This window comes from Haemaphysalis longicornis, unplaced genomic scaffold (genome assembly GCF_048455015.1).
Source record: "Haemaphysalis longicornis isolate Haplotype H1 unplaced genomic scaffold, Haemaphysalis longicornis Haplotype H1 scaffold_9, whole genome shotgun sequence".
Taxonomy (NCBI): Eukaryota; Metazoa; Arthropoda; class Arachnida; order Ixodida; family Ixodidae; genus Haemaphysalis; species Haemaphysalis longicornis.
This window is the reverse complement of record NW_027526460.1, coordinates 85,075,514-85,219,692: the sequence shown is the minus strand read 5'-3', so window position 1 is coordinate 85,219,692 and position 144,179 is coordinate 85,075,514.

Genomic DNA, 144,179 nt, shown 5'->3' with positions numbered 1-144,179 from the left:
ATTATGTTTCGATGACCGGTGCGTAGCCCACGGATTTGTTCGTCCCGAAACATGTGAAAGCCCAAAGTCTACAGAGCTAGAAGCGGTGGATTACAATGAAACATTCGTTTATCTGCTCCCCTAAGACGTTCAGCTTGCTGACTGCGTTGCCATTGATGGTGGCGCTGCTGTTCAGTTAAGCGATGATAAGATCGTCAACGATGTCCTCGGTGTAGCGGATGAGGCGTCCGATAAGCACCCGAGTGGTGTCGTACTCCCGCTGGGTCGTAAAAGAAGCTGCGGATACTCTCGCTGTATTGAAAGAATTCTGATATGATTCTTCACGGTCTACACGGAATGTTGCACGTCCGGAAACTGGTTCTGTCCACCCAGCTATCCGACAGAAGACGAACTAGCATCTCCGATTTCTCGTCAAAATAAACGTGAGCAAAAATAAATATAAATGAGCTGTTTTTGTTGTTATTTCGAAAGTTGGACATTCGAGTGATTCGTACATTTTTTACTCAGCTTTCAGTGCATCTCGAGGTACCGATTTGGCCACGTCGCCAATTTTATTGATGACAGTTTTCTAGAGCTTTTTTTCAACGCCTGTTTCCAGGACCAACTTGAGTAGTTTTGACGTAGATACCCTGTGAAAAGTTAGTTCTTTTTCAGATGCCATAGTTGGGATTCCTAAGTTACTTCTATTTTTTACCAACCGTCTGAGCCACGAGAAACAGCAGTAATCAATTACATCACCTCGCTTTCAAGTGCAAATATTTTACCAGTGGGTAAACTAAACGATGGTTCTTGAGTCCCTAGTGGCCTTGTGACTGGGCGAAAATTGGGGTGGTTGCAGAATGATCTTGATCTGGGATATTGCTCTAAAGAGGCCAATATTATCGACTTTTTCATGTAAAAGTCGTAGAAAATATATTTGTGCAATATTCACCACAGGTCTGGAGTTGACGCAGTAGGAAATTGCAATGCGGCTTATCTGGATGGGTTCCCCGCTGCTTTTACCGCTGTTGCGACCGGGCGGGGGCACCCGATCCGTGTTCCGTGGCCTCCGACATACGAGTGGTAGCGCGTACGATGCGAGCGGCCAGCCGCTGTTGCAGCCGAAGAAGTCCAGAAGAATTAGGCTAACGTAACTGTTTACTTTTCATAGCGAGAGGTGAGCCGAAGCCAAAAAAAAACATACAATGCCCCGACGGGCGAGGTTACAATACAGGACTCGAGCAGAGCGACCGCATGGACTCGCTGCTCAGACAGCAATGAATTCAGCGTTTGGGCTGCTTCTATTTATACCCAAAAGCAACAACCGTCAAAACACCAAGTAGCAACACGCCACGAACGTCACAGACACACACAACGCTCTTTCCACAGTTCGTGAGTCATCGATGGCTTCGTTGCACGTGGATTCCGAGAGAGGGGAGAGAGTGCCCTTGAAACGTGCCGGGGCGCGCTATCGAATGTTGATCGCGCCGACAGCGAAACGCCTGAACCGGGCATGTCAAGACGTGACTCACCGACGCGCTGGCACCTGACGGCGGAGGGGCGCACGTCCGTGAAGAATGCCTGGGCGTGCCGCTGGCAACCGCCGGAGGCGCGTTGCAACGCGAGGTGTCTGACCTTTCATGTCGAGACACGAAACTATGGTTCACCGACACGCGGGCGCACGTGGTGGCTTCGCACGTGGAGGCTGATGCGGGAAAATACGGCGGCGTTGGCCGATTTGTAACACCGCATTGAGAGTACTTTTATGAAATTTGAGAAAGCGTACTCTTCTATCATGTGTAGGTTGGCCTACGTGAGATGACTGAAATGTTGAAACGTGTTGAAAACATGTTGAGAACGAATTGATTTGCCCTACTGTTCCAATAAATTTCCACCGTACTTACCCTAAACAGCTTCCTGAAGAGTTTGAAGTGACTAATGGCTGGACATCAATGACGCTTAGGCCTTTCTGCGAACGTGAAAGTACCGCTGCCACCGGTAAAGTTAATATCTTGGAGTTCCCAACTTCTAGCAAGACACTAGAGCACACGGAAGTGCCAACCAGTAGCCCAGCATCTCTGAACCCTAATTTCAACTCTACGCTCCCTGCAATACTACAGATATACGATGAAAATATTCTCTCGCCACCCCTCGATATCAGATTACAAACTAGCCATACTGAATACACAGTAAATACAAATCTTTTAGAACAAAACACAATCAAATCAGCAATCTCTCCAGATATCTTCTCATGCGACTGCCCACTATGCTAGTGATGCTTTACGACCTATCGTATCGTCTTCCCCTACCCACATAACCTGAACGTCATGAAGATTCCATTCCTTGAGCAGTAGGAGTCTGAGCTGACGGGCTCGGCACCTAAGTTCGAAGAAGCCCTGTTGCAACCAGCCCCGAATTAGCGCTGTCTCGTGGGAATGGATTGCTCATGATATATCCGCGCCCATACCCTTTCACTGGAATAATTATTTATTCCTCCTCCTTCTGCTTAGTATAACAAGCTCTATCAAAATCGTGCATCCACGTTCTATGTGCGACGTTCAGGCAGACGCTGTCGCACGGACGTCCAAGTTCTGTTGGGATAAAAATTCCTTTTCCTCAAGCACAAAGGCATATGTTACGCTAAAAGCACCTCGGGGGAGTTCAGCGCCTCACATGCGGGAACTTGGGTTTGGAACATTCAATCAAGGAATAGATATGTTACATATTTCTTCGTGGATAAAAATGTCCCAGCTTTATTATGTCTTGATAAAGAAACTGTTGATGAAGTTGGTATACGACCACATGAAAGCGCGCTTCCAAAATTACAAATAGGAAAACACTGACTACTACCTCATTCACTGCCGCAGTGTGTAGTTGAGTAAAGCTTACTTCTCGCTTTTCGAATAAAAGAAAAACAGTGTTCGCACGGACTACTACAGGGCCTATGTTCACGCGGAAAGAGTCGGGGAACAGTAGCAATTACCCGGTCGCAAACAGAGGACCCTGCGGGGCAGTAAAACGGAACTATAGAGGCCTGCTTTTCCCGAGGGTTGTGATAAGAATTGCTGCCAGTGTACCCTCTGTTGTTCGTTAGCTCTGGCTCTAGCCCAGTATCTGCTATCACCTTTTTTTGGTAACTTTCTTATGCGACCTTCGTGGGAGTCGACGCTGCTGGTGAGCATCCATTGGAGGCCAAGACGCTGCGCGTAGAAATACTGTGTCCACATGGAAGAGACAGGCCACGATTCTCATTTTTGTGATTATGCAAAAGCCATAATTGCCTTGTTAGAAGGGAAAAAACTTCCATTGGCAGTCGTCACTACCCTTTGTGTCCCAAAAAAGACTCGATCCGTTTGCTGCCATAGGCCTTTACTTGCCGCTGGCATACTGAGGCATACAGAACATGCGTATGCGTCACCCCTATCTCTTGATGGAAAAAACACGGCACAAAAGATTTATCACGAGACACACGGGTATGAAGTGCCACATCTTGTTTGGCGCTATTACTTCGGCAAACTTGTCGCTCTGGACACGTCCAAGTACGTAAAGAAAGCACAATAAAATGAATGAAGGCAATAACGCATTCGCTAAAGGGTAAGCCTCCCTCCGACCACCTGGAACGTTTGCTTATTTTCCGTTTCTTTAAGGGCCTTGGGCAGGTCACCTCCACTGGCTATAGCACTTCGCGGCCGATCGTAAAGTTAGGGTTGCTTCCCTCCTGTACATGCAAATGGCAAGAGTCGTGGTTGGCTGAACTCGGGTTTTGGAATGGTGCCTCTGCTTGGTGAAAGCGTGCTCTGAAGCAGGGTAAACTCCATAAAACATTGTTTCAACGATTCTCAATGGCGTCACGTCCGTCGAATAAGAAAGTGCCACCTTGGTTGTGTTTAAAATCAGCTACCTCAGTGGCCCCCTAAACAGAGGTTTTACGACATACTTCGGGGACTTATCTTACAGGAAACAACAAGCACAAAAAAGTCTCCGAGCACATTTTTAGCATAAGTGTATTTCTTTAAACACTGTCTTTATACCTTTAGCATTCCGAATACACGATAACAATCGTCGTACCACAGATAAGGCAGACATTGTGTGAAAAGCCAGCAGACGCACCTGGAGAACCACCAAGAAGTTGATGCCTGTTTTTTTCAAACTGCAGTAATGTACTTGCAATGGCAACGTGGAAAGTTGTAAGAACAACAGTTTGAACAAAGTCAATTCAGTTTTAAGTTGATTTTTTTTCTGAGAACAAGTACAACATTCTCGCATACAGCTGTTGGAACCCAACAAACTTATTGCAACCTCGTCGTTAACAGCACTTGACGAACAAATAAAGGTTGTAGTCAGGAAAAAACGCATTTATCTTGAAGTAACGACAAAGTATTGTTCAGAAGTACAAGTTTCAAAATTACTTCAGCAGATATAATACTTTTCATAAAACATTAAAACATGATATCATCATTCCCTGTTTCTAAACCACTACAGGAGGAAGGCGACTCTAATTTTTCTTCTGTACGTCCTGTCTTCCGATGCACTGGTCTATTATTTAACCACAAATTCTTGGATATTCCGCCTCTATCGAGTTAATGGCCTTCGTCTTTCCTAGTCGCACCTCCAGCACGCACGTCACTACACAGGTACTAGTCAAATATGGAATCTTAAAAATCAAGTGCATAGAAAGAAGATTCAATCATTGTGCAAAGCTTGTGTTGGAACGAACTGGTGTGCTAATTTGCTAATTAGTGGTTTGTAATGTAGGGAAATAGTTTCTTGCGCCATGGCCGTGTACGTATGTATGTGGGAGTATGTATGCGCGTACGCGTGTGTGAGTATACGATGAGTGAATGTAGTATCTGCGTGTGTACGTGTATGATAAAGGCTATTCACGCAAAAATAAGTAACTTCACCGTATTACTGCAGTAATATTAACGGCAACTTTGTTTTATTAGTCTAGGAACGGGAAGGTAAGCATACATGGGAATGTAAGTGCCTCTGTATGCTGCAAAGTTTGAAAAAAGCATTAATACACCGATAGTGCCATAAAAAGGAAAAAAAAGAGTGCAGGAGGCAACTCTGGGACAAGCTCCTTCGCTCCCGCCATATTCAGGCACGGCTAAACATATAATCATTAGGTGGCACCAGGAAGTGAAAAAACGTGTTTTCAGACCACATACAAGCACGTCGCATCGATCACTGTTTGCCTGATACTAAGAAACACCTATCTCGCGCCTGAAAGTCCAATACTAGGGATGTGTGTGGGCTGCCCTCGGAGTGCCTATCCTTGTGGAAAGTTAGTACTGTGTGAGAATATGACGGAGTGAGAATTTCTATTGGTATCCTCTGCCACCCTTACTTTGGCACAGAGCACGGACGAATGACGATTAGATACTGAATCAACTATTCCATTTTTTCGACCCAGCGTGATGATATTAATTGATATTTATGAAAATTCTGCTACACCAGGCTTGATAACGCCTTGTGAAATAAAATTTACGCGCAAATAAAGTTGGCAAATCTTTTTTGACAGATGTATAGGGCGAAGTGCCGGACTATTATCCTCCTCAAAAGATGCGTGGATGTGGAAATGTTGCATTTAGAAAGTAACCAAACTTAGATGGCCCGTTAGGTTTCAAGCCGCCTATATTGAATTTGAAAGACGTACCTTTAAGCATATAGATCACCTCCATTTCAGCCACGAAGGGAGGTCGTTGCGCCTGCAAATATACCCGTTAGCTGGTATTCAATAGAACGACGCATTTTAATGTCAGTGACCACACCGAGAGATACACTCGTGTAGACGAGGAAAAAACCTAGTTGTGGCTGGAGACAAACCTAGATCCGGGCTGGTAAACCTCAGAGGTAATATACCAAGCTGCTGGTTTTCCTCTTGTAAGAAACAAATAAATTGTTATACGTCTGTTGGAAATTCTTTGCTGTAAAACAAATAAAGCAACCAATCAAGAAAATGGAATGAAAATACTACGTTGATACCTATCAATAACAATACATAATAAATAAATAAATAAATAAATAACCATTACTATAAATAAATAAAGGAAGAAATAAAATAAATAAAACACAGAATTTGCAGGGCACAGCACAAGCAAAACACAGTTTTATTTTTAACTAAATTTTTCCAGAGTATGTGGTAGTATTTGCGGAAGATATTAAATTAATAAAGCAGGTGTGTACGGGAGAAAATCAAATTTCTTCATTGTGATACTTTATGAACACGATTTTTGTTTACTTGTTTTTTGAGTTTCTTTCTTTTGGAAAGAATATTTTCTATACTCGTGTATTGCACTTTTTTCGGTATTGATTCTATTTCGGCAATGAAAATCCTTCCGCATTGCAAACATTGAAAATAAATGTATATCCAGATATAACAATAAACATAGTCTAAGAACGTTTCGATACCTTACTCCAATTGCTTACATAATAAATCAAGACAGAGCAAAAGTAGCAGAGACTTTTCAGCCACTGGATTGTGTTACTCCTTTTCCCTTCTAAAGATGAAGACAAATGTACATTGATATCTTTGGATGCCCCTTCCAGATTGAAAGATGACTGATTCGGGGTAATATTATTGACGGGAATTTGGTGCACAAAAGAAATGCCTGCCAAGTATGCGTACTTGTGGGGACTCGCTTTCATAAGCTAACGTCAACAGTTTCATAAGTCAACGTGAATGTATTCTTTATTAAGCTCGAATATAGTTTATGATAAACAGGTCGATATACCCCTGGTGTCTGAGGGAAAAGGGCTGTTTACAGGTCGTGCTCGCCATTTGCGTAATGCACTACGACTTGTTCTCGAAAGAGCACTACCACTATCCCTGTTTCCTATCACAGACTGTCGAGAGGTGCTCAAAGCTTTTGACCCAGCCGGAGAATACAATCAGGAAATGTCCTTTGAAAATGAACAATCCGTGCATAAAGACGCGCGCCAAAGTACGAGGTAAAAGTATGTTTAATGAAGATACAAGGAGACCAGACTGTTTGCGAGTTACCGAAGAGATGTCGACATCCTCGGAACTGATTAGAATCAAATGCCCTCCACACCGCGCAGAACCTTCTTCTGGTTCTAAAAAGCAACGACAACTCTGCGAAGGCAGTACATGTATGCTTTACTTGGGAATCAAATTACAAAAGGTCAATAAGAGCTTGTAAGCTTTCTAAGAGCATACTTGTGGAAGTGAATCGCCGACAAAGGCTTTACACCGAAGTATTTCGAATGCGCTTCACTGCGGGCGCCATTGTCTCCGTATCTCCGTACAACAAATTGTCTTAAGCTGTCTTTTCCCCCTACCTATATAATTAGGTATATATATATATATATATATATATATATATATATATATATGTGTGTGTGTGTGTGTGTGTGTGTGTGTGTGTGTGTACCGAATCAGAATAGGAATCAGCTGCAGGGCATTTTCCTCCACTTTCTTTCTTTAAAAATTCTTTATCTGTTTCAATGACGTGCCGCATCCTCCCCATTGGTTTTTGAGGTTTTCTAGACTGCCGACTCTTATTTCTATATATATATATATATATATATATATATATATATATATATATATATATATATATATATATATATATATATATACATTTAAGAGAAAAGATTCCTGGCTATGAGGTCAGCGGTACGATAGAGAAGTCAGACTGAAAAACATAACATTTATTCTAACGTTTCGACCGGGGACCAGTCTTTGCAAAAGACCGGTCCCTGGTCGAAGCGTTAGAGTTAATGTTACGTTTTTCAGTTTCACTTCTCTATTGTATATATATAATGCAAGAAGAGGAAGTAGACGGGGCAGCGCAGCCTCATGGTCATCCTCTGCCGACAAAGATAAAGGCGGTGGGCGTGGGACATTGCTGTAGCTGTGATGGTCGAACTGTACATAGATTGCTCCTCTTTTCTTTTTTGTATATAGATCGCTTCAGCATCGTCCGTAGTTCATGTCATCAGTCCTGCAGTCACGTTACATTTTGGTAGAGGAGCGGGTTCGTCCCCGTCTTGGTTCTTCAGCTTCGCCTCGTCGCTGTTCCTGAAGCGACCACCTCAAGGCTCAAGGATCGCGTCGGCCTGCCCCAGCCGCGGTGAGTGAACGACCTGACTATTCCCCAGCCCGGTGTTCCTTGCGCGTGATCCGCCGAAACCAGTCGACCTACATTGCCGCTGCCCGACCAGAAGCCGACGATGTTTCCCCTGCCCAGTTCTCCGCTGTGAGTCCAAAGGTTTTGAGGTTTTTTTGTGGAATCAACGAGCATCGCTATTCTGGGGCCCACCTTCTTCATTCCATCATCGTCATCAGTGCGGTAAGGACTTAATTGTTGATGTACATTTCATCTTCACCGCGATGGTTCGGTGACTGTGACCTCGGCCTTCGCCGGGGGGAAGTGTAACAAGAAGAGGAAGTGGACAAGGCAGCGTAGCGCCATGGTCATCCTCTCCCGAAAAAGGTGAATACGGTTGGCGCGGAAGATTGTTCGAGCTTGATGGCCGATTTGTAAATAGATTGCATCAGCTATATCTCCCTTGTTCTCTGTGGTTTGTTGGCCATCAAAGCTATGGTACTATTAAACACCAGATAGCAGCCGCAACTTTTACAATGAGATGATAAATGTGACGTGGGCGTGGCCTTGAGGGTGTTTCATTGTTCGCGGAAGCGCTTATTGAGGCACAGCCCTGTTTGCCCGACAGACTTTATTTTGCATTTCAAAGGAACGCAGTACACGACATTGCATCTGCACTCACCAAACTGAGCCTCGTGCCTAACACCTGAACCCTTTCTTTGGGAATCACCTTCTCTGGACAGCTTATTGTCAATTCTGGGTATAAACGTCTCTAATTTATTGTTCGCCCAGAATAACACATCAAAATCAAACTTGCTTGGTATCTTCTTATTCTATGTGTAGTTAGGGTGTAGGTCTTATAGATGTGTAGTTCTTTCTATACATGTGTAGCTCTTTCTGAGCTTTTTTTCCTTCGTGAGGGTATCCATAGCCGTTGTAGGTACAGTATGTAAATTGCCTATTAAATATTATCAGTCTGTTTTTGCAGTCTTGTAGGAACGTACGCAGCGGCTTCAGCTACACGATAAAAAGCCGTGTTTCAAAGCTGATAAACTCCATGGGCAAAGTATTTATCTTGTGTAGCTCGACTGCCAGCCTTGAGCCTTTCCTCTAAAGCTGAAGCGGAAAAAAAGGGATTTAACAGGCAAGCAGATCAAAATGTAGACCGAAAAACCACTGTGCGTGTCATGATAATTTTGTTCGCTGTCATAAAAATTTTACTTCTGATAGCAACAGCATTATCCGACCTTTGAGCTTCCGAAAGAGTTTTCTTACTTTTCTGATATCTGCTCTCTTTTGCACTTCACAGAAAAAGCAGTCCACAAATTGGCTAGTTGGGCGGGTTTTTGTCTACTCATTTTTCTAGGAACCAGCGCACAAAAATGTCGACGGTGAGTCGGAGAGAAAAACACATCGCTTTGTTTTTTCACTCCTCTTCTTTTCCGTGTTCGTGCGTGCACGTTTATTCGCAAATTGAAAAAAGATGACGCTAGTTTGGTCTAACCAACGGAGTCCGTTCATCACGCAGCGTCGACACCCTCTTCCTTTTCTCAACAAGCCCTGCTTCAAACACGTGCGGCGAGAGAGCCCACGATGTGGCCTTCGTTAATTATAAAAACGACCTCTTTCCATTTTTATCCGCTCATTCTTTATCACCAGCGATGCCCGTATTTCACCTAACAAGTCTTCTGTTGTCTATGGATGGCTAACAGCGGTGTTTTTATCTAACCAGTGTTTTTCGCACGATTGCGAGATTTGTACTTTGTATTTCTTCCTTTCTGTTGCATGTTTTTTTACTAACGTTACTTACCATGACTGTTCTTAAGCGCCCCTTTCTGCCGTTGATCATTGTCGCAACCGAGTGACCGGTAGGCAGAAGCGAGCGTAAAAAAGAGACGGAATCGCGAGGGAGCCTACAGCGTAGCTTTGTAAGCTAATTTTCTTGCGTAGCGCGGAGTAGTCATTACAAGTGAAATATGTGGCGAATGCGTCCGCCGATTTCATAATTGAAGACATGCCGCTGATTGAGTACAGGTCTTTCGGTAGCGGCTAAGACATATCCCCGTTGCGATCTGTAAATGTGCAGACGACACACATCTGTCCAGTGCTCTTTTGTGTACATTACATCGCGAAATTCTTACAAACAAAAGCTGCGGTCATATTCTGCATTAAAGAGCTCTGTCATGGTTGGTGAATTATTATTTTTAGTGCTATGTTAAAATCGTTTGAAGGTTTTCGCATTGCTTATAGTTGAATAAGATTAACTTGGTTTATTACTATCGGGGCGCACTGAAACATACGACTGAATGAAGTGCACATATCACTTTGCTGCATTCAAGAACACTTTACGCTTCTGAGGTTGTTCCTACTTCGCTAAATGTATCTCCTGTCGTAAAAGGTAGACGTTCTTGTCCTCGCACAATTACGGCGTTACATTGACCTTACAATATTCTTCAACCAAAACTCGCACTGATACTTCCCTTCCAAAGTAAAACGCTAAGTGTTTGCTATACTTTGTCCATATGTAGTACGGCCTAATATTACATGAGGAATGTTTTTAGGCTAAGCTCCGCACGCCGAATACCATATTCGAATGGCCCATTCTTTAGCTGAGTTTTGTAGCTGAGTCAGATGAACTACACCATTGTGATGGCGCCCTTCATCCTTTGTGCCCATGGCTTCACAAAAAGACGCACACATATGCCTTTTAAATGGTTTGAATGCCAAAACTGAGCCCACACTTATTTTATTTGTTCATTTAGTACCCACAGTGCATTAGGGCATTACGGGAGGGGGATGCACATAAAAAGGCATTCACAAGAAATACTTATTAACAAGCAAGAAAGGAAGTTAAAACAAACGCAAATATACATTCAAAAAGCCTAAGGCATGCCACGTGAAAATACAGTATTAACACAATAATTAAATAAAAGGCGCTGACAAGTACTCTACACGTACTCTACTCTACTCTACAAGTACTCTAGACTCACAAGTACTGTACAGGCGGGAATGGAAGGTGCAAATAACGCAAAGCCAGAACAAGACCATATATGCATTCCCAATAGCCCTGAGACGCACCACGTGAAAATAAAGCATTGGTACGATAATTGCAAAAAGGGTGCCTGCTGCGAGGCTGCAAAACTACAATATTATATCACAAGAAACGATGACAATATTGAGCGCACTCGAGCGGTGATTTGAGGAACCAACAAACTTCTAGCTACAGCAAACACATGACAATGTAAGTTTAGGCCTTCTTGTGACATACCTGTAGACACAAATGTATCACTAGAATGGTGTACAAACACTGAAGAAGTAATCTGTTCCACCGACGAATGGTTTTAGGGAAAAATGAGTCAAGGAGCGCACTATACTCACAGTCTATCTCACGAAATTTATATATGGTCTGTGCGGGTGGATATGTAACGAGGCGGGAAAATACAATTTTCGCGCGGCATACCATTTTGTGAAAAGTAAACTTCATAAAATAATTTTAAGTGAAATACAGTTCTACGATGTTCAAGAGATTCCCAATTTAGTAAGTTGAAGTGGGTATTTCTACTAACATTTTTGTCTTTTTCTAATTTTTTGACACATACCTGGATGCAAGGCTTTGAACTTTTTCCAGTTTAGCTTTATCAAGATGGGTTGGCGGGTCCCACACCGTGCAAGCGTATTCGAGTATAGGCCGTATGTTAGTTGCGCACAAGTATAAGGGGTCTGGAAAAGATACTGCTGTGGAAAAGTTTCCCCCGGCAGGACTTGGTCGAGTCAGCTTGAAAGACATAGCTCACTTTCCTTATTATCAGCTATGGGAGCGGTTTCAGGCCAAATAGATACCTTATACGCTACAATATAGAAGCCTCACGCGTCCGCGTCTACAGAGTCCATTATTGCCGAAAGAAGACTGAGAAAGAAACGAGCAGAGGAAAATGTGTCCAAAACGCGAACTATATGCGTAAGTTATTGCATAGCCGCATTGTGGCGCCATATTTGTTTAAAAACCATCTGGTCTTCTTGGTTGCAACGTAAATGGGGAAATCAATTCAAAGGAAATAGACCCCTTTTAACGTACTTGAAACAAGAAAATTGAAACATTTCACTTGAATACGCGACCAACACCAATCCACTTAGTTGCTCCATTTCAGAGCTTTTTATCGGTATCAGAATGCAAGCGCGTTGAATGAGGCATAGAAATCTTTTCTTTAAAGTTTACTGCAATGGGCACCGAAGTTACACGTGAAGCGCAGGGCGACCGAGACACGGTACAGTTAGGTTGGGCATTCCCACGTCAGACGCCCAGTCGACAGGCCTTCCTTTACGAGACCGTCGCCATCGGTCACCAAGGCGAGCTGTCGTCTGGGTGTCGCTACCCGCTCGGGCATGAGTGGCCACATGTCACTGCCGCGTCGTCCCGTTCCGGCTCGAGCCAGGGTTTCTGCTGCTGTGGGACCGATGTTCATCGTGTGTCAGCGGCCACACACTCCTGCTCGGAGCAGCCGTTTGCTGAGGCCTGGCCGCGACTTCCGCGTCTGGTCTGCTTGATCTTCGAGGTATTCTGGAGCGTCTCGCACCAGCTCGCTGGTGACCTGTCCGTGAAACGGCCGGCCAAGCTCTGCGACCCTCACCCTCGACGACCACTGTGCTCCAGCAAGGCATACATGTGAGCCGTGCTTAACGCAACGGTTTTGCGGGCATATCGCCAACCAGTGCTGCGGAAAGCTAACAGAACTCTTTTTATGAACATTCTTTTTTTTTATTTACGGTTATTTTTTTAGTGGTCGTCCAACGTCTCGAATATGTTGTAAATGCACTTCGTCGTAAGTGTGCGTCCGGCATTGCACTCCCTGAGTACTGCACGATCCTAGCGTAACACTCCTGAGTATCTTTCAACTGCCCCGAAATCTCGACACGAAGCACGCCGACTAAAGGTATTTTTTCTCAACAAATGTTGCAAGGACCCTAGTTGGAGTGAAAATATGCAGGGATTTAGAATGAAAATGCGGCGGCTTTTCAAAAATGTCAAGTCATTGCTTCATCCGTAATCCTGAAAGATCCTATAACAATAGAAACGACCGGATGAGACCGATCCTACGCTAAGCGGCCAAAATTAGCCGAACGTCTTCGAATATGGCCCTTTGCCTGACCTAGTGAAGCAGGCAACGAAATGCATGTCTGGTGGTATAATGAATCCCGTATGGGGACTTCACTATTCATAGCCACCCCTTGAACGCCGTGCAGCTTTTGTAGACAATAATGTTATAAAGGCGCCGCGATCACCAGACAAGAAATTGGGTTGAGGCTTTCAACAATTGAAGGCCACGGCGGGCATCAATAACGCATTCTTTGACTTGGCAAATAAGAGAATTTGGTCCTTGGATAGGGCATGGTCATAGCTTGAGGACCCAACAATAAGGTCATTATCCCGGCTTTCTCCACTCAGCGGCAGGTCATGTTCACATGCGTAGCGTGCACGACAGACGGAGAACAAAAAATAAAGCCGTTCTACTCAACATGAAAGCTATAGGAAGCGCAGAGCAGTGATTTGCCATAACGGCTGTGTTCCCGTTATCCGCTCCCTGCTAGCACCCATCAAGCTCTTCGCGTCCCTGTCTCACTCCTGCTTTGATGGATTGAACGGAGGTTTGTCCAATCTAATTCAAATTCTCCAGCTTTCGCAGTGCCCGCTCGCCCTATGGCTACAACAGTGCTAGCGGGATCTCGCACATGTCACCGTCTTACTGCGCAGTTGAAAGCGTCATTCTTGGCTGTGATGTTTTTCGCTTACTATCATAAAAACCAACCCAACGGCTGTTCCTAACTTAATGACCGAGGCGGCTGCTGGTTATATACACTTATGCCTCAAATGTACCTGCAGTAGTCTGTGCGCAAAACAATGGGGAGATGTAGGACTAGCGCCAGCGGTTAAGGAGTTTAGAACGGTTATGGCTGTATCAACGAATTTGTTTTCGAAGCCTCTGTGCAACGTCATCACGGCACGCCATGGGGCTTTAGTTGGGTCCGTTATCTCGCTGCGCCTCCTGATTCGGGTTGTCGCGTGACATTGTGGCAGTGAGCTACAACATCTAGACGAACCCCTAAGCGCTTCAATGTAGATGTTGAGACCAAAGTATATTCTCCTAGAAAATCTTACAGATGCTGCTTGAGATAATGTTCCTTATATGTTAAAGAAAACTCTGTTTCAACCTTTATGTTTTTTACTCTAACGATGACACAGTTGGTGTTATTGACATCAAGTTCAATCTGTTTTGAGCTAAGCCACCTTTCAAGTTGGGATAGCCTAATTTTGGCTTTGTTTTGAATCATTTCGATTTTCTCCTGGAAAAAAATGCTTTTGTGTCATCAGCGTAGATTAAATTACCCGTTCAATGACGTACATTAAAACTATCAGAAAAAGACCAGGGCCTACACTCTTAGGCAAAAAGGACTAAAAGTTCGTCCTTTCGGGGACTAACGGCCTCTGCCACAATCATTAGTCCCTTTGGGGACTAACTGCGAGGGGACGAACGGTTAGTCCCCCACCCGGATGGTCCGTTCCGATACTCCCCAAGGACGAACTGTGTAGAGGCAGAAAAAAGAAAAAAACTCCGGCAGGGATCGAACTCCTGACGCCGGGAAATATACACAAGGAACCCGACGCGCTATCCGCTAGACCACGCCGCAGGGTGGTAGCTGCGGTAGATAATATTCAAGTGTACAGCGTGTAGTTCTGTGCATAACGCCACAGATCCATTGCAACTGGTGCCCGAATTTCTATCTGTGCAAGCGAACGTGACCGCGTTTCGCGCCTTGCACTTAGCGCTTTGCTAGGTTTAGGGACTATTGCTCAGTTCGATTCGAAGTAGAGCCTCACAACCATAGTTTTTCTCGTAAATAACAATCAACTCGTCGTCGCCTAGTTGAGATAGGTAGCTGGGCGATCGGACGACTCATTTGTTTCCGCACAAATTAGCGCAAGCTAAGTGCTTTCTTAGTGTTCGATACATATGTTAAGTGCTCTTAACGTATGTGAAAGGGGTCGTCTGTGTGAGTGTCAGAATAAGGAAACATGCCATATTTTCCTGCATCGGCGAAAGCGAATTCGGTATTGCTTAGCCTGTCTTCAAATTGGCGTCGCTAGACGATTGCGACTGGGAAATGCAAGCGGGTTTTACAGCAGTTGCAGCATTGTCATAGCTTTGCTGCCCAATGCAATTATGTACCGAGTGTAAAAGATAACTTCGAGACGCTTACCTGTAGCGAGCATTTTTGTTTTGCAGTTGTCATCAACAACATGCGTTTTTTCTCGTCTGTTAAACATATACATATTCATTACGCTCAGGAATCCACTTTTGCTATTGTCACTAATTTTTGAGTTACTGTTAAGGCGCTTGAAAGCTTTCATTGGCCGTTGTTACCTTGCACGAATCGTACGCAAACACAGCGTATCAACATAACCTCGCCGAGAAGTGTATGGCAATCGCGCTTCGCCGCTCCTTGCCATTACCCTCCGCTCTACTAACCCTAAGCGATTGTCTTATAACTAACATCAATAGTTTCTCCCGTGGCACCATCTAAAGCACCCAGTGACTGCAATGGCTTGTGTTTTGGAAATATAAAACTGTTCGCAGACATATGCGCGAAAGGGCAACGACGACGCCATTAGGGGATTAACGACGCAGCAAGGAGACTAACTGCATGCGTTTCGTCTCCCCGTTACTCCTTATAGATCGGCGGGGACGAACAGTTAGTCCGCATTTATGCACACGGCACGTACTCTGCCGCAGATACTCCCCTTGAAGATGAACGGTCGCCCGCGAAGACTAACGGCTGTATTTTAGTCCCTATTTTAGTCCTTTTTGCCTAAGAGTGTATTACTGAACCTTGAGGAATTTCTGTACTAGTCGTTCCTTTTTTGATTCAGGACTCTTTACTAGGGTACATTGCTGTACATTATTAGGGTAGAACCTAGAGAGTTTTATTGCGAGACCACTGATACCTTAGAACTCTCAGGGCTTTTATGAATTACATAATAAAAGTAACACGTCGTAACAATAGTCATTGACATTAACACTAATGTTTCACAATGTTTATACTGATACTTAGGCGAAAATAAGTGATCGTTGTCTGTTTTCCGAGCAAGAGTTTCACCAGCAGATAGAAAGTGTACAAGAATATAAAACAAAAATGTTTAAAAGAATGTAGATGCCATTCGCTTCTTAAGCTTCCGTTAAGTGAATGACAAGTGCTGCAAAAAGTAAGTATAATTCACACGTCGGAAGTCTACACAGTCCATACAGTAGAAGTACATAAAGTACGAGTCACGAATCAGAAAAAAGGTAGTGTCAGCTATACAACACGTTGAACTATCACTGCTTCACGGCACATTGATGGCATAATGGCTTTGGCGCTCCATGGAAAGAACAGGAGAGCCAGAGCAAACAGCATTGCTAAGGCAGGGTTGTCCCAAGCGTCCATCATTTCATTTGGTGGCATTAGATAAATGGAAGGTGCGGAAAAGCCGGCTTTACAAAGGCCAGAGACATGGACGATGAGTGTAGATCCGTGTTGTTCGTGGCCTTTCCACCCCGCAGTATGTCTCCCGTTATAGAGACCTTACTCCGGCTGTCGCTCCTCCTATTGCCTAACGTAATGGTACCCGTTAAACGGAACAACAGTACGGCGCAAGAAATAACAGAAGGAAGTCGATATGCTCAATATTATAACGGAGAGAACATGTCTTTTAATGTTGAAAGATCGCATAGTCATGAGAACAGCGGACAGTAAGTTATTGCAAGCCAATGTAGTCGACTATCGATTACGACTTTTCAAAGAGGATAAACTGGCAGTTGAAGGGCTAATCTGCACTAGGCAGGATAGCGCTCGGTGACATAATTTTGTGGGGGTTAATTATCCGCTCATATATGGTAACCTGGAACTGTCTGGCAGATACTGCTCTACTGCCGGAAATGTTTATAAGTATTAATTCGCCCGGAACTGGTGACAATCTCACAAACAAGGAAATGATCACTCCCCAGAGAATGTAATTACTGAGCACTACACACGACCTTACCCCGATAACTAATGTTAAAAATGTTGTTTCATGCTACTTATTTCGCTTGGGTATTTACTGGGTAGCACAAAAATAATCCATAAACAGCAAATAAAGATGCTACAATAAATTACCATTACTTTTATTCGCACTTCTCTTGCATTCTGACAACTACAGTGTTGTACGAAACGGCGTTCCAATGAATGGCGTTTCTGGAACTAGTTCCTTTTTGGAGGAACGGAGGAACGCCACCGTTCCATCAAGGGTCGGTGGAACCATAACGGTAACTCGTTAGGTTTATGAAGGCACGGCAGGAACGGCGTTCCTCCTGCAAACGTTACATATCTAAGATTTTGCCGTTTTTGATGCCAAGGCTCTCGTACAAAAATCCGCAAGTCATTACTGTACTTTTAACTTCCTACAAGCTCTCCTATTCGCCCGCGCCCTTCAGTGGAACGTGCTTCCTCGAAAGTCAAAGGCAGATGAATAACCACGCAGCGGGCCGGAGCTTCTGCTTGCTTTCATGCGGTCGAGCTTTCGCTGCGTTCGACGGGTGAATAGCGCATCCGCGAGAAAGTTTTGTGCCTTTCATTGTTTATCTGGAGAGGCCAGGAAAGGTTGTCTTAAAGTCCGAGCGGCGCTGCAGGTCCCTTGTGAAACCACCGTAGCTGTATATTAGAGAGCTTTAGCAATCCGTCTGTGACGTCGTGTACGTAGTTGCCGTGCTGACCGGGACCCGTCTTGGCACCTGTGCATACGTCGCGGTATAGGGAAGTTGCTCCGCGGGCCCGCCTTCGCCATTTCCGCGCATTCGTCATGGTCGGGTGCACGTCCTCGCTCTTCTTCCTCTCCCTTCCGCGCGCGCAGGGGCAGTCGGGTCCCGGTCAACGTGGTAACTGCGTACACGATGGAACAGGCGGACTCTCTAATAGACAGTTTTAGCAGTCCGTCAGGGGTAACTACCGCATAAGGGGGGGGGAAGGGGGGGGGGGCGAGCAGTTTCATTAGCTGGAAGGTCATTCCAAGGGTCACCGGCTATCAATAGGGCTTGGCGCGCCGCAGTGTCTCAGGATGCCGTACTGCTCGAACTTGGAGTACGCACGCAGTTCCTCACGGCGCGATCTGTCACCGAACTGGCGGGAATGGGTTGACGAGAGTGCCAGGTCCTTTTGTATTGCACGCGTCCTGTAGACAAATAACAGGAATTTTGTCATTGTTGGGCATAATTTCGTCGCGTGCCGTATGGAGAATGCCTAAAAGAGGCCGCCCGGACGTGGACGGCCAGCGTGTAGAGTTGCTTTAGTTCTTCGGTTTCAATCTGTGCTTTGATTTGTCATAGTGTCAATGCTTTTTACGCACGTGATTAGGCTCCGTGTTATTTCATTCGCTCTTCGCGTATGCGTATTTCTAACCACAGCAACTGATTTGTGCGTCGCTTCCACATATTTGGCTATCTTCGATTGTTTCCTTTATCTACTACCGTGAATGTGTTCGGTCTATTTTTATTTTTTTTTTTCTTCTTATCGTATCCTGACTTAAACTTGTATTGCGACACTCGTAGCCATTACTTGTTATGTCGTGTGCTGTCACTCACAAATTTGTGCTGTATGTTCCGCAAAGCCTCACTTTAAGCCCCATTACTGAAATACCTGCAAAGAGTCTGTTTGGTTTTGTTTTTCAGAAAGATGTTTTGCAACGAGCTGGAACACTAGTGTTCTGTTTTTGACGTTATTTTAAACAACCTTTGGGATAAGTTTTGGTCTACTGCTTCCTTTGAAGTTGACTTCCAAGACACACCATGCTGCAACTTCTGAATTCAACACTTCGGTCAAACTTTGTCGCTTTTTAAACCTGCCCAATCGACCAAGTATGTTTGGTACAAACAAGGGCCAAGACCTGACAGCTTTGCTCCACCGTGGTGAGAATGATGGCTCCAGAGTGGTTTCTCCGGGTGGCCTTGTTGCGCCTAAGCTTTCAATTGTGTTTTGATCCAATGTATAGAACCTTTCTTTGGGCGTAGTTAGCCAATATGCCCTATCAATTTAAGCGAAATAGTAGGAGGAATGAAATGACGCCTTGCGGGCATCCGCGTGTGGCTGACCCAACATATGGCTGACGAGGCTATGCGGGCCCTATCTAAAATCACAACAGGAATACCGCAAAAGCCTAACAAGAATTCCTGTCGTACAAAAAAAAACTTTTTTGTGGGAAGAGAAGTCCCTTTGTTACAATAAAGCCATGAGTTGTTGCGACACATATATCTGTGGTAATGACAGAGTCCATTTTCTCAACCGCAAACATTCCCGTAGTAAAAACAGAACTGCCATTTACGTCACTCTTCACAATAGGCAATAACCTTGAAACCATGTCATGTGCAACTAATGATGGAACATCAGAATAACGAGACGGCAGGAGTTCGGCCGACGCAACATCAAAATCAGGACAGCAAAACCCCACGACAGAACATCAGAATCACGACACGCAAAAAACACAAAACGAGAATGCGACACGCGAAAATACGAAAAAACTACAGAAACTTCTCTTGTCGCCATTTTCGACTGGGATATGTAACTATCTTCCGATAAAACAAGCAATTGCAACCTTACAACCTTACATACTTCCGTATTTCTGGCTGTCAAGTAATTTCATTTTGGCACTCATAGGGAGCAATTTAGACACGTCTAGCGTAAATGAGCCTGCCTTATTCCACTGAAGGTGTCACTCGCAGCAATTACTCTGGTACTGAAGTCATGAAAACAAGCAGTAACGTTAAAAATATCCCAGCGAATCATACAAAGGGCCTTAAGATAGCAGTGGCGCCGGCAGTACTTGAAAGCGAAATAGCTACGTGGTGTTCTTGAGGCATTTATATCCTTAGAAAAATAATTAGACCAGTTGTAAACCGTCCAGTAAAAGGCCACAAAAGCCCTTTTCACTTTTCTGGAAAGATCCATGGTATTCCGTCTTTGTTATGGCATCTTTACAAATGCCCGTGTGCTGCGGAATAACTACCAATAAAAGGTGCGTGCTGATTCGATCCCAGACTTCGGAAAATCTGTCTTCGAGTTTACCCACGACAAGAACTGCACTGAGAAGACCTTGTGCATATTATTATTTCTGTAGTATGCATGTCTTGTGAATAATTGCACCAGAGCCCATCTAAACAGTTTATCTTGCCTGTTAATACGGGCGAAAGAGTACATAGATCACAAGAACGTGTTCACTCGATTCTATTTGAAATGCTGCCCTAGGAAACCAGACAGACTAAAGAAACAACACTTAAAGTAGAGTCTTTGGCGACGTACAACTGTTAGTGGTGTGTATTCTTGCATGTGATTTACGAGCGGTTTCTCTCAGCGTCCTTATGCACACAGATCGGGACTGGGAACGAAAAGAAAACTGCAAGGCGTTTCGAAATTATTGACCTAAGCAGTCCGTACTCGATCAACACATTTGGTTTAGACGCCGTGTGTTACCAAGCAAAATAAACAGCTTTACCCGAAATTTTCGCTTTCTGTTGTAAGTCGGCAGAGCGGATCGAAAGATTGTTGTTATGGGTCATCCAAATATTGTTATTACAGGCGCAAAGTTTCTCCTTAGGTTTCTGCCGTTTTGGATACTGCCGCTTTTTCCAAGGCTCCAACTACTTAATTAAGCAGGAGTGCCCCGATGGCCAAGCCCAGTGCTTTCGCGCAGAAAAAAACGCTCAAAATTAGTGAATAATAAATTATCACTATATCCAAAGAGTGTGATTTAAAAGGACCAGCCCTCTCACGGGCAGCGTACTACATGAGATGTTTGATGTGAAAGAATTGAAAACTTTGTGATTTCAATCGCACATTCTTCGCTGCTGCAGATTAAGTGACACGTTTGTCAAGTTTTAAGCTGCGTCATTCAGGCCTGTAGCCCTAGAAAGAAAGGAAGAGATGAAGTTTCATGCGCCCAAAATGGAGTAAATAACGCGATGGGTGGGAGTCTCCATCAGTTCTTCCTCCGGAAACCGCGGTCAGGAGCCATTGTGCCATGGAGGCCTTTTAGGCTATTTGGACTGCTTGTAGTTGAGCCTCCGTGTTGCAGCTGAGCAAGACGGTCTCCCACTGCTCGGAAATCCGAATAGCAATTGACTGCGGAATAATGGAATTTCATACAGCATGCCCAAAAACATATTGGAGGTAAGCTCTTGCGGAGCACCATTTACACTTCTCGTCGTAGAGCTCAAGGTATAAACAACTATACGTCAAGCTTTTTCTTGCCGCAACCATTTGTGGCAAGCAGTATTTTCACAAGTGAAAAAGCAGTGGCCGCTCCACGAAGGCACAGCAATAAAAATCCCGTATCGCTGGCTGTGTGGAAATTACTTATTGGTAAAACATGTAATGCAGCGACTCTTTTATACTTTTATTGGGTGCAGTAGTTTCTCCTGCCGTAAAAGAGGAGGGTTGTCCCAATCACCATGTCTTCATCGTAGTGCATTCGCTACCGCGCCATTATATACATATAATGACGATTTACCCGTTGCAACGTTATTTATCGATGAAAATAGAATGTGTCGCTGGTAGCACCATTTATTTCTAAGTTTTGTATTGACGTTTTTTGTAAGCAGCCAGATCACCGAAAGGCCACGAACACATTTGTATAGCCTTCCCCATTCCGCCACACATTTCCTGAGAATAAAATAAAATAATATCCTGACTCACCCTTCAAAAGAACGGCTTTGATTTCACTAAACCGTTTTTAATTAACTCAGGCTAATTACGTTTATCGAAACCATTCTTACTTTCATTTTACATCCTATATCATCTTTAACTTTGTCGTTTGTATACCGCCACGGCTATGACTTGGGGTTGTTTTTGCCGACAGCCGAAAATCTGCTACATTTGCAAGCCTTGCCATTCGTACCTTACACTAGTGAGGATGCTAGCTTTTTCATCCAGATTTGACGGGAAACCAAAAAAATTGCTTACAAATTCTAAATATTTTAACGGGTAACGCTATGAGAAGTGTTTAGTTTTGTAGGCGAACTTAGACTTATAGTGGGACACTCAATGAGATCTATGTATAAGCGCTAAGTGTTTGTTAGGATAGTTCAAACATGTTTGCACAAAGCTTTATTGAAGGGTGTCCTCAAGCTACACTCTCTACGTCCTTGCGTCTGCCCTAATGTCACTTTCCCACGCTGTAGATGTTTTATAGAGTCACAGCCGTGACTTGTTTTCTAACACCCTCCCAGGACGTTCGTGGGGCTTTGGGATGGCATCACGTGTTAGTGGCTTATTCTATTCATTATGGCTGCTTGAAATAGGGCGCAGTTCCAAAATGTAACATCAACCTGAAAAACTTCCATTGGCGTTTCTTCAGGGACACTTGCACAAAACCCTGCGGCAGCCAGTGCGTCCTAAATATTTAGATGTCGCTCTGTTGAGAAAATATAAAAAAAACTCTGGCTGTTTACCGCTTCTTTTTCTGTTTGAATATCCTCATTTGTCTAACAAAATGCTAACTAGGGCAAAAAAAGAAATTAGGCAAGCATGGACGCAGTTAGATTTGAGTCCAATTCAGTACTTGAACCATTTAAAACATTTTCCAACTCGACTCCGCATTTGCCATGCTTAAATCTGCCTTTATGTTAGCTTTTGCCTTCGCTCTGTATATTCCACATGTAGGAAAAGCCATGGCTGTATTTGCACGACTGCATCGCGCTCCCGATTTTAAAGCGCAGCTACGTTTACGTACGTATATTTAAAAATATATTTTGACGCCGATTCTACCGCGCAGATGCAAAAGACAATACGTACCTGGCGAAGTAAACTTCTTTGGACGTACGCAACTGTAGAAAAAATCCCTTTTGTTTTATAAACTTGCTTATCTAGTTTGCGATATCAAGTGTCTTGATCCTCACAGTATTAGACGCGACGGGCCGTTGGTTCATTTCTTGCTAATTTATAAATTACATTTTGGAGTTTTAAAGTTCTCGAAAGCGTCCGTGCTCAGAGCCGGTAAAACCTTGCATGAGAATGTGGCTTTTGTTTACGTCAGTCGGGCGCACATGTCTTTGGGATGCCAAGTGTTCATGATTCTACTCGGTTCTCTCGTTGTCGGCAATTAAAATTACCCTAAATTTGACGGAAACTTCATGGTAGCACCTCTTGTTAGCCGTAACGACACAAACGTGCTCTTAATTGCATCTGCAGAAATATGTGCAACAGCTGGCCAAGGTATGCCCACTGAGGAATAGATGCGCCGTAAATTACTCAGGTGATGGTGGAAAATTATTTTTATTAGACTGAGTTGGATTCTGTGAAGATTTTGTGCCCATGGCAATGCTTCTGGCCTCTTTTAAGCCTATTTAGACTTTGAGCCCGATTGTAGTGCGCACACAAATTTGAAAGTTCCGTTTAGCAAAAAGAAAGTGTCGTGTTGAATTTAGGCAAACACCGTACTCTCTTCGCAAATCCTAGGCGTTTACGTGCCTCAGTATTGGCGACAAAAAAAATTCAAATTCTTCATTTATGCCGCGCTGGCACAAAAAAAAAACCGACGAAGAAAGGCAAGTACTTCCATTACACCCGACATCTTTTGATCTCCACGGTCAAGTCAACCATCCTTGGCACTAATCCGCGAATTCTCTTACGCCCGCTCGGCGATTTTTTCTTTCTAGTCAAAGTTCCTGCAGGAAGGGGCATTTCAAAGAAATAATAAAGAGAAGATAACGGTTTGCCACCCTAGCTAACCTTTACTTTGTTTTTCCTTTTTGAGCTTTCGTTTCACTGTTTTCAAAATTTCGTCTTTTCAAAGTAGTCTATCTCAACGCTTGGTACTGGAGGGAAGCCTTGTTAACTTTTCTCGTCCTCCTGTAGCCTCAACCCAGAAAAAAGCCGCCGGCGCACTTATATGTTTTCGCATGCATTCAAGGATATTTTCTTTTCTACAGTGGTTTCACGTTTTGTGAGAGCGTTCGGCGCCATATAAAAAAGCTGAGTAAGCCGTACTGTCTTCCTAAGGAAGACATGTGTTCTTCCTAAGCAAGACAAACAGCAATGTTCTTTGGGATTTCCGTTTATTTTCTCCGCGCTCAGCCCTATCCAAGCGGAAGGCATTCTGTCTTCTCTAATCTTCTTCTCTAAGCATGATCTTCTCGGTCTTCTCTAAGCAGACTTCTCTATTGGTCTTCTCTAAGCACGAAACTTTCACCGCTTGCCCAAACTGTGATGTACCTAACTGGTTTCGATCAGTCCGGATCAAAAGTGCATTTTGATACGAATGGGCAGCATGTGAACTTGATATAATAATATTAACGAGGCTCTAATACATGCAGAAAAGTAACTTGTAACTTGTAGGAAAGTAAGAGTGGAATATGAGCTCTACTTCAACCGCTGTATGTTTATAAAAGTCGTAATCTCCCGTACGGTTGGGAAACCCGAGGGATCACGTAGCATCAAACATCCTGCTTCCAGTAGTGCTGAAACTGAGCTGTGGCATGGCTGAACAAGATTTTCAACACAGCATATCCTTCGGATGCTGCACAATTTTCAGCTGTAAAAAGTGTAAAAGACGACGGGGTACAGAATTTGGTTATCATAAAACCAAGTGTTTAGCATTTTCTCCGGGCCTTTCATGGCGCTGCAAAAGTTTTTAGGTTATGTAAGCTTTGCATCAGTATGAGTAAATTTTTAATAAGGAATTTACGAGCTATACCTTGACTGGACAGCTGCATTGTCGAAATATTGACTCTTCTTAGTGAATTTAGTTTCTTGAAGTTTCTCATCGGCAGGTTCAATGCAAGTTTTCTATCAAATTGACGCCGACATTTTGAGAAAGCGCGATGCTTAGAAATAAAAAATGACGACCTATTGCTGAAATAAGCTAATGTGCGATCGAAGTTACGCATAATCTTTTTATTTGCCACATTGTATAATTATTTCGAAGGATAAAAAGGTGAGCCAAAAAATTCCCCGCATTTCCCCGAGGGGAAGAATGTGAAAGTGCGAATGCAGGAGTTGAATTTGCGCGGTTCGGTAATGTTCGCGAAAGAGAGATCACACACACACACACAACTACAAAGAAAGAAAGATGCATTTATTCACAGACACCTATTTGTGTTGTCGTTGTACTTGATTGCTAGAGCGGATCTCAACTTTGAAATTTCGTGTCAGTACTCCTTTAAGCGGGTGCATTAGCCCTTCTCACGCCCGATTCTTGGCCAATCCCCCAAGTGGGTATGTGCCATGTCAGCGGCCAGGCAGCGCGCGCCCATCTCCCCCCGTTGCCAAGGAAGACGAGGAGATTCCTGGCCAATCCTCCACGTGGGTATGTGCCATGTCAGCGGCCAGGCAGCGCGCGCCCATCTCCCCCCGTTGCCAAGGAAGACGAGGAGATTCCTGGCCAATCCCTCACGTGGGTATGTGCCATGTCAGCGGCCAGGCAGCGCGCGCCCATCTCCCCCCGTTGCCAAGGAAGACGAGGAGCGCGCGCACCCGCAGCTGTTGCTATGCGGACGGCTGCGGACGCTTCAGGCTCGCTTAAGAAGTGCATTCGCACCTAAAAATAACCGCAGCAGAGTTGCGGTGCACACACTCTGAAACTTGAATAAATTTGTGGGTTTTCAGGAACGAAAGGTATAACAGCTTGCTAAACAACTAAAATAAGAGTTGAAGTTTGTCATAATGTAACTTTTAGCAGGCAAGCACAAACGAATTAAACGAAGGCCATATGCGCGCAGGCCGTGCAGAAAGGAGACTTCTTTTGTCAAATAATACAGCTGCATGTTTACACGTTTTGAGTCGCCTCTATTGGCGCTTTGACAAATTTTTGCGTGAATTTTAAAACAACTTTCATTCCATCTAGGCACAAGAAGCATTATGAAACAAAATTTCTTAAGAAGAGCCAACTTTTCCAGATGGGAACTGTACAGACAGGGTACAGTTTATAAATTTTTGATTAAAAGTGTACCCACACTGATGAAACTTTACATAACCTAGGAAGTGTTGAAGCACCATAAAATTCGCTGAGAAAGTGTTAACCACCACTTAGTTTTTTTTTGTGTTAACCACTTAGTTTTTATAAAAATGAAATTCTGCACCCAGCCGTGTTTTACACTTTTCTCCACCTAAAATTATTACAGGCTCCGAACGCTATGTTATGTTTATAATATTGTTCAGCCGTTCGTCAGCTCAGCCTCTGATCTGCTGGATACACGATAATCCGCGAACCGAGATGTTTGGGATTGCCCTACCGCAAGTTATATTTCTCCTCCTATAAGCGTTCAGCTGCTGAAGTAGAGCTCAGTTTCGACTATTGACCGAATTAAAAAAAAATACTTTTCGCGTGTATTAGGCCATGTTTGCGCGTCACTCGTATCTATCTCTAGCTCACAAGCTGGTCAATGGTACTAAAAGACAGTTTTTATCAAGACTGAGCAAAACCCTTAAAGTACAACGGGGTCCCTGCAAGCGGGAAGCGTTTCTTGCTTCCTGCCCTACATTAGAGAAGGCCGAATGCCTTCGGCTTGGGATGGGCTGAGCGCAGAGACAATAAGCGAAAATCCCAAAGGACATTGCTGTTTGTCTTGCTTAGGAAGAACACATGTCTTCCTTAGAAGACAGGACGGCTTACTCCGCCATTCTAGTGGGCGCCGAACGTTCGCAGTAAACCTGAAACAATATATAACAAAAGAATCGACAAGGCATGTCAAAAGTTGTGGGTACGCCAGCGGCTTTCCCAGGGGTAGAAGCTGCACGAGAGCGAAAAAAGTTTACAAGGCTTTCCTCACACACTGTTCTCTTATACCAAGCGCTGGGATAGACTACGTTGAAAAGATGAAGCTTTTAAAAGAGATAAAGTGGAACTCTAAACGGAAAAAGCTAAATGCAGCTAGACGGAAAATTTTTGTTTTCTCTTTATTTTGTCTCTGAAATGAACTCTTGCTGCTGGAACTTTGCTGACAAAGAAAAACATGCAATCAGGGCCAATGAGAATAAGCGGATCTGTGTTATGGATGGCCGATTTCACCGTGGATATCAAGAGATGTTACGTGCAATGAAGTAGTTGCCTGTGTCTGTAGCTTCATATGCGCCATTGTGGCATAATTGAAGAAGTTGAATTTTTTGTCGCTAATACTGACGCACGTCAACGAATATGATTTCCACAGAGGGTACGATATTTGCACGATACTAATATAAAAATTTTTAACTAATCGTAGCTTTTAAATTTCTGTGCGCGTTTTAATCGGGCTCAAAGCCTATATCGGCTTCAACGCCACGAGCAGCATTGCCGTGGGCACAAACTTTTCCCGAAATATGAACTCAGTCTATTCCAAAATAACTGGTCAAAATCACGTGTGTAAATTTTGCGCAGCCAAAATTTTGGCGCACCCAAAAAATGAATAGGCATACCTCGACCAGCTGTAACACAGATTTCTACGCATGTAATTAGCAGCACGTTGTTTGAGTCGTTACGGCTCACAATAGAAACCCATATGAAGCCTCCATTGAAAGCCAGGTAATTTTACATAAAGACAGATAGTGAACGGAGCAGCATCGTGAATACTGGGCGCCCCAAAAACATGTGCGCCTGATTAACCTAAACTACAAGCGCCGTATTTTTAGGCGAGGTTTCACCGGCCCTGAGCACAGACGTTTTCGGGAACTTGAAAACTGAAAAATGAAATTTAAACAAAAAAGCCATATTTTCATGTAAGGTTTCACTGGCCCTGAGCACGGACATTTTCGTGAAATTGAAAACTCAAAAATAAAATATATAAATTCGCAAAAAAATAAACCAATGGCCCGTCGCGTCTAATGTTATGAAGGTCAAAACACTCGATATCGCAAACTTTCAGTGTTTCCCGCTCATGCATTGATGGCAGGGGGATGTGGTTAGGCAAGTTTAGAAAGCACAAGAAATTTTGTTATCCAGTTGCCTACGTCAAATAAAATCTCTTCTGCCTGGTGCGTCGTGTGCTTTGCACGTACGCTGTAGAACGAGCGCCAAAATATTTTCTGAATTTTCTTACGTATTCTCTGTCGCGTGTCACCATCGGGCCCGCGTTGGAATCATGAAAATATGGCGATGACTTGTTTCAACCTGTGGGATGTACAGAAAAAACACAAGGGCAAACATAAAGGTACCTTGAAAGGTACCTTGAAGAGGAGGGTTTAACTAATTTTATGCATGAAGACATATCAACGGGTCTCCAAATGTTTTATAGGATTGAAGTTGTCACTTTCGGACAAATCCAGCTGCATGATGCTCGCCTAATTTGTTTTCTTATTCTAATAGGCATTTTGTTAGCCAAATGACGTTAGTCAGCAGAACGATTACGCCAAAATGAGCCAGGGTTCTTTTCATGTTCCGCCAGAAAAGTTATATCTAAACATTTATGACTGAATTGCGGGCACGGGTTTGGATATAAACATCACAAAATAAGCATTATAGGGAATCGTTCAGGCTCATGTTCTATTGTTATATCGTGCGCTGTTAACAAGCCTTTATGAATAAAATCAGTGACTAACATGTCATGCCTTCCCAAGATACCCCCATCGTCTGGGAATCTTCTTGGAAACAAATCACGGCTGTCACTTTACAAAGCGTCAACAGCTCGTTAAAGTGAAATTACGGCAAATGAGTGGCCGTAGAGAGGTTTGCTTGAGGAGATGCTACTCTAAAGTTTCGCGCATAGATGTTTAAAGACTGGTACGGCACACTCGTCCCCCATACATCGATCTTATTGGGTGTCCTATTAGTAATTGCATTTTGGTTAGGCAACTAAACTCTTCTTTTAGCGATGCCCGGACGAACGATTCGGAGTTTGCAAGCAATGCTTCTATTGCAAAGTGAAATCTGGATAAAAATGATAGCATGCTAGCAGCCTTGAAAATGCAGCAGCAAGGACTACCTTAGGAATGTCGATGAATGCCCTCCAAGGGCACGGGCCGTCAGAGACTCCGGATTGCAAAAAAAAGCGAAGCATTGTTTTCTTTCAATGAAACATCCAAAGCTGACGCCGTAAGTTCAAATATCACGCTTCTTACCATTCGGATGTGCTGCCCCCTGTCCACGCTTCGAGGGAGACAATGATGTGAATAAAGTTGGACACCACGCAAAAATAGCATTCAATAGGCGTCACCTCCTCGCTTTTACGAAGCAGCGGGCCCTTGTCTGTAAACTTTCTTTGTAACAGTTTACTTTTGATGAAAAAACGTGAACTTCAACTTCAAAAAAAAGTTAAATCTTGTGTGGTGCCGTGACTGAGAATTAGCACACTACAGGTTGTGTCACCATGGTCATTTTTGTCAGAAAAGCGGAGTTCAGCGAATCAGCTGCGGATGCGGGATAAGAAATGTTGTTGTCTACTAAATGGCGAAACGCGCACAGAAGACACATAAATTAAACACATCAAAATATATCAAAGACACGGCGCAGTCTCTGGACATGCGCTTATTTCTAATAAACAGTGAGGCTGCTATTCTGAGGCTTCAGCGCTGCGTTAACTCTTGCCAAAGAGCGCAAATACACGGTATATGTGTGCTCGACTGATTCTGGTAAAGCGTCCGAGCTCACCCGAGTGGCTATAGGAACAAACATTATGTAGAATAAACGGGACGAATATAAGCGCTCCGTGATACAGCATTTGATATTCTGAAGATTTAAGCATCAATCCCTCTCCTGTCACTTAGTCGCTGATACTCAAACAGGCTTACATTTTCTGTCGTTATATATTCGCACTTCAAACAACTCTGAAGGAATGACAAATGTGCCTTGCAGCTTTTTTGCGTACAACTGACCTCGGGTCGAGCCGGAGGGGTCTAGAAAAGCCAGTGTTGCAGACCAACAACAAAGTTGGCAGATAAAAGACCACGTAAAATAGAAAGAAGAATGGTGTTCAAGAAAAGTTAAGAGTCCGAATTTTCTAGTGCGGGGATTAGTGCGCAGTAATGAAAGGATTTTGCCTAAGTGTAACCGAAAATAATATTGGCTTATATTATGTTGAAATGTGTGGCAAAATTGGCAAGCCTGTACTAATATGTTCCTGACATCTCGGTCATCTGGCTGCTAAGAAAACGGCAATGCAAAACTTAAAATAAACGTAGCTAACCAGTTTTTCCTCGAGAGTACTTTCACGCATGAACAGGCCGAATCATATTTTAGTATTTGCCCCGATATAAAGACATAGAGGTTTGTGTTCGGTGGCCATAACTTTCCAAATGGAAACGCGTATTATTCTTATTATGGCTCGGTGGCGCATTCACTATGATGAACAAAGGGCAATAGGAAAACCTTCCTTATTTCACCCCAAGAGAAACTACCGCACATAATAAAGCACTTTAAATAGTTGCTTTGGTGCTTATTATACCACTAAAAAATGGCCACATAGGTGATGATCACGGCAGTTTTTCAGCGGTGCCCCTCGACCGTAGCTACAGTGTTTTCACTTGTGACTCCGTGCAAATTAAAATGTTTTTCGTTGTACTACAGGCCTGGACGACGCAGACGTAAGCTTCCCTAATTTGCCACTTGCAATACTCTGCCACATTGAAGAACGTGCCGTGTAAGCTACAATTTCAAAGTTGTTTTGAGTTTCTTAATTTCAAATATTTCATGCAGGCCCCTGTTTCCGTGAGAGATCTGCTCTTTAGATCATTTAGCTATTTGACATTTTGATAAATTTTTGTTCTCTAATTTCGTGCTTCTTTCTGAGCAAAAACACTGGGCTCGGTCATCATTGCGCATTTCTTGCTGCCTTCGAGAACGTGGCTGTATCTAAAACGGTGAAAACCCCAAGATAAACCTTAGGGTATAGGTTGTAATAAAAATATTTGGAAAACTCATAATACCAATCTTTGGATGCGCTCTGCCAACGTACAACGGCAGGAGAGAATTTCGGGAAAGATGTGTATTTTTCTTGGTAGTAAGCCCTTTTTAAACCAATGTCTTGATTGAGTAGGGTCTGCTTAGGTCCATAGTTTCCTAACTTGCGTTGCTGTTTACTTTTCGTTCCCAGTCCTGATCTGTTTGCATAAGGAAACACGGAGAAGCCGCTCGTAAATCACATGCAAGAATAAACACCACTAGCAGTTGTCCGTCGCTCAAGACTCCACATGACTTGTTTATGTTTTGGTCAGTGTGGTTCTCTAAGGCAGCATGTCAAGCAGAGTGAGAGGAGAAGGTCGTGCACCTTAAGTAATTTTTCGCCCCAGATAGTAAGCGTGGAACTGTTTAGATGGCCTCTGCTGCAATTATTCACTCGACCTATAGTGCATGCTATAAACATAATAATTTACATAAGGGCAGTTGTTGTCGAGGGTAGACGCGAAAACCTGTATTCCGCATCCTTGGACGGAATTGACGCGCCTCTTGTATTCATGCCGCAGCTCAGGCGCCATGGCAAGGATTGCATACAGAAACTCAATTCACTTAGTCTTGATCTGAATAAAGATTTCCTTCGAGTAAACGTGAAAGGCGCTTGTTTGGCTGCGTTCACGCCGGTCTACAGCCAGTGTAATGGCTTTAGTAACGATATAATTTTGCAAGAACACAAGATAGCTATTTTGTATTCAAGTAGTTACGGTGTCACTGTGACCTTAGCGCCATATTCCTAACTCGGTGGCATATTTTAAACGTAACAATTTTTTCTGATGACTTCGGTACCTGATTATTGACATGAAGAGATAACCTAATACAGCGCAGGTTGATGTCCGCTAGACGCGTCTAAGATATTGCCTACGGGGCTATATGGAAATTACCTGGTCGCCAGAAATACGGTTGTATAGAAAGTTGCGTAGCTGTAATTGCTTTTCTATGTGCTTTTATAGTGACATGCGCAACCTCGCGAGCCCCATGTTTGCAGTCCATGCAGATTTCCACCAGGCGTCATTTTACGCCCGTTACTATTTCACACAACAATGCTCATATTGGTCGGGCGCACTTGCTAAAAACAGTGTTCTATGCATTGGATCAATATAGTGAACTGAAAAATTAGAGGGACAAGTCCACCGGGAATAACCTTGCTGAAGCCATATTCCTTGCCATGGTGGAGTGAAGATGCCAGATATTGCCCTATACTTTGTGCCGAAGTTGCCTGGTCGATTGCGAATGTTTGAAAAGCGCCAATAATGAGGGAACTGTTGAGCCTAAGAGTTCCATGTTGCGCCCTTAAAGCGAACGTAACTGAAAACAGTCGACTGAAACTTGGCCGAAAGGTTGCTACAATTAGCGCCATGAAGAGGTTATTTTTGTTTAAGCTGGCATGTGACATGACATCTTTTATATCTCCACCTGGAATACTTCATTGTGCATTTTTCCTCGCTTCGATACGATACCGAAACTACTGGTTTGCTTCGTGCTCGTTTCCAGGGGGTACATTTGTGCAATCGTGTTTTACTAATATGCCGTACGACATTTTAATGCAACTTTAGGGGCACGGGGAGTTAACGCCATTATAGGGCCAAGGAAAATTAACATTTAAACATCGAAGGCAGCCTTTTGCAAAGATAGCATGCTTGATACATGACTTGACTGTAATGGTGGAAGCTGCCTGCCTTAACTACATGAACAACCAATTATAGTTTATATCTGGCATCCTGAACAGGACGAAAAAAAATCAGTTTTCTAAGAAGCCAAGGTAACGGCCGATTTTTCTTTTTTTAGCTTGCTAGAAATACTTTGTAATTATAAGGCGAGAAAGTAAGAAACAGCGTCGACGTAATTTGCGCTGTTCTACTCTACTCGCATGCACGAGCGGACGCTCGCAGCAGCCGAAAAATTGAAAACGCAAAGTTGACGGTCGTCGCCGTGTTCGAAGCAAGAGACCCCAACTGCCAAGAACAAAAAAATTTTTGAGATTTTGGAAGTAAGGAGCATAATTGTTAAGACGATAAACAGTTTGACGTGGGCACAAAATTTCACTGTTTAACCATTCGGCCGAACAGGAGGCTGAGGTATAATAATAAAGCACGGAGTCCCGGCCTGTATGTCGCTATAACTCAGGAATGTTTTCTTGTGTATTCCTACAAAGAACAAAATTTCTCCCGCTCTGGCGGACATCGGTAACAAATTGTACGGGAGAGGAGTGTCAAATATATTATGCAGGAAACAACTAAAGCTTGTTCCTCTGCCACGTTCTGGAAGCAATGTGCACAGAAAGGCATGTGTGATGACCTTATCGTCTGCAATCCTGTGGTTTGCAGGGGCAGCTTTTTAGGGATGAGGGAAGACGACAGTGTACCAAAGCAGCGGGCGACTCAGGCATGCTTGTTGCCGAAAACACTCCGAATGCGTGCTCTGCGATTATTTCAGATACGTTGACTTTCATTTGGGTTTTTAAGTGCCTTGAATTGCCCGCTGCTGTGCCACGCTACAATGGCCGAAAACTGCCTTCTACCGTCAAAGAGCTGGCAAAAAACTTCAGGAGGTGAGTACTAAAATGGAAACTTTACGCAGGCTATAGGTCGAGATAAGGTTGTTAAATCAGCCCATTAAGTGTGTGTGGGTAACATTTACTACATCCAGCTTAGCTTTGCGATTGTCCACTCAGACATGAGGGAGCTGCGCTGGGACACAGGTTCTTATGAAGGACACCAAGAGGTACAACCAAGAGAAACTTGCAGTGACAAAAGCTGAGGTTATTGAACTCAAATACTATGGACAGCAAACAACCTTGACATCAAAGGTATTCCCTGTGCTCCAAATAAAACATTAGAGGAACACATGCAGACATTAACAGCTAGGCTGACTAGTCGCGTGGAAAAGTTTGCGATAGATACAATTCGTCGGGTGCCTTCCATAGACAAAAACAAGACAAACATTTTGGTTAAGTTCGGGTCTCGCTCATCGCGTAACAAAGTGCTTCAAGAATCTAAGAAGAATATGTTGACTGCGCCAGACTTTGGCTTCTGTTAAACTGATGCTGTACACATAAATGAACATTTGTGCTCAGAAAAGAAGTGCTGCTTGGAAAGACAACACGTTTTCGCAACGAAAAGCAGTGGAAAACCAGTGGAACAGTGAAGCAGTGGAAAGCCAAAGTATGATGGCCTCCCTTCAATAGTAAACGACCGGTACAAGTTTGCCAGCTCCGTCTCCTCAAGGAATCTTAGGAGAAGGTTTGACACGTCTCTTCGCAGCATCCAATGTCCCCTTGGAAAGACGATGTGGTCCAGAGTGCTGTGTGGGGCTGAAAGCTTTTGAATCGCTGAGAGTATTGCAGTCCGCTCGACATCATGCTCTGGGCAACACATTACGTAGTGGTGTACATCCCCTATCACTGCACATGACGAGCACAGAGGCGATCACACGAGGCCCACCTTGAATAGCCATGATGTGGTCTTCCCTGAGCCCGTTCGGATGCGGTACGGCAATGTTGCCTCCGATCTTGTAAGTCTCTTTGTGACGCAAGGCTTGTGAGAGGGATTTCCCAGGGACTTGAAATGTTCGGCCACTCTTCGCCTGAAGTCGTTCCAGTGATTGCTGGAAACTTTAACTGTCGGTGCAAATTACAGCGCACTCCGTGCCATGTGATCAGCGGTCTCATTGCCATTGACGCCAACATGGGATGGAATCCATTGAAACCGCACATTGAAACCCTTGCTGTTAAGTTCTTGCACAAGCCGTAAGGAACGCTGACAGTCCTTTTTCCTGGGGAACCCACGCTGCAAAAGTTGTATTGCTGCTTTTGAGTCAGTAAGAATTACAACTTCCTGGGGCTTATATGACTTAAGTTTTCTCAAAGCAGCCGCGATGGCAATGCACTCGGATTCGGTGGAGGACGCCACATGATCCAGGCGTGCTGCCCAGGAAACCTGAACATCAGGAATGATATACGCTGCTACACTAACCCCTCTGTACAGATCGACTGAGCCATCCGTAAAAATTTGAAGGTGATTGGGATAAGTGTTCTCCAAATGTTCAAGAACCAAAAATCTGGCTGCTTCCACTGGCGTGTTTCGCTTGACTCTCATGTGAGGAACATGTAGTTGACACTGCAGGCTCTCGTAAGACCATAGCGGCACTGAGATGGGAATTTTCCCCAGCCACTGATCACACAACATTTTCAGAGTGTTAAGAGCAGTGTGCGCATGAGAGGCCGTCCTTGATCGAAGCCGCCGTATTATTGCTCTTCCAGCACTGGTTTCCCCAAGACGCATTACCTGCGTCAGTACGCCATAAAGCGGAGCGTAGCAGACTGGCTCTCCCGTATTACCTTCTCGGTTGCCGCTACCTGAGGAACTGCAATTGCTATCCTCAGCCCTTTCCTATGCAACGCTTCGAGGCGCTCATACTGGGATTCTGAAGGGGAGATCAGAGGGAAGTAGTAAAGAATGCGACACACAATCAGAGCTGAGTGCAGCTTAATCATCGACGCCGGGTGATTCCCCACTTAGCTCCAGCAATCTTCCTCAAAATGTTCACACGGGGAAGCAGAGCCGAAAAAGTCATGTCGACTGCCTGTCGCCAATGCAGTCTGCTGTCGAGGGTTACACCAAGGAACCGCACGTGAGTGACTTGACGCATAGACAGGCTGCTCAATGTTAAATTAACACGGTTGGCCGTCGCCTGTTCCCAGGGAAGAGAACAAAACAGAACTTCTTGGCCAAAAGCGTCAGTCCGACGGAGGACAAATATTTCTGCATGGCGTGAACACTCCGTTGAGCCATCACTGCCAGTCGCTCATGTTGATAACCGGAAAACCAGATGCAAACATCGTCCGCGTACACGGATACTTGAGCTCGTTGTCGAACTTCTTTTAGCGCTGCAGGTAGCCCAGCCATAGCCGCATTAAAAAGAATAGGGGAAAAAACACTTGCCTGGGGAACCCCCTCGAGACGCTTCTTTTTTCGCTTAGCACACTCCCCAACCATACTTGCATGTACCGGTCTGTGAGAAAGCAGTGAACGAAGCCAAGAAGGTTTCTTGACACCCCCATTGCATGTAGTCTGTCCAGTATTGCTTGTCTCAGGACACAGTCATAGGCCTTCGAAACGTCAAAAAACAGAGCTATAGTTAAACGTTCATGCACTCGGTTATGTTCGACATGGCTGCAAAGTCCAGAACACATCCTGGGTGCTTAAGCGTCGTCGGAACCCAGTCATGCAGAATGGTAGTTTTTTATAACGTTCTAGCCACCACGTTAGTCTCGCACAAACCAGTTTCTCCATCAACTTCGCCACACAAGATGTGGGGGAAACAGGCCGGTATGAAGACACCACCGTTCGGTCCTTTCCAGGTTTAAGAACCGGCACCACCCAGCCGAGTTTACACGAAGAAGGAATGGCACCAGTCTCCTAAATGTGGTTGAAGTACCGGAGGAGATCGTTTTTGCGTTTCGTAGGCAAATTAAGCAGCATTTGATTGGTCATATTTTCAGGCGCTGGTGAACATCGCCTGCGTAAGGAAGTTAGCAGGCCCTCGAACTCCCGAAGCGTGAATGGGGCATCCAACGCTGAGGAGGACATGGAGGCTAACGGGGAAGGGAGTCCCGCAGACATGGTGTAAGTGTACGCGTCCGCAAATTCCGAACATTACATTACGAACCGGTACATTACGAACTACAACTTGTCAATTATGCATTAAAATATGCGCAGAGTTATAAAAATATGAACAGCATTCCGGTGCTTCAACAGGAACACAAATTTGCTTATGATGTGATTGCGTTCACGGAAACATGGCTCCAACCAAAGCAAGTTGTAAGTTTTCCAGGATATATAATTGAGTCTCTTTCCAGGCCAACACAAAGACCGGGAGGTGGTGTGATAATATATAAAAAACTTGGAATTCAACACATGTACCCGCGAAACAAACAAAGTACCCTTTGAATTTGACATGTTGCTCGTAATGCCTGGTAGAGAGAACAATTGGCGTGATATTTCGTTCACAAATCTCCCGGTTTCCTTCTTTTTTGGGAAGATTGGAAATATTCCTAGATAACTTTGTGGCTAATAAGAAAAAACAGTTCAGTGCGAAGATTTTAACTTGGACCTGTTGTGAAATTCTAACCTTCGGTACTGCACAATGTATAAATCGGACAAATTTAGTAACACCACAACGAACGCCAAACGCATTACTAATCATTTGTTAACGCTTATCAACCACATGCTGTGCAAATACATTCTAGATTCAGACATTCAGACATTCAGACATTCAGATTCAGACATTCAGACATTCAAATACGTTCTAGATTCAGACATTACAGATTGTTTTTCATTTACTTGCTTACGTGATTTGGCGGGGACATGCCCACACCGACTATTGTTCACTCTGCCACTCAGGTTGATAGTTGTCGACTGCGAGATAGCTTACACGCTTTACAGGATGAAATCTGAAATGGTAGAAATGTGAACAAAACGTATGAACAATTTCAAACGTGCTCGATGAAAGCGCAGTAATATATTCCGCTGACTGGCGTAAGAATGAACTACCAAGCTGCCCTTCGAAAGCACAGCATTCTCACCTCCTCTCGTACCAAAAATTACCGTACCGTAAATACAAGGAAAAAATTTATTATCGCGGCCAGTGAAATAATACGAGGACCAAGTTAATTGGTCTACCGCGCCGCAGTGAAAAGGTACACTATTGTAGCGTAAATCGAAGTGAACCAAAGGATTACAAGAAAATTTTGGCAGGTAATACATTTTGCCATCACGGGCTATATGCGCTCTTCACTTTCCCCAGATTCATTTTTTTTTGCTGAAAGAAATTCAGACCTGGCTTTCAGCTTTAATGAGCGCTTTAACAACGTTATCGTAATCTTACTTTTCAACATTCCCCTCTGAGCAGCTTCAGACTGCCTCCCAGCATTGTAAATTCCTTTGTGTTTTTGTAATTTCTTCAGAAGGGATGTCTATATACGCGCTGTGCCTACTGGGAAAGCGCCAGCGTACGATGGCATAACCACGCGAATTTCAAAACCTAATGCAGGAGAAATTAGCACATTCTTTGAAAAATATTATTAAGGCCATCTATGATGGGTATACCCCCACCTGCTTAAGATTGCAAAAATAACGCGTGTACCTAAAAACGCCGATTCCAGCGTAATTGAAAACTATAGACCTATTTCCGTAATTTTTGCAGTAACTACATTATTTGACAAGCTGCTAGCAAAACGCACCCTGAAATTATTAGTTAGATATAAAATTATAGCCCCCAACAAGCACCGGTTTTGAACACAACAAAATGAACATACACAGCCGTTAACGTCACTGATAGGATCAATGCCTCACTGAAACAGGAGAAAAAGCTGTCGCTATATAATTAGATGTGCCAAACGTTTTACAGAAAGATTATATCATACTCCTCACGAAACTTTATTGTTATTGTCTCCGGGATTCTTTTATCAATTTCATTCAAACTTGTTTGTCCCAACGCAAACAAAGTGTTTGTATAAATAGTACTGGTTCAATATTTCTAGCCGCAGCAGCTGGAGTACCACAGGGCTCTTTCCGGGCATACTCTGTTTTCTCTTTGTGTGGACAATTTGCCGAATTACTTAAGCCGTAGCGGACGCTGGTGACACGGTCGTTTTATTCGTGGGAAATAGGACTCAGCAGCTATAAAAAGAAGCCAAGGATTACTTCGTAAATATCGCAAAATTGACTGACAAAAAGATGTTTATGCTAACTGTAACCAAAGCAAAGTATGTTTTTTTTCATCTTTAGGTGCTAAGAGCAACAATTTATTAGCCTGCAACTGCGAACTGATTAGAATCAAAAAGTAGAAACAAATATCTCGGCGTGGTCGTTGACGCGGCCATGAAGTATACGCTGAATTTAGGTGACCTGCCTAAAAAATCAAGTTTTGCTTGTTTCACGTTATACCAGACAAACGAACATCTTTCTTTGCCCGTATTAAAAACAATCTGCTTTGCTGTATTTCCCTGCCACTTAATATACTGCGTTGAAACTTAGAGCAGCAAATATGTACCCTACCTTTTTGTAGTTCTAAAACTACAAAAACGAGCGTTGAGCATTATAATGGTTTTAAAATGTACCGACCACACAGCCCATCCACTGAGTAGACTATAAATGCTTTTGGTGGTACGAGATTATAGAATAGCCTGCGGCACTCACATTATTTTCTCAAGAAAGAGCTCTTGCCATAAAATATTTCCATAAGGCCTGGTCGAGTAACACGAAGTCAAAGAAACATATATTTAACTTCTCGCTTGTGCGCAACATGTCTTGTAGACGTACCCTACAGTAGCTTGGTACTAAGGTACGGCACGCCACTTCTGTTGGTATTAAAGGAAGCCGCGGTTTTGTTCAACCCTTGAAAAACATCATCAAAGGTAATGCTTTCGTAACACTAGCTTGGTCTATATATAACAATGTAAACCACCTGTGAAATATGTATGTTCTTTTCTTAAATGCTTTGTCCTGGACAAACCATGTAGTACATTTATTTGCAATACTGCATTTGCCCCTGTTTCTTTTTCGCGTGAGTATATGTATTTATACAGAAAATAAGGGTTGGCAGTCAAGAAAACCTCGGAAAGCAAAGGGGAGGTTGTAGTGGGTCATAGAAATAGATGAAGAATTTTTAGAGTAAGAAAGAAAGTGGTGAAAAAATGCGCGCCGGGTGGGATCCGAACCCACGACCTCCAGAATACCGATCTGGTGCAATAACCACTACGCTACCGGCGGGGCTGTTCCCCCACCACTTTCTTGGGTATTTATGTTAGGTATTTGTTGTTTCCTGTACTTGGGGGTGGTAAAAAAAAGGTCCCCTTCACCCAGAGTAGTCCGAGCGGCGCTGGCTACCACCCCCAAGTACAGGAAACAAAAAAATACCTAACATAAATACCCAAGAAAGTGGTGGGGGAACAGCCCCGCCCGTAGCGTAGTGGTTATCGCACCAGACCGGTATTCTGGAGGTCGTGGGTTGGGATCCCACCCGGCGCGCATTTTTTCACCACTTTCTTTCTTACTCTAAAAATTCTTCATCTATTTCTATTACCCACCACAACCTCCCCTTTGCTTTCCGAGGTTTTCTTGACTGCCAACCCTTATTTTCTGTCTTAATTCACCCAGGCCCTCATTTCCCATATATGTATTTATATATATAGGAGTATGTGCATATATAAACGTGTGTGCATGTATGATTACATATGCGTCATATTTAAGTACATTGACGTGGTAATGATGTGTCACGGTTCTGATGACCGCCTTTTTGTTGTGTACATTGAATTAGTTTGAAACTGTGTTACAATATACAATGCAGTGTATTTATTGCATCGGCCCGCCACTAGCAATGTTGCTATGGGCTCAGATGATGAGTTGCATGACTAAAAATAGGCCTTTTTTGGAGAAGAAACTTGAATTGAAATGAAATGAATTGAAACGCTTCGTGGAATTGATTGAGAAAAAGTGGCCTGGTTGAACGCGGTAAAGCGAGCTCTGGAATGAAAGCCCTGTCTCCATGAAATATCGGTTTTACAAAACGATTACTAGCCCAAGTATTTTCATGGTTTGTTTTTTTCTTCCCTGTCACTAAACCGGGTATTGCATACGCACAGCGGCAGCACGGCATTGCATTGTATTTTAAATACGGTATTCTTTCCCTAGCTACTTAAACGCCAGAGGTTTGGTTTGCCGGTCTCTCTGTCTGTCGGTCTGTTTGTGACTGGATTCAGCCCCCGGCCAAAGTGAAACAGACCCGGCGTAATAGTCATGTACGCACCGTCTAATCTGAACATTTAGGTCCAGTGTCAATGTTAATACTTGTGTTCACAATGTTCATACTTGACATTTCGCCCTCGACGCTGGTGAAGGGATAACTGGCTCATGAGAAATCATCATCAGAACTTGTCCTTGGTGTTGGAAGACGAGGCAGTTGACGAAGGGCGATTGGCGAGCACTACAGCCATTCCTCACTTGGCTTCACTGTTTATGATCGATTAAACGTATTGGTGAACCTCATCCGTTGAGCACCTAGTGTTTTCCGTGACAATAGTTGCGGTGTTACTTTATTAAAATATTTATGTATGCTTGGGTGCTGCGATAGCCATTGAACTAGTATATCAACTGCAAAAAACCGTCACCTGCTGTTGCCCGCGCTACTATAGCTTATCGAACGGCAGCAACAACGAAAGGTTCCACTAGATATGTGCAACGTTCCACATGAAAAACTCGTGGAGTAGGGCAACGTGCTTGTATAAACGTTGTAGTAGGGTGCCTCGATACACCCGCGTCTCCCGCCGTATGGCACCGCTGGCATCAAGGTACCCGACTTGGAGCGGTGAAACCCAGTAAATTTAAATTGACTTGAGCAAATCTCTAGCGTGTTTTATTGTGAGGAACGAGACGGGAGATGAACTGCATGAGAGCGGGGTGAAGAGAGAAGCGAGGCATTTACTTGGCCAGTCGACGATCGACTCCGTGTTTCGTCAACATCGACAGTCGACAGTTTCCCCAATCGACAGTCGACGATCGTGTTTTGTCAATTGTTTCAACGAAACGAGCAAAGGCGCGGTGAATATGTTTTCCTAAAGAAAACGCAGAAGTTTTGAAAATAACCGGATCTGGTCAGTGTAAACCACCAAAGCGTAGTGGCGCCTCACGAGCCGAAGCCACCTGCCCAAATTCTTTCTTTGTTTTTATTTTCTCTTTTGCTTTCTTTTACCTAGCCTGCACCTAGCAAGCTATACAACGCATAACAGAAAATGTTTGCAAACCCCAGTCCCTCGCGTATTTGGTATTTTGGAGAAAGCTGTATTATATTTTATGTGGGGCAGTTATGCCTCAAATGAGCCTCAAGCTTCCTTTACGGAGAATAATTTTAACAGGTACAGCCCGTAACTGCTTTAGTAGTTTTGATATGTGTCGCCAGTGTACTTGTGCAGATACTTGTGCAGGTATTGTGCAGGTATTGTGCAGATACTTCTTGCTATTGACGTCACAAATAATTTCAGGCAAAAAGAACGAAGCAAGAAAATATGCCCAAAAATATTCGCGGGGCTTGGCAAGATATGCTTGGTTCATAAGAGTACCACCTTTTGATTCCCGAAGTTTTACGCTGATTCTGATTGTAGGGTTTAACGCGCCGACGCAACGCAGGCGATGAGGTACGCCGTAGTGGAGGGCTCCGGATTAATTTTGACCACATAGGGATCATTAACGTGCGCCGAAAACTCATACACAAGGGCGTTTTTGCTTTTCGCCTCCATCAGAAAATCGGCCGCCGCAGGCGGTAATCTAACCCGCGAGCTCGTACTCAGCAGCGCAATGCCTTAGCCCCTGAGCCACCGCGGCGGGTGAAGTTTCAAAGTAACAAATGCCATACGGAGGCAAGCTAAGGATAGAATATCTGAAGGACCCAAGTCATTTGAAAGCTATCTTGACACTCAAGGACAGCTGCTAATTAAACCGGTCGAAGTGCAGGTAAGCTGCCTAATTAGTCCGCACGAACACCATATCCGTATTTAGCAGCAAGTCGTTATGGATGGCAATAGCTGCTTGAGAGGGCGCGTTTCGCGTATCCTCATTGGCCGGCCACACCTCATTTGAAAATAAGCAGAGCAATGAGCACGTCCATAGCCGAGATGCTCAGAAATTCAAGACAGACACAAATAAAAAGAAAGCATATGTAAGGTAATGATTGAATACCGACAGAGAAATTTAGATTGCCATCTTATTGTCTTCTTATGGTCATCCTGTCTGTTTTTCGTAGTATTATTGGGTTTCAAAGTCCAATTGCATCGCAATAAGACAAGGCGCTCCGAATTTGGCGTGCTGTTATAGTTAGATGGAGACAGACAGACAGACAGACAGACAGACAGACAGACAGACAGACAGACAGACAGACAGACAGACAGACAGACGGACGGACGGACGGACGGACGGAAGGACAGCTAAATATCCGCATGTTGTAAAACGCTGTATTAAGGAAACTATGGCCAAGTGACGCCACTGGTCTTGTTTTAACTTCAGTGCTTGGGTATAGCTCCCCCCCCCATCCATACTGGGATGTACGCAACGTAGTGGGTATAGCTTTCTAACCGCCTTTAGGGAGCCAGAGGTACGTCGCCACTTGCTATAATTTAAGAGCTCTCGCCAACTTTATTGTCGATTTATCCACACCCCGAAAATTTGTCAAGTAACTTAAGTCTGCTTACATAATTTGAAGTCAAGAGCCTGATGGTGCTTATTAAACACATCTCTAGAGCCCTATTTAATTTGCGTGTATTTTTTCCTTGTCCTTGCTTCGCTTGTCGGAGCGAGCAACTAGGACAAGCTCCTTTGCTTCTACAATGCGTTCGCGTTTGTTCCTTCGAGTTTGTTTCTTCAACTTTTTGCGCAGATAATTTAACAAGCAGGCACACGCCACCGCTTCCACAGAATTAATCTTCTACTCGGCTGGGGGGCTCGTTTTCTCGTCGCGTGCCGTCGATTTCACCGTGACGCCGCTAGAAGTTTTATAGCTTTTGCTGCACCGCTGGCAATGTGTGGAATCAGTGCAGTGTTAAAACATTCGGTTCCTTCTTTGGAGACCTCGGGGTAAATCCCATACGAGCGTAGATGTGTTTTGTATTTACTGTTTACCGCGATTGGTATTATCGGCACAGAAAAACAACAACGAAGGTTTTTCGTAGAATTGGACGCTTAAGGTTTTAGCCTTAAATCTAGAGAGCTCCTTGACATGCTTCCAAAAGCTTCCAACATGCAGCTAGCACTGTATGTGTTCGTTTCCCATTTTGCACGCAGCCTCTTTGTTGATGGGAATGAGATTGAAGAGTAAGCAGCCTAGTTTTTAACGTTGAAGAAAGATTATTTCCTTATGTACCACTCGCCTTCATCGCCCCTAGCCCTAATTTAACGCGTACGAATCCACCCCCTTCGTAACTTTTTTGATGGCTCTGAAAATACTAGTTCATACATAATCGCTTGTTAGCAGGTCTTGTGGCCAGTCTATCAGGAGGTGTAGCCAATAGTCCTGAGATGTAGGTTTGTTGCCAATGCCACAGCATAGCAATCATAACTGCCTTTTCGTCCCTCTTTAAAACAATGCTCCTTCCCTGTGTAATGTGCTCTTTTCTTATGTGCTACGTTGGTTAACGTTTTACTTCGTTTGAATATGTCACCGGCTTCGCCAGCCATCTGATTGATTGTTTTTGGCACTTTTTTTGTATCGGGGTAAGGAGGTGTGTCTTATCTGCGTAAGCAGTTATGTATGTGTTTTAAACTAGAATATTTTTGTGACACTCTCTGTAACACAGCGCCCACCCATTTGCACGCACTCAGATTCGTCCAGCCCCTCACGTTTCATCTCGCCTTGATCATGGGCATAACGTCAACCCTATATTCGCCAGAACAAACGCATATCAAAATTCCCCGCTTCTACTCAGCATCACCGAAGGGAATTCATCTTGACGCATACTTCATCGTTTCAATCTGCACTCTTAGCCTTCCTTGCAAATGAATATTTATGGTGTTAATTTTTTTACGGTTTCATATCTGTATTTCCGGTGTACGGCGCTTCTTGTGCCTAAAATGTTTTTGTTAGTGTTGTAGTTCCTATTGTTCATGTGGTTGATTTTTTTAACTGTGTTGCCAAGAACTGCTTTTATCTGTGTATATCTTAGTACCCCCTTATGTAATGCGCTCGGGCCCTTAGGGTATATAAATAAATAAATAACTAAATAAATAAATAAATAAATAAATAAATAAATAAATAAATAAATAAATAAATAAATAAATAAATAAATAAATAAACAAATAAATAAATAAATAAATAAAAAATAAATAAATAAATTAAATAAACAAAAATAAATAAAAAATAAATAAAGAAAGAAATAAATAAAATAAATCAATAAATAAATATTGGGGGCAGACTGAAGTTACATTTTGTGCGTTAAAGGTGCTAGCTTTCCGGCGTTATACGTCCCTCGTTTTCCTTACACTGGCATTCCAATCTCAATTTTTTGAGATCTTCAGCCTTGTAGGCACCCTATAACGAACTAAAAAGGCTGTTAGCTGTAATATGGCTTCAGCTATCGCGGAAAAAACTCTTCCGTGTGAAGCTCTCTTCCACGAAATGACGTTGCACCTAGGCGAGCACAGCTCTTCCAAACGCAGCAATCGCAGCTCGATGAAGTTATAAGAACGGACAGCAGATCACGAGAGGAAAAGAATGGACGATGGAAACAGACAACGGGTCTCAGTGTCAGCATATCGGTTGAAATTGAAACCGACATTACGTTTACGTGTCCGTAAATGTTGTGTAAATGGTGGATTTACGTGCACTTGTATGTTTCGTTCACGCTCACGCTTGTGTTTGACTACATTAGGTACCTGGGGAGGGCAATGTTTAGTGATTTTTACTTGGAAAATATATGGGGCTTTTTGTTGGTTGACACTATTTCGAAGAAGAGAAGTGGTTAATTTTTATACCTATGCGCACCAGTGAGCATTGCCGTATTTACAACCAGTGTTTTATGGTGGGTGGCGTGGGTGGTTATAGTGCGTACTTTACCGTAACGAATGACGTTATGTGCAGTAAAGTTCAGGTCGGTGCAATTGGGATGACTAAATTTAGGTGTTTGTTTAGAGCTCTGCAATTGCTGAAGATGGCGAATGGCTAGCTTTTAAGTTACTTAGAAGGAAGAATGACCAAAAGAAAGCAATCCTTGTGGTTTTTAACAATAGAGGATTTTAACATCACGTCTAGCATACGATGTGCGAACGGTGGCAAATACCGGTACCCGACGGCGTATGTGCGGATTCGTTCCTGTAAGGGGCGGCTCGCCTTGCCATGCCCGCCGCGCATGCGCAGTCGGGTCCCTGTACCCGCCGCCGCTAGCGTTTTGTCGGCTAGTCGCTACGTTGAAACACTCTAATATCAATGCAGTCTAAATGCGGTTGATTCACCGACTTTATTCGGCAAACAGAAAGACATGTACTAGGATTAGAATGTTTAACAAAACTAAATTGATGGTACCTAGAAGACAGTAAAGAAATGGTATTGAAGACAGCGCAGATGCGCGCTCAAGTGCACATACTTAATCCTGGGCTCTTAGAACAAATATTTTATCCTAACTATAAGAGGGCTGGTTCAAAATCTTACAATATAGCTGTTTCAGGTCTATCCCGCTGTAGCTGGAGTATTCAATTTCACGCTGGAATGCTGAGATAGCGAATATAAAAAAGAAACAGGAATAAGTGGATTTGTGTGGTAAGTATAGCTGTTTGTCTCTTCATAAACTCAAATGTTTCATTAGATGGCCGTGGGCAAAAATGTCGAATTTTGGAAATGTGATTTACAGGCGATTGAAAGAAAAGTGTTGCGTAGTGCCAATGTTACTAGTATGTTTCAAAGGGCTTTACGAATTCCTTGTCTGTTTTGAGCGGGTAAATAGTACAGTTCTGTTTCTGTGTGCACGAAGGCTGCTAAAGCGTAGGACCCTGTTTTGAGGAAAGGTGCGCAAATGTGTTGATTTTTGGATAGATATCATGTGGCACCAAAGCGGCTGTTCTTTTAAATTCCGCAATAAAATTTATGCCCCTATGTTGACTGAGTTTAAAGACAGACGTTACACGGAATTCTTCTTCCACTGAGCCCGTAGTTGCTTTATTTCAGATCCCACTTTGATTCGTATGCTCCACATTACACAAAAGCCTTTCAGTACGAATCGACTGTAGGCGTGCGTATGCTGACACGGTGCGCGGGCGTCCCAGACATGGGGCGCCCACATACTCTACCAGTTAGCACTGATGCTGAGAGACGAAGTCTACGTGCTTAGCTCATGCGAATTCGAAGATACGGCGTGGTCGGAAGCACCTCGAGCAGCCGTTGGTGGCGGCAGCGTCTGATTCTTCACTTCCTTGGCTCTGGAAGAGTGCTTTTGCTTGTCTGTGTTTGACTCTGGCAATCGTTAGACCCCTCCTTTTCCTCTCTTTCTCGGACACCACATACCGGGTTTCTGCGCATTCATGACGGGATTTATGAAGTGGCTTTCCACGAGCGCCCAGGAGTTCTCCCCGGGCGGTTGTTGAGAGCGCTGCTCTACCCTTCTACGCCCATGCTGTTAGAACAAGACGGCGATGCTCCTGTATCATCGCTGTTCTCTTCTTGCCGTGCATTAAACTAGTTGTACTTTGCTGTCAGTTCTCCATAGTCAAAACGGAGGCAACTCCCCTGCATGCCATCCGCACCATACGGTGCCATGGCATGGACGTAGGTTAGTTCTGGACGACTTTGCCGATTCAACACCTTAAATTATTCCTACATGTCAAACTTTCTCACATTGCATCGGTTTAATTCAACTGAGTACAGAAAGAGGCTGTGCGGAATGTCTAAAATGATTTCACAATTGCGACCAGAAGATAAACAAGCAGAACTATTACTTCCTGGTGGAAACTCCGCGCTTACTGCATTCGGGGCACGCAATCATCTGGGTATATTAAACACCTATTTTGTGTAAAGAAGGGGCCTCCTATACCACAAACCGGATCTCTAAGAGCAGTCAACTTGTGTCTTGATGATAAACGGCTTCTGCGGGTACATGAAGACTACATGCCATCTATACAGATTAAAGCCAGAAAAAACTTATTCTTATTTCTACCAGGTTTTATTACGCTGAATTTGTAGCACGATCAATTCCCACGCGAAAAAAGGTCATGGTTGCCTACGCGACACTCGACTTAAACTGCGAGACACATACTGGACTGTGAAAAGACCACAACTCGCCAAGAAATTGCTTCACGCTTGCGTAACATGCAAACGATTTCACTCAGATATTGTATCCAAGATGAAGCCCCTCTACCCAGGGACCAAGGGACAAAAACTACTGCGTTTGAAACCTGTGTAGTTGACTTTGCCGGTCCACTCTACCTAAATAGATCAACAGACAACCGGACGTATGTCGCTTGTTTTCCTACCAGTTACCAGCGCGACTCATCAGGACCTGATAGGAGACATGACATCAGATAGTGTCATTCGTGCTACGCGCTCTGTTCTCCCGATACGGGGACAACACGGTCTAGTGTGACAGGGCACGTACGTTGAAACATTGCCTCCAGAACTCGCTGCTATGTAGAAAACGCGCAATTCTTTGGACGTTTATCGTCGTAGAAGTGCCTTGGTGGGGCGGCTTTTATGAAGGAGTTGTGCTCTCGGTAAAAACATCTTTGAGAAAGACATTGGGACGACGGCTGGGGGGCCTAGCGGAAATGGTTACCATCATCGCGCAAGTGAAAGCAATAATTATTTCCCGGCCATTCATTTTTGTTTACAATGATGTTTCAGAATCAGCTCGCCTATCCCCAGAATACTTTATTGTTGGAAAAAGGCTGACCTCGTTACCCTCTTGGCTGCATCTCAAGGAACCCCCTAGAAGTGCATCGACGTCAAAGGGGCTGAAAAAATGTGGCGACGGCGAGAAGAAACACTAGACTTCATTTGGGGACGGTGGAAGAGGGAATACCTCCAAGAACGTCGCTCCCAGAGCAAGACGAGTCGGAAATCATCCAGTGACCTAAAATCAAAACCTCTCGTGCTCGTCAGTGATGACAATAAACTACGTGCACTATGGAGCCTGGCTGGCATAGATACGCCACATCCAGGCTGTGACCACAAAGTTCTCTCTTGCACCTTGCGGTTTCCAAGGGGACTAATCAAAACTCGACCCGTGCATTGTTTCTACCTACTAGAAGTGGGCCAGGCAGGGCTTCTCAGTGGTCGGGAAGATAAAGAAACTTTACGTGTCATCATCGCTGATGCTCCTACAACATCATCATCATCGGTGCCAATCATAAGAGGCGGCTCGCTCGAGCTGCTTCATCCTTCTTCAAAAGTCGCCATTAAAGCCGTTGTGGCCTACAAGGTCGCTCTTCTTTGCAGGGAGGTGTTTGTCCCTTGAGCTTTGATACCCAAAACCTGATTTCACCAGCCGTTAAGTTCCCCATAATCCTGTTCTGTTTCGAACTTTATGTATGAACCGGTGTGTCTAAGCAACCACGCGATGGAGGCGTAATAGAGAACTAAATCGGGCAAAGCCCACAATTGCTTATATCGAGACGTTTAATGACAGGATCGGTTTTTGCGTCTCCTCCGTAAATTGCTTGCCTTGTGCATCTTATCGCATTCGTTCTGTAGGCCAAAGCTTGAGTGTAGGGATCCAGACAGGTCCTTGCCACCACAATGTGGGCTGCCGCAATTGTCAGGGTAAAATTCCTGTCGTGAGACGGTCCGCTGGATAATCCTTTCCTCGGCCGTAGTGGCACTGGCTGGTTGCTTTAATTATTCTGATTTCGGTTACTCTATTCTGCACAAAGTACTTTTAAATAGTGGTCTCGTTTCGAATCTAACATAGTGTGATCAAAGAATCTGAGCATAGATGCGTCTCTATGATTTCAAGGATCAGGTTGTCGCGAATGTATTGGCTCACTCGTGCAGCTAAAGAAGCAGACTCTAAGTAGAGCTTGGCTAGAGTGATACTCTCCAAAAGGGCCACCCGATGTGTTGCCATAAGCAGGCGTGTGGTATGAATGTGTGTCGACTCTTGCAAGAAGAAATAGGCAGCATAACCACAAGCTTTGGGGCTGCCGCCACTAAAACAGGCAGCGTGTCCTTCGGGATGCATTGATTGTGCCCTTGGCCAAACAATCGTGAGATATAAATCCCTTCAAGAGCAACTGCTTATTCACACCAGCGCTGCCATTTGTGCGCGAAGTCTTCGGGCTAAGTCAAGACGTATTTTCCATAAATATTGAAGAAGTATCTTAGCTGTGATAACAACACGGTTTTTGAATCCCAGGAATGGAATATTTTAGCAATATTATTCGATGTCAGTCTTTTTGTAGGCGTACCTTCATTCGTCAGGTCTAGCGGCCAAAAAACAAGCGCGTCTTGTAATGCGTCCCCTTTCAGCCCAAGAACTTTCGAAGTTTCTGAATGCCGCAAGCATATGGTCGGTACTGAGTCTTTTTGGTTGTCTAGGAAAACAGAAGCCACGGTCTTGTTGTCGGCAACCCATTTCCTGACAGTCATAGAATGGTATTTGAAAAAATTGATCGTCTCATTGTTAGAGCAATCTCTTCTTGTTCGGTATGTGCACCGATTAGAAGGACATCCATGTACGTGGACTTCAGAAGCAGCCCCGGAATACCCAGATAAGAATCCATATGGCTGTTAAAATAATGCAGAAGTGTTGTCGTTAGAAGAAACGGGTTTAAAGTTATTCCGAAAGAGACTCGAGACATTCTCCACACCTCTTTGTGTTGAAATGGTTGACCACGTTTAGGGCAACTTCCGACCCAAAGAAAACGTAGGGAGTCGCAGTCTGGCTCCCGTAGACGTATCTGTAAAAAGGCCTTCTCATCTTCAAAAGTCAGATCAAAATCGCCGAAGCAGGGCTACAATGCAGAATTCAGATTAGGATAAGCCACCAAGTTGCCATTTAACTACTTCGCGCCGGTGGTATGTGACGACGCGATCCGCACGATCCGCATCTTCGCGGTTTGTTCTTTCTTCATGAATGACGACTTCCTGAGGAAGATAGTAAATACACAGCTGCCACTTGGCGTGGTTTAGTGCATTCGCTCTACTGTACCATTGTGAATATACTGACGAATGGCCTTGTCCTACGCGTTCAACCTCGAATTGTCGTGCGCGTTCAAAACCTAAGATTTTGTTTTTTCATAAGGTGGTCAAGCCGTTTATATACAACTTGAAGGCTGTCGGAAAGGTTTACTTCGTCTCACCAGAGAATAGTAACGTTGTAGCGATTTTTCAATGAAGATGCGTTTCTCAAACTCGAGCAATATGCCATCGTCCATAGGAGCTGGTTGATCTTTCATGCCGATACTTTGCAGTCCCCAAAATTGCCTGAGGGCTGACAGTACACGTGAATGCTCTGTGTAGCTATGGTATGATACGACGTTTGAGCAGTGAACTATTCGTGCAGGTTTCCTTCTTTGTACTTGTACGGTCCATCCAAGCCGGATCTCGATGGCTTGGACATTAGTTCCCACAATTTGACTATTTCCAGTCATGACGTTCCAATAAAAGTCGACCCAATTAGATGGCGATGCAATCGTTATCCACATACTGACACATCACGCTCCTTGTGTCGATTAGCTTCTCTCTCAGAGCAGCAATCAGAGTTTTGTTTGGGAATGGAATCGCCTGGTTACAGATCGACTCGACTTCAAGTGCCTTTACGAAGACAGCAGAGATGGTTTCCAGGCTATTCAGCAGTACGCGCACTATATTCTGTGTCTCTGCTGTTTTTCCTGCTCCGAATACTCCCTCTGTAAGGGTTCCCTGTCGACCAACTTGCAGCCCAGTAACGTGGATACGTCAGTCGTAATAAACTTCCGTTCACTGCCCGTTGAGAAGGACACGGTAGTTCAATACTCTTGTTGATCCGGCTTTGTAGGAGGCCAGAGTTTTCAGCAGTACAAGGGGGCGCTCTTGTCTCGACATTAGTTGGACGAGCAAGTCGTAGTGACTGGCTCATTAACTCCTTTCCATTGGTCTTAGTCACTCATCGAAGAAGCATGCCGCCGGGAGCAGTGCTGGCGCATAATTTGTGTCTTGCATTGTCTGGAAAGATGTACTTAAATAAGCGCCGAAGCAGCATCCGTCTCGAGATGGAAGGGCCTTCCTCTCCACTAAGGTTATCGACTGAGAGGAGCAACACGCTGTGTCACGTGAGGAAGAACATAAGATGCACTTCTTAATCCCACTTGTAGTGCCATGAAGGGAAGCTATGGAAGGCAGCTGGGGACTTGCATGTTTATGTTTTGAATTCACATCGCTGACCTCGTATCTTGACGTAGTTGGCGACATCGCTTCCGGGAATTCAAGTTCTACCCCCCCAAATCTCATAAGCTGCGCAAAATGTCTTTTGTGAATGGTAGTTGGTAGCCAAAATCGTCATTCCGAGTGTTTACCAGAGGCATCTATGACCACTGATGAAATCTAAGTACCAGATCCTTTGGTAGCGTCTTGGTTGCGTCCGAAGCAGAAGCTCTCGTTGCATGGAGCAGTACGTGTAGATTCTAATGGCTTTAATGCACCTTTTTGAAGAAGGCTGAAGCAGCTTGAGCTATCCGCGCGAGCTATGATAGGCACCGATGATGATGATGTTATCGGTGGATCAGCGATGATGACACATGTTTATATACCTGATATAGGAAACACTAGCGTTGAGTCACTATCGACATCATCACCATTCTCATCATTATCAGCCTATCTACGCCCACTGTAGGTCAAAGCCCTCTTCTGCCCTGTGCTAACTGCGACCAATTTATCCCCGCAAACTTCTTTATCTCATCTGACCATCTAACTTTCTGTCGCCGCCTACCCCAGCGGTGAGTATCGTATGGATATTTACTCATGCCTATAGCTCGGAATTGACTACCGCCAGCTGCAACAGGCAGGCGAGAAAACGCATGGGTAAATTTCATTTTACTGAAATAACGTCGACACTGGAAACAGGCCAGATCGAATGTGAACCACAAACGAGTCAGGTCCCGCAATTAATTACGTGGCTCATTAGCACCGCCGGCATTAGCACGGACCTGCTCCAGCGCAGTGATGACTCCCCTGACAAAACGCAGGCTTCAACTGGGAAAAAATACAGAAGAATACGGAACTTTTTGTGCGACGATTTCCCGTTGAGCGGGTCTCCCTTGGGGCGTCGCAGAGATACGATCTGGCGCCAATCGATATTCAAATGTCTTTGACACGTAACGGAGGACTCTTCATAAATGAGGTGCTCTCTCGGTCGTATAGTTCAGCTATAAGCGGCCGTGCGTTAGCACAATCGTGGTGACGGTAATATCCATTTGCGAATTCTCTGTGTGATGTCTTTCGCATGCTCTTTTACATCTGCGTCGTTTTTCTGTAGAATGTTCAGCTTTGTGTACAATACCATATCACAGCAGCTATATATCTCATGGGTGCTAATTACGGAGTGCTTGTGTGCATTTATTAGCCAATTCAACAGCAAGTGTAAGTCCAATACAAAAATTCTAAATTTGATCAACAAATGTAAACAAGATGGCAGAGCGAATTCACACGTTAAAGGCTTAATTTTGTCAAATGCATTTGTCTCTAATGCGTATGTCAATGAATGTAATCGTTTGCTTAACTGTTTAGCGCAAGTCTACAGCCTACCGCAGGCAACGTCAGCCATAGTACGTAAGGAGGCGTCGCTCCTGGTGCACGTTGGTAAAAACGCTTTTCAAGAAACGTTTGTCATAAAAAAAGTGATTCCAAGTAGCCTATACAGCCTCGACGTTTTCCCTGCTGCATTTATAGATGAAATATATCTTACTTGACTAAATCTTTAGGACGCTATCTTGGCACCACACAATTCTCCGCAATCGCGGATATATTTTACCTGAGGCAACGAGGTCAGTACGTTTTTACGCCGACGCTAACTTCTAGTTTTCACGTGGTTCTCTTGCTGTTGAAGCCTGCAGCGTTGAACATGATGAAATATGAATGCTCCCTTAGTATTCATATACAGAAGAAGCTGCCAACTTTTGCCAGCATCGAGTTTTGCTTCAGCGCCTTTAACGGAATTTTTATCTGGAAAATCCTGGAGGGAAAAAACCGACTGGTCTCGTGAAGAGCAAAACAAAATGACGATTTTTTTTCTATAACGAAGGGTATGCTAGAGGGAATGTTATGATTTCTCCTGGGGCAGGAAAAAATACGAACGCAATTTAAACACACAACTGCAATGGCATCAAAGGAAATAACCTCAACAACAGACAACAGCAGCATGGGATATGGCATAGTCAAAATTATTTCCAGGCTTTCTACAAGGCGTATTTAGAAAACTAGACTGGGAGAAATCATGGTTACAAATAGATAGCGAATACTCTAGTCACGCGCGGTTCCAGAATGACATCGTCACAGGGAGGCGGTCCTCACGGGCATTGAGGCAATTCCTTGGATAGTCTATTTCGGAAGTTTGACTGAAAATTGCAACTAAACAAAAATAAATCAGAAGTATTGGGCAGTAAACATTAAAAAGCCTCCCTTCGGGGAATGTAATAACGTTTAAACGAGTGAAGAAGAGCAAACACATTGGTTCAGCTGCATTTTGGAAAGGCATTCAAATAGCCCGCGCGCACACGCACGCATGTGGGCACACGCACGCCCACGCATACGCATGCGCAAGCACACACACACAAACACGGATGCGGACGCACGCACGCACGCGCACATGGAAGCTCCCCAGCACGTGCACACACGCGCGGGCATGCATAAGCACGCGCACACGCACACACACGCGCGTATACACGCACGCGCAGACGCATGCGCACGCAAACACGCTCGTGCACGTCGCAAAGAACGTTTGGCCGGCTCGTGAGCGCCGCGAGTGGACCTAGCTAAACAAAAAAAAAAAACCAGAAGGACAATTTGACACAAACTCCGCCGACCCGGGAAAGAAGACATTCAAACATCGTGCTCCGTTACTCAAGCTTTTCTGGCCTGAACAAGAGGCACACTCTCAAGTTGCTCTTTCTGCACGCCTGGCATCCCGCGTAGTTTTTGATGCCGGGTGGTACAAAAGCGCAAAGCACGTACTGTTCCCACATGGTAACAAAAAAACAAGCAATGAAACTTCTGCTATCAAAACTCTTGTAAAAAAAGAGGCTTTTGTTGAACAAAAAAAAACAAAGTTCAATAGGGTCCAAGTGAGTTCCAGTCGCTTTATTCCTTCCGAGCGTAGAACAAAAGTGACGTCATGGCGTATCCTTTAGGCAAACAGGTCTATTTCTCCGCCGTCTAGCATTTCTCTTGCACCGTGTGTCATGCGCTTTGGTGCAATCTACTTGGAAAATATATTTTTCTTGTGGCAGGAATCTTATCTAGGTTTCCTGCACACACTTTGAAATTGGCGTGAGATGAAACGCTGGGTATCACCTTGCAGATATCTTCGCCGACGGCAAAGGGTATATTTCTTTGTACTCCTTACAGTACAGAATGGGTGGCTTCCACAGGAAGGTTTACTTTCAGAGAAAATGGAATGGATTGATAGCGTCTTTTTTGCACCATCGTACTCACATCCACGTGTATCTTCCAGCTGAAGCGGAGATTCACTGCAGATTTGCGCAACGGCACCGCACACGTGCATATTTTATAACTACTCTAGAATAGATGAAATGGAGAGACCAGTTTTTTGAGCAATGTATCACGAGGAAGAACTTTTTGTTTCTTGCTTTCTTTTGTTTCGTATACATTTATGTCTGAATTCAAAATAGGCCTGGATAAGTTTCAAGTTCCATTTCGTATTGCGATTAAGAGAAGATTCTTTATACGAGCCGAGCAGGCCTTCTGTGGCAGCAAAATGATACGAAACACGATTAGGTAATGCCACCCCTCAAACAACCTTGTGTCTATGGTATTTTTGAGCTTGAAGGCGAAGTTCCTGACAACTCCCGTCGTCATTGCGAAGGTACTGCGGGGGAACCGAACACCTGTTTCCTGTTCTACTGTTTCCAGTTGTACCCTGCGAACACGTGCCCAGTCATCAGGCTGTGTTTTTTCCTCGCAAGACTTTTGTTTTACTAAGTTTACTATGGTTCTTGCGCTCTTATAATAATTGTAAAATTCTGAAGCTTGTAACGAAGGAACCAAAACTTGAAAGAATACGTACAAGCATTAACTGTACATAATAATGCTGTGATTTCAAATATACCACTTTAAAAAGTTGAAGATGATCTTTAAGATTTGCTTTATGTGCAAGTATTGAGCTTTGACCAGCCAAAATAAATCCAGTGGGTCATGCACGATCTCCTATATATATATATTTATATATATATATATATATATATATATATATATATATATATATATATATATATATATATATATAGAAAATAAGGGTTGGCAGTCAAGAAAACATCGGAAAGCAAAGGGGAGGTTGTGGTGGGTCCTAGAAACAGATGACGAATTTTTTGAATCAGAAATAAAGTGGTGAAAAAATGCCCGCCGGGTGGGATCCGTACCCACGACCTCCATAATAACGGTATGGTGCGATAACCACTACCATACCGGCGGGGCTGTTTCCCCACCACTTTCTCGGGTATTTATGTTGCGGTATTTTTTGTTTCCTGCAGTTGGGGGTGGTAGCCAGCGCCACTCGGGCTACTTGGGGTGAAGGGACCTTCTTTTAAGCCCCGGGCCAAGACTCGAGTGCCTACGACATGTCAAGTGTGGTCGACCAGCGTTGAACCCTCTTAAGCTATCTTTGGCACCAAGACTGCCAGAACAGAGGCCCTCGCTAAGCATGTTGCTAATCAGAAACGAGAAATAATGGGCTCGCTGAAATAAGACAGAAAATGAGGGTTGGCAGTCAAGAAAACATCGGAAAGCAAAGGGTAGGTTGTGGTGGGTCATAGAAACAGATGAAGAATTTTTTGAGTCAGAAAGAAAGTGGTGAAAAAAAAGCCCGCCGTGTGGGATCCGAACCCACGACCTCCAGAATACCGGTCTGGTGCGATAACCACTACGCTATCGGCGGGGCTGTTTCCCCACCACTTCCTCGGGTATTTATGTTAAGGTATTTTTTGTTTCCTGCACTTGGGGGTGATAGCCAGTGCCACTCAGACTACTCGGGGTGAAGGGGAGCTACTTTTTAACACCTGGGCCGTGACTCGAGTGTCTACGACATGTCGAGAGTGGTCGACCAGCGTTGAACCCTCTTAAACTATCTTTTGCACCAAGACTGCCAGAACAGAGGCCCTCGCTAAGCATGTTGCGAATCAGAAACGGGAAATGAGGGGCTCTGTGAATAAGACAGAAAATAAGGGTTGGAAGTCAAGAAAACCTCGGAAAGCAAAGGGGAGGTTGTGGTGGGTCATAGAAACAGATGAAGAATTTTTAATTTTTAATTAAATTTTAATTATATAAATATATATATATATATATATATATATATATATATATATATATATATATATATATATATATATATATATATATATATATAGATAGATAGATAGATAGATAGATAGATAGATAGATAGATAGATAGATATATATAGATATACATACACTGTAAGCACATTCTAAACATCGCGTCCTATTTGCAGTGACCGGGCCGTAGAGTGTGATCTTAAAAGAAACTTCGCCCGTGAACTACCGCGTCGTTCTGTGCAGTGCTCCTGTGGATCGTCGCCAACCTGGCACAGAAACAGTGCACGTATCACATCTCAAGCCTTTTGTGCGTCGTTCCACTTGGAGAATCGCGGCAGGAGGCCGCCTTCGAACCGAGGGGGAATTTGTTTCGAGCACGTTCTGAGTGTCACGTCGTATTTAGAGTGACCGGGCCGTGCATTGTAGGCACCATCCAGTGCTTCATCTTGTTCCCTTAATAATCATCTTCATCAATATTTCTCCTATCCTGTTCTTGTTAATATCATCGTCATCGGAGGTGGTTCCGAATTGGCGACAGCTACAACGCTTCCAAATCAACGTCCTCTTTCACCTGTCTCTCAAGGCCGTCTATATATACATGTGTAAGCACAACTTCAAATGTATGGGTTTAGATTACCCGTGTTTTTTAGGATTTTGTTGGCCATATCTAATACGTGCAGCAGGGGTATACGAAGAAAGTTGTCAGAACACATCTTGAATTGTCATGTCGTTTTCTGTTGGTGTGACTTGAGTATTGTTATTTCAAATGAGACAAGTTTTAATCCTATTGATTCAGTGATTATTTTTACTTTGTATGTGCGGAATATGCAGTTTTATGCACACGAGATGGTACAGCCGATGGAGGCGGCAGTGTAAAAGTGCCGCGGTTTGATATTTGGCAGCACCTTAGAAAACCGCATATAATGAAAATTATTCCGGAGGTCTCCCCCTCCCACTACTGAATCTCTCATAGCACAACTGTAACTTTACGCGTAAGTTGCCGCAAACTTCAAAATGATATTTCGAAACTGCACAGCCTTCCATACAATCCGCGCTCTCTGGCTGGCTGTTTTACCGGCTAAGCGCGGGCGCGTCAACTCGGAGCCATAGGGAGCGTGACCTATTTTAAGTGCGAATGCACTTTATAAGCGACCCCAAACCATCCACCGCCGGCGGCGGCGGCGGCGTCCGCAGTGCTCCTCTATATTTAAAAAAAAACAGCATCCAGCGCCAGGTTTCGATCCGAGGACTTTGCGGCCGCAGCGCGACGCTCTACCGACCAAGCCACGGACGCGACGGTGATATCAGTGTTAGTGACGCGCCTTATATCTTTAACGCATTCAAACTACGTCGTCAGCGGCGTGCGTTGGCGACTCAGCGGCGTTATAGCGGCTTGATAACTGCGTGGTGTACACGTGATACTACAAACCCGATGGAAGAGATGGAAGAGAAGGCGGCGAGGCGGTGGGCTGCGGGGGCCGAGCGCAAGCACCGCAAGCGGGCCGACAACCGTGCATTCGCACTTTCACATTCTCCCCCTCGGGGAAATGCGGGGGAATTTTTTTTACTTCAGATGCCTGATAAACAAAATTAGCTATATTCAGTAATATATCTAACCTATCCCTTTACGGTCTAGCCCACACAAACGTATGGGTAAACAAATTCGTCTACTAAGCGGCACCTGTTTTGGATTCGGTGTCACAGCCCTGGGTCGACGCTGCGAACGCTTCCAAGACTTCATTGGTTTCGGTAGTTCGCTCATTTCCCCGCCAGGGGCGAAAAACAGCGCACTAAAAACGGCGCCCCTCCCGGCGCGATCATGCTAGCCACCTTCAAGATGAAAACTAATATTTCTTCTTGCTATTCTCGTATTTTCGGGGTAACAAAAGTAAGACACGAATTGTAGGGGGTTAAAAAACACGATCGGCTAAAAAATACACCCGTTCCCTTCATGTGCGTTCCATCATCACGCTTGAAAAACGCACCCGCACTTATATGTGGGCTTGGCTTCCGTCATCACGAAAATTTTGCCGGGTGGTACAGAGTGGCGGGCTCGTGCACTGCAGCGCTAGCGATAAATAATTTTTTGTTGCTTTCTTGGTGTCACATGTATTCGAGCTTTTGTGCTGGCTCGTTGGTAATGTTTTCTTGCGCCTTAACCTTGAACTAGTTCCGTAATTACTTGTGATAATATTTTAACTATAATTATTAATTATATTTAATAAAAGTTCATTATTATTGATTTTTACAAAACCCTAATTTTGGTATAAGCACTCCTGAGAACAATATAAACCTTATCAATATACATAAATATGCACTTTTTCTGCCCCTGATGCCGTTTTTGAGGTATTCTTACAACCCGAGATCATACGAATAGAAGACCAGCCCACACATATGTGGATTGGTTTCCTGCGAAAAATATTCTGAGCTATTCATTTTGACTAGTCGAGGCATCATTAGGAAGGGGTAAATACTCAAAATAATTTACTTGTGGCAATTTCTTCTAAAATCTTTTTCTTGGGCAGGAAGGGGCTCTACATTTAGCTGACGCGATGCATTTTTGGCTACATATTTTCATACAACTGTGGAAACGAAGTACAAGAATGCATTTCGGGCTTGAGCCCGCAGAACACAAAGCTTTTTTTTGGTTTCCTGAAATTACATTTTTGTTGAAAGAGAACAAAGATCCAGCCATACCTCACCATGTTAATTCTTACCATTCAATTATGAGTGCAGGTGCATCCTCATGACTGCGAAGGATGAGGCATCAAGTGCCAGCAGCAGAATGATCCTCCTGCCACCCGAAACGTGAGCCCTACAACTTTCTGCGTGCTCTGCGACGTGATTCTGTAATTAAGTGCTACCAAAACATCTACAGCATAAATTGTTTTAGCAGACATCGAACCAAATGGCAGGCCATGTCCCATGCATATCCGGGAGGTCGTCGCCTGCTTAGAGCTTGCTTACATAGCAGCTAGGAGACTCACCATGCCACTGTGTTGTGTGCTCCGTTGTTGGCACTTTTTTGTATTACCCATGTAAATTTCTAAATTTCGAACAAAATTTAAATGCAGGGTAGTAGTGTCAGTATGTTTTTGCCATATTTGCAGGTTGACGAATGAAGCGTAAACTACGCTGTACTCCAGAACTTGAAAGGAATATCCCCATGTCTTGCCTCGTCTACTGCAGCTGCTACATGGCCTTCGATCTCATGCATTTTAAAGCACTGTCCGTGGCAGCAAAAATTAATCTCTGCTGCTACCCCGTGTTAAGAAGCCTATGTGCTTGTGCCCGCAGACTCTTGGATATCCTGTGATAACGCGAACGTAGAAATGAATTCTTCAGGGCCGCTTATGCTACGCATCGATTGACGGGTTTCATGTGGGCAGACGAGAAAGGCAAAAAAACCCTTCTGCTTTCCTGGGGCATACGTCCAGCATGCATAGCGGTCAGGAAAGATCAGGCTCATATTGACGAGCTGCATCGTTCCATGATACGGAACAGTCGTGGTGAGTACGAGGGTGGTTATTACGGATGAGAAGACAGCGAGGAGTTCATGCACTTGCACTGGCCCTGCCCCACCGTACTTACTGAAGATTACTAGGTAGTCTAGCAGGCACTCTAGGTATTTTTTTCTGGAGACTGCTGGGCAGCCTTTTTTTTTCAACGGAACAGGTCATGATCTTTGTTTCAAGGTTTTTTTGTTTCTATTTCTCCTACTCTTTTTTGAGTAACATGCGCTATGTCACTTTCAGTTCTTTAGGTGATTTTGGTAGCACAGAGCAAAGCAAGGATTTAACGGCTTAAGCTGGTAGCACAGCATTCACATCGTGCAGAGAAAGAAACAACAATCTAAACAACTATCGCACACTTCTGGGGTGCCAGGCTCACACGCATCGGACTTTTGCGGAGCTTCGTAGTCGTGCAAAAACCCAACCAAAAGAAAAGCGTATGGTAAAGCTTGTAATATGCCTTTTGAGAAGGAAGCCAAGTTCTCCGTTGTTATTAAAAATATTTTTACTCTGTCTCGTCGTTGTGCCTGCCTCCTTGTCGGATATTAGCCAAGAATCAGGAGCTTTGAACAACTAATGCGCCCGCTTCAAAAAATTAACAAAACTACGACTTGAAACAATGAATTCAAGCTATAAATCGGAGAACTTTAAAGGTGTCGTATGTGTCAGAGTAATTGCCGATGTAGTTTGTGCCGTAAAGTTCACAAGCGTAAGCGGAGATAGAGTCGTAAAAACTTTGTAGCAGAAAAGAAGTCAATTGAAATAATTAGTACAAAAACAGTGAAAGCGAAGAAGGAGAAGCAAATACGATGTAGCCGTAAGAACGTTGTTATAATTATCGCCAGGCTTTCACCTTACAAGCACGTAAGCAAGCGTAAGTGTCCTGAGGAAGTTTTCGGTTATGTGTTCACATTGCTATATTGATTACAACCTAACCGCGTATGCATATTACGCACGTGCAATACACATAAAATATTCTTGCTGTTTGAACTGTAATTAGCTGCCCATACCCATGCACATTTTTTGAAATCGTCCAATTAGGATCAAGATATGGGTTGTTAGGGAAGAAAAACATGAAGCAAGACCCAGAAGGCTGGAGATTTGGAATTATCCAGAAACATGCGGACTCCTTCATTGCCCCATTTACCCTTGTCCAAAGGAAATCCGTCCGTACGAATTAATTTTCGCTTTTGGCTCGTGCATAACGGAGTTTGCAGCGCGCTGTGTCTACCATGTGTTAACTGCAAATAACTTGCTTACGAACTACGAACTAAAATTTACAAACGCACTCACAACGCCTTCAACAAGAGGTCAGCAGAAGCAGAAGATCACAAATTTCAGGCTTCACTTTGTCCAGCTGTGGAATCTTGAGATATAAATTTTAGTAGAGCGTGCATCTGTTGACGGCTTAAGGTTCCAAGATAGTATTTGTTTTTTAGATGGATTTCTCTTATACTACGGCAGGAGAACATCGATACCACTAGTACACAGTATGCGACCGGCACATAGAACATAATAACCGGGCTAACGCGCATTGTGCACCTGTGCTATCTCGGTTTTATTTCATTTCCTTTGTGAGAGATAGTGAGTACGCGTAGAAAAGTATAAAACAACCGTGAATAAGTTTACGAAACATGATGGAGTCCACTAGAAGCAATGATAAAGATCGCATCAAAAACGAAGCTGCCCAATTGTAAGACTCGACAGCTACGACAGTAGGGATACCACACCTCAGTAGCTTGAAGCATCCCGCGCAGAACTGGGTGCGTCCTCGCACTGCCTCCCAAGAGCCGGCCGATCTCTCGCATTGAGTGCGTACTGAATTCACTCAAAATTGTAAGATAAACACCAGGTAATACGTGAAAATTTGGACGACTGAAGGAACGACTTTAGCTCCATATGTTCTACGGGGCCACATCCCACACAAGCCTCCATATTTAGGTGCAGTCCAAAATATTGGCGGAAGATCTATTCCACGAGGCACTGTAAGCACTCAAGCTGTCTACTAATAAAAGTTTTGTGGACGTTGTATCGTTTTGTCAGAAGAGGTGCACGTTTTTTAAACGACCCCCTAATACGAATGCGAAGAGTGATAAATTGGTTACCATTTGTGAAGGATTTATTTATTTGAGCTAGATATTTCCAATCGCGGATTTGTCTGTGAAATAGTGGACAGTTTAGCTCTTTAGCCTTGAAGATAGTGAGGGCGCCCCCCAGGAAACAAAGGCATCACAGGTGCAATGCCGTTATTTCGCCTAATTATACGGTCTTTTCAAAGGCCACCGGTCATTTTTGTGCTTTATATGATCGTAAGAATAGAGTAAGCGGCTTTTCAAATAGAATGGGGAGTGCGTGACATAACAACTTGTTACGAAGTTGTGACGCGTTTATTATATTCATTTAAAACCGCGATGAACAAAGATAGTAAAATTGCAGTGTGAAGAAATATGGCAAAAAAGTGGTTTTACTGCTAAATACGCTCAACGCATTGATTACTGGCGTTCATTGGCGTTCTTTGAGCATGTTTCTGCAATTACACAGAGAGAGAGATAGAAAACTTTATTCAGTGGCCCGATAGTGTCCAAGAGAGTCAGCGGTCGAGTCCAGCTTGCATCCGACGGCGGCGCCTGTCGGCGGGCCGTTCCAGTCACCACAAGAACCACCGAAAAGAAGCAGAGCCCAAGGTACCATCTCATGCACTTAAAAGTAAGTTTAGAAATTTGGACTGGAGCCATTACCTTGTAGTTATTTTGGCGGCTTTTAAACTATGAATAGCTGCGGCCGGCTGGTTGAAGTGTTAACGATTGTTTACGCTTTCTAAGTGCTGACATTTCTTTCAGTGGGAACGTGCACAAAAAAGCAGAATTATATTTCTCCGCATAGCGAAAACTGACGGGAGCTGGCTTACAACGCAAAAATTACCGCGTCTTTATCTTCGGCGCTCGCCCGAGATTACAGCAAAGCGGTATACCTCTAGGTCCCTATAGGTTCATCTCCGTGAGCAAAAACGCCAAGGGGCAAAGGCCTAAGGCGCAGAGGACATGTTTTAGGCTAATCAGGCATACAGCATAGAGCTCAGAATTTGTTGAAGGAAACCACAAAACAAAAATCGAAACTTCAATATGGATGATAAAGCGCCTGTAAACCATGAGACCCCCATCTTGAGTTACTGGTAAAGATTAAGTTTGCAGATTATCTTTGAAGGCTAGGCACAACTAGTGTCTATAAATAGAGCAGTTCTCGCGCAAAGCAACGAGTGCATGCGTCAGGATAGGCAGGACCCATCATTTGCCGCCCGAGAAGCCGAGCGTAGTGTCAATAGATAAGGTATTAGACTACCGCCACTGAGGTGCGCAAGTCAGCAGCGGCGGGCATTTTGGCCTTTACCATTATTGCGGGGTTGCCGCATCTACGGCCTCGCCGTTCACTTCAACTGGGTCATTTCTTAACAACACTGGAGAAGACGCAGCAAAACAGCATCTTTGGACACACTTCTGCTACTGGAATACTGTTACATGCGTTATCGTTCAAGCGCATTCGAAACTACGTCAGTCGCGCGCAACCGCTGAGCAGGGAAGAAAGGTTAAGCTTACCAGAGCTGCTCGACTAAAACGATAAACAACAAAATGGTGGAGCTCTTGTGCCGTCGGAGTGTAAACAAATGTCACGTAATGCGAACTGACAAATGATCTTGGCGGTGGCCGGGAACAATACGAGAAAAGAGTGGCGATAATCTGTACCTTTATCTAGTGACACTCGCCGGGCGCGAACGACAATCCCGCCGAGACGACGAGAAACACTTCATACCCTCCTTCATCACCATTTGTAGTGGTTTACAACACCTTTGCTGGGCATCCATTTTCGCAGGGCGCGATGGCGACGAATTATTTGAACACCGTTAGAGCAACATATTTCAAGAGGCATTGCTTGGTGCACCAGCGCGTTTTTTTTTTGGAACGGTTTCTTCTATGTCTTTTTTTATTGATAATGACCCAATGCATGGTTCGCGGCAATATTTAGCAAACAGTTGTGTTTTGCAGACAAATGCCTGGCAATATGGTTTTAATTACTGTTTTCTTCTGCGATAGTTTTGCCTGCTAGCAAAGAAATCCGATGGTTTGTTCTTGTTCACTTGTCAGGGAAACCGCCGAGGTAATAAAGCCTAAACCGACGCTAGAAACCTTGATTAACAGTACATTGCTCCTAAATTCATACACAAGACCAAGACACAATACCTACACAATACACAAGGTAGTAAATTCAGTGTCCACTGAACATCAAAATTTGAGAAGAAAGAAAACAATTTTTGCGGTACTTTTCGTTTGATCACTCGAAGTATGCGTAAACCTCCATTTAGTCTTTTAAATTGTTGAAGTTGTATTTTACGGTCATAATGTTCGTGGGCCATGAGGCACACCTGAGTGCACGGAGTTCAATTTCCAGAACGTAGGGTTTTTACGTGAACACAAATTTCGCGGCATGGGACTGCGGTTGGGAAAGCTGTAAATATGAGAAAGATGTCACTTCAGCAAAGTGCTTGCGTGCTTGACATTACCGCATTTCCAAATAAGGTATATGAGACCAGGCAGGCATGATCAAGCTGCTTTTTGAATGACTGAGCACTCATACGTACCTGCAACTTTGACGGAGAATATTGTTGCCATTACTACATATCAGATGAAAAAGGGCAAACTTTCTGTGTACCCGCTATTTCTTGACGGTGTGAAGGAAAGCGGGATATACGATGCCACCACAACTAATCGCAACAATACACTGGTTGTTCGCAGCGTTTTTAGAAATAATGCTGCTTCGCAGAAGGAATATGAAATTTAGTTGTATGCGCTATTTCCTTGGGCTTGCAATGGCCAAGTACCCTTCCCAAGCTAGTTGCGTATATTGGACGGGAAGTGGGGCAGTGGCCCACTTTTTATATCTCTGTCAGTTATCGATTAGTGGTGGCGCAATGCTTACCCAGCGCTTGTCTTGTTCACTTCCCTCTTTGTGTCCTTGTTATTTCGCACTTCATCCCAAGATGCAAGTGCACCAACTAGCCCAACTCGCCACCTCACACATAAATACATAAGAAGTACCTTTCTTTAAATAGCCGCTGAAGCTAGAACTTCGACGTTTTAACAGAGGCCAACAAATATTTTTCAGTTAATAATCTCTCGGTATAAAAAGCAGCTTCTGCCCACCCGCTACTAAGACGCTAACAAAAGATTTCATTCGCCTGAGCGTAGATAGAAATGATGCTAGTAATTGAAACGGCGCTCTAAGGCGCTGAGACGCAACAACTCTTTTAGCTCTTCTCGAGACGGTGGCGCGAAAGGCGGTCGCCTTTGAGGTTCCTTGAAATAACCCAACCCTTCCTGCCAAATAGCCACCGTCGTTCCCGTGGAGACAGCCAATTGGATTAGAGACGCCAGAAAAGTGCCGCCGCATGCAGACGCAGACGTTTCTGGGAGCCCACTGGGAGTTCTTTGTGAGCCCGTGTTTGGGCAAATACGCCCATTCCGACAGTTTTTATTTAAGCGGGAAGGGCCATTGTAGTCCTTTCGGACCCTCGAGTCAGAACTCGCGGCCTGTTTCTCTGTTAATTTGCAGCTCCCCCTTTGTGTTCTTCCATACATCACCGTAAGTACTGGGGCTGTATTCTCGAGTTTTGTCCCTTTTGCGTCCCTTTCAAAAGTGTCCCTTTTGGCGAGCCCTGATTGGCTAAAAGCAAACAACCGGAAGTGACGTAACGCAAGCACAACAAACCTACTGCCAACGCCCACTGCTTAACCTGAAGTACGTCACGATGAAAGGTACTCAAAAGGGACGTTCTCAAAAGGGACAGTTACGAGAATACCGCTTCTGTTCAGTTCCTTTATTTGGCGAATGACCAGGTGTCCACTATCCCCAGTGGTTGCTAGGGATTTCTACTGGTTGCTACGGATAGGACCAAGACATGGAGAAGTCGGACTAAGTTTGGGGATATACGACTTACAAAACAAACCGTTTGCTTGCGTTTGGAGTGCAGATAGTCAAAATGAATAAATCATGACCCAGTTATACCACCTAAAGATTTTTTAAATAAAACTTGGCCCCACTTGACAATATTCATGCAAGAGTTTCTGCTTTTAGTGAATGCTATGCCATTCTCACGACTCTGCGGGTTACCTCCTTGGATTTTTAGTTGTCTGTATTCCTTCGCACGTGTATTGGACGTTTACTGAAGGTCGCAGCTCCCACACAGCAATAGTAAAGCGGAAGAATTGCGGTGCAATTGTGTTCAGATTCTTATTTTTGAGGGCACCAGAAAATATACTCCAATAACAAAGTTTACCTTTTATTTTCAGTGACTTGTGATGTGATACATTCTTATTGAGATATCAGTCCTGTAGTTTCACTAGACCCGAAGTGCACACGTTTTTTCTAGCACTGAACAACGCAGGAAAATTTGAGGAAGTGTGTGACATGATATAAGGAATCAGTGCCTGATTCAGGCGTTAGTAGCGAGTGACTACCTACGTTCAGCAGAAAAATGGATAGTGAATTGTTTTTTTTGTTTTTACCAGCCTGCGTACAGCGGGGTAAAAAACAGTTTTCTTTTTACACTCTCCGACTGAATGTTCTGGTCTGCCCGTGTCCTTCTCAACAATTACACGTTGGTGGCCTAAATATGCATGACCTTCAAACCACGGAGAAGGGGCGGATTGGATAGGTGGTGGGATGTTCCGAAGACAGGAGAGATGAATAGAAGTACACAAGAGAGAAGTACACAAAAAGTACACAAGAGAGGCAAGAAGTAAATCGGAAGGGATGTTGGGGTATGGCTTTTCGTAAACCATAATTTGTGACATAACCTTAACAAGGCTAAAAGCAACCACTTCACTATCATCGGTGATGGTATCAGGTGGAATTGCAAGTGCCAAGAATGGTTGCTGCTCCAAAGGAGGCAGCAATATTATTGGGCAGTAATAATATTATTGGGCAGGAGGGCAGTAATATTATTGAGCACCTGAAAATACACAAACTGGAAAGTTCAGCGACATGAGCCGCACTTAAAAGTTAAAAGTACAGCCGCACAAAAAAAATCTTCCGGTAAGGATGTACTCAGACGGGAGATGCATACACGGATATGTCAAAGCGTTTACCCGTCGAAACACGCTCATGTCGTTGAGCGAATTCGCTGTTGATGAAGTCGGACCATGGCACTCGGTAACCGCAATTGCTTGGGTGCTTTTTGGATGGTACTTTGGTTTGAACACACTTCTCGTAGCGTGGAAAAAAACACAAGTATTTATTTCACTTCGAGCCGATTGAGGTGGCTATACAACCTTGTGTTTTGCCAGCCAACGTTTACCTCCACGGTCCTAGCTCGGGATGTCGAACGTAATCACTGGTGTTTACGTTTGCAGTAAAATATTATTCAGATGCTTCGACTTTTCATGGCCGTATGAATTAGGAAGTCGAGCTCATTTCAAGGCTTACCTGTTTTTTTCTCTAGCGGTGTTCTTTATATGAAATAGCGGTTTATTCAATCAAAAGCGGTCTGGCACGGGTTGTTTGAGCGGGTCCTCCCCCGAACGAACTGGTGTATGTGCACAAACCCTATTGCGATCACCATGAACTGGCCCATGAATTGCAGGTTCCAAGAACTGGCCCAGTTATTGACTCTACTGAGAACGACCAGCATTAATTTGTTTATTTTATCTTACCGTCCCTCCTCATTCCTTTCCCGCATTGTGACCAGTGGTCATCCTTTTCTACTAAAGGTTGTCTCTTTCTCTCTTCTTCGTCTTCTTCTTCTTTTTCTTCTTCTCCTCCTTCTTCTTCTTCTTATTCTTCTTCTTCTTCTCCTCTGCCCGCTCTTCCTTCTCTTTTCCTATTGTACGCTACGCATGTAAGCATGACCCGTCGCTGTATGAAAAGCCCGGGTAACAAAATTGTTGGATCATCAAGCTAGGAGCATACCCTACCCAAGGACGAAATTTCTTAAACGGGAAAATCAAAGAAGGCGTTCCCTGATGTACGCCCTCGCTTTCAATTGCGGAAAGCCTCAACCATAGCCTTCTCTGGTGGTCGCGATGCCGTTAAACAATTTTAGTGTCTCTAGAAACCACGTGGCGTTGTTGGCAATTAACGGTCACATACTCTTGCAGTTTCAACACATTCCCAAAGACATAGAGATGGTCACCTGGTTCACTAGGTCGAGCAACGGTCCATATTCAAAGTTTGGCGACCTTCGGCCCCTTGGTGAATGATGGTTTTTGCCCATCATTGTTATTTCAAAAGGGGAATGGTGATCGTTCGGGATAGGAGTACGAATTAAGCAATAAACTGATTTTCTTGAAACGCTGCCGTATTTCCCGTTTTAATCTTTGCAGATTTTCATGCCAATTACGGTCCTTGCAATGGTTGATGACAGAAAAATCATCACTTGGTGTGCTTTGTGCGGGCATTCTGGAACACGGGTAAGATCATCAGGAAGTATAAATGATCTTTAGGGCTCTACCACCGTGCACCTAATAGTTCAGGTGCAGCTTCGGTGCGCAAAGAAATCATTGTTTTATTAATCTTGTTGTAGAAGCTCAGCCATAGTGGAAGTAAATATATTCGGGAAACATTGGAAAATATTCTCGCAATCGCGCAAGCTGAATATCAAGCAGCCTGTTTTGCTTGCCAGCTGAACGTTGACACGCAACATAAGAGTGGACAAAAAGGAAGTGCTCGGTAGAAATGAGGTTCTCCGTCCGAAACAGCAGTAAGCAGTTTTAACAACTTTTCTCTCGTGTATGGGGAGGCTGTGACAAGGTGATGGTCAGAACAGCTTTCCTTCAGACGCATGTTAACGACATTACCTGTAATGTTAATCACCCTCTCAAGTTAGCACCAATTTATGTACAATTGTCCGTTGTGTTGCCTTCTGAAAACCAAAGATGTTTTTTTTTTCATTAAACCTGTGGGAACAGTCCAAACTACGTAATCAGAATAGAAACTGCCGGGGGAAGAATGACATCCACCTCAAATGCAGCCGTACGGAATAAATCTGTACAGCTTTCTCTGAAATTTCGCTGTTGAAAGAAAATTCTGCCTCCTCTTTACGGCTGCATTTCGGGTGGATATCATATTTTTCTCTGCCGAAAAAACTCCACCTTGGGGATTTGCCCTAAACCTGGTCGAAAATGGAAAGTGCAAGAGCACACGCAAGGGTTTCGTCAATAAGAAAGCATTCTGACTTTAAATGTTTATGGGGAACAAAAAAGCAGCTCAAAATTTTAAATTGCATCACGCTTTTACACCTCAACGTTAAAGAATTTGTTCTTTTTATGTTCACTCATTGTAAAGACAGTTAAAGATCGGAACAGCAGTGATGATGCGACTCAACACCTTTCCTGTCATTTTAGCGAATGGCACATACCCTTCCCAGAGCTACTTTTTGTTTTGTTCTTTATTCTGCCCGATTTGTTTCCAAACTGCAGGACTTTGCTACGCCCTACGAGACCGAATAAGGTAACGGTATTGATTATTAAGATCAGGTCATAGGTAGTTTCCGGTCATGCTGGTCATCACACTTTCTTTCCTTCTTCACTCATAGCCTCACCACGGCTGTTAATCCGCGGTGACGATTAATATCTGTACCATGTCGGGAATACCTCACTGCCAAAACATTTTTGTTCTACAAAAATTCAGTAGGTGAGGCTTGTAAAGCAAATGTAGTTCAAATTGCCTCGGCCGGCCCATCGAGGTATAACCGGCTTATCCCCATTGTACAATAAATAACTTGGTCAAACGAGAAGTAGAATTTGTACCCCAAATAAGGTGGAGAAACAAGAAGTAACAAAATAGCAGGTTACCTTAGTTAGCAGAAGCTGATGGGTATAAGCAAATATATGCTGAGTATTGAAAGGTGACATCCCACTACCATTCCCGGCTCACCCTATTTGCCGGCGCATACGACTTCCGTAGCGGCTACCTGCCGCAAGACGAGATTGATTTGCAAAACGTAAAGCGATTAGATAACTTGAACAGCACGTACACTGCATGCCGATGTTTTTTCTAAGTTTTGAATTATATTTGTCGTTAAGTTGTAGTTAATTTTACTGTAATATTTTTTTGTGTTTAAATCACCTTTTACGTGGGTCATTTTGCTTCCGCTCCGAGTTCCTAAAATTCGCTTCGCGATCCCCTTCCGCCTTACGCTTACAAATGCATTCGGTGAGTGTCCTACCCGTTACGACGCTGTTTATTTCCTTATTCTACTGCCGGTTTAAATTCCGTGTTTTCGAATGATTCACGCTTGAAACGCAATTGTAGCTTCTGGAGCCGCTACAGGCAAGCACGCAACATATATCTCCACTAACGGGAAACCTGGGGAGGGGCGAAGCATGCATTGTATAAGTGAATCCTTGGTGTTTCGGCGTTTTCGCCCACGGAGAGGAAACCATTGTGGGGTAGAGATATACGGCTTTGCTGTGAAGTCCCATTCCAACAAGCGACTCAGGCACATCGCGGGACGGCGAGCGATGCGTGTCGCGCGATGAGGCGGTGTTCGGGCTTGCGGCGAGACATGATGCGACTGCATTTTGCGCAGCTGCCACCAGACCTATACGCGTTCCTAGGTGCTATAACCATCTTGCGTCATTATAAAATTATGATACGCGAACGCGACCAAAACAGTTATAAATCACTCTAAAAATGCTACTAACCTAGAATAGTGCCGAAAGCATTGCGGGTTGCAGGAGGAGTCGAAAATAACGAACTCAAGCACACTCTTTTAAACATTATATTACATAAAGAAATACACACGTTTGCTTTCACGCCCCAACATTTGTATCCCGGGCCGCAAAAGTTCGCTTCTTTTCATAGGCGCAGAAGTTGTGTAACATTCGAACTCCACGTTGTTTACAACTCGCCGGCCGAGGTAAGAAACGGTTGCAATTCCGACTACCGCCCGTTTATTCATCTAGCTGTATACGCAGATTGCTTCCTCTTGCAGTTCAAACCCGTTTTTCTACACTGGTGTGTTCCACGCTGCTCGTGGATTGATACATGCGTACGCTGAAGACACTGACCAAAGAACCGAAGTGCACGGGACATTGCTTGCGGGCGCAGCGGCCGCTCGCTGCCGTTTAGAATGCCGGATGTAAACAAACGTTTCGTTTCTGGCTACGTCAGCCGCCTCCGCATCCACGATTGGCTATCCGTTTTTGCGATGTCGCACGACAAATGATTTCCTTCGAGAGCGATCGGCTCCGCCCTCCCAGAGCGACAAAAATCGGTGGCCGGCTCATCGCTTTACGACGTCGCGACGTCACGCGACGTGCCAAGTCGCCAGTCGGACTGTACCTTAAAAATCTCCTGTCTTTGAAGCACGAAGCATTGTAGAGCGAGGAGGTGGGAAACAAGCGTCTCGGTGTGTTTTTTGTGTACGCGTTTTTACCCACGGTAATCAAACGTTCTAGCGCGAGGCCTTGGAAAACGAGTCTCCCGGGTGCTTTAGTACCGTGGCTACACGTACGACGACGATGACAGGAGAAGCCAACAGCACGAGACCCTAATTCGCCCTTAAAGCATTAGTACCAAACGTTCGGAGGTAGAGATATGGCAAATGGAGAGAGAGTCGTGGCTCCCAGAAGTACATGAGGGACAAAGCGTTCTTTGTTCCCAAAGCTTTCTTCATTGAACTCAACGTACACCAAGAAAGAAGCACGCCAAAAGGCGAATTTTTAAACAGAGAGCTTTCTTGGTGGTCCCGAGCGTCCTGTAAAAAAACTATGCATTTCCCCATAGACCGGTTGTTCGACCACATAGCTCTGATGACGTGCCTGGACACTTGATGAGCGCGTGATACCGCCGCGCTTTCATTGTGTCGAAACGGTTCCTTGAAATTTGCGAATAAGGGGCGGTCGTATAGATGACCCAACACACGCATCGATAATGAAGCAGGAGTACAATAGTATAGCTTAAGCTCATAAACAGCGTATCGGTATACACTTGAATCTTTCGAAGATTCGTTTGAATATTGCGCGAAATATGTTACGTTGGTTCGTACTTCGTTTTCGATTTGGGTCTTGGAAGGTTTGACGATTGATTGGATGCACGCTGACCGAAGGTATGACCCACTTTTGGAGAAACTTTTGACACACCTTTGGCGCTGTTTTTATGTTTTAAAGCACTCGCGGTTGTCTCAACTTTTTTTAGAAAGAGATGCCAATGTTTAGACAAAATGCTTTGAAAAACATGCCTAAAAGCGGATACCACGGCAGAAGGAGAAAATTACTTGATCAGGTCCAAATAGGAGGCCTATTTTGCCTGTGACACCTTACACGGCGGCCACGATGCCTTAGATCGTGGTGGCGTCTTTGGAAGAATAAACGTTTATTGCAGCACTGAAGGCTGTTTTTCTGGCCACCAGTGTGGGATCTCCTTAGTTTAGGAAGCCCTCGGTCTGGGCGGCCTGTCTCGCCCCGTCAACCAGGTTTTGGTGAGCCAGGTCTGATCTGGCAATCTCACCGTGTCACTGCTCACTTAAAATGGGGTAAAAGGCTTTTCGTAGATTTGACGTTATCCTAGGAGGTCAAAATAATGTCGCTATCTGATCAGTGCAGACTGCGTTCAACCAGTCAACGAGAAGTCACTAAATCAAAATACCACGAAGCTTACACGTTCTCTTGAAGCGCACGTATGGACAACCAGCTGTCATATATACTCGCGTGCTTCGCATGTTACCCTTACACGCTTGCATTTTCAGACCCATAAAAATAAGTCTGAAATGGGACAACTAAGAGGCATACTGTGGGTACCACATTCAAACGGAAGGTTGAAATCTTCTTGTTTGAAGTAAGATCAAAAAGCTCTACTTTCTTCGAATTTCTTTTCACATATTTACTATGCATTCAGGAAGACGAGATAGTTTTTGGAAATACGATGACGCCACATTTTCGCTTTGGAGTAACTTACTCTATAGCGCGCATTTTGGATACACTTTTTTCTGCTCTTTTTTTTTCAGTCTCGGCGAAGTAGTAACCAGCGCTAGCAGTAGAACTGAACGGGTCAAGTTTCCCTCCTGTAGCGCACGAGCTCTTGCTCTGGTATGGAAGTGCACTCACCAGTTTTAGCAAGGAAACTGAGCGATTCCTTTCAAGCTCACTCGGCCGTGTTCCGGAAGAAAGCGCTCCGGCCGAGTGGTATTTTTTCCAAATCCCTCGAATGGACATCAAACCTGTACCCCGCAATTCCATGGGCCCGTGTCTCAGAATTTGCAACGTCCAAAGCACGTGTGCCTTTTCGGGCGGGGAATATTTATTCTCCAGCAGGAGGGCCGTAAGGCTCGCGCTGCTCCCCTCCAAAGAAAGTTTATCATGTCTACAGCGTCTCGCGCGGCGGAAGTTGCAAGGGGCCACCACACACGGGTGAACCAACATCGTTAGCATACTTATACGAGAGCATGCCCAACTTCACCCAGGCTTCAACGACGCGTGAAAGAGGCAGCCACGTTCTCGTGTCTTCTTTCTCCTTTTGAGCGCGGGATTGCAGCATAGACCGCAGAATAAGGTGAAAGAGGAGGAGTTCGTGGAGCTGCGAAGGATGAAAGAGCGGCTCTTGACCCAGTTTAACACGCACGTGTTAGTATGTACATCTTTTTTGGTGGAGGCAGCTGGTGCTGTGTGTTAAAGAGGCCACGGGGAGATATAAGTCCGTTCGTTCAAAATATCGCATTGCCAAATGCGAATAATGCGAATTTAATGCAAGCGCCCTTCTACTTTCTCGTCGGGTGCATGCTACATCATGGAGTTTGATTCATGTGATTGGAGGCTACGGACCAAAGCCATATACAAGACACATGACTGTGCAATCGTGTCAGTGTAGCCAGTGCTATACCTCCTTTTGATAGAGTGGCTTCAACGCTAAGCCGCAGTTAACCCACTCGTAAATGTGTTTTTTCACTCCCCCTGTTGCTTCACTGCTAAAGTCATGAAGCGTGAATTTGTACGTGTGTCAATACTTCCTATATTTTCAGAAAAAAAACCTTTCTCGGGGCTGTGAGTGCGTTGACGGAGTTATCAAGTGCCTGATCTTCATTAACAGAAAACAAAAGTGTATTTAGTTTTTATCTCCGCTCAAAGGAAATCTTATCGTAATGCTTGCACACTTTACCAGATTTATTTATGCGGTACGTAAGACGACCAAAGTTACGAATTCATATTAAAATTTCCAAGTGTGAGGTAAAAATATCTGGATACTACACTGCGTTAGGTCCCAAAACACTGGGGCGTAAGGCCGGGTTCACAATGATGCAGCAACTGTCCTAATATCTCTAAAGAATGGCGTCATTTCACGTCTCAGCCAACCGAACTGCGTGACATGCCGTTTTTTTTTTATTTCCATAGAGCACAATATCCCTTTTGCGTCGGTAGTCTGAACATGGCCTAAGCCACAACAAGACTGTTAGTAAAAACACTATCCTACTTGATATTGCGGTCGTGATATGCTTAAAGACTAATTGCCATACATGTGTCCAGAGACCGCGTCACCCTCGCTAAAGATGTATTTTTGGATTTGTGGTGGTAAAGGCAGTCTTTGCTTATGATCAACCAATAACCACCGGCCATTAATGACTCTATCTCAAACAATTAACTAAGCTTAAGTGGCCTTCCTCATCTGGTCTTACCATGACTATAGGCCATTAAGTAGTGCTGTCCAAATATATGCTCTATACAACAATAGGAATAAAATGTAGAGTGCGCTTACTGAAGTCCGAATTTGGATTATTAGATATTCAACTTATCTTAAAACTTTACTCTCTTTTCCTGCGAAGTTTTCTATCATGTTTCTGCTCGTCGGCCCACCCCAATCTCCTAAAAAACGCTCGGGCAATGTCGCGAATGTGGTTCCCGACAATAAAGGAATAGCTCCTAGCCCGCTGCTGGATTAGAACCTCCATCTTTGGCAGCAGATCTAGCAAGATTACCATAAAGCTGCTGCTTTTATTTTAAGGCGAAGCTTTCCAACACTACGCACCAAAGATTCTTTCGCGAACGTTGGTGTCAACAGGAAACTCCCGCAAATAAATATAAAAGTTAATGCACCTCCAAGAATGCAACCTCGACAGAACAGATAAACGAAACGAGAGCCCGTTGTCATAACTATTGAACTACGAGCTCACGCGGACATGAAGGATACAGACGGTGTACCCAGCGAGCACTTCTGCGGGTTTGCCTCCCGCATTTTCTTGAAAATCTATGTGATAGCGTCACGCGACCTCTCGCGCCTCTGTGGGCTCCACCGCCGGCACGTGCAGAGTCAGTGTGCGCCTTGCGCATGCGCTAGGAGTTATAAAAATGAAAGGAAACTCGCACCAACCCATGGACCGTCGGAGATGAGATCGGTGGCAGAGACAGAGGAGAAGAGAGATTGTCTAACACCTGATTTCAGCTTCCTTTTTTTATATAAAAAAGTTGCTTCACCAATACAACTCACCAAATCTCAATTCAGAAATCTTGCATGGATTGAACCTTAGCAGATAATATCATTTGAAGTATTAAAGGGTGTGGTTAACTTATTTCACTTGTATCGGGTCTCTTTCTTTCTAGAGCCACCTGTGTGATTTCAAGTGGTGTCGCTTGGGTAATCGTGGGTGTAGTTTACAGCTTCGCTTTCCACCCGCCTCAGAGGGTGGATGGGCTAGCATTTTGTTATGTTGAGCGCGATTTTTTATTGAACAGGCAACGAGAAGACTTTGTGAGCAATGTATTTGACGAAAAGAAAATCCGACACTCTTTTGCAGCTTCGTAGGACGAATTTAGAGTAGAAAATAATTATTGTTTTTGAGCGAAGCAGTTTATTGCAAGTTCTTCGTCTATTTTCTGAGTACCAAAAATCTTAACTTGCCAGAGCAGCTTTCAGCATTGCCATCTTTTTTGAAATGCTCATCTCAGAACAGCTTAAACTGTCATTTTATTGAAACTTTCTTGAAAAACAATTATATTACAATTCGCAGCTGAGATGACTGTATCTTGGATCCTTCTTTTATTTACTTGGCTTAATTATATCACAGCTAAGTTATCAACGTAAAGAAAACCCTTTGGCTGTCCATACCTTGGCGTCTACGGAAGAAATATGGTTACAGAAAACGGCTGTATCTTGTTTTATCGAAACTTCCTCCACAGTCGACAAAGAGTATGTGACAATTGGCTGCTAAGACGACTATAGCATTCAGGCAAGTTTCGTCTACTTGTCGTACGTAGTCAAAAATGAACTGGTGTATGCTACACAATTTGCGTTTTCTGTCAGCGTATGTGTTTCACGGGATGAAAACGGAGAGCCCCTTGATTGTCTACTAGGATACAGCTCTTGTACTTCATAACTTTACTAAGCAATATGAAATCTACAGTCACTAATATTACCAAACACATAACCATTTTGTGATGCGAATTCTATACAGCTGCGTTGGTCGTCTACTTGAATATATTGCTATGGCTTGCAATTTTTCTTGCCCTTTTCGTTGCCTGTGACAACGCCAGCTCAATGTTGCGGTTATGTGTACTTTGAGAGACTTTTCAAAAGACAGTTTTGCATGATTCGTAATTTTGTGAAAGCAACGAAACTTCTGAGCCATTTCACGAGTGGGCTGAGTGTTTGCAAAACAGGTAATAAAGGGCAAGCATGTACGTTTGGGAATGGGGCCAGGTGCATAGAAGCAAAAGGAGGCCATCGCAATGGGGTAGTTCGTGTAACTGAAAAAAATGAATAAAGTAAAAAACAAGAATTTTGAATTATCGAATTATATCATGGCTCCAACCAACCAATCAATAAAGTTGATTGAAATGGGGGCGCCCCAATAGAAACTTTTCCGTAGGTAAATTGAAGGGAGCACAAGAAATTTTAAGCACAAGAATTCGGTCATGAGAAACCGTACCTATCATAAAGATATTAGCAAAGTGACACCCCCTACGTAATATTAGATCAAACTATACAGGAAAACATCACAGAAACACCAAAGTTTTTTTTTTGAAACGGCAATTAAGTGGAATATTAGGTTTTAAAATACCATCGCAAGACGCTTTATGTAACACAATATTTAAACTAAAAAAACATTTTTTGCATTTTAAGGTATGATATATCACTTTAGCGATATCAAAACCACGTTAAAAGCGAAAAGCGGTCCTGTGACTTCAACAAATCGCCAAAGGCTACTGATTATTTGTACTTACTTTCTTGAACGCTGCAAAATTACATGTGCTTCTGATTAAATCCTATGCTTCAGTGCAGACCCATCGTTGTAGGCCATATTCATCTGATTCACCTATGAGCTTGGTGAAAAAGTTCCACCTTAAGAGAGCTGTGAAAAAATATTCGACCATCAATCACGGTGTTGCCTAATGCAAAATTTGATCGCAGTGTGTATGTGTTAAGACTTGCCGATATATATAATACAAAACTTAATACAGGTACGTATCGTCTGCACAGCTACAGGCAGATATGGTGCCATGCCTTAGCCGCTACCGACAGACCTGCACTCAATCAGCGCTGTTTTTTTAGTTATGGTATCCGAGGACACGTTCTCGACATATTTCACCGCCTATGACCGCAGAGCGCTCCGAAAACACGTTTGCTTACAATGCTGCGCTGTAAGCTCTCTCGCCATACTCTCTTGCTCCGCTTTCCTCTTTGCGCTCTCTTTACTGTTACTTCATTTATTTTCTGATACACTCACTGTGCCCACTCTGTCCCGCTCCCATCTGCCTCCCTCTCAATCGGCTGCTACAATGCTGAACTGTAGGACAGGCGCTTAAGATCAGCGATGTTAAGTAACTAGAATAAAGAACATGTAGCTGGAACGAATAAATGCGAAGGATAAGTCTCCGACACATACTTAAAATACTGGTTACTTAAAAACACCGCCATATGCCAATCATGTAGAACAGTAGATACGACGGGTGAAATACGGGTATTGCATGGCGATAAAAAATAAGCCCCAAAAATGGAACGAGGTCCCTTCTATAATTAACGGTGGTGACGTCGTAGGCCCTATTGCCGCTGAAGTCATCCGCTGAACACTGAACTCATCCTTATCATTTCATGAAGAAACCAGCGTACACGAACACAGAAGAGATGATGAGTATAAAAAGAAAGCGTTGTGCTTTTCTCTCCTTGTGGTCATCGACATTTTTGTGCGCTGGTTTCTGGAAAACTGAGTTTAAACCAACTCGCCGAACTAGCGAAATTGTGGACTGCCTTTTCCGCAGACGTGCGAAAGAGAGCATATTTGAGAGATTTAACAAAGCTCGTTCGGGAATTCAGACGGTGAATAATGCTCTAGCGCTCTGTTCTAAATCTGTCATGCCAGCAAAAAAAAAAAAAAAAACACACACACATGTGCACAATGTCTCAATAAAGCGCTCGAGCAATTACGTGAAAGAAAATAAATTCATTTTTTTGAAGAAGAGGCCCCGTCAATTTACAAGAGTTTCATAATAGTTGTTTATAAATGATGCGAGCACTTTGCAGCTAATTTAATCGAGAATAAGGATTTAGGATCGACGCCACACTTTGGACGTTCGCTGAACTTGATATGCCTAAGTATTGATACGTTCATTATTTGCATCTTTCAGCAGAGGTCGAACCCTGATCTGTCAAGCCACTAAAAAGCAATGACGTTGTGTTGTTATTAGGCAGCTCCAAAAACTTCTAGTAAAACTACAGAAAGCCGATAAACTATGGGGCAGGTCGTCCCGTACTTATTAACACGACGTTCTCAATATCATGCTTTCAGCATGTACTTGAAGGGGGCAGTTCACATTAATTCTAGCAAGCTTGGGTCGACATGACAGAGCGCTACTCTAAACATTATAGCGAAGTTTGTCTCTCTTGTGGCTGGGACGAAAAGACGCTCAGGAGGTAAGCTAACTTTGCCGAACGGGTGTCAACAAAAGGCACGTCAATCAAACGCCGCAGGAACGAGATTTCTCTGTATGCATAACGGGTTCCGTTATGGTAGAAGAATGTAGTTTAGCCTGATACGGTGGAGCGATGATGATGATGAACGCCTTCTCTAACAGGCCCACAGATGGCATGTTGATCATAACACATGCTTAACCAATGGGAAGCTCAAATCAACGACAATGCTGAGCTGATCAAATCAGCCCATTCAGACGACAGATTCGCGAGCTAATGAGTACCAAATCCTAAAATCACATTCGGTTTGCTCAGCATTGGCTTCGACTTCGACTGACTTGATTTCGGAATTTGCATATTCATCGAGGAAAGCTTCACGTTAGGGCATTTTTTCTCAGAAAGCGGCGCTAGATTTTTTAAAGGAACGTTTCAGGTACTACGCCGCTTGTTTATTGGCGTATAATTAAGAAAACAGGACTATAATTAAGAAAACAGAACAAGAAATTTACGGACTTGCAGCTTTGCGTTTTTTGGCGAGTAAAATAGTTGCTTCCAAAAAAAATGTAACCCTTTCTCTCCGTTTAGTTGGGGGGGGGGGGGGGGCAGCGAAACTGTGTAGAAACCAAAGAGACAATCAAATCCAGATTCATTCGGAGCAGATATGGCAATTACACGTACCGTTGGGGTGTATCACGCGTACAGACAAAAGACGGAAACTTCACAGCCTATTCATGTCCCCAAACTCATCCAAAGCTGTTATTGATAATTTTGTGTGCACGCACATTGCCTTGTTGAAAGGGATCATCAAGCACCGGTAGTAACCGTAGATGATTTCAATGTAGACGTCTCCAAACCAGGCGAAAGAAAGCTTCGGACCAGAATACGACGGCTCTTCTAGCATCTTGTTTGCAGTGTTTAGTAATTCTTAGCCAATCTTCTGCAAATGTCTCATAAGTGGGTGTGGGACAGGGGCTGTTTTTTCACCGATACTCTAATACAGGCGCTCATCTGAACTTGGGAAAATAGATCGGTTATGTTCCCGTGTGAAGCGTTTGGGCTAGTATATGCATACAGGCGGGCTATCTAGCATGTCGTGTGGAGCCATTGGTATTGCTTGGCCAATCATCCACTCGTGTGGGTTGCATAATTGGGTCATCCACTCGTGTGGGTTGCATGCATAATAAGGTGTAACATTAAGGGACAAAAAGAGAGCGGAGTGGGTCAGTGAACAAACGCGTCTTAAAGACATAATAGTAGAAATTAAGAAGAAGAAATGGACGTGGGCAGGGCGTTTAATGCGAAGGCAAGACAACCGTTGGTCATTCATGGTAACAGAGAGGACTTATAGAAGGCAAGCGTAGCAGGGGGCAGCTGAAAGTTAGATGGGAAGATGAGATCAAGAAGTTTGCAGGGATAAATTGGTCGCAGTTAGCACAGGACCGGGGTAACTGGACGTTAATGGGAGAGGCCTTTGCCGGCAGTGGGCGTAGATAGGCGGGTGGTGGTGATGATGATGATGATGGTGGTTATGATGACCAAATTTAAATTATCACTTGCCCCGCTGCAATCTGGCTTCTTCACCACGCTGTGCATGTTGTAACAAAGTAGTGACAACAGAACATTTTTGTTCTTGTGGTAGCCCTCAGATAGCCATGCCGCGCTTCCCTCGAAAAGATCCCAGTGTCTGTCATCATTGCTATCATTGCCTTCCTGCACAATGCCTCTCCTTCACCGCCTTCTCTGGTTTTTTTTTTCCTTTACATATTTTTTGCCTTTTTTTCTCGAACGTTTTCTACTTGTATAATTTTATATTGGTATCAACACTTTCTAGGGCTATACGTTATATCTGGGAAGTTTAGTTCATTTTTTTCTGTTTATATTACCTCCCTAACCACCTACTTCAAATACAATTGTTAAATGCATTTCTTTAATTCCCGTGCATATAGTATCTCTCGGCGAGCACCCCTTTCCTGGCCAATTCCTCTGAGTGTGTACGAGCCATATTTTCTGTCGGCACCGCTAGCACCATAAGACAGGAGATGAAACAACGCTTCCTATGGTGGCCAGATAACGTCACCAGCGTTTGGCCTAGCTGGTGCTGGCGGCTTTTCTCGCAGGAGACAAAAGTGAGCGCCCGCAGAGATTGGCAATTGATTGCCCAGAACCGGATTAAATTGTGGCCGCTGTCATTTCACCCATCAGTTGCCGCTACCCTCTTATGCGCCGTGCAGCAACTAAGCTTTGTAGTCCGCGCTGGCTTTCACTATGGCATTATCTGATCGCTTGGCCGTGCCCACCGCAATGGGTGGTTTCGCTCCTACATACTATATTCTTGGTCTGTGGCGCATAGAGACAATAAGTGGGTCAAATAGTTAAGAAGGAAGAGTTTGGATTATATTGCGGCAATAGTCCGTAAGAGCCTGAAAGCTTTTTTTGTTTCTTCGGTAATAAGGATATGTTTCGTAAAAGGTATGCGGCAGGATACATTACTTCGAGGGAAGTTCAGTGCTGAGTGTCATAACGAACATAAAAGCAAACGCAAAAACAGAGATGATGTCGGCTGATGAGGCACCGGTAGCGCCACGTCGGAAAAATAACGGCCGAGCCTAATCGAATCATCCCTTATGCCCACGTGGCCTTCATCTACCGAAAGTAAGGAATGGGTTGGTGGTTTGCTCAAGCGCGAACACAAATGAGTCTGGCCAGTATATTTCTGCTGATTCATCCGCCCTTGTCATTTGCCTTGGGATCGTGGAGGCGCCACATGGGGCGGGATTGCGCCAAAACATCAAGAACAGACGGTCGTTTGATTATCGGTGCCTGGTGTAGGCAAAGAGGTATCTAAAGGACCGGGGCTTCGGCGTTATCATTGTTTTGGTTTTTTGCTGCGAAAAGAAAAAGGCGTAAACCTGGATGCAATGAGTACAGTGCTCCATGGCAATATATTGGAGAAAGGGTCCACATGGCTACTCTAAGAAACACCATTTCTCTTTTAATGCAGTATTCAACAAAATATTGTAGTTTCAGGCGGTCTCCATCACGCAATTATCGATATCGGCTCCTGTCCAGTGCACAAACAAATTGGCTTCAATCCACGCTGTGAAGCTGGTTGGAAAGAAAAGTTTAAACGACACCCACAACAATTTCCCATGCGTCGTCACTTTAACTCACACACGTGGCTCTGCAAAGAGTGAAACCAGACATTCTGGCAGCCGTTACCTGGTATACGCGAGGGCGGCTTTCTGAACACAGCAGCAGTTTCGGAAACGGCCGGCGTAGAGCGGCGGACGCCGCCGCTGTAGCCCTGCCGTGAGTCGGGAGAACGAAAACATAGTGGCGCGTCTTTCGAAGGGTGAGACAGAAGAACATAGCCATCCTGATGTGCTATCTTGCGGGCTACACCACAGCGCGACAGAAGCGCAGACACCGAAACAATTCGGCATGTGAGCTTAGGGATTCCAATTTATTCCGATTTAAACTAGTAATTTTTGTAAGTTTGAGAATTGCAAGAAAGCTGGGTGAACTTTTGTAATCGCTATTTATCAGAGCCAGTTGCTCTTTTAACCTTTTGTAATACCTGTTAAAACACAACCGAATTGGTATTCACGATTTTAGAAAACCGAGTCCCATTCGTAGCAAGCAGCGCGTTTCCCCAGGGTTTCTCCAGCGGCCAGACGTCGGTATGTGGTCTCAATATTTTGTATTCTCGCCCTGAAAAAAAAACTCTTAACATATTTTTGCCGTACGACCGAATAATTTCGTCGGGCTCGGGTTACCCAGGGGGTGCTGTCGAACACGTTAATCAAGCCGTGCGAAGGAAGTGCGCAATAGACGCGAAGCTTTGCCAAAACTGGCCTGAAGCAACCGTCGCTAAAGCAGACAACAAAGCCGACGGAACAGTGCCGCCAACGTGACCGCGGAGGTGAGCCGCTCAGGCGCACGGGGAACGATGGGTAAATTCACCGTGCCATCTAGAGTGGGCTCCATTTATTTCTGTCGGAGCACAAGAGAGCTTAAGACAGTTCAACGCTGGTCGACCACTCTCGACATATCATAGACACTTGAGTCACGGCACGGGGGTTAAAATGAAGGTCCCCTTAACCCCGAGTAGTCCGAGTGGCACTGGCTACCACCCCAAAGTGCAGGAAACAAAAATACCTTCACGAAAATACCTTAAATGCCCCAGAAAGTGGAGGAGAAAATAGCCCTGCTGGTAGCCTAGTGGTCATTGCAGGAGACGCGTATTCTGGAGGTCGTGGGTTCGGATCCCACACGGCGGGCACTTTTTCTCCACTTTCTGTCTTTCCAAACTCTTTATCTGTTTCTATGACCTACCTCATCCTCCCCTTTGCTTTCCGAGGTTTTCTTCACTGCCTTACTTCTGTCCTAATTCAAGAAGCCCCTAATTTCCCGTTCTGATTCTCTCTCTCTCTCTTTCTCTTATATATATATATTAATATATATATATATATATATATATAATGCCGCGAACCATACATTGGGTTTGTTTATTTGTGTTTTGCTTTTACCGCCCGGCTGCGCCGGTCTGTGTTATCTCTGCGCCAAGGGAAGCGCGTGTTCCATTCTTTCTTTCTGTGCCGCATGTGTTATCTGTTGTGATAGGGAGAGCATTCCGATCTAACGTGAACAGCCCAGAATAATCTTCTTGGATCTACTATGTTCTCGATGCGAATCGACGTTTCGAGAACCATGCGCGCCAAAAGATAAAAAGCCTGCAGTGCGGACGCCGGGGCATTCGATTCGACGACACTCGCCTGTGCAAGTCACTTTGTTGACCGCTGCTTCGCCGCCTCTGTATTCTTTTGAGTTGTTAGGGGAGCACAAGTTCGCTCCAATAAACGTGTTTCTCATTCAACACCACTGCATCGTCCTTGTCTTCGTGACATCTGGTGGAGGTGCGGGGTACGCACCCTTCATGCCCACTACAACCTCGAAAAGCCGCCAAGCCAGTCCAACAAGAGCCAGCCCCCGCCTGCAAGATTTACCGCCCGAGTTCGGTCTTCTGCCAGAAGGGCCCAAGAGAAGGAACGCTGCAACCAACACCATGGTGCAAGAAACAACGTCGCCAATCATCCTGCAGCAGCCCCGAGAACCGCCATCGTTCCGAGGAGCCCCCGCAGAAGACCCAGAAGAATGGTTGGAGAAGTTGGAGCGCGTCCGCATCTTCAACAGGTGGGACGACGAAGAAACTTTCCGGCATGTCTTCTTTTACTTAGAAGATGCTGCTCGAACTTGGTTCGAGAACCATGAGAGCTCTTTGACCGACTGGACTCAATTCAAGAGGGAGTTCCTTAAGACCTTCACTACCGTGGTGAGAAAAGAGCGAGCTGCGCTTTTGCTTGAAACTCGAACGCAGCACCCCAACGAAGGAGTCGTGATTTTCGTTGAAGAGATGAAGCGACTTTTTCGTCGTGCGGACCCTGAAATGACCGAGGAAAAGAAGCTCAGGTTTCTAATGCGAGGAGTGAAGCAAGAGCTTTTTGCTTGTCTAGTCCGTAACCCTCCGAAGACAGTGGCCGAATTCGCGTCTGAGGCGGCCGCGATGGAGAAGACGCTAGAAATTCGAACGAGGCAGTACGACCGCCCTGTCAACGCGCTGTTCTCGGAGACCATCGGTGCTGCAAATGGAAGCTCCGATACATTGCGAGAGACCATCCGAGCAGTGGTCAGGGAGGAGCTTCGGAAGCTTTTTCCAACGACGCCGCAACCTCAAGTGGCTTCCCTGACCGACGTAATCCGAGAAGAAGTCCAAAACGCACTGGGAACGTCTACGCCGTCGGAAGCACCCCGCGAACCACAAGCCATGACCTACTCCTCGGCTGTTCGTCAACCCCGCCCTGCTCCAACCCGTCGTCAAGAGGCTGAGCCATACCGCCGTCCAACGCCGCCCGCCCGACGCCCTGTAGACCAATACCAGACGCCAAGGAAGACCGACGTGTGGCGAACGCCCGATAATCGCCCGCTGTGCTACCACTGCGGAGAGGCCGACCACATCTACCGTCGCTGTCCCTACAAGAGGCTCGGTTTGCGAGGGTTCTCCGTCGACGCCCCACGCCCCCGATACGGCCAGCGCCCTGCTGAGATCGAAGAATACCTCTCCAACACCAACCGAGGACCAGCCCGCTTCAACCGTTCACCGTCGCCCTACCCGTCTCAGTCACCAAACCGCCGCAGCACTGCTGACTTCTCACGTGGAAGGTCCCCCAGCCCACGCGGGGGAAACTAAAAGCAGCAACTTCGGGAGGTAAAGTTGCACAACGGCGGAAAAATGAAAACCCTCCAACGACGCAGCGACTCGCTGAAGACCATCATTCACGACATGCCCTCATCCCGACGACCCGACCTAGCCCTAACGAGACTCCTGAACACGACGACAGCTACACGGCGCGACGCGTACCCGACCTGACCAAGACGTCCGTTGAGAAGACGACGACAACGACGATGCACAGTGCCCGAGCATCAACACGTACAAGCAGAGATACGACGCCCCGACGAACCCGCAACTCGAGGACGACTGCATCTGACGTCAAGGTGTCCATCGACGGCTTTGACGTAGTCGCCCTCGTAGACACGGGAGCTGACTATTCGGTAATGAGCGGACCATTTGCGTCTAAACTGAAGAAAGTTATGACCAGATGGGACGGTCCGCACATACGCACAGCAGGAGGCCACCTCGTGACGCCAAGTGGAACGTGCACATCGCGCGTCACCATAGACGGCACAACGTACCCTGCGGCGTTCGTCGTTCTGCCTAACTGCTCCCGCGACGTGATTCTCGGAATGGACTTTTTGACGGACAACGGCGCAATAATTGATCTGCAGACCAAGTCGATAACATTTTCCTCCAATCACTCCACGACGCCGCAGCCGAACTCCGATCACCGTGCTGCTGTCAGGATCGCCGACGATCACATCACCCTGCCACCCCGCGCAAGCTTGATGATCGCCGTCTACTGTGAGGATGCTGCTTCTGACATCGACGCTATCGTAGAGAGTGATCGAAGGTTGCTTCTCGACCGCGGTGTCTCCGTCGCAAGAGGCATTGCGCACTTTAAGCAACGCCAATCTCACGTTTTGGTCACTAATTTCACCGAAGAGTACCAGCATTTAAACAAGGGAGCTGCAATTGCGTTCCTCGAAGAAACGCAAGAAGCAAGTGATGTGATCGCAGTCGCCGACTTTGAACGCACACCCGTAGAAACATTCAAGCTCCCGCAGCCATTCGACGTGAATCCGGCGCTACCGCAAGAACAACGGAAAAAATTATTGGCTTTGCTGCGTCGCTATAGCGAATGTTTTTCGTCGAGCGCAAAACTACGTCAGACCCCTCTAGCGAAGCACCGAATAATAACCGAAGATGGAGCCCGACCTACCCGACAGTCACCGTACCGCGTCTCTTCACACGAACGGGAAGCCATCCGGACTCAAGTCGACGACATGCTGAGCGATGACATTATACAGCCATCGAAAAGCCCCTGGGCTGCGCCCGTCGTACTCGTAAAGAAAAAAGACGGCACATTAAGGTTTTGCGTTGACTACCGGCGACTGAACAAAATCACGAAAAAGGACGTGTACCCCCTCCCCCGAATCGACGACGCCCTCGACCACCTCTGCCACGCGAAGTACTTCTCATCGATGGACCTGAAGACCGGCTACTGGCAAATTGAAGTGGACGAGAGAGACCGAGAGAAGACTGCATTTATAATCCCAGACGGCCTATACGAGTTCAAGGTGATGCCGTTTGGGCTGTGCACAGCACCAGCGACGTTTCAAAGAGTCATGGACACTGTGCTAGCTGGCCTTAAGTGGCACACCTGCCTCGTATATCTCGACGACGTAGTGGTATTCGCCCGGACTTTCGACGAACACCTTGCAAGGTTGGAGTCTGTACTCGAGGCCATTCGTACGTCGGGGTTGACGCTGAAGCCTGAAAAGTGCCGTTTCGCATACGGGGAACTCAAGTTCTTGGGCCACGTCGTCAACGCCGCGGGAGTCCTACCTGACCCGGCAAAAACTTCAGCCATTGCGAACTTCCCAAGGCCAAAAGACAAGAAGGGCGTGCGGAGATTTCTCGGGCTGTGCGCATACTACCGGCGCTTCGTCGCAAACTTCGCACGCATTGCAGAGCCACTCACGCGCTTGACGAAAGATAGCACCCCTTTCAGCTGGGAAAACGACCAAGAAAAAGCATTCGGCGAGCTGCAAAAACGCCTGCAAAGCCCGCCCGTGCTCGCTCATTTCGACGGAAATGCCGAAACGGAAATGCATACGGACGCCAGTGATATAGGCTTGGGTGCCGTCCTTGTCCAAAAGCAAAGCGGTTGCGAAAGGGTAATCGCCTATGCTAGCCGTGGTCTGTCGAAGGAGGAGAAAAACTATTCTGCCTCTGAGAAAGAGTGCCTGGCTATTATATGGGCGATTTCAAAATTTCGCCCATACGTGTATGGAAGGCCATTCAAGGTTGTAACAGACCACCATGCGCTGTGTTGGCTCGCCAATTTGAAGGACCCCTCTGGCCGTCTTGGGCGGTGGAGCTTGCGCCTGCAGGAGTTCGACGTTACAGTCGTTTATAACTCCGGCAGGAAACACTCCGACGCCGACTGCCTGTCCCGCGCCCCCGTCGACCCACCACCACAAGACTCTGATGAAGACAGCGCGTTCTTCGGGATCGTGACGGAGAGCGACCTAGCCGCCCAGCAGCGTGCCGACCCCGACTTACGCGTCATAATCGAGTACCTCGAGGGATGCAACGTTGCCGTTCCTAGGACCTTCAAACGCAGTTTACCAGCATTCAGCCTGAGAAACTCCGTCCTTGTGAAGAAGAATTTCAGCCCCGGAACAAGAGCGAATTACCTTCTCGTCATCCCCGCGGACCTTCGTGACGAAATTTTGGAAGCGTGCCACGACGACCCGTCTTCCGGACATCTGGGCACAGCCCGCACTATTGGAAAAATCAAGGCGAGGTACTACTGGCCCGGCCTTACCTCTGACGTCACCCACTACGTCCGGAGCTGCCGTGACTGCCAGCGACGAAAAACGCCACCGACAAGACCCGCCGGACTTCTGCAACCGATCGCCGTCCCATCGAGACCATTTCAACAGATTGGAATGGACCTTTTAGGCCCGTTCCCTACGTCACGATCACAGAACAAGTGGATTGTCGTAGCGACAGACTACATGACGCGCTACGCAGAGACCGCCGCTCTTCCGAGGGGGACTGCACAAGAAGTGGCGAAGTTCTTTATAAGCCAAGTTGTGCTGCGACATGGAGCCCCGGAAGTCCTAATCACAGACCGCGGAACGGCATTTACTGCGGAGCTGATGCAAGGAGTATTACGCTACAGCAACACGGATCACCGAAGAACGACGGCGTACCACCCCCAAACGAACGGACTAACAGAACGTCTGAACAAGACAATCGCAGATATGCTGTCAATGTACGTTGACGTTGAACATAAGACTTGGGACGAAGTGCTCCCGTATGTCACGTTTGCGTACAACACGGCTATCCAGGAGACGACACAGCTGACGCCGTTCGAGCTTGTCTACGGTAGAAGGCCGACTACGATGCTCGACGCCATGCTTCCGCACGTAGAAGACGACGACCTCAACGCCGACGTCCACGGATATCTTCAACGTGCGGAGGAGGCCCGCCAGCTCGCTCGAGTTCGTATAACGGACCAGCAGCTGGTGGATGCGGGCCGCTACAACCTCCGACGCCGAGACGCCGAGTACCAACCAGGGGATCGTGTGTGGGTTTGGACTCCCATCCGACGACGCGGACTCAGTGAGAAGCTCCTGCGACGCTATTTCGGACCCTACCAGATTCTACGACGTGTTGGCCAACTTACCTACGAAGTGATCCCTGATGGTGACTCCGGCACATCACGACAACGCAGGCGGCCTGAAGTCGTCCACGTGGTTCGCCTAAAACCTTTCTACGGACGATGACGAACTTTTATTTTCATTTGTTCGGACTGTCGCTTATGTTAGCATCGGGTCGATGCACTCTTAGAGGGGGGGTAATGCCGCGAACCATACATTGGGTTTGTTTATTTGTGTTTTGCTTTTACCGCCCGGCTGCGCCGGTCTGTGTTATCTCTGCGCCAAGGGAAGCGCGTGTTCCATTCTTTCTTTCTGTGCCGCATGTGTTATCTGTTGTGATAGGGAGAGCATTCCGATCTAACGTGAACAGCCCAGAATAATCTTCTTGGATCTACTATGTTCTCGATGCGAATCGACGTTTCGAGAACCACGCGCGCCAAAAGATAAAAAGCCTGCAGTGCGGACGCCGGGGCATTCGATTCGACGACACTCGCCTGTGCAAGTCACTTTGTTGACCGCTGCTTCGCCGCCTCTGTATTCTTTTGAGTTGTTAGGGGAGCACAAGTTCGCTCCAATAAACGTGTTTCTCATTCAACACCACTGCATCGTCCTTGTCTTCGTGACAATATGAATAAAGCTTTAGAGAGGGTAGAGACCTCGATTTTTTAGATTTTTTGTTGCTAACGTTTCAGTAAAGAGAAAAAGGAAAAGAGAAAGAGAGACAATTTGGAACTGAAAGAGGGCGGTCAGAGTAAAGCAAATGAAAAACATCTCTGTATAAGCCCTCTATCAGCCGCGCATTCACAAAATACGGCCTAACGCAAGCGGGGACGCTTCTGGTATGTTTTTTTTTTAATGTGTTTCCAAGGGAAAACACTTACAGCGTTCCCAGCATTTTCTCTTGTCTTAAGCGCCAAATGAAAATTCCGGACAATGGGATGGGGATTTGATTCTAATCAGCTCCTACGATGTCGACAGCTCTTCGGCAACTCGCGAACAGGCTAGTGTCAGTGTATCTTCAGGCGAGCCCAAGTTTACCTCGTACTTGGCACTCCTCTTTCTACACAGGTTGTGCATTTCCGAAAGACATTTCGTCTTGGTATAATTCGGCTGGATCAAAAGCTCTGAGTATCTTTTGCGTCTGGATAGTATGAAGCAGCGCTAGTGGCAGTGCTCTTTCGAGAGCAAGTCGATGTTCATTATACAAGGGGGCAGCACGGCCTATAAAAAGCCTTTTTCCTTCAGACAACAGTGGTATATTGAGCTGTTCCTAATATACTCGTGTCCCGCTGAACAAGGAATACGTTTAGGAACACGCATCGTGGCCTAATGCATCCACTTTTGTGTTTGGGAAGATAGTAAGCATTGCTTTAGTTAAAAGTATTCGTAAAAAAATGTCTGTGGATGATCGCTTGTGAAGTTTGACGCATGAACACGTTAGTTCATGCTTCGAAAGATAAACACAGAGGAGGAAAGACAGGGTAAAAGATGAAGACGACGGCATACTGCGCTGACTTACATCCCAGTGTTAATTTATCACTGTGTTAGTCATCTACTTCGCCTCTTCTCCTGTCCCTTATGCGCTGTTTGCCTACTTCACACTTAATCACTGTGGGTTTGCTGTAATGCGATATCTGTATAAATAGGGTGAAACGGTAACACAGACAAGAGAAAGTAGGCTTTCATACAAACTACATTGTGAGGAGTATTTTGACTCAGTAATTTGTTCGTACAAACCAATGTGAGGTAAACTTAAAAAAAACAATTTAATGTTCGGTGATGTACTTGTGATCCACCTCAAATATTACAAAAATTTGCTTTTGTATGAAGAAATTTGACATGTATAAGGCATACCACAATTTTAGTTGTTTCGGAATATCTTTTCTATATATACATAGTGTTTGCGATGGTGTCTATTGCAGAAATGATTTTTAAACAGTGCAGACAACGGCTTTTAAAAATTTAGAAGCTACAAGGGTGGGGCAAAAACGTCGATGTCCAAACATCATAGCATCCCAAGGAATGCGTTATATTCAAGAATATCACAGAAAATGCTGCAACTTGCTATGAATCGGGAAAAATATTAGCAAGAGGTGCGGCGAAGACAGTCTGAATTTAAGATCGAATAGAACGCGGAACCTCGAAAGCGTGCGTGTGAAGGCATGAGTATTTGCCCAGCAATATTCTTGCTGGAATAAAACTCAAAAATTAAACATCGCATTTTTCCACCAGATGCTAAAAAAAGGTAAGGCGGGAGCTTGTACTTTAAGTGGTGTGTGCGGCTCACACACTTTTTGCCTCTAAAATGGCTAACAGAGGCGAACCTTATAGATAGTTTGGCTGCAGTAAACGCAATAAACTACAACTTTTTTTGCGAGGAAGCTGAGCGAAATCCTCAATCCGCAAAGACAGCACGAGACAAAAACAAATTATAAAATTCGCGGTAATGCGTGGTGAATGAGAGGACCGTCTTCATCTAGCTTGTTGGCGCCAGTCCCAAAATTGATCGTAAACAGACACCGACAGATTCCTGCCAATCTCGACCAGCATATGCGGCGTTTTTTCCCAAAATGAGTCAGATCCCCCCAACGCGATCTTATATATATATATACATATATATATATATATATATATATATATATATATATATATATATATATATATATATATATATATATATATATATATATATATATATATATATATATATATATATATCCAGAAATATTTTTTTGCAGGGACGGGTGAGATAAAATAGAATCATTGTTTCACATCTTTTCCTTTGACTTCATTCACTTATTCGTTCCTTCACCTCGTCGTTGAAAACTCGGGACAGATCTTTCCCGATTCCCCGATATGATAATTGCCGTCTGAATTCATGATAAGCCAGCTCCGAAAACCAAACAAACATTGGGAAGAAACACCTATAAAACAGTCTGAACCGTTAAGCCAAACGTAAACGGCAATATGGCAAATGAATTTGGCTTATTTTGATCCGCGAAACACCAGGATCTGGCTCATTTTCGATGCGAACCGCGGTCTGCGGACATGTTTTAGGGGCCTTATGTTAACTACTTTTTTGCCAACCCTTTTTAGGGGTAAGTTACAGAGTTTTTTTGTCACTTCCGTTTTATCAGACCTATTTTCGGATTCTGGATCTGCCTCATTTCCAAAAAAATGCCCGCTATCTGCTCCTTTTGTTGCAAATGTCGACGAAAGACGATGGTCGACTGGCATCCCTGGCAAGTAAATGCCTCCCTTCTCTTTCCCGCTAACCTCTCATGCTGTTCCTCTCCCGCCTCATTCTTACCAAGTTAACAAGCCAGAGGTTTGCTGAAGTGAATTTAAATTTACCGCGTTCCACTGCTCCACGTCGGGTGTATCGATGCCAGCTCTGCCGTACGGTGAAGACGCGCGTGAATTGAGGCACCATACTACAACCTTTATAGAACCACGTTCCGCCTACTCCACCAGCGTTCCCAGCGGAACATGGATGCCATCTAGTGGAAACTTTCGTTGCTATTGCCATTTGATTTCTTAAATACCGCCAGTAGGTAGGTCGAGCAACATCAGCGACGGTTTTCTGCCGTTGATGTAGTATTTCATTTGCTATCGTAAAAACCAATCATCCGTAATTTTTTAATAAAAGAACACTGCAAATATCACTTTTGTATTGATTTGCTGCCTTATATTAGCGTAATGTCTTGTCCCTCTTCAACAATGTTGGCAACTAGGAACATTGACCCCGGACTTAGACGTTTAGATTTAGTGGTAGGTATTAGGCTGTTGCGAAGAGTTCGTTGCGGTTTGGACGAGTGGTGAAATCGAGTCACATGCAGACATACTGAGAGACAGACCAATGTTTTTGTGTTTACGTAGCCCAACAAAGACTATAGTCTTTAAAAAACGCCTCATATTTCACTGTTTGCCTCGTGTGGCATCAAGGTAGTGAAATAGAGCGATGCCGACGGAGCAGCAAAAACCAAGAACATGTGCCGCAGCTGCCTCTGTAGGTTTCCGGCATGTGATTACAACATGCTAAAGGCGTTCTTTTGTTTGGCGTACGTTTTGCTAATGCAACAAATGCAAAACTCGTTAGGAGCGTTTAGTTCGCAATGATAAAACGTGTGATCCGATGGCTGGGAAACATTTGTGGCGAACACGTCGGCAAATTAGCTAAACATATTCGATGTGGGTGTAGCTGTTAGCACTCCTATACGATGACGTTATTCCGACATGAATACGCTCTTGGTCGTTTCTCTATAGCACAGCGGTAGCCTGCGAGGTCCCTCAAACTACGTATGATCATTGAGTTAGCTCGATTAGACCATTCCGAGTGCTTACCATCTGAAGACCGTCTTGCAAGAGCTTAGCTATCGTTTGTAAAAGCAACGATGACACGCTTCTGGTTAAAGCTAAGAGGCACAAACCATATTTCGAGTAGGGATTCAATCAAGTGAGCTTTTTATTTTGCGTAAATTGCTGACCAAATTCATCAGGTCATCGAGAACATTCGCTGGGTAATTGAGTAATTGATGGGTTGATCGATTGATTCACTGAGCGCGTGGACGAGCTGAACATGTTGTGCTACATAAGCTTGTGGCTGTAGTGAATGTGTAATGAAGAGAGGGCAGCTGGGAGTGGCCAGTCGAGTAACTAAGCTGTTGATGGGCCTTCTAGAGTCCCTATGAAGTTGTTGGTGGATATATTGCCGTACAACCTGATAAGTAGGTCTTGTGTGGGTGTGAGTATAGATAGTTGGTACATTTACTAATTCGTTGCGGCGCGACGCCCCATGCTCATCTATAGAATCTCCGGGAAAACGCGCATCGTTTGCCATTGCTGAAATCTCAGGCCATGTGCATCCGAATGCGGTTTGTGAGGATTGCTGTCGCCCTGTGAGGAAAGCCCTAAAGGTACGGCTACACTAGCTGGCTAGCCATTCTGCGAATGCTGCTGTGAGAGGAGGACCCCGTGGGAGCACAGGAAGGAATATATCCTGAATCAAGTTCACGCTCTGTTCTAGTTATGTACCGTAACATATCGCTACGAACGGGCTTTTTTATCTTTGCGGGCAGTTTCAGAACTCTTTCTGCTCTATTGCAGTGCCTAAGAGGTGCCCGGATGATTTCGCAGCACATGGTAGACCTATATGGGCAAAAACATAGAATACAAGTGGCAACAGACGCTATAGAAGTTACCGCGATGATGTGTACTTGACCTGGGATTTATTTTGTTGACTATATACCGACCTGTAGGAAAACCCTGCTTCAATTATTATATGGTTTGAAAAGCACGTCCATTTAATGGAATGCACGTTGTTCCTTCTCTGTAGAATAGAAAAGGAGTAACAAAATCTAGTGGCGTTTGAGTGTTTGCTACGTTTGGTCTATTTTATCGTGTGTAAACAAGTGGAATGGGGTATCAAATTGTTGTTACGCTATGTTTATACATACATTTCGAGATTTTTATTTCAATGTTTGCTATTCGGGGATAGTTTTATTCACCAAAGAGGATTATTTAGAGAAAAAAGGGTAATATAAGGATTCACGAATACTGAATAAACGGCAAAAAACTCAAGAAAACAAACAACGAAATATTCATCCTAAGTATCCCAAAGAAAAATTTTGCTTTCCCCTAGTGAACACTTCACGTTTATTCATTTTATGATTTGTGCAAATAGTACCAAATAGGCTGGCAATTTTTGCTTAAAAAAGGAGTAATTTTCTTCTTTGCTTTGTGTCCTGCAAATGCTCTGATATATGTTAGTGATAGCAGCTTGTACAATCATGTTTCCTTTATCTCATTTTGAATCTTTTTTTTTTATTTGGGGCTACCTGGGCTTCACAGCGAGCCTAAGAAACAATTGTCACCAGACCTATAACAAACTTTATTATCCCTGAAAGAGGAGCCCCAGACACTTCGTATATTACATTTCTCGATTTCCAGCACAGATATTATTCTTTCTCTCCTCCCGCAAGTTCATTGCAAGTCTCCACGAGTGTGTCTCTCAGTGTGGTAACTGATTTAAAAAGGCGTCGTTCTCCTGAGTACCAGGTGAAGTGTTGGATTTTCAGGTTTAGCGTTCACTCTTTTGTGGGTGAAATGGAGCTGATTTAGTTACCGAAAGCTAGTCTTTAAAACGGAGCAAAGTTGCATTTAGTCGTAATAGGTTCTATAAGAGTTTTCGCACTTCAGTACATGCAGCATTCCCACATACACACATCTGTCAGGTTCTCGGAGCTTTCGAGGAGGATAACAGGCAGGGAAATCGTCCTGCATATCTGCCTCCACATGTAAGCCTACACATAACTGTAGAATTCCCTAAATCAGAGATTTTACTGAACCTAAGATATGCCTATTTTATATGCTCAAAGGGTAATTTACATGGTGTTATAACGCTAGCATATAAATATTTATTTAATTATTTACAATAACAGCGCTTGTTCAAAAAAATAGTAATTGATTCACTGTTAAATAGCCACTCGTGTGTACTTTGTGCCAAAGTTAGAGCAGCAGAGGATAATAAGGGCAATTCTCACTCCGCCACAATCTCTCGCAGCACTAACTTTCGACAAGGATAGGCACTCCGAGGGAAGACCCAAAACTTCCCTTGTATTGGACTTTCAGACGCGAGAAAGATGTTTCCGAGCAACAGGCAAACAGCGATCGATGCGACTGGCTTGTATGCGATCCACCAACATTTTTTTTTTCCTTTTTCGGGTGTCACCTAATGATAAGATGTCCAGTTCTGCCCTAATATGGCTTGGACGTGGGGGATAGACACAAAGTTGCCAGCTGCACTTTCTTCTTCGCATTTTTATGGCACCGTCATTGCTCTTTGTATTCCAGTTTTTTTTTTCAAACTTCGGAGCATTCATAGACACAGCCCCATGTTTGGCCACCATTCCGTTTCTAGTAATTAAACCAAACTTGCCTTGAATATCACTGTAGCAACACAGTGAACTTACCTATTTTTCTGTGGATTGTCTTCTTTATCGCCGACTGACACCGGCATACGTGTATACATATATACATACACGCAAACACGCATACCTGCATACAGGCATGCACATACATACGTACATACCTTCGCAGAGTAGATTACTGTGTTAGCTATCAAAATGAAAATTAGCAGATTAGCAAACCATTTGTTCGTTTCACTTCAAGCGTTGCACAACGATTGAACCTTACTTTCTATTAACTTGGTGCTCAAGACTCCAAATTTGACTACTATCTGAGTGCTGCCGCGCGGGCCCACAGACTTGTTTAGGAAAGAGGAAGGCCATTGACTCCATGAAGTCTGATGATCGAATGATTCGGAGGCAAAGAATAGACAAGGCATTACAAGACAGGACGGACAGGAGAAAAGTTATAGAAGCCATCGTGCTGTAGTAGAAAAATACAGAAGGATGATGATGTCATGTTTAAAATTTTTAATAAAGATTTCAACATCCGGTAAGCCATTTAAAAAACTCGTACTTTTGAACGATACTTTTTTGTTACTCCGGAGTAAATGTGTTTCTTCCTGTGTCCTCACCCGAACGTTGAGGGAAGTTTCTTGGATTTCAAGAGTTTTATGGGAGCTATTTGTATTTGTTTTCCGAAAACCCTCACCATGGAACTGCTTTGACTTCGAGAAAACTGTTGTCATTACTTCTTGGCAAATTTTCACTGCACTCACACTGCTCCAGTTGAAAAAATTCAGCTACCTTCGCAATTCACATGCGAAGAGTGAGGAAACAGCGGCGCTGGTGGTCTTTACTAGCTTTACCTTGGCTTTTCTTAGGTCGTGCTTTTCCTTACAGAAACATTGTTTTAAAACGAAGCTTTCTCTATGTAAACTGTGTTTAATTCAAAGTCCCCAATCAACCCTCCTAAAGTCTAATATCAAACCTGCAAACCTCTGGCTTTATATCAAGTATAAAGCCAGAGTTCACTTCCGCTGTGGCTTTGGCTTCCGACTTTGGCTGAGTTGAAAAGTCTGAATCCAACGCCCGCGCATCAAACGGAACCAAAATGATCCGTGCCTCGGGTGCGATGATAGCGCAATCGGATACAAATTGGTTTCATGACGCGAAGGACGGAGGTTCGATTCCGACCAGGGCAGCGATTTTTTTTTTGTTGCACGACCATTTCTCTCACACTTCTAGGGCGAGCATTTTCCCGCTCTCTATATCGCCCAGCGGAGTTTTCTGTTAACGTTCGGCACAGTCAGAGTTGAAGCTAAACCAAATCCGCTGATAAATCGCCATAATCTTTTTGGTGGTTTACCAGGTCTGTCCGCTGATCTTAGTAACGAAACCCTGCGTTATCAGCTTTGCGAAAATTGTTATCATGTGCTGGAAAACTTAAAGGCAAAGACAGAGTGTTTAAAGAAATACGTATAGGGAAAATGTGCTGAGAGATGTCTTTGTGCTTCTATTTTCTTCTAAGATGGGCCGGATTTTTTAAGCAAGAAAGGCGCCACTCTTGTATTTGCCGGACGTGACGCCATTGAGGATCGCTGAAAAACGGTTAGGGGCGTTTACCCTGATTCAAAGAAACCTTGGGTCAAGAAGAGGCACTATTTGAAGTTCCGAGATCAGCCAACCACCACTCTTGCCATTACGATGTATAGGAGAGAAAAAAAACCTTAATTTACTATCGGGAGCGAAGCGCGGCAACTATTACAGATTTCTTGCCCAAGGGATTTAAAAAACACAGAATAACAAAACATTTCAGGCGTGAGAAGGACCGCCTAGGATTTAGCGAACGCGTGATTTGATTGGTTCGTTTTTATGGGCTTTGTTTAAGTACTTATGCACGTCTAAAGCTGCACGCTTGCCGATGACATAGCGCCAATGAAGATTTGGTACTTCATACCTTGTCTGTATCGCGATAAATCTACCGGGTGGTGTTGTTTCTCCCATTTACGAGATAGGGGTGAGGCACACGCAGGTTGTGTAGCATCACCACCGGCAAATAAAGCTGATGAAAGCAAATTAATCGGTTATTTGTCTGGGACACTGTGGGCAGTGATCACGGTTAACGGAAGTTTCCCCTAATAACAACGCAATAATGGCTTGCGGCTGGCTCTTTCGCTTAATCAGGAAAATAAGAATTCTGGCCTCTCTCTTCCACTTGGACGTAGTAATTCTAAGCGGAGCATCTTGTCCTACAATGGTTGCTTACCCGCGATGTTGATTCTCGGTATGTATGCCGCGGAAGCTAGCAACACAATGTGATCGCGGGTGTTCGGCACGAGACAGAGCCAAAAAACAATAGAGGGTACACTGGCCGCAATTTTGATCACAGCCCTCTTGAAAGCGGCGCCTATACAGCTCCGTTTTACTGATTCCGTGCTTTACTGCTTTCCGTTTTACTGCTTTCAATGATTCCGTGGAATTGTAGGCCTTGCAGGAGTCATTCGAAACTCTGTTCTCATTTTATTCGGAAATCGAGAAGGACCCATTCTTTACTGAACGACACTATGCTGCAGTGAATCAGGTAGCGGCCAGTATTTTCCTATTTGTAAATTGGGAAGGGTGTGTTCATGTTACCGTATACCAAGTTTATCAACAGTCGCTTCATCAAAACATCTTACCGCTAAGAGACTGATTGATTAGATTAATTTATTGTCGGGCCGAAACTACACAGGTTATCAGGCGGGGCTTAGTGGAAGGCTGCGGATTAATTTGGACAGCATGGGGATCTTTAACGTGCGCTGGCATTTCGAACTCACAGGGCGCTTTTCCTTTTAGCCTTCATCTGAAAAGCCGCCGCAGCGATCGGGGACCAAACCTGCGACCTTTGGCTCAGCAGCACAATGCCATAGGCCCAGAAACATCGTTGCACGTCTTACCGCTTAGAGAATTTGGTCCTTCTTCAAATATCACCATAGTATCTTTAGAGCTAGGATCTCAAACCAAGCATCCCGCATGTGAGGCATTGACTTTGCCCAAGGTGATTCATCATACCATCTGCCTTTGTTTATGAAAATAAGGGTTTTTAAACCTCAGAGAAATTGGATATCCAAGCGAAAGTGTTGTCTGAACGGCGTAGGGAGATCCACGATTTTAATTGAACTAGTTATACTATACAGAAAGAGGAAGAATAAACAATTTTAACGCAAAAGGGTATCTTGGAGAAAATGTGATGAGCCTCCTATGCCCTTGAGACAGCGAGCCTGCGCCGAATTCACTGATGGTTGCAGCCGGGCTTTTTAGAACTTCGGTGGCGAGCTGCTCAGCGCTGGCTCGTACTGCTCAAGGAATGGGGTTTTATTGCAGCACCAAAAAATATTAAAAGTTCATTCCGCAAGTCTTCTTGCTTCTGTCCCACGCATGCTTGTATGCCTTAGCCATCACAAAAAACAGGCGCCTAGTGCATCGAGCAAGAACACAGTTATGATGGCCATTGGACAGATGGGGGCTGCGTCACTGGAGGGTGTCGAAACGGGGCACTGTTAGTGCACGCCGTGTTGCAGCGGCAGAAAAAGCGAAGAGGAAGGATCCCGCAGGCCGCGAGAAGAATGGCGAAAATGAGTTTATTTTGCGTAAATGTAAAAATTGGGTACGAGCACTAATCGAAACAAAGGCCTCTGCATAAGGCGGTGATGCGGTTCCGAACTCGTTATGCGGAGGTCGTGGGTTCGATTTCCGCTTCCGATCACAGCGGATTTTTTTTTCGACTTTGATTTCTTTATTCCTGTATTAGACAAAAATAACGATTGCCTAATTCGGCTCTAAAAAGCCCCTTCAAGTAGCCAAAGAGCACTGGCAATGCGGACTGCATCTTTGATTTGTTCAGTTGTCTGCGGGCTTTGACATTCTTGATTATTCGGTCTTTTCCCGGCACCAAGACAGACCTCATACATTCAATGTATTACGCAGCTCAAAATGTTGAACACGCTATAACGGGCTGTTCGATTTTGCGGAATATGCAACCGTCAGCCGGGCCGGCTACAACGCATACTCGGGTGTTTCGCCGGAGTCTTGTTTGTTTTTTTTTCCTCCTATAGTCTTAAACCGGCGGTGTCCTTGCGTGGCGTTACACCCTCTAGTAACAAGTGCCCGTAGATAGGGGATATCTTGCCTAGCAGATGTCGCTTATGCAACAGCGTCGTTGGCGGGAAAGGCGTTTGTATGTTAGCTTCGACTGCCTCTACAGTGGCACCCACAACGCTGCGTAACTGTCTCCGCCAGGCGGCATTTGTCAGTGAATGTTGAGTCGGCCAACTTTGACGAGGATGGCATCGTCAAGCATGTGTGGGGCCGTGATCTGCTCATCAACGGCCTTCGCACTGGAGGCATCGAGATTCCGCCGACCATCTTGTTCTCGAAGTTCACGGACGTGGACAGCGAGTTGGAACTGTTCGCTGGGATCAGGAATGAAGAAATCATTCGCCAAGTGCTTGCGGCGTCTGAAAAGGTTGACGACGATGATGAGTCGGCTGCAGAAGCGCCACCAACGTAAGCTGAAGCGGTTGCAACTCTTTCATCGGCTTACGGCGACATGATGAATCTCGCCGAAAGAGGAGGACCTGCCTCCCTCGGCAGCCGAGCACGGTTAAGAAGCGCATTCTTCCCTTTTTCCACCCACTCACCCAAGCGACAGCAATAAAGTGAGTTTTCCCAGGGGCACATTGGCTTTTTTGGACTCCCTGATTTGTTGTTCATTTTGCGGTCCCTTAATGGCTAGTCTACAGTAGCGCAAAAACAGACGATGTAGCGGGAAAATTAAATTTTTGGGTTAAAATATGTATTTTCACGTCTTTTTGCTGATGGACAAGAATCGGGGCACTATAATTCACACAATCTATCTAATAATATAAAATTGGTTTATTATTATTAATACTTGTATTACTGCTGCTATTACATTGAAACAGCGGGGTTATAGGACATTGCTAGATCCGCACAAATTTTGAGTTTTCTTGTTTTACGCGAAGTTAAAATCAATTGACTAACGCCCCTTTCTCGAAGAAAGATGGTTGAAATGCGAAGCTTTCTCTAATACAAATGCAAGTTTCGCAGTCTAATCAGCCAAAGTCCAAATCTACGACAACCGTGAGCTAACCCAACGGGACGTTGTGATTTTGTACCTATTGGTTGGCGATTACATCGCCTCTGTGATCTTGTTCGCGGAGGGTTCACCTCCCCTTGTGTAGTGTATCAGTCGGTTGTGTTCACGAGAACAATCACAATAATCGTTTATCCAATCAGAAACCCGTCTCAAAGCTGTCCTTTCCTTAGCTCGCCGGTGTTGGTAAAAGTTATTTTGCCAATAAAGCTGCTCCCGTGCGATCCCCTTTCTTTCGTCTCCTGTGGTGCATTCCCTCCCAGCCTCCACTACCACGTGGAGCTGACCATATGTCCCCTTCACTCTGAGTGCTGAATGCTCTTCCTGGCGCCGTCTTCACGAGAAAGTGTACGTTTTTTACATGTGTCCGTTTCTGTGATAACAAGCGAAACTTACCCTCAATGACATTGCCTCTTTGCTTGATTTCTCGTCGTAGAAAATCCGGCCTACCATGCGGGAGACGTTCTCGGCTTACCATCCAGCACTTGCGGTACTCACTGGTGTCTGAGTTGAAGCGCCTGAAGCTGTTGTCGGCCATATCACATTTTCGTATCATATGCGTTGCTGCGGTTTTTGTTTCTTCCCGAGCTATCAAATAAATTGTTGAACACTTGTGACGGTTTGACTCCGGTGCTGGCTGGCTCTGTCTGTTTCAGAACGGAGAATTAATAGTGTTCGTTCAGCTAACACGCGTTTAACTGCAATTCATGCCCTATTATGGTCTACCGGAATAGAAAATATAAAGCATTTCTAATTGAGTTCCATTCAATAGGAAATCTGGCTGCTCTATTTTTAAAAGTGTAGCTGCGTTAGCTTTTTTCTGGCAGTGCGGATGATTAACAGTAAGTTTACCTCTGCGAAGTGGAGGAGGCAAACATGTTAGGCAAAGAAGTGTGGGGGAAAGTGTCGAGGAGGTAAGGAGCCCACGAGCAGGTGCTGGCAGTGCTTGCCACCCAAAAAAACGTTTCCGTGGTCGGAATCGAGCGTGGGACCGTGGCGTTACGAAACTCTCGTCTATGCCATTGTGCTATCATGGCATAGGGGGCGTTAAGGGTTTTTTGGGCGTTCGAAGCGCGGGAATTGGCTCTCGACTTTGGCTGGCTTCGGAATTTGGCAATTTGGATGCTGCACTTTACAATGTGGACGTTGATTTCTTTGAGTTTGCATGGAGAAAACTTCGATCTTTAACCGTCTTTCTCTTAAGAAAGTAAGAAAGGGGCAGGCTTCAGAAAATCTAGGTTAAAGCAAGTGAAATCCACCAGTTACGCTGTCTCCTCAGTCTTCACATCTTAATTGCGAAGGTGGCCGAAATTTTTTGTACATTTCTAGTCAAAATTTGGTCGTGCAAGGTGAGGGGTGTTGTTGCAGTTGAAATTAAATTATTGCTCGAAACGGGGCGTTTCTGTAGGATCGCTGTTGCTTCTGGCTTTTTTCACCGGCTTTGCGGGAAGTTGTATTATATGTTGCCTGCAACTAGTTGAAGGGGCAACGAGCATGCTATGTTATAAAAAAAGCTGTTGCTTGCACCGCATTTCTGCCAACACTGTTAGGTAATTGCGCATCTTCTACAGATACCCAAACTAGACAGAGGCCGCTGTGAGCGCAGAACGCTTCATATAAATCTGCCTGTAGCACATACTGAGGAGTTGATATATTAATGAGGCTATCTCTACTAGTTATCACACACTTCCTGCAGCGCGCTATGCCGTGGATTTATGGAATTGTCACTGAAAAGGCGTAAATGGCGCAATCCCTGATAAATGACTGGTTCTTACTTGATTTTCTATTATCTACAACTTGGTTGGCTGGCCATAATATCAGCGAAAACGTCTTGTCACCTGGTCGAACCAACTGATTATTCGTCTCAGATTTTGATATCATGACGTTATCGTACACACCTTCTTTATGTGCGCACCGCATGACTAAGGATAATCATGGCCATTGTCTCTTGGGCAAGACGTCGACAGGTACAGACATGAGCTGAAGATTACGCACCATGGGAGCTGTAGCCAAAAGAAGCCACCGCACCGTTTGGTTGCGCGGCGACCAAAGACACTAAACCAAGCAGTGGCATCGGCACAAAGCATTTGCTGTATCTCCGACTGTGTTTCGCTTACCGGAGCACAGACAGATATACAGCACCTAATGTACTTATGTAACATACGTCTTAGTCCTTATTTAACATACGCTTTAGTACATTTGGTTCATTTTTACGCGGGAATTTTTTTTCTTCTTGTAGTTTTTATTTCGTCAAAATGCTGTCTTCATGCGGAGCACCGGCTATTTGTCTTGGCGAAATGCAACCAATATATCATAGCCTATTTTTGTGGTATACAAAATATGTTCTCGTCGTGATTAAGAAGTCCTCAGCATAAAACAAACTGCGTCAGGTTAATGGGAACACGAACCTCTCTAGGAAGTGCAACAAATCTTTGAGTGAAAGAGCGGGAAGTCGTGGAAGAGTCTGCCAGTTCTTGCACGCTTTTTTGGGGGGGGCTCTTCGAAGATGCTGTGCAACTCTCCTCTACTACACAGTAAGACAATTTCATGAAAAAAGCACAAAGGGAAGACCTCTTTAGCCAAAAAAGGTGCGTCAGTAGTGACAGTCGATTGCCTGCAGTGCTGCAAATTTGTCTTGGGAGAACAACAGTTTGTTTGTGTTTGTGGTTTGTGGTAAAGGAAAAGGAAAAGAGGTGCACTGGGGATATTTTTGAGCTCGGGAGGGAGCTCAGCTCCATACAACCCAATGCGGGAGAAGGGAAGCAGAGGGGGAGCGACAGGATGAAGTATAGTGTTACAGAGATAAAGACTTAAAGAGAGGAGAAAGAAGTACAGGTACAACAGTCAGTCCGGGCACATCAGTCTGTAGCACTAGAACCCGGGCTACAGCCGCTGCTGAGGCGGCTCCTCTCCAGTAATAAAGCAGATGAGCAACAGCAGAAAAGCACCAGTGAAACCACTTTTCTTCACGCGACAAAACGCCTGCTTGAGAAAAAAAGACCAGTGAATAATTCTGCAAGCTATGAAGGGAGCAGGGTGACCATCCATTGTTGTAGGCTAATGAGTTCCTTCCCAAACTAAACCACTTTACCAAGACGCAGACGTCCCAAGGGAGAGCAGATAAAGTGCGCGTAGCCTTCATTAAACACCTAAAAAGGCGAATAGAAGAGGGCATGCATATGCGCAGGGAAACGTTATTGCAAGAGCAGTTCATGGTACTTAAACCAACTACTGCGATTTGCAAACCTTAAAAAGCCTGCTAATGCTTGAAGAACGATGAACCGTGAGCGTTAACAGAGGGAGAGATTTAACAAATTTAAGTGTCTTTTCTATACCTTTTCAAAAGCTTTCCACCGCTTTTGGTCTTCTCAGTAATATCGTCGCTAATCTTATAAAGTAGGAAATCTATAAAGCCGGTGCAAAATGTTTGATTTTCAAGTTAGCTTGTCAGAAACTAAATTCAGAAAAACATACGCTGGTGAAACGATTTTGGTGAATCCTGACAGCTTCAGAAAGGCTTCAACGCGGGCATTAACGACAGTTTAACGATATATTTAGCAGGTTTGAGAGAGGCGAAATGTAAAAAAAGCGCGAAGTGAAATTTTTTTCACATTGATCATGGCACGATGGCCCGATTAACAAGGGAATACAAAAATGAAAGCTAGATCAATTTGCGATTTCTTACCCCCAATTTTCTTTTCGCAGCTTCGCTTGCCGGAGTTTCACAGACCAAGAAACTGCTACCAGACTGGTGAATAGCAGAAAAAATAAGGTCACACCAAAGTGATGGACTGCCGGCGATATAACGCAAACCCCCAATGTAAACCGACTATCAATAACCGCAACGAGCTCCGTGACACCCCGTGCGCCTAGAAAAGCTTGGTATTTAGCTTTATAAATTGAGCGCATTGTTTTTTCTGTAAGGAGTTGACGAATAACCTACCTCAGAAATATAAACTATTCCTTACGACCGGCCTGGTGTGTCATGACGGACTGACGGGGATTCGGCCTCCTAACAAGAATAAAAGAGGACCGTGCGTACAGTTCATTAGCCTGCAGTGCCATTTTTCAGACAACTTTTACAGTGAGAAAGGGTAACATTTTTTGTCGTTGTAATGTACAAACCTAAAATAACGCTTCTCAAGAAGTAACTTTTCAGGGAGTTTCTGATATGGAGACGGCCATATCGGTCCAGCATTGAGCATGGCAGGCTGCCCTGCACGCTACAATGTTGTAAAAGGAAATTTCGTCTGCTTCATAACCTAAGTAATGGCATGGCGCTGAGTTACCTAAAAAGCGAAAGAAAAAAATTCTGCATATCTGCTCGATTTGTTACAAATGTCAAAAGATGACAGCCTTCTGTCGCCCCTGCGACGTAGCTACTCCACCGCCCTCCGCTCTACCAGTTACGCCCATCCCCTCCCGTCCCGCTTTTGTCTTCACGAATTTAGTTCGAAGCAATATACGTTTCCCGCCTCCGCGCTGCAGGGCACGCCGTTGATTCGGATGGCGCGCTTGTTTTAAAGCGAAGCTCTCTTTTGCTGTTCCACAGTTTTTACGGGGACTGCTGCGGCTGCCGGCGCCCCCCTCCCCCCCCCTCCCTTTCATGACGGTTACGCCTCGAAGTTTTATCTTACACCCGACAACACTGCCGTCCACGCACCGCTGTGGAAGTGGCATGCGGGGTTAGGGTTAAGGGGGGGGGGGGTTGTGGACGCTCTGCCCAGTACATGTGCATTGTGTTACGCCCGTGCAATGAGAGTTGAGTTGGGCAAATCAAGAGCAGATGTAAGGCACTGAAATGGAATAGTATGTGTGAACATGGAGCTACAGTTATATAGTTGTATTCTACCAAAAAACAAAAAAAGAAAACGTAAATTGCTTCAGGATAAGCTATTGGGGAAACACCCAGTTTTCTTTTTAGCTCGCAACCGCTTTAGTTCAGACGCTGGAAGTTAGTCTTTAGTTCAGACGCTGGAAGTTAGAAACTGTACACTCGTAGGTTATACCAAACCGCTTGTTATTGAGAGCATTTGCTCAAACCATCCGCCGTGAGACAAATGGTCAACACGCAGACGTTGACCGGTTTTAAACGAAACAACGTAAATGCGGAGGAAACCATTTGAAGGAGAAAACATAATGCCTACAATTCCGCCGCGAGGAGTTCGGTGAGCGGAACTAATAATCAGGGTAGTGCCAAATTTCTACGTTCAGACATGTGGTCGAGCGGAAAGCATACAATTACAAAGCACGGCGTACACGACATTTTCAAAAATGTGGGGAATGCTTCCCAAGGGTTTTGTTAGCAGCGAAAACTCTAAGGATGTCACATTATTCGATGGCAATGATAACACGGTACTGAGTAAACAGACCAGCTAAAGACTTCGCCACTTCTGTTTCGCTTCAAATCACGTAATTGAATGCGCCAAGTCGCAAGGCACTTATATCTGCTAGCTGATTACTTGTAGAGTTGACTTAGTAAAAGAACCAGTTTATTTTTCTCTCCCTTTGAAGTTTGTAAAAAATAGAGACGCTAACACATGATAATTCTTGAGAAATCCGCAAGCCTGAAAAGATTGAGAGCAATCTGGCGCATGAAGGGCGGCTGCTAATTACATTCTCGGTGCCCGAGTGAGCTCAAGAATTAGCCTGTGCGAATGGTATGCACGGATTTCGAACTTTGTTGCTGTTAATGCCCTTAGATTCTTGACAGCTTGCGTTTAATTTGTTCGGCCCGTGTGGTGGCGAGCTTGACAGAATGCAATGGTACGCGGACGTAACCCGCATGGACTGATTAAATTCAATGATATGCTGCTACTCTTGAAAAAAAAAAAAAAAGATCGAGTAACCTCAGGTACCCAGTGGCTTTGAAGCGCGCGTTGGCTTTAAACTAGGGGTAGAGGACTGCGATGTAATATTGCCACGAAGCCGAAGACGACGCAGTTTTTTCAAGGAGAAGTAGTTCATTGGAGCGAACTTGTGCTCCCCTAACAACTCAAAGAATACACAGGTGGTGAAGGAGGAGTCAACAAAGTGACGTGCGCAGGTGAGCATCGGGGTGTGGAATAGCACGTCATCTGCCCTCCGAGCATTTACCCCTTGGCGCGAGTGTTTCTCGAACTATCGAATTACGTTCAGAACACTGTACATAAAGAAGAATATTCTAGGCTGCTGGCATTACTTCGAAACACTCTCCGCACGTGCGGCATAAAAACATAAAGAATGGAACACGCGCTTGACTTGGCCCACGGATAACGTAGATAACGCCACCCGGCGCAGCCGGTGAGGAAAAACAAAACATCAATAAACAAACCAAATGCATAGTACGCGGCAATATTCGCTCATGGAAATCGAGTGGCGGTGAGATAATAAATCGAATAAGAGCAATGCCATCCTGTATCTGTTGTCTTGTTTATATAGGACGTTAAAGAAGACTGCCGCCAGTGGCAGGTGTATAACGGTGCCTCTGCAAAAATGAAGGAAGCTCACAGTGACGCGTAAGACTTGAAGGTAGCGAAGCTGTACGCAACCTTCACGACAATCACTACGGTTTAATTGCACGGTGACCGCCGATTTGCTTCTTCGCCGCCGAAACTACCTCTACTCCATCAGTGTTTCTGTAAGTGTGAGCTTCCTTCATTTTTTTGGAAGTCATTACCTTTGTGGCGTACGCCACGACATATGTTTCTCGTTCTGAGCAATTGTTACCATGGTTGCGGCAAACGCAGGAGTTTTTTGGCCTGTCTTGGCCAATACCCCTAAGTTGGTTTGATTTTCTTCACAAACGTGCGCTGGAGACGCTGGACGGTCGCCTCGAGGCCCGCACACACGTGCGTTTGGCATTTTAAATGCAGAGCATTTCAGTAACTCACGATGTCACCCGCGTTGACGTCCGTAGTCCGCACCGCAACCCTCCCTACTACATAAAAAAATACTATCCGGCGCCCGGTTTCGATCCCTCGACCCTGCGGGCGGAACGCAATGTACATGGTGCTCTACCCACTGCGCCACAAAGACGACACAGACTGGGACGCTACGAACGCGCCTTATATCGTTGACTCATTCAAATTACTGCTGGCGAGCGCTCTCTCGTCAGCAGTTGCCACAAGTGCAACAACATTAACGTAACGCAAACTACTTAACGTCGTGCGCCTCCGGAAATGCTCTGCATTTGATCGTGCCCCTCGCGAGGGGGATGTTTCACTGCGTCTTCTCTCGGTCGCGGGACCCGTGGTGCCATCTGGCGGAGGCGCGGCACAACTCGTAGCACTTTCTTTGAAAAAGCGCCTCGAAAGCGCGGCAAATATGAAATAGGGATGACGCGCTTTCGAGGCAATCCGCCGACGCGGCTGCTTTGTGTACAGACTCGGCGGCGAGCGTCCCGGGATTCTGGTGCCGACCGAACCCCATTTTCTAGTGGATCCTTTCGTTGCTGTTGCCGTTTGATTTTTGTAATATTTGTAACGGGGGCACCAAACTCTAACGACTTTCTAACCGCTTCGCTGTTACAAAAAGGAAGGCAGCTCACATTAACGCGTAAGATGTGAAAGTAACGAAGCTGTACCCAAGCTTAAAGACCATCATGACGGTGCAAGTCCACCATTTCAGCCAATTTGTTTGTTCGCTACTGCAGCTGCTTAACTCAATCATTGTGTGTGTAAGGCCTGCTTCACACTGTTGCCTAACTGCGGAAGATGCGGTTTTTTACGTCAATATAACACGATAGGGCTTTTGCATCGGTAGTCTGAACATAGCCTAAGGAATCCTACAATAACTAGTATGACTTGAAAGTAGCGAAACTGTACGCAATCTTCATAAACATCCCGACGGTTTAAGTCCATGATTGAGTCGGATTTACGTCTTTTTTTTATTCACTGCCGCAACGACCTTCATTTGATATTTGTTGCTATACTTGTGAGCTTCGTTCATTTTTTTGTAAGCTATAATTATTGGGCATTAGGCGTTGTTTGATCATTAGCATGTTTCACCACACTGGCCCCGTTGAGTGTAAGGTGCTTTATTATTCATAGGGCGAATACTGAATTTTTTGGCTAACCTTGGCCGACCTCCCTATGTTGGTATGTTTGGCTGCACACATAACTGCTAAGTCATTGTAATAAAATGTCATCGGTCATTTGAAAAGGGAATGTGTGTGGGCGATTAAATTTTGCATAGCTTAGCGTTGTTTTTAGGAATGCGAGCTGTGCTGTTAAACAAAAAAGTGGAATAAAAGATGATCCTAATTATGAATTTACAACAACAACTAACAAATAGGTGTTGAAACGTAAAGCACGCCTCCATCGATAAGCGCTCCTGTTTTAGTACGAGGCATTCGAGGGTTTTATCAAGAATGTTGTTTAGCTGATACTAATGCTGATTTCATGAAGGAATAAATATTTGACGCAGGATTCAAAGCATGGGCCAGGTAAATTTCAATCACTCGATATAACCAACCTATTGGTGAAGCACCATTGAACGTGTTAATTTATGGCGCATGTATGTATATGGGAAATAATCTGCGGCGCCAGTGGTTTTGAACAAACAGATGGAAGTAGCACCTGTCCGTGTCTCCTTTCTTGTGTTCTGTGAATTTGCGCTAATGAACAATGCCTCTAGACCACAACCGACACGCCCAGCAAGACGTTGTTTCAAAGCATTGTGAACTATCGCTAATTTCAGAAGCAGCCCACTGAACAGAACGACAATTTTACGGATTACAAATGTGTAGTAGAAGCAGTTTCTGGAAATCAAACAAAGCATACTCCCTCAAGCTAGAGGGAGGCGCCGGAAGAAACAGAGTGAAAGTCTCTCGGTAAACACGCAGTCGCTACGGCAGCGTACAAAGTCTTTTCAGCAAGCAGACACTCGTGCAGAGTCGAGCACAGAGATTTAAAGTTCATAAACATCAAGGTCCACATCTGAAGAACAAGAATTTATTATGTAAAAACCTGGCTACTGTGATAACTTGTACTATTGCTTTATGGTTGGTCAACAAGCCTGAATCACAAACATTATGTACGCAGCGACAATAGGCGGAAATATTACCATAGAGCTACGGTTCTTGCGGAGTTTACAACATGCAGGCAAATGCTTACGACGAACTTTTGAAAGGCGACACTTTGCCCAGTATCTGCCGTCAAGTGCATACTCTTTAAAATCCTTTTTTTAGCTTTCTGGCGTGTTCGCATAGCAACATAGGTATCATTACACATGGCTCACTTCTTGATCTCACAATATCACAACGAAGGCTGGTTACATTTTCTGGGGCGAGAACTCCGAGAATGCGCAGCTCAGTATGATGTGCTCAATGCATCGATTTCTGCGGATTCAACACAACCAGTAGTTGAGGGAAGGAAATGAAACTTACAAATATAGAGGCGTGTAGACGTCTGGTTAACGAACTCGAGTTACCGGTGATTTAGCGTATCTAATAAAATAATCTGCAGGCAATATTTTCTCCCAATAAATTGCCCCGGTCCTCTTGATGTGACCATCCCCACAATCGCTTGTGAATAACACTCGACATGGCTCATGGATTATCGCGACTGTTGGCCTTCACTTAACTTCACCGGTGGTACGTTTTCCAGGACCCCAGTGTATCATTTATTTATTTATTTATTTATTTATTTATTTATTTATTTATTTATTTATTTATTTATTTATTTATTTATTTATTTATTTATTTATTTTTAACCCTCACAGCGCAGAACAGAAACGAGCGTAACACACAAAATAATGTACATTTTTGTACGATTACCGAATACAGGTGTGCACAGGAGCACACGAAAAATATATTATAGCAAAATAATACAGATGTTCACATGGGTATGTATCAACAATATTTTATATTGAGTTTCAGCCGTACACGGGATGCAATGACTCAGTGGCTGGGAGTTGTGACACTCCCGTACTAGTCCACTCACTTTGTCATTGCGTACCCAAGCACTTGGGTACTGTGAATGTCCTAGTTCTAGCCATGATTGATGCAAAAACATCTAGCGGTCGCACGGTGAACTGAACAAAGAGTTGCGGCATTAGTTACCCGCGATATAGTTTAAGGAGGACTTTTGGCACGGTGAACTAACGGATCCCACTTTATGTTGAGCTTTGCATATCGCTGTGGTCGTTAGTATCGATCGAGCTGAAAGTATTTAAATTTATGGCAGCGCAACGACCTTGCCCGACGCCTGCAATAGGGTGCGCCGCTGAATAGGCACTAGGCACTCCTTGGTTGCATAGGAGCGCGAGTGCCGTTGAGAAAGTCAAAAATAGAGAAGTCGATTAGTGTGAGCCATGGAGCGTGCCCCTTCTCCTGGTGGAACCCTACTTGATTAAACGTTACTTTCGCTTCGAACTCGTCAGTAGTGAAAATACAACCCGCCGTGCGTGAACTTCGCAGGATTTAGTTGCATTCAATAGACATATTTCTTTTAGTTGCTGCAGAGCGTAGTTTCAGTGTAACTTCGGGTTGTGTTGTTATTCAAGCATATTAATTGGAGAAGAAAACGCCAGAGGCCGAGTGGGTTAAGTTGAGAGGTTGGGGGGGGGGTGATTCAGGAATTGTGTTCTGTTAGATCTCCATAGGAGGTGTGGGGTCATTCTTGACCTCGATTACACATTTAGTGCAAGGCCACTCTCAAGAGATTAAAGTATCCTGAAGTATATTATGTCTTCCACTGTTAAGATTGTTCACTTGTGTGTATGTCTGTTGAATGCACGTTTTGGCTAGGATTGAGGTTCCGTATTCGGGCAAACTTTAACAGTTCCGAACGGCTGGTGTCAAGAGTATACAGTACGGGAAGCTTGGTAGAAGATGAAGGGAGAAATACTTGTGAAGAGTACCATGCAGGAGTGTAGGCCGCGTCGGCGATGTACTTGAGATCTGTATCTGTCTTGAACCGGAGCAGGGAAAAAGGCCTCATAAAAACCCTGAAGGTGTGACGTCTGTAAACGTCTTTCTAAAACTGTTTTTGTTTTGGATGGGACACAAGGGGGGGGGGGGCGTTGGAGGCGCCGCATTCATGTGAACCCTTGAAGAGGTAGGGTTTGAGCATTCTTGCGTGGCAGAGTGGGCTTAAATAGACACTGGCACACTGCCTTAAATTTTTGTATAAATACTAAATGTTGTTAGAACGTACTCCACAACCACATCCACAACTTATAAATAGGGGTCACGAACTGCCCCATCCAAGCAGTGCTGCTATAAGTGTGTCAGATAACTTTGCAACTTGCTCGAAAGATTTTAAATGCGAATGCATTTATTAGTCGGGGGTTGTCTTGCGTCCATCGAGCGGCGTGCGCCTGCATTCCTCCAGCGCGAGCGCACGTGAGCGCGCGCCTCGTAGTTCTGCCTTCGTCGTCGTCGTCGTCGTAAATGCGAATGCATTTCTTAGTCGGGGGTGGTCGTGCTCAGTCGGCGTGCGCCCGCAGGTGTTATCTCTCCGCGCTCAATGCCGAACGCATGCGCTTGAAGCGAGCTGTACTAGTTTGCTCGGAGCGGCAAGGACGGCTAGTACTGCGGTGTTAGTCTCGTGTCTAACGTGTATGGGAACTTGATATCGCACGCCGTTGCCACGTCTCCCGTTCGAGACACGTCTCCGTACAAGGACTTGTACACCCTTGCCTACACCGTAGACGGAGTCTTTGTGGTGACCGTGTACCTCGCGCCCAACCTCGCTCGAGACGCCGTTGCCGCGCAGCTGGACGCGGCTATGGAAAGTGTGCGCGTGCGCTCCAAACCCTCTGACCCCATAGTCTTGGTTGGCGACTTCAACGTTGACGTGCGCAAGAAGAGTGGCGAGTGGCTGGTCGAGTACATGCAGACCAGGCACTCTATGCATTGTCTCTCTGCCGGCTTCGACACGTGCCCCACTACCATTCACGGGAGTTGCATTGATCTGGTCTTTACGCGAAACTGTGAAGCGCGTATGCTTCTCAAAGACCCTTTGACCGTGCACTTTAGCGATCACAAGGCAGTGATTGTGGCCGTCAGGTACAACGATAACACAAATAGGTGCTGATGAATAAATGATTACGTTCACACTCTCGTCATTAATTACGCCATTACTCGCAACACACTCATCGGTGCACCCAATGCATTCGCATTTCTGCACGAGTCCCTTCGGGGAGGTGCGGGGGAATTTTTTTTTCTGTTTCCCTGGCTTGGCGTTCTTCGAGCGCTCGAATGACGTTATTAGAGCACTGTAGCGGCTGTTAGGTGGCCTTGCTTCAGTTGCAGCACTAAACGCATTCGGCTGCCACTTTACAAAAACCGCCACGAAAGCAAAGCGGAAACGGAAGCGGATCTGCCGTGACGAGCAAATTACGCTGCGCCGGTTCGTGCTAGCGATAAATGTAGCTTCCACAACACTTCCAGACGCTAAGGAAAGTGTGCGAGCGTTTATCGAAAGTGTTGCAGAGTAAGTGAGGGTTCGCAGCATAACAGAGCAAGGGAGGGTTTTGTAAGTCACGTGGTGACGCAAGCAGTGCCGCAAGGCAAGTTTATCAGAGTGCGCAGCTGAAGGGGCGAAGCGTGTCGAACTGCAACTGACTTCATGATGCAGGCTGAAGACTTCGGATTGGAAACGGGGCTTCAGACGCCCTCACTCTTGCTGCTGAGGGGTGGAAAGCGCTGTTGATTCTGTGGCTCACCTTACGAAACGGCTCGCTTATCAACATTCCGCCCTACAAGGGAGCAGTGACAGAAGTATCAGTTAGATGTTTCCACCAGGGCAATGGACTTGGCGTATAAAAAAAGACGCAAGCGATGTGAAGGCTACGGATGTGGGTGTGAAGGACTGCGTAGAGACACGGTGCCGGTATTGCGCCCTGATTAACATGCCCAAAGATCCTTAAGCAGGAGATTTTTCAATGAGCTTTCTGTGCGATTGCAAACATGTTTTCTGAGTTTCTTTTCTTTGCAAAAGGAAGACAAGAGCAAGAAAGGAGGTAGATCTACCGCCAACTGTGAATAACCCCACGTCAGCCAACCGTGGACATGGTTGTACGATTATCAACATATCCCTGCCGTACTGATTACGAGAATAACAGCTTAAGACCAGCAAGAACCAAATAGCAGCGACCTTACAAAGGCCATAATGCTTAATAGAGATAGGTACGAAAAAAACGTGAGGCGTTACCATTCAGGATCATACCCTGTCACCTTATTCGCTATTGCGCTTGAGAATATTGACGAATCGCTTATTAGATTGTGTGGCAGTTTATAAGCAGAGCTGTTGAGGCTCTTGGTTGCGCCGTCAAAGAATGAGTGAACGACGTTATTTAGAAATAGGCCTGAGGCCCTGGGGGGTTTATCAGAAGATGAAGAAGGGGTGTCGAAAGCATCAATGAAAGTATCATGTACCCTATTAAAGACAACGTGTTCGTTTGCAGGCCCTACTAGGGCTGTCAGACCACTCTACACTGCTTTGTAAAGACCACTGGCAAGCGAATATATTCCTACACGTTCGAAAAGAGTAGCATTGGAGCGCAGGCGCTCCAGGTGCTCCGTATTGGTAAGTGGTGGTGGGCAATATGCTACCAGCTGTTCTCGGTCGCTTTCGAATGTCGGACAAGACCATACTGGGTGAAACAAGTACGCGAGGGATTTATCTTCGCAGCGCACAGATCACGGGACTAAGGGGAGAATAACACATGACAAGCGCTGCAGCTGTGTGACCAGGTGTCTAAGCCAGACGAATATGAATGCCTTGTCCGCGCAAGGATTGAATCTGTACCAACTAGCCCTGTTTTCTACATTACTTCGGGAGGGTATTAGCGGCACCGCAGAAATTGCACGTACGTGTGGATGAAAAGGATGTGCTGCCGTGGTACCATTTGGAAACAATTTCCGGAGTGTAGGTGGCATTCGCGCATGCCTTGTTAAAAACGATTTCGCCCTGCCGAGAGAGAGATATACAAGCAGGGCGAAAGCCGGGGAGGGTTGCTTCTTGGAGCCGGCATTGACTTTGTTGCTGCAGTTGTCGCCTTTTTTGATAGTAGGCTAAAGATGTTGGTGAGATTTCGTCAGCGGGCGTGGTAGCCAGGGGAATCGAAAGATGGCACTCCCTATTAGCGTTGTGGGCTTGCTGGTTTCCAGTCGCTGCAGCTGTGTGACCACGTAACTAAGCCAGACGAATATGAATGCCTTGGCCGCGCAAGGATTGAATTGTGCTTATAATGTAGTTGGCGGTGAGATTATGGGTATAAACCTTGTTGAGTTCCTGGAGAGAGAGAGAGAGAGAAACAACTTTCGCTGAGCCCATTTCAGGTGAAGCTCGCAGGCGTCAGACGGGGTGGAAACCTATTTACGAGTCCCATATGAGTCCAATAGCTCCTGGCCCCTGGACGCGAGCTCTTGCTGCGTCGACAGGTCGGGGCTGGACATCAACATCTCCCATCGCTCGGGTAGGGGGGGGGGCGAAGGAATGAGGAGGAAAGGTAGGGGATTCTTGATCTGAGTACACTCCGCCAGTATGTGCGGCAGGGTGCCTTCAGTCTTTTTGCAGAACGGGCAGATGGGGTCGTGTTCTGCCGGGAACATCTTGTTCAATAAAGCTGGGTGCACCAGTGACCCCGCTTGTGCGCGGCGCACTATTGTTTGTTGATTGTGGTCGAGTTGCTGGTGCGGCACGGGAAGCCTGCACCTGGCGCTCCTGTACAACCCTGGAGGGCAACATGTGAATCGGTAATTATGCGGTGATGGTGATATTCGGGTTGCTGGAAGGTCCCACTTTGTTGGAGTGCTCCAAGAATGGCAAACAACTCGACATCGTTAGTACGGCCGCACGTGTTGCTGATATGCCGAGATCCATTCAGGGTTGCATCTTCGGGGCAAGTCCAGGCAATTGCTGCGCTCATGCAGCTAATATCTGCATCTTTCATCATCATCATCATTACCAGCCTATCTACGCCCACTGCAGCGCAAGGGCCTCTCCCATTAATCCCTAATTACCCCCGGCCCTGTCATAAATGCGACCAATTTATTCCCGGAAACTACCTGATCTCATCTACCCATCTAACTTTCTGCCGCCCTCTGCCACAATTGCCTTGTCTAGGGATGAACTCTGTTACCTTTAATGACCAACGGTTGTCTTGCCTGCGCATTACATGCCCTGTCGACGTCCATTTCTTCTTCTTAATTTATACAAATATGTCCTTAACACGCCTTTGTTCACTGATCCACTCCGCTCTCTTGTCCCTTAACTTTACACCTATCAACTTCCGTTCCACTGCTCGCTGAGTCGTCCTCAATTTAAGGTGAACCCTCTTAGTGAGCCTCCAAGTTTCTGCCCCGTAGGTGAGTACCGGTAAGATGCGGTTGTCATACACTTTTTTCTTCAGGGACAATGGTAGGGTGCTGTTCATTATCTGAGAATGCCTGCCGAATGCCCTGCACCCCATTCTTATCCTTGTAATTATCTCGGCCTCATGTTTGGGTTCCGGGGTCACAACTTGGCCTATGTATATATACTGGCTTACCACTTTTAATGCCTCGCCACCTACCTCAAATTGTTGTGCTCTCCCGAGGTTGTTGATCATTACTTTAGTTTTCTGGATATTAATTTTCAGGCTGACGGTTCTACTCTGTTTGTCCAGTGCGGTAAGCATGCTTTGCAATTCGTCCCTCGAGTTACTTAGCAAGGCGACATCATCAGCAAATCTGAGATTACTGAGGTATTCTTCATTAACTCTTACTCCCACCTGTTCCCAATCTAGTTTTCTGAATACTTCGTGTAAACACGCAGGGAATAACTGTGGAGAGATTGTGTCTCCTTGTCTGACGCCCTTCCTTACAGGTATTTTACTGCTCTCCTTGTGGAGGATGGTGGTAGCTGTGGACCCATTGCAAATATTCTCTAGTATTTTTACATAATGCTGGTCTACACCCTGATTCCGAAATGCCTGAATAACTGCTGACGTTTCAACCGAGTCAAATGCTTTCTCATAATCTGTGAACGCTATATATAGTCCAGTGTTCAGTATACTCCGCGCACTTTTTTATTACCTGATCTTTAGAGATGCTTCTTTAAAGATGTCTTACTCTTCGGACCCTTTGTCGTGGGCCATCCGGGCAATTTACTGCTTGCGTACAGTTTATCGACGTCGCTCTATTGGGCGGTGACGAAGTAGGCCGAGTGCCGGGCGTTTCCATGGCGTGAGAGCAGGCGGCATATCGGAGATATCTGTGTGGTTGTTTTGGTGGTCATATTTTTGGAGAGCTTTCTCTTGAGGGGCAAGGTAAAGGCGCTGTTGGTGATGCAATTTTGTCTCTTCCACGAGGATGAGGAAGGCTGGAAGCGGTGCAGCCCTCTCCAGGAGGTCGACTCTGGTGTGTCGCGGGAGGCCCGTAATGGCACGTCTAGTTGCACGATGCAATACACCGAGGTCTTTCATATGTATATCTCGGAGGTTGTAAGTGGAAATGCCATAGGCCCTTCGGCCTACTGCAACGGCTCCAGCCAAGGTTAGACAGGAGGGCTGTTGGGGTTCCACCATAGTTCTTCGATATTCTTGTACTTAAATGCAAAGGTAGCCGCCAGGTAAATTTAGTTTACGGATCCATGCATTGTGGCTGTTGCAGCTGCTAACTTGCAAGTCTAAGAGCCAGATGGTGCTATTCTGGGACAAAAGTGTAGTGTTTCCCATGTCAAGCCGTAACTGATAAAACGGATTCGTGGCCTGGCGGCCATCGACACTGAGGAATTCTGTATTGGTTGTGGACGATGGCAAGTTCAGGGCTGCGAGGGATCTCTCAAGGCTCTCTTACTAAAACAGAAGTAATACTCCGGAGGCTTCAAACAAACACCTTTCCTCACCCAACTTGGCTACATCGGATGTACCCCACCAAATACCCTGCCACATGTAAATTCTGCCCTAACCCATGTACCCTTATGCACATGATCTTGGGGTGCGCACACAACCCAGCCCTCCCACCTCTACCCACTTCCCTTCTCCTTCCTGACCTGTGGGAGATCCTGACGACCAGCGCCGGCTTGGATGCGCAGCAACTCCTGGTGTCCAGGGCTGAGACAGCACTGTCGTCTCATGCTCTCCTGGACTGAGGAACCACTCCCACATCACAAGGCTCACAATAAAACTTTTCCCTCTACCTCCTCCTCTCAAGGGTCTCTCAAGAAAATGCCGAGCGCACGTGAGCGTCCGCCTCGTGAGAGCCGGCGGCACGTACAGCGCTGGGGATCGGTCAGTAATCGGGCGTAGAGAGGGCTAAGGCGCCCAGTACACAAAACTGTAAATGAAAAATTTTAGCATTTGAATGAGGAAAGAGTATGCAATCACCCGCAAGAATTGATAAAAAATTGTGAAGTCGAGATATGAACAAAAGAATGAGCTTTGCCTCTCCTGAGAGCGCGCGGCAGCACGTAGACACGTGGGTGATTCACCAAGAATTGGGCGTAGGGAGGGCTAGGGCTCCTGCTACACAAAACTGTAAATTAGAAACTTAAGCATCTGAATTAAGAGGTAGCGATTGAGTAAACAGCGTCGTCGACGAACCGACTATCGTCTGGTTCTGACGTCACTCGCTCCGCGTTGCTAGGGGAAACCACCTGCATTAATAAAACTCGGGTCACCACAGCAGCAACGAAGGAACCCTCTGCGTCTCTGTGCCGCGCACATGGAGAACGGGACGACCAAAACACTACTACCTCTGACACCAGTACACTTTGTTGACCATAGAAGATCCGCACACCGGCAGAAAAGGCGGCTTATCAGGAAGTGCGCCACGCTGCCAGGCGAGAATGCGATCAAACAGAAGAACAAGAAGACGAAGTATTGCTGGTCAATATTATAGAGCAACAACAACAGCAACTTCAACCGTGAGGAAGCTCTTGACGTAGACTTGAAGGCGGCAGACGACGAAGTACATGAAGACATACAAGGGAATTAAACAATAAACACTTATATACTTTACTTTTTATTTGATGTGGTCTTCTGCTGACGAGCACCACATATATACACATAGTAAGTGGTTTTCAGTGACTTATACGACGCTCGTCGAGTTTAGTTTAGTGAAACGAACTCAGCTCTGCTTCGGCATCAGTCTGGCACCGTTGTCCAAGCTGGCTTTGTCAAGGTCTCATTGAGCATGAGTTTACCTGTCGTGTGAACGTACGAGCCGAGATAACCAAAAAGGAATATTATGTATCATAACAAGAAATATAACAAAGAATTTGATGATCATGAATTACAGCCTAGTAACTACATTTGGTAGCATGCCTCCAAACGAAAATAACATTTTGTACCCATCAAACGCCTCTGTCCGAGTAAGCGCTGCGATAGCATGTCTCAGATTCATCTGATGGGCTGATGGGAGGCGAATATGCAGGGAGTGTGGCCAGTTGTCCGGATGCATAATTCAGATTCTTAAACTTCACATTCCATTTAAAGCCATAAATCCATGCCTTGCTAGTTTCAGCTTCCATGTATTGTTTCGCATAGCGTGTTACAGCGTCTTATGTCGGCGGATTAATGTGCCATCAAAACATCATGCGAAGGTAGTGTGTTATGTGTGTGTGTAGGAGTTTCTTAGAAAATTGAGCGAAAATTAACTGCTATTTGCGAATCTTCACTTTAAACTTGTTATAATCATTAGTCACTTTACACTTATTCATTTATAAATAGAACTAGACGGTACCTACAATTCCTTGTGGTGTTTGGCCTCATTCAAAATGAGCGCAAAATATATCACACATTAGTCACATTAAACTATTGGGAGCGTGAGACCGCGAGCCCCGATGACACGTGAAATTTTTTCGCAGAAGTTGCGTCCCCTTACATTTCTTGCATGTTTTATGTCTAGCTGTGAGCTGCTCAGCAGTCTCAGCGGCAAAATGCTCACGAGTGTGGTCGTGCTTCTTTTAATTGCGTAGCATTCTTTGCCGCGTACCCCCACAGGCAGGAGCGTGTAACGCCCTGCATTTCCACAAAAATGCAGGTGTCCGGAAGTTTCCAAATTTAATCGTTACAATAACGTATATATAGAGATCGTTGGTCGAACAGAAATTTTGAAACATATAAAATAACAAAATATTAAAATAAAACGAAAATTTTCAAAATGTTTACCGCATGCCATTTCCATAATAAAGCAAATTTCGCGAAAGTTCAACCTGTAATCGTTATAATTGCTTAAATGGAGATAATTGGTCAAACGAAATTTTGAAAGTATAAAAAATACGAAAAATATAAAATAATTACGAAAAATGGCGAACCGTGTAACCCCCACGCATTTCCACAATATTGCAGAATTTGCGAAAGTTCCAAATGTAATTATTGGAGTAACGTAAATACAGATAATAGTTCGGGCGAAATTGTGAAGAACGAAAAAAATAAGAAAAATATTAAAAAGTACAGAAAATAGAAAAACGTATAACGCGTGTAAACGTATAATATTAAAGATTTCGCGACAGTTTCACCTGTAATTGTTATAATAGTGTAATTGGAGATAATCGGTCTGTCGGGTTTTAAAAAAATCCAAAATTTGGGTAGAAAAAACTCACACTCAAGACAGGTTGCACAAGAATGCTACGTATAAGTGGATAATTGTCTGTATTTCTGCAGGCTTTTTAACCCAATTATATTTCGCTCGAAGAAACAACTCCTCTCGTGTTACAATTAGGTTAAGAATAAAACCAAATAAAAAAAAGAGACAACATTATTTGCCCTGAAAATCTTTTGTCCTTAAACACGTCTGCATAAATGGCAACACTGGTTTTACAGGACAATTACCTGGACACGGGGAGACCATTTTTGGATGGAATGAATGTCTTACATTGTTGGAATGAAGTTTTTTTTTTTAAACTAAGCATAGAATAGGAAAAAAAAACTTCTCGATACGTTTTGCGCTTGACTGTGATATAAAGAAATCAGACGAGACGCATGGTTTAGATAAAAAAATAAAAGCCGTAAAAGGTTGCGACACGTTGAAATACCGAATCACGCTTTACTTTCTGTCGAATGCTTTTTCAGTACTCGCTCTTACGAACGTGGCATTCCAGAGTGTATGTACCTATATTCGTCAATGGCCCACATGACACTCTCAAGGTGCTGCGGCAATGTCTCCAAAAGTGATCGGAATTTGGCCATTCTGTTGACCTTAGATGTAAGTAACTTTGGGCACTGTCATTGGGTCTTAGCCATTCCTGTCACCGACCCGGTTGTTCAAGTAATACGAGAGCACCTTCATTACCCGGAATTGCCGAACTAATAGTAGAGCAAGACACGCTTTAAATTTGTGCAGTACGGCGTAATGGTATACATACTGGCCTGCTACACGACTCGCGTGCCCCATCTAATTTTGCATGAATGAATCGAATTGAAACGTATGCAGCTTACCTTGCCACTCTAACCTCCAAATCTTACTGAGGGTTAAGAAATATGAAGCCCCAACAACGATGTTCGGATAAAACTGACAGTATATACGTGCTTTTCACGTTTTACTGGCTGACGCAGATGAGAGCGCGCAAAAGAAAATCCCGAATAATTAGTGCTAATGAAATGAAACATAAATCTGTAACTGACGGAAAAAGACTTGAATACTGAAAAAAAGACTAAAAATTCAATGATAAATGCAATATTCATTCCTTTCCTACCGCATATTTACAGACCCCCCCAATTGTAAAGGTGTCGGGACGCTATAAACAAAATTGTACTAAAAAACCAACTGCAAAAAGCTGGTATAATTTTGCGTTAGTGGTTGTCAACCAGTGGCAAAATTTAAATGCGGATGCCGCGTATTTTGTCCACATAACGTTTATTTGTCCGTCACAGCATGTTTGGTATTCAAGGTAAGAACAAATGCTGCCCCCGAAACAAAAAACGTTAAGCGCAAATGAGCAGTGCGCAAAATACATTGCACGCGAATACATTGCAAGGCGCTTAAACTTACAATTAGCAGACACTCATCAGAACAAACCGCCATCTGGTGATGCTTGATCGGCTAAGCGTTGGCCACTTATGAATATTTCCTGAGCGTGAGGCGTAAGATGCTGTGAATGCAAAAAAAACAAATAAATTGGCTACAGACAAAATCCCAAAATTTAGTCACATTTACGAATTCTTGTGGGTTACTGATTTTCTGAAAACACCAATTCGGTGCCCTGATGAAGTTACATAACTGCGAAGCAGTATATGTCTAACCACGTCAGTTTTCACTATGGGGAATCTGCCTCTCTCGGCGATGCCATGGGGCTCCTCCTCACCACCCCGGCGCCTCTATCACAGCTGTTATTCCCCTCGCCACCACGGATGCATGTTGCACAAGTTGCGCAATGCGCTGATAATCGTGGTAGCGCCACTGTCAGCCGATTACGCAAATGAGCCATCTAGTTGCGCAACGGTGTTAACAGTTTTGTTGGCCACAATGCAGACAACAAGGACTGACTTCATGTAGAAAGGGTACCGAAAAGCATACAGGTTTATGCAGTCTGCGGTTTCAGTCCAATAAAATGCAGTTTAAAAAAAGTTACAAAAATGATAAATAAACATAAATAAAACAAACATCACGTGGTTTTAAAGAAATGCAATTGTCCGACTGAGGCAAACGACACACAAGAAATATTTCTAAAAAAATATTGATCACTGTCTTCTAACGAGACTACCGAAAGAGACGAAAGTATCTAGTCAAATATCTCTAACAGCGACTCGAAAGGGAATGTGCAAGTGAAATGTGATTGCACCCACAGCATGGACGTCTAGGCAGCTAGACGTTTCACCAGCTGATCAGCTTCACCAGCTGATCGATCTAAAGAAAACTAGGTACAAATACTCTCGCCAGAAAAGGTTTCATTCGTTATTATTTTTTCTTGGTATATTCTTTCAATAGTTAAATGCTTTATTTATGGAATTCGAGGTGAAAAGGAATGAATTAAGCAAGTTACAAATTCCTGCAATTTAGTTACTTGGTTTGCGGTGGTGGTTTCTCGTAAATGTCCGGGACACCTAAATGGTAAGCGCGAATGGTTCTTTGAGGCATCGTTTAATAGTTTCTGTGGCGGGTTTTTCGTGCTTTTCGTCGCTAATAGTTGTTTAAATATGAAACGGGGAAACTGCATATAAACGGAACACTCAAGTATGAAATCGTAAAAACGGTAAAAACAACTTTTTCTAACAAGGCATTTAAAGCGAAACGCTTGTTCTCGGGGCAATAATTATTTATTTCGGGCCATTTTTATTTTATTCGAATAAAACCGCCTCTCATAAAAATCCAAACTCTTGCTGTTATCACCCTGCCAACCTTTCGGTTCTCTGCTTACTTGGACGTGTAAACAATACCAGCAGCTTCATAGTTTACGGAAAAACTGCAGTTTTCCCCAAAATATTGCCGTACGAAGAGCAATCGCAGAAACTCCAATGAAGAAATTGTCGAATAACTGTTTAAGCAGTTATGGTACACTCAGTCTGCGAAGCCTGTTAAAGTCGTCTTTCCGACTACACGCATGCATCACAGAGAAGACATTTTTCTGCGCCTTATATGCACTTTGCAACCTAAGTAGGTTGGCTACAAGTATTTTTGTATGCGACATTGTGATCACACATATTCCTTAAAACACTACATGTATACGAAGCGCCATAAAGTAGGCTAGATGCAATACCCAGTGGTTGGTTGTTAAGGGCGCTTTCAGGGGAATAATAAAGATTTTCACGAAAATATGTGGGCGCTATGACAAGTTAAAGACCTGCGGAAACCACATGTATCTCTGTAGAACGCTGCACTTTAAACTTTCGTATTTTCGGCCTCAGAAGTATACGCAAATGCATTGCCCAGAAAAGATTTGTTCACTTAGTATTGGAAGTGTGGTTCACAATTAGGGTAGCCCCGAGGTCCTTTAATAATTTTTTTCTTTCACAAAAACTGTTTATTTTCACAAAGAAAGACTAAGGGTACGGGGACGAAAGCTACATATAAGTACCTGACTGGATCCCTGTTTCCTTTAGACATCAGCAGCAGCACAAAGTTACAAGACCAGATAAGAAAAATTCCGTACAACTGGTAACCGAGCAAACAAAATAAACAACAAATTTTCAAGCTCTCGCATCACTTCGTGTAACAGTGTGAGCATGGCACAACATATCATCCCACAACAACATAGATATAAACTTACAAAGAGCCGAAATTCAGAGGGAATAATTTATACAAAAACGAAAGGTACATATATACCACACAGGATGTCAATAGCTAAATGTACTTATGAAATAAGTCAAAAGAGAGATCTTGAAAATCAGTATTCTCGTAATATTCGTTGAAATGAGTTTGGAGGACATGTTTCGATAATCTCACCGATATCTGCATTGTCATTTAGGAATTTAGGAATGTGGTAACGCATGCCAAAGCCATAGTTTGTTCTAATAAGGGGGAACCTGTAGTTTATTTTTTGAATAGAAAACTATCATTCATTGAGAGATACGTTTTGCTGAAGTTCATAACAATTTGTGCCTCCGTAGGGCATCGTGAATTATAAGGACCAACGCTTCGAATGCTTTTCAACAGAACTTCATTATTACACTTGAATGCAGTGGTGTAAAGACAGTTTGTAAAGTACAATACAGGAAATTTGATACGAAATATGAAGAACCCTGAGGCCTCTTATAAGAGAAGTTTTGTATGCGGTGGCAGTGGGGTACCGCAACAGAAACAGCCTGGTTTCCTCGTTGAACTAACATTGAAATGCCTTAGCATTTACACTCAGTATTGGCTCGACCGTAGGAATATAACAATAAATGCTCCCGACGATCACGGGGTTGCCGCTCTTTTTCCGTTCCATGGCCCTTCATTTTCAAGAAACATACATACTTTGAGCAAACAAGTATTATATTCGTTATAACATTTTCAATGTGCCAAGCGCGCAATGCTTTGGCTGGAGGTTATACTCAAATGTTTGTGAGTTCATCCAGAAGCGGAGAAGTTTAGGCAAAGTGGAGAAGGACTCTAGCTTACTAAGCCGTCAAATAGAGAAAGTTGAAGAGGACACTACGAATTGTATGTAAACTTAGGCTAAATTTTTGAATCTGGGTTGCCCTGTGTCCTGCTTGTCATGCGCGTTCATTCGTCTCCAACCAACTGATTAACTTTATTTTACCCTGTTTAGCACCTACTCCGTCTCCCACGTACAGAATTTTGTAGACACTCCCTTGGTTGCGTTCGGTTTTGCATGTTGCTCGGTCTCTTTCATGCACGTTTGTTTCTTCAACCATATCTGACGACACACATGACACCTTTTTCTAAGTGAGATGCTTTTGATATTGCGGTATTGCTTGCTCGCATTCAGTAGCCCGCTATGTGATTCAGTCAACGATGTCCTTTCCTGCTTGCTGGTCGCAGTTTCGTTGCGGATGAGGTAAGTTGGAGCTTGCAAGAATTTCCACCCCAATTCCCGCACCTGGGACTCCCGGCAGGCTGCTTCCACACCTTAGCCATCGGCTGCTAACACTTGCTAAGCAAGAGTTGATGGGGCCTAAAGCGCACTACGTGAGATAGAAAAGTGCCCATAGCAATAGATTTGGGGAAGACCTGTGGCCAGATAGAGACGTTAGTGGAAATATAGCTAATCATTGTGGGATGTTAATGGAAGTAGCTCACTTAGAGAGACAGTTTGTTGAGATGTTAAAAGCACAGAAAAGAACCTACAAAATTAAAACGCCCTGTAATCGCAGAAGATATCCTACAATATTTCTTTGAACGTTTGGAGTCATCTTAGCGTAACTAAATGAGATCTTGTCTTTGATTATATGGTTCATAATTTTAAGCTGCAAGGCAAACTAGAACAGACACGAATCAAGACAGATAAAGAAAAATCAGAACAAACAGGAAAGGGGACCATGCGGGTGCGAAAACCATGTTCTTCGCTGAACAAACTGCCACATGCATATTATTCCGTATTTGCAAAAATGCCGCAAAGTGTGTCAACAACCAGGAGCATTCATTTACACAAAGCCTATATTGAAGTCCAATTTCGGAACCTGATAAACGCGTTCTTTGATAATATGTTTTTCTACTCCACGTGTAAAAGTGTGCACGTTGATTCAGGCGAAGATGAATGAGGTTTTTCTCATTGCTGATAGCATATACGGGCTGTTTGCACAGAGTGGGCAGTATTTATCTGGGAAGTGTGCTCTGGGAAGAAGAAAGTTGGGAGTTACAAACTCGATGTGTTTCCTCTCTTATCTTCCGTCGTTTGCTTGCACAGCCACTGCTTTTAAAGAGGAGTGTTAACATTTCCAGCACGTATCATTAGCTAGTAACGCATCCATAAACTTTTCTTTACGAGAACTCTAAATTGAACCCACTGTTGCGACACTGAAGTGGGGCATCTTTTGATCAAACACTTTTATTTTTAATGTCAAATTGCACTTGTTTCTTCATTTTTTTGAGCCGTGCCTAGGCCCTTAAACCATAGGAACTGTATATTACCTTTCGGTTTGAAGTATTAAATTGTTTGTGAATTCGTCTTACTGGTTGAATAGTTTTCCTGTCAATGGACTTAAGTATATTGTGGAAATGCTGCAATGTTGCATGTTTACACTCACAGACGTTTTATAAATAATTACCTTGAAACGCATTACTGCTGTCTCACATAACATAAATATGAGCGCATTTGACGTACCTGTTACAACATTTGTCATTTATTGCAGGCACAGTAATTACGCAAGTTTGACGAAATCACACGACACGCGTAACGTTGAACTTTCATTTAAAATTCCCATTTGTGATATTATACAGACCTGCAAAAAGCAAAAAAAAAACGCCCGTGTATACGATATTTCGGTGCACGCAAAGATCCCAAGGTGGTTAAAATTAATCCGGAGCCCTCCACTACGGCGTGCCTCATCGCCTGCTTTGCGCCGGGGCAAAAAAACCCTACAATCAATCAAATATTATACAGACTTTTTTTCACAAAGGCCCTGATAGAAAGTATGAGCTTGCTTTGAGATGTATAAAATTGCAGTATCCACATTTGAAAGGGAACGTGAAATGTCCCATTGTTTCTTTGAGATGCATTTGTCGCATACCTGTATTTTATGCCTTTATTCTACGACAAACCTGTGGTTAAAAATTAACAATACTGCACTTGATTGACCAATTCATGCATCCAACAATCAAATCTCGACGACTAGCGATGTCTGGCATACGATGACTCAAAAGTAGTGTCTGGGCTTTGGCATCATTGAATACAAGCATGGCGTTCTCCAGGGTACCCGTACCCTGCGTAGAGGATACTTGTCCAATGTTACGCACTTGCCTGTACTTTGCCGAATTCGCTTTGTTAAATAAATAAATTGGTCACTCAAGTGCATTTTTGGTGAACCTGAACCAGGAGTTTGCCTTAAAACGACAAAAGGCGTCGATATTGAAAATATGACACAAAACTTCAACCGATTTGAATTAACGTATACATCTCAAGGATGTCTTGCTATTGCACTTTCTTTATTACTTACAATCACCGTTGTTTGGGGCCTAAAGAACACGTTCCAGGGCCGTGATGACACAGTACAATCTCAATCGATTTTAAAGAAGCAGCCTTTGGAAATGCACGCAGCTCCGTTCGAGCCCCGAACAGCGTTTTTCTAACAGAAAGAACTTTCAAATTTCCCACTACATGACGTCGACAGTGGCCAAATGGCGGCCGCCGTTACGCGATTGAGGGACAAACTAAAAAAGCGCAGCTATGAGTGCGTTACTGCACGTTATGATGTAAGTAAAACGCTTAAACCAAATATACAGACCCTGCTACAATCATCCAGTCACGTTTCTTGGCGGTGGTTTTCGTCAGCGGCAGCCAAAAGCGGGAACATTTTGTCACATCGTAAAGAACTCGTCAGAAAGTGGCTGGGGAGTAGCCAGTGCTTCCCCATTTATTTTGTCAAAGTCAGTGGGAAAATTGTTACCATTGTTATCGAGACGAAGGAGTATTTTTAATCAACCAAATCTACATATTATCTTTAAGGCCACAGTCAAAGTAACGATATCAATAATGAAATCTGTGAAATGTTCACAATCAGACAAGACATGAATTCTAAGCACCATTGAACGTATCCAGCTGTAGTTTGATTGCAGTTTCTTTTAACTTCCATTTATTTTTACAGAGGAAATTATGAGAGTTCCAGCAGTTAGGCACCAATGTTGGAACTAGAATAAATGGCAAACAATTAGAGTTAATATGAACAGACCGTCAGAGAGAAAACTGGGCTAAAGTAAAACTCAATCCATACATATTACGTAAGGCATGACATTAAAAGTAAGTATATGCTCTTGAGCCGAAGTATTTGTGGTCTGGTTCGATGTACTCATAAGCGCTGTCCCCTTTGATGAACTGTTGAACTGTTCATTGGCGTGTTAGTTGGTGGCACACTGGTTTAAAAAAAATGCCAGGTTTAAGATGTGTATTTCATGGTGCCTGCTGACAACTTGAAATACTTTTTAGGCCAGGTGTATCATTTCTGTGATAATTGCCGGTAACTTGCACTGCCTAAAAAGGAAGAAATAAAAGTGACCAAGTGACTTCATGTTTAACTGCTCATTACCCCTCCTCGGAAAGTTCCTCTCTTGTTAATATTATTTGTTAAGCTGTCCGAATCCCCGCATGGGGCACCTTGAGTAACCTTGGTGATTGTATTGGCGACACCGCGGACCCCAAGCCCCGAAACGTAAGCTCTATTCAACCGTGGCGATGTGTTTATAGCTTGAGGGTGAGAAACCACGAACGGTGGCCGTCGGAGTTGTGGTCAAGATCCGGCGGATGGGATCCCTGTCTGCTTACCAAGCAGGGAGCTCCGGGACCTCTCAAGGTATCAGAGTAAGGTTTGGAAAGAAAGTACTTCCATCCCCTGCTTTTATAATATAGCATAAGGTAGTGCCTAAACCCTCCTAAAAACGCCATCGGCCCCTGAAAAGGGTCCGCACCCAAGTATCTTTCCCACCACTTCCTAACTCGAGTCCTCCGAAACAAAACACCTACCCTCACTTCATGGTGATGGAATCGGTCGACCAATCAAAACCTCTTGCTTCACAGTCGGTATTTCTTGTTTCAAAGTTTCTTCAGGGAATCGTTGGAGAGTCATATGGTCAAAAGACATCGAACCGGTGAAATCCTTGTCGGGGTCAGTAGCCAGAATCAGGCCGATAAACTTCTTGCACAAACCCTCATCGCCGATCTGGCCATCCGGCTCCTAAACAGCTCCAAGGGCGTGGTCTCCGAATATGACCTACTGAATGAAACTGAAGCCGACTTTCTGGAGGGCCTTCATGGTCAGGGGGTAACAGCAGTCAGGCGAATAACCATACGAAGAGATGATAAACAAATACCCACAAAGCACCTCATCTTAACATTTGACAGGTGGAGCCTTCCGGAAGACATCAATGCAGGTTTCGTGCGATGTCCAATCGGGCCTTACATCCCGAACCCGGGCGCTCTTTCAAGTGCCAGCGGTTGGGACACGGCACAAACTCCCGTCGCGGCCGACTTACCTGCGCGCAATGCGCCCAGCACGACCACCCACCCGAAAACTGTAACGTGCAACAGTTTCTATGTGTAAACTGCCAGGGTCCACATGCGGCCTACTCCATGAAATGTGAAAAGTTTTAACTAGCGATAATCATCAAAATCAAAGTCACTGGAAACATCCCCTTCCCAGAGGCGCAGAAGAGATACGCCTCTTTCCCTATAAGCAGGTACGCCGACGCAGTTAGCCGGGAGGCGGAGTGGCGTCTGGCTTCGGCGGGGACACACTACTGTGAGTCAGACTTTCTCACGACCCTCCTCCGCCCCCCCCCTCCCCCCATGGGCTACCTCTGGCGGCCCATCCCGTCTCCACACCACTCGCTCAGTCCGCAGCGGTTGTGGAGACAACCACGCCTGGAGGGAGTGATGCTGCATCCTTCACTTCCGCTCCACTGTCCCAAACCACATGCTAAGGCATGGAGGAGATAGACACGGGGGAACCAGCGGCCGCTCCCACCCCCACCTCATCGCCTGTGCCATTCGAGGCGTTCCTGAACCCTCGGCGGTTGTGGGCAATGAAACGCGTGCCCAAAAGGGTCCGCAGTCCAAGGAGCCTGATCACACACGCACTCCGAGGGCACCCGAGAATAAAACCGACGCCGGACCGTTCCTGTCTCCGGTGCAACGTAAGGAACGCGTCACGACGCCAAAGCCTCCATACAAGGCAAAAAAGAGGAGAATCATAGCCCCGAAAAACGACACAAAACATACACACTCCAGTAGCTCTCACACTAAATAATGCGCAGAGAAAACCTAATTCAATAGAACTGCAGAAGCCTTCTTAAAAACCTTGATGATGTGTACGAGATACTGCACTCCAATCAGCCAAGTGAAATGTGTCTTCAAGAAACGCATCTAAACACCAAACACAAAAATGTCTTGAATAGCCACACGGTAACTACGAAGCACAGGGATAGTTGTACATCTTCAGGTGGTGTGGCCATCATTGCCCGGTAATCGTTGGCGTGTCACATCATTCAATTACGTACTGTCCCTGAGGCTGTCGCCATTAGAACCATAAACCTAAATAGGCTTGTAACCGTATGCTTTATCTGCATCCCTCCCGATTTCCAGCTTTCGAGCTCTTTGAGGGCCTTGCAGATGAGCTACCCGAACCTTATATGCTTCTTGGTGATCTGAATGCACACAAGTCTCTGTGGGGCTCGTCCCGTACGGATGCTCGACGTCACCTAATCGAGAAATTCCTTACATCTTCAGTAGCATGCCTGTTCAACAGAAACAAGCCCACATACTACAATATAGGACACAACACATACTCATACCTTCACTTGGCTATTGGTTACGCGGTTCTCTTTCCTTTTCTTGAGTGGAGCTTGGGCACAAGCGCATATGGTACTGACCATTTCCCCACTTCACTAACGTATATAGGTACAGGCCCAGGCGGTCCATCTTCCCATAAGAGGTATAATGAATCGAAAGCAAAGTGTAGCACATTCACAGAAACACCTAAACTACACCACACATCCATAAAACACCTACACATGGACGAAGCCACCCAACTCGTCACGGCGCACATCCTCGACGCTTGCCAAAAGTCCAATCTCCAGGCCTCCAGTGCGTTCCGCAACCCAAGGAGGCCCTGGTGGAACGAGAACTGTATGCGTGTGCGAGAGGCCCAGAGCAAGGCGTGGGGTGTTCTTCGCGGGTACCCCACGTCGGATAACCTCATCTCTTTTAAACGGGCAAATACCTTTGGAAAGCGTGGGCGTCGTGAGGCGAAAAGGGAGAGATGGCGCGCTTTCCTTACATCCATTAACTAATACACAGACACTCACAAGGTATGGACAAGAATACGTAAACTTAAAGGACAACATACATATAGCCTGATCCTGGTCAGTACAACAGGGGACACACTCGAAGACCAGGCTAACACACTTGCACAACACTTCCAACACGTTTCCAGCCCTGCACACTACACAATACACAAACACTTCCTTGAAACATAAAAATTCTTGTGAAAAGAAGTTCCTACATGACAATAATAGGTCAAAATCTGGTTAAAATTCTGAATTCACACTCTCTGAGTTGAGGGCTGCCTTATGGACATATAACCCTTCAGCTCCAGGCGCAGATAAGATTACATATACCATGATACAACACCTATACCCAGATATACTCGAAACACTCCTACACCTATAAACAAAATATGGCTTTCATGGCACATTCCAAAATCTTGGAGGGAGGCTACTGTAGTGGCGTTCCTGAAGGAGGGGAAGGACCCTTCTTCTCCCGCCATTTATCGACGCATCGCCCTCACAAGCTGCCTGTGCAAGCTTCTCGAGAAGATGATTAACAGGAGACTCGGGTACTTTTTAGAGTACAATGGTCTTCTCGAGAGCTGCCAGGCCGGCTTCAGGGTGGGGAGATCCGCAAACGACAAAACTCGTTGCCCTTGAGTCGTATACCAAGGAAGCGTTTGTCCACAAACAGTTTTGCGCTACGGCCTTTTTTTTATCTAAGAAAGCCTACGACACCGCTTGGTGATACGGGATACTTAGTGATCTAAATGCATTCGGTGTTTCGGGCAATATGTTTAACACTCTTTATCGCTACCTGGCGCAACGACCCATTCGTGTAAGAGTTGGAACTGCCGTTTCAAACGTTTTCGTGCAGAAAAATTAAGTGCCTCAAGGAGGCGGATTGAGCTGCACATGCTCACAGTCAAGATGAACTAACTTCGAAAGGCGTTGCCACGAACCATTTCCTGTGCAATGTATGTAGATGATGTGCAAATATCTTCTAAATTGCGAACGCCAAGTCCAGCTTAGTGTAAACAAACTAGCTGTGTGGGCTGATCAGAACGGTTTTAAGCTGAACCTAGTTAAGAGCACTTGTGTTGTGCTTTCTAAAAGGCGTAGGATCAGGCCAGATCCAGACATCAAACTGAATGGTATCTCGATTGCTATAAAAAAAGAACACAAGTTCGTAGGTATATTTCTTGATTGAAAACTTTCCTTTATCCCTCGTACGCAACAACTAAAACAAAACTTTCTTAAAACAATGAATATTCTCGAGGTCTTGTCGCATCACTCGTATGGTGCTGACAAACAACTTCTTCTGCGGGTGTTTGCCAGCCTGGTAGGCTCGCGTTTGGACTATGGGAGTGTCGTATAAGGTTCAGCAAGAAAAACAGCTTTAAAAATGATCGACCCAGTGCAGCACCTGGGCCTTCGGCTTGCGTCTGGTGCTTTCCGTACTAGTCCCGTGCAATGTATGTACGTCGAGTGCGACAAATGGTGCTTAGCGTGCCGGCGCAAGTACGTCGATTTATTGTATGATTTTAAAACTACTTTAATGTCTCATCATCCCTTTAAATGTATAACGAACTATACATCTACATCCCAACTGTCTTTAAATCGTCCATACATTTCTGCACCTATCTCCATTGATTGATTGATTGTAGGGTTTACGCGCCGAGGCAACGCAGGCGATGAGGCGCGCCGTAGTGGAGGGCTGCGGATTAATTTTGACCACCTGGGGATTTTTAACGTGCGCCGAAATCTCGTACACACGGGCATTTTTGCTTTTCGACGCCATTAGAAAAGCGACCGCCGGGGCCGGGAATCGAACTCGTGACATCGTGCTCAACAGCGCAACGCCTTAGCCACCGAGGCACCGCGGCGGGTTCTGCACCTATCTCGCTCAGGGCGAGGTAGGACGCTTCTGAACCTTCTGTCTCGTTTCTTAACACTTTCACAACATCTATCATTGATTCTGTGGCCCCGTGGCATCTTCGCCCTGTATTATGTGAATTTTCTTTTATGCAATTTAAGAAAAACACGGCGCCCAAAACTGTCATTTTGCAGCATTTCATGTATCTCCAGGCAAAATATGGGGCGGGAGAATTTTTTAGTGATGCTTCGAAAACGTCCATTGCGGTGTGTTGTGCACCGCACGGACCCAACTTCAGTGCTTGTAATACCATGAATGTGAATTGCAGCGTTTATACGGCAGAAGCCTATGGTATACTTCTTGTTTTAAATCACATTATCGAACATAATATCTCTAAGTCCATCATTTCCACAGATTCACTTTGCGTCGTGAGTACATTATGATACCAAAGGTCTTGCACAAATTATATTGTCAATCTGGTTTTTAAATATTTGATGTCAGCGTATGCCTCAAATCTTAATGTGACAGTCTGATGGATTCCAGGCCTCGCTGGGATCGCTGGCAATGAGTTGGCGGATGAAAGGGCCGCTGCTACTGCACTCAGAAACACTCTAGACATAGCAACAGTACCCTACACTGACATCAAGCCACTCATCAGACAACACTTACGTAAAACATGGCAAACACACATTGGAGTGAACAGTAAGACAACAAGCTGCATGTAATAAAGCCACGCTTGGAACGATACACAACTGATTCACACAACAGACACATCGAAGTGGCCTTAGCAAGGTTACGAATAGGCCGCACACACGTAACACACTCCCACCTGCACACTGCATCGCCAAGACAAATGTGCAGCGGGTGTGGAGAGGGCCTATCCGTAATCCACACACTCATTCAATGCAAGGTACTTGACACCACATGACGCAAACACTTTCCACAACTATACAGACAAGGCATACCGTTTTACCCATTGTAATGTTTAGGAGACGAGCCCATGTATTCCACCAAGCGTGTTTTTAAGTTTCTTACTGATGCCAAGATTTTACATCTCATCTCTTAGCATGCATCATGAGAACCTGGCTGTTTGCGCCTGTCATCTTCATTACCTTGTCTTTTACTTTTATTTTTACTTAAATTATTTACTTTTACATTCATGTCTTTTAAATGAACCAACCATTCTTTGGCGCTCTTTGCCATCAGTCGGCCTTGCAAAACAAAAATGCAAACATCATCATCAAGCTGTGCGAATCTCTGACTCTTTAGCTCCGACAGCGAACGAAATCGCAGAATTGTGGTCACGAGCTGTTATGTTTCCACAGAAGAAAATGAGCATCCGACCCAGTTGTGCTTTTAATAAAAATAAATACCAGTAAACTAAGCAGCTGGATTTATACAATATCCAAATAAACTTCATAGAACCTAAATGTTTTCTCGCAGCAAAGACAATACGTTAGGTTTAAAGACAGGTAGCCGCCTAAACCAGGAATAAGCCCAACTGAAAATAATGCCTCAGCACCGAAGCCTGATCCTGATCGCCATAAGAAACAAAAAAAAAATTTAAAACCAATTGTTTTGCATCTTGTTTTGCAGAGTGTGAATGCCATGTTTTGTACGACGAGCCTACTTTTAATAAACGCCCATGTCGCATTGTTGACTTCGCTTTTTCCGACCAAAGAAGGGACTTGCTGCTCTAGAATGAAGAAAACAGTGCGCTGTCTTCAAAAACAAAAATGCACGGAAAACGTCACTCTGGCATAGCAATCTGTGCGATCTTCTAATTCTGCCATTCACATCTGGGATACCTACTGAATAAAAACGAGAACATGAAAGAGAGGTGACAGAGTAGGAGCTTGTGTTGTGCCAAAACCTCTCTCGAGTCTGGGTTCTAATGGTGATAACGAGCATCCCCGCAGAAAATTATTCAGAGTAAAAGACGACCAGTCACAGCTGTTGGTAGATGTGCCTTCGTCTTTGATACCGAAGTGGAACTGTCCAAGCGGAATAACGTTATGCGTTTTCTGCTGCATATGTTACGAAAAGTGGAGATTTTGCATTCAAACGTATTGCGTCCCAGTGATGTCCATAGTATTCGTCCAGCAACAAACGAACAGACGAAACAACCAAGTTATCTTTAACAGCGAACTTAAGGAAGTCGTGATAAAATATTTGGGCTCTTTTTCCGCTCTAATAATGCGAACAGCATACCTTTGTGGCTATGAAGTAGGGGGAACAGCGGGTCTATTTCAGAGCGATTGTTACAGATATTCGTTCAGCGAGGGAGGCTTTGATTAGGCTGAATGTTTTTGGTTTTCTTGCGCGCACAGATCTCAAACTAGCAGTTGTTCTTATAATCAAATGAATGTTTGTAAACAGTATAAGGAACGGTTGGTGTTAGCCCGTGGGAGAAATATGCGAGTTTGTGGAAAGGGAGGCTCACAAATATGTGTTTATCACTTGAGTTTTTGTGTTTTAAAATACTCAATTTTATTTGTACCACACAGCTTTGAAAAAAAAACAGTGTTTTGCACTGTATCCGTTCCGCAGTACACTGGTGTGATCCTGATTTTGTAGAAATTCTTACTTTTGCTTATAAAAAGTTTAAAAAATTTAAGAAAGATAACAAAGATTTTTTAATTCATTTGTGTTAGAAAGCTGTAGGTGGACGCTGCTGCTTTACCCCGAAGGTGCCCCGCTTGTGACACCCGGGATAAAAGCTGCTCATCCTGCGCTCCTTTTGCCAGGGGATAAAGGAAGGAATCGTAGGCGGGTATTCCAAGCAAGCACTTACAATATAGTGGTGTGTATCTTGAGTGTGGCAGTTTCGGAAGCTGTTAGATATGTAAATACAGACATGTGAAGTAGGATTGGAGGGCTGAAGAATGCTCAGGTCGGAAATCAGCGGCACAGTCAGCCGTAGAGGAGATAGAAGGAAGGGTGAGTGTGGGCTATAGAGGTGGCTGTGATAGGGGCAGAAGATATAGGTGCACCGAGAGAGTAAGGGAAGAATGTGCCGCCATGTTGCTCGTCCTCTGTGAGAATGCACAGCCTAGGCTATCGCAAGCAGGGGCATGAGCCGCCCCATACAGTGGGTTGCATTCAGGGTGTGCGGACGGTTCGTCGAAAGACAATTCGGAATGGGGCATTTCGTAATAGGGCATTTCATCTTAGGCCTATCCGTCAATCTTTTTATTAACTTAAAAAAAACAATTTACTACTTGAAATTGGGCATCGAACGTGTATGTGTAAAATATAGAGGTTCGTGCGCTTCCCAAGAAAAAAAATATTCCACCACTGCATGGGAGCCAGCGTATACAATTTTATAACTCAAGGCTGAAAATTAGCGGTTCGGTGCGCCGGCAGCTTTTAGAACGAACTTTTAAGACTTCCAAGATAATGTTAACCAGCCACATTCTGTGAATCAATAGATGTAGGCATGTTCTGGCTGTCGCTATGGAAGTGATCAGGACTTAAATAGGCGGGAAATGTTTGCTCGCGGAAGATTTTAATTGACCGTGAACCGAAGGTGGGGGCAACGCGTCCACTTGATATGTCGAAGGAGAGCGGCCTGCAAAGCGAAGATCGTGACTGAGAACTCTTATCTGCGGGTTGTTAAACTCACAGATAACCCGAGCCATGCTCGAGACCCAACAGGCTCCGCACGGGCTACCTTCGTGACAGTGTCTGGCGACACCGCAAAGCCCTAGCCCGCGTACATAAGCTGTGACCAACTGTGGCAAGGTGTTGAGAAGTGGAGAGCAGAAGCCTCCACTGGTTGCCGTTGGAGCCTTGTTCAAGCACCTGCAGATGCGCTTCCGGTCTACCAGGCGGGTCCTATTTGGCTATGAGGGTAACGTCAAAGAAAGTACCCAAGTTTTCTGCTTCCTACTATGGCGCTTGGTGTATTCAGAAGCGCATTTTTAAACTGATGGGGCCCCGAAAAAGATCTGCACCAAAGCAACTCAGTTACTTTCCGACAGCCAAATACTTTTTGCCGCAAAAAATTTCCCCATGTTTGTCGTGATTCTCTCTCTTGAAGCTGAAATTGCACAAACCAGCACATTCATGTTGAAAGTATACCGATTCCTGAGCCCTGAAGACCATCGAGTTCTGTATATTTTCTACAAAATATAACTTGCAGGTAAAAAGGTTTCCTGAAACGCTGGGTCTGCGTTGAAGCCAAGGGCGTTTCGGCTCCCTTACAGGAGCCTTGGTCACACTGAGCTTAGGATGCGATAGGGATATGTGAGCTGATGATGCGAAAGAATTTATAATAATAATGGCTGGGGTCGCTTTTTAATTGTTGTCTTGCGTTTTCCCGACCAGACGGTTTCCGTCGACCTCTTCATTTTATTTCGTCTTAAACCAAGGCGCAGCATATTCATTCTACTGAAGATATCGGCGCAGCCTCTGTGACTGCTACTTTCCGACCCGAATCGCTCGAATACATAAAACGGAGCTCCTAAAAATATGCAGAATTTCTGAGAATTGTCCACTAATGCGTAGGCTTCTTCCGCTGCTTGTCTAGAGAATGCGTTCTTTACAGATGGCTAGCAATAGAGAAAAACGCGCAATTAATTATTGTTTTTAAGTGTTTTTTTCCTTTCTTTTCATAAATGATGTAAATTAATGCCGTTATAGCATTGAAGTTCCTTTCCTTCATTTATTATGTCATGTTTTCCGAATATCTACGGCGCGTGACAGAGTTAGTTCATTTACGTTCTTATTATTTCATTTCATTTTATTTTATTTTCTTAACGCCTCATTGAGGGGTATTGCATAAAGGGTGGGCATGAATATACAGAAAAAATTCAGAGCCATATTTCATTAAATACAAGTAGGCACACATTTTATTACAGTGCAGGGTATTTTGTTACAGTAGTCGAAAGTGTGAAAGGCGGTGATTTCGATAGAATGGCGGTTCCAGTCGCTTGCTGTGCGAAAACTGACTGAGGATCAAAAAGTGACTGTGCCCGTATGCGGGCGATAACACTTCACGGGTGACCGGTGCAAAGTGGAGATGCGTGCAGTGGGCGAATCTATGGTGATTTGTAAAGAGAACTTGTAAACTTGTAAAAAAACTTCTGGAAAAGACAAGGACTAGCAATGCGGCGACGAAATGCAAGCAATGACAGCTCGGATTCTGATTCCATTGCAGCCCGTATGCCACATTTCGGCGGTCTGAACCATTTCGAGCCCATCTGTATGCCAAGCATCATCATCATCACCACCACCACCGTCACCACCAAGACCACCACCACCACCAAAGCCACCATTATCATTATCATGACCATCACCACCAGCCTATCTACACCCACTTCAGGACCAAGGCCTCTCCCATTACCCTCCAAATATCTCGGTCATGAGCTAACTGCGACCAATTTATCCCCGCAAACTTCCTGATCTCATCTGCTCATCTAACTTTCTGCTTCCCCCGGCAACGCTTGCCGTCTTTAAGAATCCACTCTGTTACCCTTAATGACCAACGGTTATCTTGCCTTCGCATTACATGCCCTGCCCACGCACATTCCTTCTTAATTTCTACTAATATGTCCTTAACACGTGTTTGTTCCCTGACCCAATCCGCAATCTTCGGGTCCCTTAGTGTTGCACATATAGGTGTATGCCAGGCAATGCGAAAAAAAAACCAATGCACTTGACCATTCTATTTTCACCGTACTCAGAAACCTGGATGGGATCGTCGACCTGGTGAGCGCCCCAGGGGTACCCGCAAATGAAGAAGAATCATTTGGTTGGTGCAAACCGAGGTCGAAAAAGCAATTTGTGTTGGTTTCTTTGTCCTTTTCCTTTTTTCTTACCTTGTTTGGCGTTCTACTTCCATTGAACCCTGAGAAGAATGGAGACCCATTATTTTGGTCGCCACCATTGTTTGGGAACCAAGCCGGCAACAAATATAGGGCTGTTTTCTTTGAGGGCTATTGTACTTTGCACAGGCCTATTTTGCCGTAGCACCTTCGAGGTTTACTCGAAGGCCAGGGGAAGAGGAAAAGACAGCTCGTTTGGAAATGGTCGGCGACCTTAGCACTTCGTTTAGAGTATGGAAGGGCTTTGCAGAACTGGCAAAGTCCAACCCGCAGGCCCCTGGTTTAAGCCAATTCAGTGACGACTTGCGGCCGAAGTCTTGCTGGCCGGCCTTAACAGAACATAAATGCTTACCGCTCCAAATTCCTGATTATGCCAAGTCCTCTGTGGTGGTTGAGGGGTCATCAATGCCACCGCATGCACTGGTATTTGTCAAAAACAATAAGGCATAAAATAATAATCCAGACGTTTTTTTGCTACATTATAAAAGGTATAAAAGGGCGATTCACCTGGATGATTGAATGAGGTTCCCCGGCTGCCGGTACTGGTGCGAAATTCTAACATATCCCGGCACTGAATCTGCTTCCAGCACCTCAAAAATCTTTGCACAATATTTTTTTGTTTTTTTTGGTTTCACTTTCTTAGTCAGTTTCTGAACGAATTTTTGCTTTGAAAGCCTATATGTAGTTCCTTTTATACCTTCATCACTACTGCTAGAGATACGCATTTTCTGGTTACCTGTCCACAAAGCGCGTGCGGTGATTTTGAGCAGCTGTTTGTGTTGGAGCTGTCAGTAGTACAGCACGTTTCGTCACTTGGCAAGAATTATGGTGAAGGCAACGGATTTCAAGCAACACACAAAGAGTAGGATGGCATATCCTCCGCGCTTTTTTATTCTGTTGAGCTGTGTTCCAAAATCAATTGTTTGCAGTGCAGAACAACAAAGACAGAACAAAACCGGACGAGCGCCGTCTTTTAACAACTTTACACCAGAAACCAGAGAGCTTATATGTGCGTTAGATTGATAAGAACCCAAAAACGAAGCATAAAGAACCCATAAAACACAGGCGGAACTTGGCTGTCAATATCGACAGGACTTTTCATGCAAAAAGTTTGGTTCCTTATCCTAGAGGGATGGGGAAGGCGAGCTTACGCATTTTTTTGTAGCCTGGCAATTTCCGCAGCTTCAATAATCTCTCGTACGTTCTTTTTTTGGTCCCTTGCCAAGATACGGGTTCGTGCAAATCCTGAAGTGCAGCGGCAGTCACGGCAGTGGGTACCAACGTGGCGACTCACAGTTTGGTTCCCGTTGTAGTAATGCAAGGGAAGCCTCTCATTCGTGCGCAGGCCTGTCTGACCAACGTGCTATCTCTCCCAATCGACGTTGATAGCCAAGCGCCGCGTGGGTTTAATGTATTTTTTTTGTTCGGCTTTAGTGTTTTTCGGCAAACTTGACGCATGTATAAGCTCTCTAGGTTGTCCCGAGTAAAGTGCAGTGAGCTTCCGTTAAGACGAACTCGGTTAGTACGAATACTCGCTTATGTCGAACAACGGGGAACATTTGTTTGGGTTCCCATTGATTCAACTAAAAAATCTATTAAGACGAACCCCCTGCACGTTCTCTTCGGTTACGACGAACCACTTATGCGGTTACCACCACCACCACTTGCGATTCGGGGTAGCGAACAAGGCTGTCCTGGTCGGGTACGGTAGGGCATTAACGGGACCAGAGGGAAGAAATGTAAAAGAAAACGACAGTGTGAAGCGAATCACGGAGGAAGAGAGGCAGCGATGAAAAAAACACGCGGATAAAGCGGCTACTTCTCCCACCCTTCAACCCGCGGGGCCAGTAGCAAAGCAACAAAAAAGCGAAGATGAGTTTTGTGGCGTATCTTCTCGGGAGGAGAGAGGCGCAAAAGTAGGAGGATAAAAATGTAAACGAAAGCGACAATGGAGACTTCTTGTTCGCGAACCTAGCGCCTATCCTGAACAATGCCGTTTCTCAGAAGGGGCATGTGAGTTCGTCTTGGTTCGCGGTGCAGTTCCACCGCGTCACCACCGATACAGCGAGGAGTTCTATCCCTGCCTCCGCTGCGTTGCCGCTTGACGGAGCGGGTATCTGCTCTCCTTCGCAGCTTGGGCTGAATAAAACGAGACACGAGCACTTGAGGGGTACTCTTTCAAATTGTTCACTTAAATAAATTCTTTTTTGTCTGTTTCCTTCGTTTGAAGACTCCTTCATTCACCATCTTCAAGCGAGATATTTACATCCACGTCAGCGTGTCGACGATTCTTTTTTTGGATAGCTTCTAATAAGATGAACTTATGACCAGAGGGACAAATTATCATTGTTCATTTGAGTTTGTCCTAACAGGAAATCACTGTAGGTAAAAGTCAGCTCTCGTCTTGTTTCTTTTTTTCCACGTCATTGTTGTTTTGCTCTGCAAACGTTTGGTCATGTTACACCAACCAGCCTAACTGCTTCTATGCGTTTCAAAAACCATCGCAAAATTTTCCAGCAGCTGGCAAGTTAAGCAGCAGCCGCTTCTTGTGAGCCAGGCAGTGCTTCCCCTTCACGAGACGTCTACATGTTGTCGATGTGGGAAATACATTTTATCGGCCATATTCTCCCACCGGACTCCGTTCACACACAATTGAGCAGTTATCAGTAGGAAATTTGAGATCAGAAAACAACCATTCGTGCTTCTGAGGTGTGCGGGGGGGAATAAACACTTCACTTTACGATCGAAAGCGAATCTACGTCGCCGAAGAGGGCAGTCCCGCAGCCCGTCCCATAAACCAAGAGAGGGAAAAAAAGATTGAAAGTTTACAAAACAAACCGATGGTCATAGAAACAAGGCATGATTTTCTAATTCTAATTTGTTTTGTTGATATTTAGTTTGCGTTGTAAGTGAACTTGGGCTAGCTGTATGATAGCCACCTTGCCGGCGCAATAGGGAACAAAGATTGTCGTTGCTTTGTACACCGGGTTTACCTCCTCGGTGGTGTTTTCTTCGCTTACAAGATAGAGGGATGATGTAAACGCGCGTTCCAACATCACCACCTACAGAAACAGGCTCTGAAGGATTCGCAGGATAATATTTCTGCTTCTAGATGCTCAAGGCTCCGAAATAAATGTTTTTTCTTTGGACCACTAAGTGAGCGTAATTTAGTGTTCTTTCTGTTTTCATAATTGACTACACGAAGAACTTTGGTTTTACCCTTTGGCCGAACATAGTTCCAAGCAAGGCATTTTGATCTTTGAGGGTTGCTTGCCCGAGGCCTTGATGGCGAAGATGTCTGAATGAGAATCCAAGGAAGCGAAGGCGTTTGCTGGTTCCCGGCCCGAAGGTTTAAGTAGCCACACGGGTCGCAATGGCAGCAACCGCGATCACAGCTCCCAGTGATAATGTGCCACTATAATCCCAGTTTACTACCCTGCAGGAGCGCTTTTTGTATCTCGAAGCGTGCAACTGTTGTTGTACACCCTAGATTCATTGGCGATAACTTAAGCCTGAAGGACGTGTTTTGTAGTTTAGTACTTGCTTCACTCTCGAAGCGAAATAGCTTGACTAAAAGTAATTTGGCTCCTATGTGGTCTTAAGGCGGAGTTCCATTCTTTACAATTTTGTGGCTACGTTTATACACAATTAGCTATCAAATTTTGGATCTCAGAGAGTTCGAAAAATGTAGTGATGGCTTGGGAGCACACATGTGCGTGTTTCTTTCCTCGCGCATGTTTCTGCAGTAGTGGCCATAGTATGTTAGCGCGAAATTTTGAAGATCCCGCGGGGACTATTGGTTTTAAAGGTCACCTATAGAAAACAAATTTTGTTACCTGCACTTTCTTTTTGTATTCCAGTGACGTGGGGTAAACTTACCAATGCAGAATTTCTTCTCAATATCGCGAACGTAGCGCAGTATTTTTACAGGGATGCTGTTAGCCTTTCGTTGGTTGGAAAATTTGTTGCGTAAACAAAGAATCCTGGCAAGACCTAGCAGTTCTCTCCCCAGACACCGAGCTGATTCCTCGGACTAATCAGGCGTGCAGCATAATGCTCTGTATTCGTGCAAAAAAGGCACAAAACAAGCATCAAAACCACTTTATAGATGATAATGTGCCGCGGTACACTGGGAACCTTTCTCCGTGTCCCCATGTGTTCTGGTAACTATTAGGTTTTCAATTGCTCTTGAAAAGGGAGGGGGTGGAAATCTTTTCAGGGCTAACGCACGTGCCGAGCAACGACGAATGGTGAGGCAGGAAGCGTTACCGAATAATTCTTTACTTGGCAAATGCCTGGTCTGCGAATCAATTGTAATGAACCCGCTGGTCGAGCTTCCCATGTGAGGGTGCAGAAAGATGTCTCCTTATCGCAGCATCCACAGGTTATTGCTAGCTAGGTAATCAATAACTCTGGAAAATGTAGACTGCGACTGGTACGGGCAAATTCGACATGCAAGGCTCCATGGCCATGGCGTTGGCTATAGTTTGCTGATACCTTTTGGGGTGTGAGCATTTGAACATCGTATTCTGTGCTTTACACCCTTTTTGCCGGTTATTAGCAAGAGTTTATGTGTTGTTTTTAATATTAGGTTACTTTGCAGACGGTGGATTACATTAAGAGGCTTACGAAGAATTTACAAGAAAACGGCAGGGGATGCTAAGGAATATTCCGATAAGATTTCATTGCCAAATTTTTGTTTGCTTGTTTTCTTGACGAGTCTTTTAGTGATGTGGTCTGTAGCTTCAAACCTCGACATCCACTTACTGCCGTAATTCTCACTGAAGAACAATCTATACTGCTGCCACACGGCTTCCATAGCGGCTATATTTAAGGTCGACTAAAGCGTGAAATCTTCAAATAGGAATCAGCGCTGCTAACTGGACCCGAACCAATTCATGCAGCTGAAACCCTGGTACCAGAGAGGC